This window comes from Amblyomma mixtum, chromosome 1 (assembly GCF_055824585.1).
Source record: "Amblyomma mixtum isolate Tamu chromosome 1, ASM5582458v1, whole genome shotgun sequence".
NCBI lineage: Eukaryota > Metazoa > Arthropoda > Arachnida > Ixodida > Ixodidae > Amblyomma > Amblyomma mixtum.
The window spans coordinates 309,351,027-309,495,205 of record NC_143012.1 but is presented as its reverse complement, the minus strand read 5'-3'; the positions used below and the strand labels follow the sequence as shown (position 1 = coordinate 309,495,205).

General features: G+C 45.9%; 1 protein-coding gene and 1 pseudogene across 2 annotated transcripts; both read right to left on the bottom strand.

Moving 5' to 3' along the window:
• Positions 1–73,501: 73,501 nt before the first annotated feature.
• LOC149372389 (uncharacterized) lies at positions 73,502–140,373 on the bottom strand. 2 transcript variants are annotated; one of them, XM_089586240.1, is made up of 4 exons: positions 139,734–140,373; positions 117,013–117,129; positions 116,095–116,207; positions 73,502–73,539 (listed from the first exon to the last, which is right to left on the bottom strand). In XM_089586240.1, the coding sequence occupies exons 1-4, from the start codon at positions 139,768–139,770 to the stop codon at positions 73,534–73,536; spliced, it is 273 nt and encodes a 90-aa protein (XP_089442366.1). In that variant the 5' UTR covers positions 139,771–140,373; the 3' UTR covers positions 73,502–73,533. The 2 variants fall into 2 exon arrangements, with proteins under 2 accessions (XP_089442366.1, XP_089442363.1); XM_089586237.1 differs by lacking the exon at positions 73,502–73,539 and having other exon boundaries at positions 115,796–116,207.
• A 3,442-nt stretch (positions 140,374–143,815) lies between these two features.
• LOC149372388 (mitotic checkpoint protein BUB3 pseudogene) overlaps positions 143,816–144,179 on the bottom strand; it is a 950-nt pseudogene continuing 586 nt past the window's right edge.

Below are 144,179 nucleotides of genomic sequence, written 5' to 3'. Positions count from 1 at the left end.
GGGGTTATTAAACGTCCTCTGACGGTCGGAAGACGCCTCCGTGACAAACAGAAAATGCACATGGTAGGAAGCAAGCCCCATGTTTCATGCACTCTGCATCTCTTTATCCGCTAATGGTCCCGCATACTGCTCACGCAGAATACAGACCGTTGTCCCTAAAAGAAGGAAAGCAGAGGAAATCTGCGTAACTTACCGAGAAGCAGGGTCATTCTGCGAAATGTCGTATCACACCATGCATAACGGATGCAGGCTAGAAACTGGCTTCTTTTTTTTTTAATTGGAGGGACAGTGCCACTTTGTATTTCTCATGCTATATTTCTCATGGCACGCAAAGACTTATACGCCTGTCAGACTAGCAAATTTAATGTCATTCTCATCGAATGACATCGGCTCCTAATGCATTAATCGGCTGCTACACGGGAACATTTGATGTCATTAGGTTCGAATGTCATTCGCCATCGAATGAATTTGGGGAACTCATTCGCATTCGATCTCGAACCGAATACCTGCTCCGGACACCAGATATGCAGCAGAAACAAGCGACGCGAAAAAATAATGAGCGCACTGCCAAAGTTAGAAATTGTATTTATTTATTTCTGCTAAAAAAAATGTTAATTTTGGTGTGAACCTGTTCACACTAGAGGCTCTTGTGGATAGCTATTACTCTCGGTCTCAGCAGCAGCCAACGCAAGCGGCGAGCGTGCAGCAGGGCCTTTCCCGCGGCCGTCGATCATTTTGGGTTGCGCGTTTCTTGCCGGTTGGCGTTCCATGTTCGTTTAGCTCGGAAGTACTAAAAGACGTAGCTGAGCAGTTAACCTTCTGGAAGTCATTTCCACGCTCCGCGCTCATCGCGCGCCGCCGTGTCAGCCATTTTGTTTGCTTACATTTATCGAATAAGTGGCTGACTTTGTTCTTGACTTGGCTTCTGATGGCTAGAGTGCTGCAGAATGGCCGGAAATTATATTTTAAGCTTATAATATTGCACAGAAATGTTCTCACCCGCTCTTGAAACACTGCACAACAATTTCAAACATCTTCATGAGCGCTGACGTCTTTCAATTGCACTATTTTTTTTTCTCTGATCGCCACTGCCACCATTTTCGAATGACATTATTTTTTACCGTGTAGCACCGAAAGATATCGAATGACATTCGACGGTTCGAATACCATTCGGTTCGAACGACATTAAATCTGCTAGTCTCACAGGGGTATTATGGGTAATGAGTGCGTATTTCCCTCACGTCGGGATCCAACATGGGCCCCTGTCGTTTTCAATGAAGAAAAAAAGAGCTCGATAAGCGCCTCAATGCCATGGAGAGTAAAAAACTGAGGAGGGAGCGTCCGGCAACAACCTTGAAGCCTAGCCTTAACAAGTTAAGATATAGTAAAAAAAAAAGAGTTTGTCCCCCCGTGATCACACCACGTGATAGCCTGCGGTAAAATCTAGCCCCGCTACGCGCGCGCATGCGCGGATTAGCGCGGCGAACTGACTGTAGATCAACCTCCTTACTGTAGACGCCCTCACCGCGGGTCGCGCATACGCGCGCACTAAAACATACCAGAACCAAAACATAAAGGACTGACTGGGAGAGCGAAAAACTGAGGCAGAAAAAGGCTTCATAAACACTCGGCTTGCGAACGCTGGCCGCGTGACGTCACGCTCCCTCCTTAGTTTTTGTTCCTCCATGCTACATGTCAATTGTGAATATTTATTTCAGGAGCAGGCTCCTCCTCCGTGCCAGCACGCGAATGGCGCGAAAAAGAGGACAGAAATTCTAGTATGCAACGGTGCGTAATTATTACTACGTTATCTGCACATGATTAAGAATGTCTGCCGCCAGCGGCAATTTTTGGTAATATTTCCTGTCTCGTACCATAAACATGTCCACAAGGACCAGAATACAGGAGTAAAGACAAACCTTTCTGAAGTAGCTAGTGATATCGTTGAACCATTGTTGGCTCTTCGAATAAATATAAAAATATTTTTTTTCAGTGATGGGAAAACGAACAAGCAATTTATAACTGTGTTTTTATTAAGTTTCCCATGGTATATGTGGAGATAGCCGCCGCGGTGGCTTAGTGGCTATGGTGCTCGGCTGCTGGCCCGAAAGACGCGGGTTCGATCCCGGCCGCGGCGGCTGAATTTCTTTGGAGGCGAAATTCGAGGCCCGTGTACTGTGCGATGTCAGTGCACGTTAAAGAACCCCAGGTGGTCGAAATTTCCGGAGCCCTCCACTACGGCGTCTCTCATAGCCTTAGTCGCTTTGGGACGTTAAACCCCATAAAACCAAACCAAACATGTGGAGATAACCATACATACGAATAGTCGGAGAGTGTGGTATGTTGAAAATGAAATGAAAATTGGTTTTTACGAAAGGAGAAGACGCAGTAACTGTCTCACATATCTTGGTGGACATCCGAACCGCGTCGTAAGGGAAGGGAGGAAGAAGGGAGTGAAAAAAGAAAGTAGCATTTCGATACCTGGCCCTTTGCACAAAAACATTCCTTAGCACATCAAGAATATTTAAAATGTAACCGCAGCATTGCCGTTACGTAGCAAAGCTTTCATGCATTCGCAAACCTATCATTTTCGCCAGGACAACTATGCTTACGCTAGCCATTTTGTCTGGAATGAAGCTTCGAAGTTTCATCTCAAAGTAATGTATTCGTAAAGGTTAGCGAAACAGGCTATCGTGAGCGACAATTTTCTTACTCAAGAGAGGTTGTTGAAAGAAAAACTCGCGGAAGATTTAGCGTGGTTAGTCGAAACGCGTATTAGGACCGCTAACACTTGGGTTTCGTTTCGGAGCAACCCAGGTTGCTCTTCCCGAGCAACCTGTCGCGACCAATTATTAATTGAGCTGCCATCTCGCACAGTAGGCAGGTGACCTAGGTGGCTCACCTACCACCTACAAGATCCACCCAGGTCTGCCCACCTGCGTAAACGATGGGTAGCCGGTGGAGCCAGACAGTGGCGAATCTGTGAGTGGGTTTCTTAGCGCTAGCGCGTTAAAAAAAAAATTAGAGGAAAATGCGTTTTAACCATGACCAGAAAGACAGTACACCATAACCACAACCTTGTAGGCCGATACTGAAAGCCCTCTTGAGGCATGTTTCGGAAACAGCGTCTCTGGCATTGGCGCGGTACTTGTCTATGTTGTATCCTTGACGTTGCCAGGTCAGCTCAAGTTCGCTACTCAGATCACCTCTTTGAGTGTACCGCCGAACATGATTACAACAGCCGCAGCGTTAGGGACCACCGCTCTGCAACAACTGTCACATCTTCGATGTCACTGCAGTATGCGTGGGACATCCAGTACACTTGCGCGCTAAATGCACGAATCTCGCTTGCTACATGCAGCTGATTAAAATTACCTAATTTTTTCCTGAACTTTCTAACAGCCAGTAATCGCTGTAACTGCTTTGAAGTTTCACCGTGTTGATATATTGTCGAACAGAAGGGAGGTGGATCAGGCTGGTTGGTGTAAATGCTTCATTTCGAAAGCTCTGAAATTTTACGACCGCCCATCGATGTCTGTCTTCAAATGTCTTGAAACCTTTCAGCACACCATCAGAAATTTGTTCGGCGTGTACCTTATCTCCTAGTTTCTAATTATACACTCGATGTTAGCTGGAGATCTCGCTGTTTTTCTTACGAGCTCTGGGGCTAGCATTTTCCAAGAACACGAACACGACCGAAAAATCACCTATCACTGTGGTTTGTTGGCTTTGGTGATCGGATCCTGAGCCCAACGTTGCGGGACGAAGCCTCAACCACAGCGGCCGCATTTTGGTGGGAGCGAAATAATAAAGTGACCGTGCATTATGTAGTGTCAGTGCATTTTAAAGAACCCCAGTTGGTCGAAATTAACTTTAGTCCCTTTACCACGACGTCCTTCACAGCCCATGCGCACCTTCAGGACGATAAACTCTCTATGCCATCCTCATACTAAATCGAAAAAATTTACGCTGAAAAGAAAACGAAAAGAAACGAATTACAAAATTCAAGACTGCAAAAATATTTTGTCACTGAGTATATTCTGACCAAATATCATGTACACATGCTTCGAGCTTCAGTAATTTTTTTCCGAAATCCAATGAATCTTTAGGCAGCATTGCAGGATTATGCGTAGGGGCGTCGTGGAATCGAACCTGTGGAATCGAAGCGGCACCACAACTTGTAACCGGAAAATAGCCGTTTATTAGGGCGCTGGGGAACGAGCGAGAAGGACAACATGCCGTTGCACAGCACATGATGCGCAGGAATGAACAAACAGCACAAAGCGTACATTTCTGTTTTAGCTCATCAACCAAATAAGTGTGCATCACGCTAAGCAGCTCCGCATAAAGTTCAGCGCAGTAACGCTGTTTATGCGTAAATTAAAACCGCAGGCAGCAAGCAGTCAGCTACAAATTCATCACAGTCCCAAAATGGTGTCTTCTTTTGTGTGTCTGTTGCCATTTACAGAATGCAAGGAAGCGCGCCTGGAGTCCAAGTCAAGTAACGTCACGTTGCGGGAGACAGCCTGTGAGGTCAACAAACATGCGCATCGCATTATCACCTCATTCTCTAAATCCTGAATACTGCGACAGATGCGATTATGAAAAGTTCTTGCGGATGACGCGAAAGCGAAACACCAAGGGACAGTAGCAACAGTCCAGGGACTCCCAGAGAAGAAAGAGGCGCTGCCCCGACGCTGCTTCGCAAAAACGACAACAGGTAGCGTTGGGCGTATATGGTGGCAACGCTTCGAACATAAATATCTCTTGCGAGTAAGGCACGTCACAATTCTTGATCATGGCTGACGTAAACGCTATTGGCTTTGGTAGTTTCTTATTTATTGGAATTTCCTCCGGTTAACCTCCCTGCCTTTCCTCTTCTACCTCTATTTATTTTGGATGTGGCATCAATTGGACTGAAAAGTGACTTTACATGTAACAGTTGGGAGTATCTTACAATGGTTGCCCGTGGGCCAGAAACTGCCTTTTACAGAGAATACGTAAGTTCGTTGAAGGAATAAGTATGTAAGAATAGATCAAGAAATTCAAAGCTGGATTATCACTTTGTAAGGCGAAATACAGCAATAGCTGTTAAGATATTTGTATCTTATTGTATGTTGAGGTAGCGAATATGTGAGCGACTCCATATCTTTACAGTTCTAGAGAGCTCTTTTTAGTTTTTTCCTCGTTCTTGCTTTGCAACCACGTCACTTCACTCCGCCGCAGCAGGCGCGCGGCGCCACCATCGACCGTCTCCTCTGGCGAGGTTTTTTGAGAGAGAGCTCTTTAATGAAAAAACGAGATTTTAACCGGCGTGAATACTCGCTGGCGTGCTATTCTGCGTAGGGGAGGCGTTTCGCATGCAACTACCCCGGACGGACCATGCCACATCCCTCCCTTCTCGCCGTACTCCTTCTCCTCCTTCCACAGTAGCCATCATCCGGATGGTTGCCATGGTAACTACCCTTTGGTTACGCCTTCCATACTCTCGCCATACCCTCCTCCTTCAATGGTAATCCTCCGCTTGGTTTTCTTGGCAACCATCCACCGGTTGCGCCTTTTTAGTCTCTCATCATACCCTCCTCCTTTCAAGGTAGTCGCCGTCGGGATGGTTCCCATGGCAACGCACCTATCGATTATGCCGATTATTACGACATACTACTACTATACGACGACGACGCAAAAACGCAGGAATGGGCACTTAGCGGCTCTCGCTGTAAAAAATCGGTATCCCCGGTCTCGTTAACACCATGCCCTAGCTGTATGGCAAAAAACAGTACACTTATCTTGCAATGAAATGCATTCTTGTTATTTATTGCACCGCTGACGTTTCGCCATGAGGCGGTCCTCGTTGTAGGCTGCACTGCTGCTCAGAAAAGTTAGAGCGACAGATTCTACACGAAGCAGAACAAGGATACGTGGAGTATGTTTGACTGGCATTGTCCTGCTTTTTAAACTTGTTTAATATGTTTTTTTTTTTTGGTTTAAATTGAAGTGCGATAGTATACCGAAGTTGGCACGCACAACTTGGTGCCTTGAGGGCATAAAGGGGAGTGGGCTACTACCCACAAGTCACCCTTAGATTTTTAGAAACTTATATTTTCCTTGAAAGTTATTGATTCTGAGTTTTAAATAGCCACTGTCTGTGTGGGTGAAACAACATGAATATTGTGAAGTAGCCTGGGCTCTCACCGAAGCAGATTAATCAAGTGGTTTTTTTTTTTTCGAATCGTGCAGCCATTATTGATGCTACAGAAACCCCGGCGTACTCAAGTCTTTTCATACTACGGGGTCAGAACAACCATCTGCGATTCAACAGCTATGCATAATTCACCCTTAAAAATTTAGGCTACAAAAGGCTTAAAAAACACTACCAGCATTATTTAGCTTCATAAGGCTACTTGGCATTTCTCTAGAAGGGCAAAGCGAGAAATTTAAAAAGTGGATTAATGATCAGGAGTGCACCGCAAGGTTGGTTGTATCTGAGCTGGCCAAGAAAGCTCCAAGAAAGAAAGAAGCAAGCTGGCAAATCCAGGCCAAGAAAGCTGAGAGCCTTGTTCCGAAGCTGTTGACACAGACCGACCTACCACGACTCAAGGCCAAGGTGTCAGCGTTGTGCTTCATCTTTCATGTGTTTGCGTTTATTCCCCTGCTGAAGCCAGAGAGATTGAGGTTGAGGTTGTTGCTAGCTACTGGTTGGGTTAGTCTTGCGGATTCGGCTGGCAATTGCTCTAACGTAGCGGCACCTAAATGCTAATTAAGGTACACAAATCAGGCACATATCTGAGACCCGACTGATCTACATGGCTCTAAACACGATCACCTATAACAATCAGTCAACTCCTGCTCTCGCCATCTGGAGTCCAAATCCAAGTTCTGGGGAAAATTTAAAAGGCGTGAAGCCTCCTTTCTACATGACTAGATAGTTTTAGCTGTGCGTCCGCAAAAGCTGTGCGTAAGCTACAGGCGCACCTTACGCGCACTGCCACCAGTCCTGGCAGCGACAGTTTTACTTGGGAGCAGCTAGCCTAACGCCCGAGAAACGTAACACGCTGTGGCGCCATCTAGCGACAGCAAATCAAAGCTCCTGAACTCTGTGCTGAAGAAACTTTTTCCTCATTTATTAATGGCTATGGTGTTTGCATTCGATAGGTTTGTTTTTTTTTTTTAACGTAAATCGATTGAACCAAATGAAAACAAATTCTAGTGCAAAGTTCGAGACGTACTTTACCGGGGGCCGTTGCTATGACGACAGTGTACGCCGTAGATAGTTAGGCTTAACATCAAGAAATTCTTCAATTTATCTAAAAAACCATGACTGTTTGTCACCTATATCAGTACGGATTGGTGAGAATGCGCAAAATATGCGCAAATTGGTCCGAATGCGCAAATTGGTCCGAAGCGGGCGTGCAGGGCGCCGCCATGTTGTCAACGTTAACCACGCAAGCCATGCAAGCAACGCAACGCCAAGTCCGCTGGGTTGCGTACGTACGCAAGACGCAGGGCTCGCGCTTGCGTTTTGTGCATGAGCACTACGGTCCCCGCAAGCTCCTTGCGTACGTTAAGCCTTTGCGGACGCACAGCTAAAACTGTCTACTGTTTTCCGCACGGGTCGACAATGTCCTCAAGGAAACTGTGAGGGACTCCGGTATTCTTGAGCGACTCAAGCTATACGCCGCAAGAATTCATATATATTAGACTTGCACACGGGTTCACAGAAATAGTAAATCACATAAACTTTGTCACAACGTTGTAACTTTAATGTCCAAGTACGGACACTGGCTCGCCGCAAAATCGGGCAGTGACTCTAAAATCCTCTTAAGCGCAGTTTAACAATCAGTCAGCTTTCCTTAAATCCCCTTTTGTAAGCCAACAGTGGACGCCAGACGAATAGAATGTTTACCGTCCTCGTGCTCCTCGTGAGCAGCGCGCTGCGGAGGGTGTTGGCAATCTCGACTGGCCGGTTCTTCGCCCGCGCTAGCTGGATGGACTGTACGAAAATGGGATCTCTGGGGCAAATTGATTTAGTTATTTAGTTTTTTGCGCTAAAAGACTGCACATCGCGCACAGTTTGTGGTGTTATTAGGGTTGCGCAAGACCTGCCCGACTGGTCCATTCTGCAAGTAATGCCCTATGCGACGTGCAGAGGATCTGCGACGATTTATTAGTACACTATTTTAAAGGTCGAACCAAGCCCCCTAACTCGCCACCTAATTGAACATAGTTCGGCACTGGCGGCAGAGCTAAGTTTCTAAGAAATTATATTCTAAGTGCCCCAGTGGACATGAAGATAAGGCTATTTTCTATTTTATTGCGAGCACCGAAGGGGCTTTTCAGTTAGAGAAACAAACAAAACCCTCAAAGGTCGACAGCCATCTCTGATATTTCAAAATTATATATGTGACCCGTAGCGAACGAGTGATTTGGTACAAAAACAGTCCGCTTTGATTTTGAAAATTATTTGCGAAAACCGCAGCCAAGGGACGTTACCATGCGGATATTCTGGTACGCAGAAAGTATTTGAGAGCCAAGGTACTGTATAATACGTACAGGCTGCATTTGGTAAGCGACGTAATCTATCTTTTTCAAATGGTGCATACCTAATATGTAAGAGGTACTTCTAAAAGGGAAAGATATTGCTGAGTGACACATCGAGATTCTGCACATTTTCTTTAGTGTATGAGACGATTCCAAACTTTCTGCAGGTGGTAATATCCTGAAGCTCTAAAGCACATGAAAAAGTTTCTTTGAATACCAAAATTAAAAAAACCTAGTGACTGCCCCCATGGGGCGTAGTCCCTTGTTTAGCACTGGACCGAGGCGAATTTTGTTCAACTAAGAAGTTTCTGTGGAAGCTGTATATCTTCCCTCTGTGGGTGCATGGCTGTGCTCCTGTGCATGTTAGTGAGTATTCTCTCTTTTACTAAGGAGTAAATACATTTAAAGAACCCCCAAGGTAAGCCTAAAAAAAAGTTGCGAGAGGATGATTGAGGCTGTCTAAGAACCTAGCCTGAATCTGTCAACTTTTCGTGTAATCTGTGCGCCACCTTATCTTCATGCCATGCTAAAAATTTTTACAATTCATTCATCCCCAGTACGTCGACAAACTGGAATCGCCTTCCTCTATCTGTCGTCGAAATATATGATCTTCCTGCTATTAACTCTGCCGTTACTACCCGGGATGGTAATAAGCACACATAATTCTGGTATCTGTGAATAGTTTTATTTCTAATTTACTTAAAAATTAACTAATTCAGAAATAGAAACAAATAATTCTATTTCTTTTTCAGCTCATTTGCCCCTCCGGCGTAAACTTGTTGAATGTTGAATGTTGTTGCACTTCCTTCTGCTAAAGCGCATGTCTGTCTACTGCATTTTTTGCGCCATTTTTTTCTCTTATACTTTTTAACTGTTTGCCAGTTATGTATATTTACATTTTTAGTGTAATATGTTGTTGGTTCATCATATTTTTCAATTAGAACTTTTTCTGCGTTGTCTTCGTTATGTTAATGTATTGTCACTTTAAATGTATTCGTTAATAGATATTCATTATCTTAATCTTCTGGTAGAACTTTAACTTTCGTGTGCGTGAATCATATTTACATTTGTGATGATATTTTTCGCAGCTTTGCTGTCTCTTATGCAATCTAGCCCGCTCCCGTCTGTAATACCGTGATGATATATAAATGAATAAACATGTATTAAAGTATGCCAAGCATAAAAGCCATGAAACGCACATTTTTAATTTAAGCTGACATGCGCATAGCAATGTTAAGTATGTGTTTTCGTACCGCCGAAGTGTATTGTGTCACCTTGTTGATTTTTACGACTTGAGCGAGTTGGTATTCCTTACTTTATGATCGAGGAGTCAGTGCCACTGCTTACGATTAAAAAGACCAACCACAATTTGAGAAGCTCTCAAAACAGCTTCAGTTCACCTTATGACGCGACCGGTCAGTTTCTTGGCAAACTATGTGACAATGAGTCATTCTGAGAACGAGTATTCCACATGCGCCCGAACCTTAAGTAAATTTGTTCAAGACTGAAAATGAAGGACGCTTTACTGTAAGCATTCCCTTATGAAGAAAAGCAACCATAAATATGGGCAAAATCAGTCATTTTTAAGGGCAGATAATTCAAAATTGAAAGAAATAAACAGTTAAAATGAAGACTAAAATGTGAGATCATCCTTTATTATAAAATAGTGAATGCCGTAGCAGCCGATGCAACCTCTCTGCGTTAATATGGAACGTAGCCTTTAGCAACTTTTAAATTTCCTGACGATAAATAGTCAGCCATGTTCCAGCGAAATCCAACCGTTAGGTTATGTAAAAGTGTGTGTTAGGTGCGTAAATTACCAATATAGTAAAAATAGTTTATTGGAGACTATATATCGGCGAAACTTGCCAATAAGTAAAATTTGACTAATCGCTCCTTGCTTCACATCGAGTCCTTATACCGCACAGATACCTTGAGTCGTACGCCTAACACTTCCCCTTTATTCATGGATCTATGTTTCCTCGCCGGGACTGTAAGCCTTTACAACAATTACGAGGCGACTAAATTCGAAAAAAAAAAGAAATAGCCCAAAACCTAGTCTCTCAGGAAAAATGGGAAATGTTCGCTTGTGAGGCAGCCAAGAACGACAATAAATAACGAATGAAAGAGCCAAATCAACTTTTAAGAAAGAAAAGAATAATTTAACATTCTCCAAGATCCCTATCGACTTCGGCTAAGGCATTCATAAGAAATTGCCCCCTAGAGTGAACTTAGGGGCCAACAACAACTGTGCCTATAGATTTCAGAAACCATTTGCCTGTAGCCCTTAGTGTAGATAGCATCCCGTCAATTTCAATGTCACGAAGGTCCCTCGGGCGCAATGCGTAGTGCTAATTTCTGTTCATTGTGCGCTTCAAATTATGCTCTCCAATTAGTTTCTGAGTCAATTAGGCGTTTCCCATTTTTAACGTATGCATATTCCTGCAAACTGTTATTAAACTCTAAGTTAGACCATGTGCTATGCGCTACCTAGTCTAGGTTTTCTTTCTAACAAGGGTCACTCAGAGACTTAACTGAAGAAGGGAAAATAAAAAAAAGTGCTTTCGTTTCATCTTGCGGATTTGTACCTCGATCTGCAGTACGAGGGTGAGAACAAAAAGGGGAAAAAAAAGCAAGAACCAATAAACCAGCGGGAAAAAACCCCAGCCGAGGGGGCTGTACATTCATCAGTTCGGCTTAGACCACTGTTACAAGGTCGGATACGTCCTGGAGTATCCGAAGTCATTGTTAGGGCAATAGCTTCAGGCAGAGGATCATTGCCGGTGACCTTTCTCTTTTCTCACCTCCCTAAGCCTATAACGGCCTGCGCGCATGCGCAGCACTAAATGAGTCCTGCCCGCACTCAATAATAGAGCACTAATGAGTCGAGCGCGGTATTCCTATAGAGGCAGCGCTTATAAGCACTATCTTAATGCCTGGAGGAAGAGGCACCTGCTTTGATATGTCGGCCCTTGGCGTAAAGGACGCCATATATGATGCCGGTAAAAGAAAAAAAGGGCAGCGGGTGTCTTTTCATTACCCTGCCTTCGGGCTTGAGAGCACATTTATTTAGTCAGAAAAAAATTATCTGTAAATCAAGAAGCCAAAATTAACTGCGCCGTTTTTTTGGTTATTCAGCTTTATGCAGCAAAAGACATACTACTGGTTCAGTGTTGCATAGAAGTTTCTAAACAATAGAGCTTCTCCATCTGCTGCTTTCTCTTTCTCTTCTCTACCTCTTTCTCTCTCTCTCATTTAAGGGCGTTCTGAGGTGGGCCAAAAAGAACGCCGCGATAAAGTGCCCAGCAATTTTCCCAGCACGGTATTCAATAATCACGTGGGTGCAGGCGGCTAAGCATGGCTTCCTGTCTTTAAAAGATCGGTGCACAGACGGCAGAAAATGACTCATACACGGGGCTTGGCTCGCACTTTTTTTCGTAAACGTGGAAAAGTCCGAAAACAAATGTGAGAGATGTAGAACCTTTATAGTTAGCTAATGGTTGTGTAGCACCTACAGTGACGACAACGTCGTTGACAACGACAGCACTTCGGAAACTGGTCATATTGAGCTGGTGCTCCTCTGACCTTAGCGGTCATACCGGAAACTGGTTTGGTTTACGGGGCTTTAACGTCCCAAAGCGACTCAGGCTATGAGGGACGCCGTAGTGAAGGGCTCCGGAAATTTCGGGTTCTTTAACGTGCACTGGCGTCGCACAGTAGACGGGCCTCTAGCATTTCGCCTCCATCGAAATGCAACCGTCACGGCCGGGATCGAACCCGCGTCTTTTGGGTCAGCAACCGAATGCCGCAACCATCGAGCCACCGTGGCGGCTGGTTATACCGGAAACTGTCCGCTGCCGGGTTTAAAGACGCGAGTATGTTCATAATGAACATCCTCCGAGAGCTTGGCAGGAAAGTGAAATCTAATTATAATTACTAATTGCAGAAGCAAGGCTTCTGAGCTACTTAGAGAGCGAGGGAAAGAAAGAAAGAGAGAGAGAGGGAGAGAGAGAGGGAGAGAGAGGGAAAGAAAGAAATAAAGAAAGAGAGAAAGAAAGGGAGAAACAAAGAAAGAAAGAAAGATAGAAAAAAAGAAAGAAAGAGAGAAAAAAAAGAAAGAAAGAAGGAAAGAAAGAAAGAAAAGAAGGAAAGAAAGGAAGAAAGAAAAAGAAAGAAAGAGAGCGATAATTCGCGTCTGTAACTTGTGATCAATATTACTGTGATCCTTCCGGACAGCCTTCTTGCCCTTTCCTGCGTCTAACACCATCGTTATGAATACTGAATGACCCGCCAACCAGCTTTTCGCATATTACCACCAGAGGTGCTCAGACAAACTAAAAAAATTCGGATCACATAAGCTCCTCGTTCGCATACTTCTAGAAAACATGACTTTTTACTCCCCTGACTTTGTAATGCCTCTTCCGAGCATATAAAAGCTCAAAAAGCTGTGTGCCGTCAGGTTTTAAAAATATCTGGATGGCGCTTTGGCCTTTTTATTTATTAATCCTGACAAATCGCCAAAACGACACCCCCTTTATCCTCGTTCCAGCTCGGTTTGCGAGGCGTTTTGCCGTAAAGTCATTTTTTCTGGCTCCAAGGAGCGCAATGAGCATTAGTGAACTCCCACGCGTCTCTGAAGAGCACTCGGGCCGCCATCCTGACGTTCGTTGTTTTTTATTTATTATTTTTTTCTCTGTAAGAGAGCTCATGCAAGAACTCATGCGAAGTTTTTTGCGTATGCTTTTAAAAAAACCGCTGAATGATGCACCCTTCCTTGTAACAATCATGCATAATACTCAGGAGCCTTTGCAGAATGCTGCTTTTTGTCTTAAGTACGGGCTCTTGCTTTCCGCAGACTAGTCTGCTTTGCAGCAGTCTTTCCGTCCTACGCAAAGATTGTTGAAGATATTTCATGACGGGGTTAAACCTCCCGGTCAGCTTCACCGGTACACGCTTGGTAGCTTTACCTGAGTAGTGCTCAGTGGTAATACAAGCATGCGGCGGTCGCACTTCGATAGGAGAAAAATGAAAGAACGCACATATAACGAGATCTTGGTGCCGGTTAAAGAACTCCAGATCCTCTGAACTGATCCGGACTCCACCACTAGAGTGTGCTTTACAGTGTGCCTTAATCTTGCAGTATTCAATACTACAAAAAAAAAATGACGGTCGATCTGCGTAGTTAGGCCAGATGCGGATTAGGTGAGCTAGCAGTTTGGTTTTCCCTTCAGTTCCGGTGTTCAGATCCACTTTTCACGGCAGGCACTTCGCATAGAGTTAATGGATTAATAAACAGATTCACAACAGCGCTACGGAACGAGGACAGAAGGAACACGAAAAACACAGGATGGGCGCTTCTACAGCGCCCGTCCTGTGTTTCTCGTGTTCCTTCTCAGCGCCCGTCCTCTGTTTTTCGTGTTCCTTCTGTCCTCGTTCCGTAGCGCTGTTGTGAATCTGTTCATTAAGCATGAACCAACTAGCCTACACCAGAATCCTCTTAATGTCCGTATGTGCGGAATCGGTCAATCTCTCCATTCACAGATCTCTGGGAGTCTTCCTGCCACTCCTGGCTTAGTGGTTGCCACGATCAAGCGATATGCGCGCTACTGCCCTTCTGTAGTAAATGCCACCATCGGTAGGATTTTGGTTGCGACCCAGGTTGCTCTTCCCGAGCAGCCGCTCATGATTATTATATTAGCTGCAGTTTGACACGATGGGCAGGTTGCAATATATATATATATATATATATATATATATATATATATATATATATATATATATATATATATATATATATATATATATATATATAGTAAGAACGTAGACCAACGTTTGAAACGCTTGAAACAATTTATTGACGTTTCGACCGTGGAACGGCCTTCGTCAGAATGAGACATTCTGACGAAGTCCGTTCCACGGTCGAAACGTCAATAAATTGTTTCAAGCGTTTCAAACGTTGGTCTACGTTCTTACTACTACATACCGTGCCAATATTTTCCCTTTTTTGCTGCATTATATATATATATATATATATATATATATATATATATATATATATATATATATATATATATATGTAGGTTGCGAGAGCATGAAGTACTTGACTGCTTACAGGAGTATTTAGCGAAGTATACGCTTCGTTAAAGGAAACATATTTATTCGACTCGACGTTTCGATCGGAAGACCGATCTTCTTCAGGAGTGATTTTACTTTGTTACTACATCTCCTTTTATAGGGGTGGGCACAGAACAGGTGAGAAACACAAAGCACATAGCAGAGAAATAGACATAAAAAATATAGAGGTAGTGCGACCCACACAAAAAAAATATAGAGGGAGTGAGGGTCACACTCCCTCTATGTGTATTTATATATATATATATATATATATATATATATATATATATATATATATATATATAAAAGCAGACAAGGGAAGGGGTATGAGGGGCTCGTTACACATTTAAGAGAGGCCAACAGCCACAGAAACCAAAGAGCACAGGGGATTTTATTTATATTTTTTTTATTTTGTGGTATCGATAAATGCAGAACATTACTGAATATGCTATCTCTTAAAGATAATTGATTATAAAAGCAGAAGAAAAAAACACCACATGCCGCCGGTAGGAACCGAGCGCACGACCTCCTAATTACGCGTCCGGTGCTCTACCAACTGAGCTATGGCGACGGCTGTCAGATCTCTGCTTTCGGGGGTATCTATGTTTACAAGTGACCTAACCTACTCCGTTTCCGGTGAAAGTGGCCTCTTACTGGCTAGATAGCAGTACCCCATCGGTGCAGGCCTACTTTTTTCTGTCCTCAGTGTTCCTTTAAATGTACTCATACAAAAGATCTAAAGATACAGGCACAGATTATTTCCCTGTTGTGTCATTTCTCTCGTTGTGATACAGTTCTGATAGAACGCACTAAAATTAGGTACACCTCTAATCTTGCTTAGGTAGTCCCTTTAACGCTATTGAAAAACTATGTCGACAAGATTATTTATGTTATGCGTAGCTTAAGAAACAATTCTAATGTTTTAAGTTGAAAAAGAACAAAGGCATGAATTCGGAGAGATTCCACAAGCACATTTTATTATTGGCAAGGTTCGTTTTTAATTTGTTAGGGGTGTGCTGAGAGGTCTAGGATTGTACTTAAACCACACCGAGAAAACAGAGATTAGGAGGGCTAAGATGGGTATGGTAGGGGCCCAGCCATCGCATGATGAACCTTAAAGCCTTTCCGAGACCTCATGTAGCTGTGCGAAGGAAGAAAGGTAACCTTTTCAATTTCTCCCGAATGCAATCAATATAACACAAATGAAGATTTTCCTGATTTACTGGCTCTCATCTCCTCACGGACGCAGTCACTTTTGCGTCAGTGAACAAGTGAAAAAAAGCGAGCTACATAAACTTCAGGTTCTCTCTTTATAGGATGCAACCACACCTCTCTGTCTTACAGTTCACAACGTGAAGAAATCCGAAGAGCATAATGCTCACTTGAGCGCCGTGGGAGGTGAAGCTATCCGCCGAAGGATACCGGCACCAAAATAGTGATTGGATTTGGGGCAAAGCCTACAAAAGGCAAGTTTTAATTAACTTCTCCCGACCGTATTCTTTCCATATTCCTTATCTTCTCTGAAGTTTTTGCTGTTCTGTAAGCTGTACCCTAGCATTAGAGCCCAGAATGCACTCTCGGCAAGGATAGAATTGGATGGATCAGCTATCCCAGGGAACTTCCGGAAGCAGGATAACCACGACTGGCGCAAGAAAGGGCTTCCTGGAAATCACTGGAAGAGCCTTTTGTCCGGCAGTGGACTTAACTAAGCTGGTTATAATCAAGCTGATTAATATACATCATTGTCAGGGGTAACTCTGGGAGTGGGCTTGCTCACTGAGAACACATCTGACATGCAGAATACATCTAGTAACTCATGCCGGCATCTCACGACCACCAAAATTCAATTAGTTTTAAGTCTGGCTTGTGCCTCTGCTGGATATTCTAACAAATTAGCTCTTGCCTCTTGTTTAGTGCTGTCAGTGAAAAGAAAAGTGAACTTAATCTAATAGGAATTATGCGTGCTTTGTGGCGGCGGCACATGCCCATAATCTTTCTTTGTATAAATAATTCTGCGGAGCTTTAAGAGACCCTAAAATCTCCCTGCTCGTACAATCTCATTCATTTCCTTGTCGGAATTTATTTGAAGAAGGGTTCCAACTTTTATGTTCAGTTATTCCTAGGAATGAGATCTTAGGCAAATACGTAACACCTCTAAATGCCACTTGCAACGTAATGGTTGTGATTTTTTTACTGAGGAATTTACGCTCCTTTAAACGCTTCACCACGTCTCAAGTTGATTAACACCTCCACGGATTATATACGAGCCACGCGCAGAGATTTTCGGCTAACTTGGACCAAGCTTAAAAAAGAACGACGACATGGTCTGCAGATATTAGGGTAGTGTAGAACTTAATGCAGTTGCATTGACCGGGCCAGCATATTTGCTTCAACTCCCAGCATTTCATGAAACAAAAATGATAAAATTAGCAATTTTTTAAAGATTTAATTTGAACGCAAAATTATGAGTTTCACAGTTTTTATTGTTTTATTGGGGTTTAACGTCCCAAAGCGACTCGGGCTATGAGGGACGCCGTAGTGAAGGGCTCCGGAAATTTCGACCACCTAGAGTTCTTTAACGTGCACTGACATCGCACAGTACACGGGCCTCCAGAATTTCGCCTCCATCGAAATTTTGCAGCGAGTTTGAAGATGTCCCTTTCAGTGGTCTTCTTAAAGGTGACATTAGCATGATTCCATTTTTAAACTGAAAAGCGAGGTTTAAAAAATTCTATGTCACTATGGGCTCCTGCTCGCGATGTTAGCGCACTCAAGCGCACTTCAAGTGAAGGAAATCGGTTACACAAAGCTGCAGTGAACAAATAAGCTGCCGATCGCATCGGTGGTTCTGAGATTAGCACGGACACTTTGCTTTGCTAGAATCATCATGATGCAGCATTGGCGTAACCGCGATGAACTACAAGAAAGCAGAGAATTTTAGCGCAGCGGGTTTCTATTAATGTAGTTTCATTCATGATGAACGCCTGCTGCGCATGGGTAGTAACAGGTCCGTGCCCCATCCTGGTTCATATCGTTCAACTGCGCATGCGCGGCAGGCCTACAATAATCAGGCTAATCATCATCATCACCAGCCTGACTGCGCTCACAGCAGGGCAAACGCCTTTCTCACGTCTCTCCAATTAACCCTGTCCTTTGCCAGCTGCGGCCACCGTACCCCCGCAAACTTGTTAATCTCATCCGCCTACCAATCTTTCTGCCGCCCCCTGCTACGCTTCCGTTTCCTTGGAATCCAGTCTGTTACCCTTAAGGACCAGCGGTTATCTTGCCTTCGCATTACATGCCCTGCCCAAGCCCACTTCTTCCTCTTGATTTCCACTAGGATGTCGTTAACCCGCGTTTGTTCCCTCACCCAATCTGGCCGCTCGCTGTCTCTTAACGTTACACCTATCATTTTTCTTTCCATGGCTCACTGCGTTGTCCGGCTAAGTCTACTCTAATAAGCCCCCGCTAAACAAAAACTTTCAAATTATCTATGATATGCTGTAAAATGGCGACCGCACGGCAGTGCTCCTGTTGCAGCTTCGTGATTATAACAAAGTGAAGTGCCCGCGATCGTCGCAGAACCACTGCAATTACCGCGAGCCTCTTTATTCACTCTAACGTTGCGTAACCGTTTTATTTCATATAAATGGTGTGAGCTTGGAGGCGCTAACATCGCGATCGGGGAAGCACACTCACGGGGCAATTTTCAAATCTTGCGGGCTTTACTTCAAGCTGAAAAAATTGACCACGCGAAGTAAGTCACTTTCAAGAGCGAAGCAATCACTTTCAACGCTACAACTTTAACGTTGAAAATTTTGCCCTAGAATTAAGGATAATAAAGCTTACTATTTTGTCGTCGTTAGCGAAATCAAACGCACTTATGTAAACATGCTGACCTGAACAAGACGACTGGCTATATCTCTGTATTAGCCGAATGTTCGTAGAGGGCACGGTCGTTTTCAAAGCTGGGCTCAAGTAAGTTGAATCGTCCTGCGTACTCCAATATGAATTTCTCTGACTGAAGATTAGTGCCAGAGCTGTGAGAACAGCTCATGGCGCACTTCACACCCTTTAAGGGTCGCACCTGATTCGAACAATGTTAGCAAAATGTTTATTTTATGATTAGTATCTATGGACCCGACACTTCAGACTTCCTCAATATATACCCATTCCTTTCTAACTGACAGATATGTCCGCGCGCTTTTATCTCTTAGCCAGATTACTAGGGCCCACGACATCAGAGGGAACAGCTTGCCCGACAACGCACGTGAACAATTAATGAACCAACCACAACTGTGGAATACAAGAGGTATTTCACCAAAGATGTTCAGCAATTATTAAAAGCAGGCTTTTCGAGTTAGAAGAGCTCTATCTTCGGCATAGCATTACCAATGGTGTTGAGGATCAGAGAAAGCTAAGACGTACGAACTAGTAGACTGTTTACCTAATATAGAGTACTGAATTTTTTAACACTTACTGTTAGTCTCCTTATTTACTGAGAGGCGTGTAGCCCACTGTAATACACATATCAGTTTTTAGAATTTCGAATACGCAGTTACCCTCGGTGCTATTGCCAAGAAAATTGTGGCTAATTCGATGAGTTAAGTAGAAGAGAGTGGTTGCTTTGCCTGCATTTTGGCGCGGTGTTTCTAAAATTTGTTGTGCCGCAGCGCCAAGGGAGACTCCGCTTTCGAAATCTTAAAAAACTGATATGAATATTGCTTACGGTGGCCTACATGCCTCTCAACAAATAGAGTAACAATAATCGTTAAAACGATAACTATTCAATATTAATTAACCAGCCTAGTAGTGAGCACGCCTCAGCTACATTATGATGCACTACACCTCTGACAATGATGTGCCGAAAAAAGCTCTCTTCTAACCCAAAAAGCAGATTTCCGAAAATAGTAGAACACCTTATGTGAAACACATGGAGCATCTTATGTATACCCCTTCAAACTCACGACATCAGAGGACAGCTTCGTTCGCAACGACCATACGCACACATTCATGACACAAGCGTACAAACACAACCCATTCCCGGCCTACTCAGAATGGCCAACTTGCGTACGCTTCCAACCACAACCCAGTAACAAATCAAGACGCCGGATGGGAGTGACCACACTTCCAAGATTCAAAGCGAAACAGCATGTAATCTATTCGAACGCAGTCACGCCCGTATACTGAGTGGATTGGCTCGCTATCCCGCCAAAGAGATAATCCTAACTGCCGCCACCAGGTTGGTGCGCCACTAACGCGCCCGATTAGAAATGATAATCCCCTTCCCGCGGCTAGCCTTATCAGGCCTTATCGTAATAAAGTTTTTCTCTGCATCTTTCCTCCTGCAGCCCTGACGGCGAGTTTGTGATGAGGCGGCGGAGCTTGATTAAATTTGGAGAAGATCCACTTTAGCTGAGCTTACGGGTAATCAGTCAGGTTGGTACGACAAGGTAGGACTCGAATACGTTTTTCGGCGTCTTCCAAGGAACGGTAGAGAGAGCAGCCTTCCCTGCCAGGCTCGTTAGGGGTGCGGGAAGGTTTCTTAATGTATTTCCACGGTTGGTTGTGGCGAAAAACATTTATTAACTCGAAAGGAGGTCCCCTGTGCGTGGACGGACACTAAATCCAGGGCTCCTAAGGCTTATGCTGTCAGCTGGGCCCTGGGCACCAGCTGCCTCTGGTCTTCCAGATTAGAGCTGGACAAGGTCGCCTCCCACTTCTCAGGGTTGGGGTTGGAAATTACTGAGGCTGCTAGTACTTTTAAGCAAGCCCGTATGGTGTGATATCCAGTCAGCCTTAACAACCCCCATCAAGTCAATTTTAACCAAGCCCTGGAATCTGCCCAGAATCGCGTGGTGCGTTTTGTATATTACGATTATTCTTACCACAGTAGCATTACATCATTAAACTCTCAAGCTTACCTCCCCTGCCTTGAATCGCGCAGAAAGATAACTAGATTTTGCCTTTATCGTAAGTACTACCATTAAACCTTGAGCGCTTCCGGCATCAACCCCAGTACGTCGGTATTCCCGCCGTGTTAACAATCAGAAATCCGTGCATCCGCCTCGAGCATCCACGTCTGCCCATCTCAAATCATTCTTCAGCCAAAGCACCAGAGAGCGGAACAACTTGCCAACGAAAACTGCACTACATAACACCGCTGTCCGCTTCAAGGCAACAATCGAAGAACTGATTACCCAATACTTGTGTCATCCCATCTCTCATGCAGTGTTCCTTGCGGGCCTTCGAAGTAAGAATAAATAAATAAATAAAATAAAGCGTTGGATAGGCGTCGGAAAGTGGGCATTTGTCAGGGTAGAGTGTGGGATGTATGATGTGAAGGAGGTAGGTATGTGTTGGTTTGGAGCTGCCTCCATGTTATCGCTTCCTCCCTTGTGATGTGTTTGTATGGTGGGGGGGGGGGGGGGGGGGGGTAAGTGTGACGGTTGAGCCGATGGTGTCGACGTGTGGCGCGATACGGTTGGAGCACCGGCTGTGCCGCTATGGTGACTTCGAGCCAACCTGCTCAGCCTTGGTAAGGCAGCTTCTGCACTGTTGTGGCATTTGGTGTTCCACTCTCTTAGGCGGTGCACAATCGGTGAGAAGACGCAACGTGTTTAAGATCATTTTTGTTTATTTCGCTCAATTTCCAACCTTTAATATTCATAAATTTGCATCCTATCCTTTAGGCATCACGGAGCTTCATGTAAAAATGCCAGTCATATATACTGAATAGCTTTGGCGGATACAGAAGGGACACCCATTTTTATTTTCCTATAAAGTGACAATACTGAGACGCTGTGGACCCCTTTTACGATAGTTCCAGGCGCGTCACGTCGTTTACTTTCTAGTCTCTGGAGTAAGGCTTGATGAACACTGCAGGCACACTTGTGATGACTTCTTTTTCAAGTAATCGTTCAACGTCCTCGAGCCCACCTCTCCATTAGTTTTACGGCTAGGTCAACGAGAAAAAAAAGAGGACCAAATTAGAGAACAACAAAAGCCTCGGCGCGTTTTTCCGGTCATTAACAGAATTAAAACTTTTTTTACGCACTTTTTCTTCGGACTAGAAACTACTAGGGTGCGGTGCTATTTGCGAGAGAGGCTGCCAGAACAGCGCGGGCGCCTGGCGACGTGGACACACGACAGAAGCCTAGGCAACAGCTGAATTGCTCTCATCTTTCCGTTTCGTGCCGTCATCCTACAGGGTTCATAATGCTTGGTCGTTTGGAACAACGGCTCCCAGAGAGTTGAAAGCGCTCCTATGGAAGCCCCATCCATGGCCACTACTGCTAGTATAGCTCCCGAGGGCACAATTTCGGCGGGACCACGGCACATAACTTCGTGCCCTAAACACGAAAAGATCAAGAAATGTGTGCTGTGCCTTTCGTGTCGTTCCCGTTTTTGCGACGCGAGCCATGTTGCTTCTTTTCTGAGCCTTGATTAAAATTAGTTCCGTAAGAAGGAGAAAAAAATTAACGGAAAAGGACTACGCACACAGTAGTCCCAGGAGTATCCGTGCCAGCCCAAATGAGAAGTCATCAGAATTTAGAAGCAACTATACTCTCCAACCCCATGCTTCTTCTCCTCACACTTCGGAAAAAAAAAAGTTGTGGATGTCACTTTTGGCTTTCGCACCACTCACTGGTAGCCTCTACAGTTTCGTAAGGTTTTCAGGTCACGCTCTTAGAAGCAAAATTCGAGTCGAAATATCTGGATGATTGATTGAATAAACCAGATAAAATATTTAAGTATAGTTGCTTTTCATGCTTTCTTCATCCATCTTTGATGCGCATTAGTTTCCTTGGATTCAGTTAGCTTTCTTTACTTCTTAAGTTGTTTCTCAGACTGCTGATGAAAAAAAACATGGCATTTAAGCAGTGAACAACCCATAGATTGGAGACAGTTTTGCGCGGTTGTTTCATTTCGTCGGTGGCTTCACAACAGAGCCGTTGCTATTTCGGCGGAACTGTAGCTACTGAATTCAAAACACATCATCTGAGCGTCGAAAATACGACCCGCATACACCGGGGCATTGAAATGTGCACAGCAACGGCAAATGTGCAAGTAAAGGCACAGCTAGCGGCGGCATCTGTTTAATGAAAAGCGAATTAGCGCTGTTCGTGAGATTAGATTCCGTTGAAAAATCTTATTAGTGTGTTTTTAGATAGGGGTCACTAAGAGAATTACTGCGTCGCAAACCTTGAAGTCAGCACCGACTAGCAGTTTATTACGTGCAATCATAAATTTGCAACAGTTAATTTGTTAATAAGGAAAATATAAATTTCATTGACGGAATAAACTGGTCGATGTTTCTTGATGTTTTCCATTAAACAAAGTTGTCTTAACGTCATAGAGTTTCTGTGTTCATGTGATCTCTTTCCGTATTTTTTATGCTAAAAATGTGCCAACATATAACAACCAGTCCCAGCCAAAGTTCGGTTGCCAAGAAAATCTGCCATTTCAAAGGTTATGTTGCAAGATATGCCGATCACATCAAGTTTCTCGCAAGCCTAAGCATATAGCGGCGGGTTGTAGAGTGGAACAGCTTGCTTAACAGTTCTGCAGTATTTATTAAGCTTTTTGGCGGCAAAGAAAATTTTTCTGACTCCAGTATGATGTGAAGAGCACAGTGTTTTACAGAAGAGAAAAACGGCAGCCATAATGTAATTTGGAATAAACAAGAAAGTCGCGTTAGTTGGTGCTTTGTATTAACTGGCTGCGATATAGCATCGCTAGTTACCTCGTCTCAGCCAGTGCAGTCGTATTCCGATTGCCTTCGGCATTTTTAAGTTAGCATAAGCGTACGCATCTAAGAAGCTTACAGCTCGCCTGTCTATAATAAATTACTAAGCATTTCCCCACGCCTATTTACGCGAGAAAAAAAAAATGACTAAAACATTCCTTCTGCATCCGATCCCTTCCTGCTTGACTTTGAAGAGTCTAATCCTGATGCCTTTCGCTTGTAAGCCCGCGCTCGGCCATGGAGCGGCAGAAGTTCCCTAGGTGTCACGGGAGCTTCGTTCGTACTTACCTCAAGAACGACACTGAAGAGTGCAGCGTTGACTATTTCTTTTTCACATTGTACACCAGGAAGTAAGCTTCACTTCTGCCTTAATATCAGCGCCAGTGTGTTAAACTGCGAATTACGTAATCCAACTTTCCTGGGCGTCGTTCTTTTTCGTGCTTATGAAATATTTAAGCTCTGAGAAGAACTTCATCTGTTTTCCTTCCTTGCTTCCAACGCGTGTTTCTTTTTCATGGAATATTCGTAACATTGCTGTCGTATATTTCTCGTTAATGATGTCTCATGGGTTCAAGTTTTCAGATAAGCTTTTCCACTGTGGAATGCGGAATGCGGCAACTTTGGAAGCAACGTCGCTGCTATATGTTTATGTGTCTGTATCGTTTCTTTTGCCACATACACAATGTTGTCACTGTCATCGTATCTTTGTTTTCACACACATAATCATCGGCTGATTGGGACCGCCGAAAGTCGGGTCCAACCTGCTTGTCTCGCCCTTTCCCGGTTGCGCGCTATCTCCTAGTTTTTCCGATTTCAATTTTCGCGCCGTGGTCACGTCACCTTGTGACATCGTTGCCTTCTCGTTATGACGTCACAAGGTCACGTGACCTCTCTCAACCAATCATTGACTTCTGTAACAGACGCAGGACGCGAAATCGCATTATATGAAGTCTATGCTGCCCAATAAAAGCGGAGGAAGTCTGCACTTGAGCACGTTTATGCACCCCATGTTTCTCTCCTTAGTACATCGTATACGTCTCATTTCGTGCAACTGCTACGTGGTGGGGTTCGCTGAGTTTCAAGCCCTTTTTCCTTTGGCCTCCTGAACTTAGTAGCGTGAGTTGGCACAGAATGAGTCGAATTTATATAACCATTACCGTAAACTACTGAGTAGCAAGAGAACTATACTTTTATTGAGAAGAGGAAAAAGAAGGGCAACACATCAAGTCTCGCTGCCACCTGAGGACATCATCATCATCATCATCATCACCTCCAATGTTAAGTTACAACAATAAAAGTATCGCACCCCTAATGGCAATTGGCAAACAAATCGTACAAAGTTTTACAGCAGCACAACACTTACCTTGGACAGAGCTTTGTCCTGTTCGCTACCAGGTTAGGATTTAGCTAATTTTAGTGCACTAATGCCTTATCATCTTTACCTGTTTACCCAATAACGCTCGGCACGAGAAAGAAAGCCAGTAAGGAGCATTAAACCTTTGTGTGCCTTTTCGTTTAGTTCCCGTCGGAACCAAAATTAAAACATGCCTCCAGGCATTTTGTACTCTACGGCGCACTTTTATCCGTTTTAGTATGAGACAAATACGGCGGAACATTTTCATGCAAATCAAATTCCATTTTGTATCACGGCTTTCTCTTCCCTCCAAGGAGCCAGCAGTTTTCTAGCGCTAAAAAGAGAAAAACAGAAGAAAAATATTTGGTAACCAACAAAAACGCATAAAATCTATGCCTTAGGCCACGCTAGCATGCTAACTCCAGGTTCGAAACATGGCGAGTGCAATGACATTTAAATAAAAAGAGAGTGCTTCAGTAAAGCTGAGAAGTTAATTCAAGTGGGGTGTCTAGACAGCATACACTTAACGGTCTAGACTACTTAAAGGTTTTGTGATTGCGTGAAGTCGTCGTATGCTTAACAAACGAACTTCAAGACTTGTCTATAAGTTAAGCTATAGTCGTTCTGTTTTTTTTTTGTTTTTTTATGCACGATCTATTTATCTGAACAAGGTGCTGCATTTGTCTTTGAAAAACATTTGTCCGGCAATGGCGCAAGGAGATTTAATTTTTGAGAGAAAGGAGCTGAGTACTTTATCCGGAGTGTTTCGAACCAAACTATTGCACAAGGGTAAACTGAAAATTTGGTTGTTCTATTGTACAAATCAGTTCGCACGAGGTCATATGAGGTCATATGAGGAGGCCTGATTTCAGAGTGGTCGAAGGGGAAGAAAAATATTAGTTCTCAGTCCACATTTCCAATCGCTTCAACTGATCGCAACGGCGGTATGATTGCAGCCTACGAATTATATCAGTCATGTTTATACTCCTGATTTAATTTACTCGTCCAAGCGATCGAAATGAACTTTATTCTAGTCAACAACTTGTAAGAAGACGTTTCTAAAGATTGCTACAATTTGATAATTAAATAGTTCGGTGGCATTCTCCTTCAGGACATTCACCCTCCAAATGTATTTATGCTCATCCCCTAAATTTATATTCTATCGTTTTGAAAGTATCTGCTTAGAAACAGCCCTAGACCCAGCCATCAATATCGTAAAAATGAAGAGAAAAATACAAACTAACATATTTTCTTGCTCTTCTGCCGCCTAGTTTTTTTTTGTGCTATTATTCTTTGCTATATGAGCGCTTATTACATAGATAACCTACTAATGGGTGCATCCCTAATTATACTTTGCAAGAGACTGTTTCCAGTCGTAAAGAAAGAAAAAATGGAGAATCAAAAGGACACAAACAACTTTAGTACAGGCGAAGTAAATTAAAAAAAAAAAACATTTTGAGCCTCGCCCAGTGCGCATGGCCAGGTGACATGATATTGTACAGGACATTGTTTATGTTCGCTTATATTTCCTAGCCCATGTTTTTGGAGGATAGCACAAAACCGCATAGAAACTAATGATTCCCTTTAAACGTCTTTAATTCCTTGCAAAAGTGTGAGTGGGATAGGCTCATTTCAAGCACCTGGCTAGGCTAACGCTCATACCACGTTTAAAATAAAATATGTCGCCGAGAATAAAGGTGTCCTTTGTGCATTAAATGCGTTTTTTTTTCTTCCAGCGGCGAGCATTTGTCTTGCTGCGCATTGTTCTCTACGCTCCCAACAGGTATAAAAGGCGCTAATCGTTTACTCGTTCTAGTCCTTTCTTTGTTTTGCTTTCTCTCTCTTGCTGTCTCTTCAGGCCCTTCAGAATACGGTCAGGCTACTGTTCTGCTCCTAATAGTGCACGACCTCACTGGTTAACGGTTTTCTCGACGATTGAACACTCAGAATTCATAGCGATTTCAGAGCTTGTATCTACACGACAAACCATAGGATGTGAATTAGGGGACGCAAGGGAGGTATTTTACACGTTCTCCGAACCTACAATTTTCCACTGAGAGTGACCTGGGCGTATAAAACCGATTCCTTCTGTGGAAACCGCATTTTGATGGAGTCGGAATGCATAAACACAACATGTGTGATCTACGGCGTCAGGAAGACAGATAATCCGAGAATAGAACAAACAGTTAACATAATAAGAACTCGTTACACGTGCTATCCCAAATCACAAAACGATCTAGCTCGTCGTGAGTCCAGTCGGACGTACACAGCCGACCAAAACTTCTCAGCAAGTCTTTGCTGAAATGCGCTGGTCTGAAGGTGGACATATACAGGGTGCTTCATCTAAGACTTTCTGCAGTTTTTAAAAATAAGCTATATGAATTAGATGCGCGCTTTTTCTGGCATAGCATTGTCAGTGGTGTAGTAAATCATAATTCAACTAAGACGTGCTAACTAGCAGGCTTGTTAACCAATATTTAATACTTAACTTTTAAACTATTACCGTTGGGCTCCTTAATTATTGAGAGGCATGCAGCCCACTGTAAGTAATGTCCATATCCGTTTTTAGAATTTCGAGAACGCGATTATCCTCGGCGCTGTGGCCCAACAAATTTCTCCTACATCGCGCCAAAATACATGCGGTTTGAGAAGCTTGCAGGCAAAGCAACCTCTCCAGTGAACCTAACTCGTGGAAATAGCCAAAATTTGTTCTGCCACAGCGCCGAGGATAATCGCGTTCTCGAAATTCTAAAAACGGATATGGACATTACTTACAGTGGGCTGCATGCCTCTCAATAATTAAGGAGCCCAACGGTAATAGTTTAAAAGTTAAGTATTAAATATTGGTTAACAAGCCTGCTAGTTAGCACGTCTTAGTTGAATTATGATGTACTACACCACTGACAATGCTATGCCAGAAAAAGAGCGCATCTAATTCAAATAGCTTATTTTTAAAAAATGCAGAAAGTCTTAGATGAAACACCCTGTATATTGGCCTGCAGAGGCCCGACAGTTATACGGCGTTGGCCCCACGCGTTTGGCTGAGTTGTCGATGTAGGGTCGAGCAGCAGCCGATCAAATATACATTGTTTTTTTAGTGTGTGTTAATTGGCCAGGCACCGTCCCGAGATGGTATGCCAACTCCTGGTCATGTGGGCCCCGCCGCGGTGGCTCAGTGGTTACGGCGCTCGGCTGCTGACCCGAAAGACGCGGGTTCGATCCCGGCCGCGGCGGCCGAATTTCGATGGAAGCGAAATTCTAGAGGCCCGTGTACTGTGCGATGTCAGTGCACGTTAAAGAACCCCAGGTGGTCGAAATTTCCAGAGCCCTTTACTATGGCGTCCCTCATAGCCTGAGTTGGTTTGGGACGTTAAACCCCAATAAACCAATAAACCAATCCTGGCCATGTAAAAACGAATCACTTTTTGAACTCCGACCGACCATAGGCTGACGTTGTCCTGTAAGCGCTTGTAATATCTAGCCGGCCATAAGCCAGCTACATACCACTGGATGAGCTTCAGGTAGCCAATGATTAATGTTCCTCGAGATACGAACCCACTCGCTTCAGCGCATAAAGGCTCCACGAAAAACAAGTAACCGTGCAAGGGAAACGCCTTGTAATAAGAAGTATTTTTGTAAGAAGAATACATCAATGTTGTGCACTGCTTTCATTTATGCAGCCAGTGTACACTGAACGATAATAATCTTTCACTCTTTCATTTTTTTCTCTACGCATGCGCAGGTTTCAAGAGTGATTTTTCGCACCACACAGGAGGGGAGAATGTCACTTTCTGCGCACACGAACACCAAGAACCAGATAGGAGAAGGCTAGGAGCAGGCGTACACAGGCATGCACTGCAACTCACGTTTATACCTTGTTTGTTGCTGAATAGTGTGCGCTATAAAGCTATCAAAATAAATCCACTAAACCACCAAAAAGACAGTGCTAATGCTTCACACACAGCATGGTGCTGTGGTAAAGTAGGACAGCTGTTTCGCCGATGAAAAAACAGTTCGAAAACTGATACAAGAGCGTTCATTTTTTTTTTGTTCTTTAATGATTAGGAAAGCCTTCAAGTCAGTTGCGCAGCAAGCAGCTCTGCGCAGTTCCCGAGTGAAGGCAATATAGCCATTAATCACTTTCGTTGTACTGTACCACTGCTCTTATCATATATAGTTTCACGCCTCCCTTTTCCCAACATCCGGCATGGTAAAAAAAGTAAGGAAACTGCATAGGCCTTCTCAACAAACTTAAGGTACCTGTGGTCGTGCGTCTCCCCAGGAACAGGCATTGCTTAATGGGAACTCTCAGTTGTCGGCACATTTTGCAATTCTACGCAAGCGCTCGAGGGGCTTAAAATAGCCCGCTGAAACCAATGAGTGCGAAACTCCTTATTTTCACATATCGAATAAACAGTGGCCACACTCCGTTAACGTAGTTGGGAACTTTCGTGCCATTTTTGCCGCGAAGATGAATGAGAACCTTGGAAGGAAAAGCGTGGGCGTAAGGCACAAGCGGAGACTGGTTGCCACGGGAACCGCCTGGAAGGCAGTTACTCCGGAAGAAGGGGGAGAAGGATGGTTACCGTAGAAGGAGAGAGGGTAGTGTGGCGAGAGGGGATGAATGTAGCACGGTCCTGCTGCTAAACCAACACCCTCTTGTCAAAATTCTTCAGAGGGTGTTGGCTAAACGCGCCGCCTGAGGAGAAGGTCACTGGTGACGCCGAGCGCCTATATAGCGGCGGTCTGGACAGGACCGCTAGTCGAACAGGGAGTATGCGTAATAAACATAAAAGAGCGCTCTGGAGCAATACAGATATATGAAGTCACTCTCGTATTCTCTACCTCAACATATCGTAAAATATATCATCGTGCGAGTTTTCTTCTCCGTCTCTCTCCTAATGTAGTTTTTGCATTTGGAGGCTGCTTACTTAGAATCTCGGGGCGCGTAATTCACGCTAATGAGATATTTGCGAATACAGGACCTATCTGCCCAACGAACGTTGTGGAAAGCGGGCGCTCAGAGTGCACACGCAGTATTGTCGCCTCTGCATGCAGAACAGCGCCGATAACAAGAGACGATGATTATAAGTTTACAGCTTCGTGACTATTGCGCAGAATACGGTATACAGCCGCGTTTGGGCCGTGCGTGTAAATGCTGTTCTCCCCAAAATGGCACCCGGGCAACTGAAAGAAAGCAGGCATACAGCGCTGACATTGTGTATGATTTTCCTCGTCAAGCACATTCCGCATGGAGCAACAAACAACGCACTCTTCATAATATGATGAAGATGCCATATTTCCTGAGTTCCTTCATCAGCGAGCGGAAAACAGGGCCAGATGAGAGCCTCCTCTCACCTACGGCCGTGGGTCCCACGAGCGAAGCCCCGATTCGAACCGTCAGCCAATCCGTGATTATGGTCCAACGACAAATCCCACCACTATACGCATATGCCTTCGCTTTAATTCTAAGTGAGAACAACTTGAGGTGACGCGACCTTCGGCAATAAAGGGATCTACCAGTCTGGTAAATTTATTGGAAGCAGTTCTGGCTGGACGTCGCACATAATCCATAATTTCAATGGGCTCTCTCCGTAAAGGGTCCCCCAGACCCACGCTGAATCGTTTTAAAACAAGGGTGGCCGCACAAACAGTATACACATGCATAATCTCGCCTACACTGTAATCGCTAAAAATGAGTAGAAAAATTACGCTTTCTTGCAAGAACAGCACCCCGTCAAAATCCCGAAAAAAAAAGTGCGGCCTCCACGCACGTGTCTACACACGCTTTACTCAAGGTTTGGTGCTGCCGGCAGTAATGTTCTTTCTCTTTTTTTTTTTTTGGGGGGGGGGGGGTAACATATTCAAATGCTCTGCCGCAATTCATTTCCGCAAGAAGAGCGGAAAAATATATGCGCATAGCTGGCCCCTAACCTTAGTTGCACTGTTTAAGGAAAGTGATCTTCACTCTAGAAAATAGTAGTTCGACCACTAGAGGTCTGCCAAAGGTCGAAATGGATATTTTTCAACCTTCCTGCCACTGTTCTCGTGATAGTATGGTAACGCTACGGAATCCCCAGTCAAGCGGACTAGCAGTTTCGGCGACAGCCAAGCATGCTCTGTTGCCGTCTTTCCAATCGCGACGGAAAGGTTACGTGGCACTGGTATGCTCCCGTCTGCTAAAAAGCAAAGCAGTCGAGCGCGACTGAACGTGAGCTTCAAACCGAGATAAAACAGTGCAGTCTTAAAACTAAAAAACACGAAAACAAAAGAGTCGCTGCGGCCTCAGCTGCAGCACGCGCTATCAACTCTGCTATCAGGCCTCCCGCTTGTTCCCGCCCGGCGGACGAGAATTAGCGAGACTAGGCCTAAGCCTACCTGGCCGAGACAAGGCGGCGGTTCGCCGTTACAGCGGTGTTCGGATGTCATTTCGTTAATTACTTGTGACGTAGTTCGAAACTGGCATTAATTATTGGACTAATGCGCCCTTTATGCATCTCGTCGTAATGTGACCCCAGCCCCTGTTTGTCATTTCTGTCAAGTTATGGCTTGAAAAATTCTGAAGCTCCGGCTACCACCGGCGCCTGTCAACGTCGTGTTCGTGTGAGCTGTTCGCCTGACTGTCGCCATTCACGGTGGATATTCTGTTCTGCGGCGGAAGAAAGAACTCTTGCCAACGTGCCAGTGCCGGCTTGTCTTCGAAGTGCGGTGTTGTTGGCGTGATATCTTCAATGTGTGAACACGATCGGGTTGCGTGAACTAAGCCTTCCCCAAAGCTTCAACCTCAGCAGCAAGAGTGGTAAGTGCGATGGCATCTGGTCAGTTCTGTAATTGGCATTGCTGAATACGCGAGTCTTGCAACAATCGAGAATTTTATTAGCGTAGAAAGTGCTTTTAGTGCTCACGCGAAGAACCCGTAACGACCTATATTTACTCCGTGAGATTTGTTGCCCAAATCGCAGAAGCACTGGTGAAAGAAAGTGACAGATACAGTCATATGCCGCTGAGGGTGGTCGCGTGGCTGTGGCCGATGTAGAAGTGAAACTCAGGCCTTGACGCGATCACGGCTCGCCTCTTCTAGAAAGCACGGATGGAAGTAAGCGCCGTAGTTCTTCACTCAGCGAGTACTCCAGGTTTTCAATTTAGAAGCACTGTTCTTGCCGGTGTTAACACCCGGAAGGTTAAGGATGTTTCAAGCGAATGAGTGGCGCGACGCCGCGCAAACTTTCGTACTTCTCGGAACATCGTCACATTGGCCCCTGTAGCTGTCGCGGCCGCTCGAAACACGTTTTTCTGCTTCGGGGACAGAAATCGCAAGCGTTTTCGCTTGCATGCATGTGAAACAGGCTTTAACTGTGTGAAGAAGTCATTTTGTTATCCGGTACTGAGGGAGAAAAGATTGTGTTTTCGAAAGCCATTTTCATCCACATCGAAGAAGCCTTCAATTTTAAGTTCAACCACCGGCGCTCGCTTGAGTCGCATCTGCATGCGTTCTGTTACTCTTGCATATCGCTCGCAATAGCGCGCATATGTTGAGAAGCAGGGTCTTTGTTTCGCCGAGACTTGAGCGTACTGATGTTACTGCTGACTACCTGCCTAAATCTGATGTTTCATTCTAAGTGCACGCCACTGAGCACGCATCGTAATTATCATCCAATAATTAGTATGCGCACGCAGAGAGCCTTCGCGACGTTGTCCCAGTTAAGTCCTTGTCGTGAAATTTCCAAGAGTTTGGCGATTGCACACATGACCGTATCCTATGTAGCGCAAGTTGGCATTGAATCGTCGCGTTAGAAAAGATTTTTGGACTCGTAATTTTTTTTTATTCCTTTTGAGTTCGGTCGCCTCAAGAAGCAGAACTGCATTCATGCATGTTATCGTAGATGCGATGGACTGCCAACGCTGTTGGGAATCATAAGATTACAGAGAAGCTTAGTGGCGTTTATCTTCACCCTCGGCATTCCTATTCATCGCTGCCAACGTGCGGCCTTTGCGTTGTCATTCTGCCACGCCTTTCATGCACCCGCCAGAAGAAACCAGGAGGCTGGCAAGGTATCGCAGTTCTTCGCAGGTGATTACGCTTTTTTCGGGACTGTTCGCGAAGGTGTAGAGCCTTTGTCAAAAATGCACACCCCAACGGGTTTGCTTCCTTGCCACGCAGTATGGATCGCTCGTGCAATCCCAAATCTTTCTTGGGCAAGGAGGAATCTCGCCTTCGTCTACCCGAATTTCTGGTTTTCCTGGAATGCCAGGGGGTCCACTACTCGGCTTAGAAGCGCACCTTTCCTGCTGGATATTCATCGGCGTCGGCTGTACAGTATAACGAAACATGAGCGTTCGCTGTCGTTTAGGCCAAACTGCACCAAATTTTTTCTGCTTTCATGTTCACTTAAGCTCTTCAGTAAAAATGGCGCTGCAGGATAGTGCGGACCGTGGGGTGATGGTCCAGCGTCTAGCTAAGCTCCCGCGTATTGGTCAGTCTTCCTGCGATATTGAACCCCGTTAGAGTACTTTAGATTAGGCCTCGAGCAATCATCTTCGGACTGTGTACAACATTGTGTTCGGCGCGTGCATTCGGCGTCGCGACCATGCAGTGGCATGCGCTTGGTTGGTTCGCTTTTCGGGAAAGGAAATGGCGCAGTGCTTTTCTCACATCTCGGTGGACACCCGAACCGTGCCGTAAGGTATGCGGGTCGTATGCAGTCCAAGTGAACGGACTTAAGGATGTTTCAGGCCGCTCTGCATGGGCCACAAGCAGCTCCGGCGGATACTGCCGCTCGCTTGCGCCGAGGATAGAGGGCGAGAAATCAATGCCGCTCGCCCTCGGGTGGTCAGCGGTAACCAGTGAACACCAGTGTTGTCGGTAACGCGTTACAAGTAACGGCGTTACCGGTAACGCGTTACTTTTTTCGGTAACTTAGTAACGTACTCGTTGCCATTTCGGACCTGTAACGGGCAACGTACTTACGTTAACATTTTTCGGTAACGTGACGTGTCACGTTACTAGTTACTTTTTATTTCAATTGTTCCCCTCCGCCTTTTTTTCAAAAAAAAAAAACGCCGAAAATGATGGTGCAAATAAACAAAATCTACCGGTGCTCTCGACGACCCTTGTTGCGGCTCGCATGCATGCCAGAAAACACCTGCCCTTGACGACGCACTCAACTAAAAAAGAAAGCACGAACACGCAGTCACCCACTTGTATTCACCCCCAAACCACCCACACACACAACTCTCTAAAGAGTGGACGCATGCCAAGCCACCAATGAACCATTTGGAGAAATCTTTAAGTGAGTTTCTGCGTAAGCTTGTTTTTCAACCAAAATGTATCGTTCCCAGGCGACACTCTCGCATTCTTGGTGGAAGCAGTTCCCTCTTGTGAGCGAACTCATGAATGTCGCCAGTTCACTTCAAGTTGGCCCCAAGAGAGCCATAGAAAGAGTACAATGATACAACACAGAAAAGGGGATTGCAGTCAACCATTTGTTTCTATCTGCAACTGCGGCTAAGTTTTGCGAGCGAAGCTGACCTTGAACACCTTGACGCAAACACTCAGCATTTTTGCAATAATTATGCAGGTTCAAGTAAAAAAAAATTGTTTATGTGCGCAAATATATTTTTCTGAACTATGACATTTAAGCATTTCGTTATTGCTACACAATTTCCGCGTAATTTCGTAAGCAGAAGCACACCAGAATTACTGTAAATTTGTTCAGTTCAGCTATGTTTTCTTTGTGAAGTTGGAATTATATGAAGTATGAGCTTTATAAAATTGTTATCTTGAGTTCTTACAGCGAGGAACCACTGATTAAAATTTATGGCCATGGAGTAACGGCAAAGTAACGTGCGATCCTTTTTTCGGTAACGGTAAAGGAAATGCGTTACCTTTTTTTGTAGGTAACGTAGGGCGGTAACGCGTTCTTTTTTTGTTAGTGTAACGAGTAACGCATTTAGTTACTTTTTTTCGGTAACGCCTACAACACTGGTGAACACCTAGTGCGGCGTTCGCTTTGCCCGCTGCGTCCATGTCTTGCGGCCGCCGCGCTACGGCGCTTTGCGCGAGTGAACACAGTGGCCAGGGCGATGCTGCCCGGCGCTGTAATGATTTCTAGCGGCCGTGAACATCCACGTAGCCGCTGCAGCACAGATCATCGGAGCGCTATTTCATTACCTTCTCATTTTTGCATTCCGGGCTCATTCACATGGCTCGTCTACTTTTATACACTTTTTTGTTTTTCAAAAGAACGGAAAGGAAAAATTTAACGTCCATTACCTCGCTAACAGGGACGCGTTCATCACCTCGCATCTCGTGGCCGTGGCCTTTACGCGATTCCGACTTAGCGGTTAATGTTAAGGGTGATAACTTTCACGTTACCGTGGACCCTAATGAGGACAGTATCCACTTGTGCCTCGACAGTGTGTACATTGAAGTTGGCACTAAAGGCATGAGACAGCATTGTCGACGTCATCAAAAGAGGCCGATGCTGTGGCGCCATATGCTCTGTGTCGCTCCGCTCCCGCGTAACATGGACATGACTTCACATAAAGGCAGACTACAAGCCCGGGTTCGCACGCTTGAGAGGCAATATGGATCTAAACAGGGCGTCTACTACGCAGACATCACAGGGCCGTCGGCCGCGGGATTCTGCACGGCTGTCGTAGTCCCCCGGGGAGTGAATGTCGATGGCCTATCGTTTAGGGCCCCGAATTCAACGCGAGCGGAGCAAATAGCAATAGCTCTCGCTGCCACCGATCCAAAATCGAGAACGGTTAGCACAGACATTCGCCGGGCCTGTGAACGCTACCTTGCAGTGGAAATATCACCTCTTGCCTCCCAAATTGTAAGACAGGCTCTCGCCGATCCAACTCGTTCAAATGTAATCTGGGCTCCTGGCCACCAGGGTCTACGAGGCATTGAGGCCGCTGATGCGGCCGCCCGAGCAATCACACACCGGGCTCCTCATTCTAGCTCTCCTGGCTGAGTAGCTCATAAACCGCTTCTGCGGTCCCGCGAAATCTTAATTCATTACTGCGACAGCCACCGTCTCTACCCAACACCTGCCAAGGGGCTGAGCAAAGCGGAGGAGCGAACTCCACGGCACCTGCAGTGCAGACAGGAACTCTTCTCTGTTCTGCTATCGCCAAACACTTTGATCCGTGCATAGATGGGCGCTGCCCGCACTGTGGGGAGATATACGATAGCTTTGACATGGTGTGGCCATGTGCTCAGAATCCTCACCTTCCCCCACACCCACCTGAGAGGCATGGGAGACTGCCCTGCGTTTAAACGTGTCAAACTGCTCAGAGTGGAAAGCCTAACACACTACGCTATGGCGTCGTACACTTTTTTGCTAAGGATCCGTCGGATAAGGTTTGTGAGATCTCGGCAGTCTTTTATAACAAAAGCTTAACGGCGCCGGAGCCTCGAGAGGAGTAGCAGGCGGTTAGCAACGGCGTGCCTAGACAACGGATATGCGTCTGGAAACAGGTGGTCGCAGCGCCGAGCTCCGCGCTTGGCCGCGGAGTAGCGCCGCAGGATCGCTAGTCTTATTGCATCTATGCGTGTACTAGTTACTGTGGTTGACCATGATGACGTCATAGTATAGTAATGACAATACATTGGAGTAAACAATGTCCACATGTAATGCATCATTGTAAAGATGAAGTTTTGCCTAATTAACATTATTATACAATTTAATTGCAACAGTTAATGAGTTGATATGTTTCTCTAGCAGTGGATAACTACAAGTGCTAAACACGATGTCACCTTCTGCTTGACTTTGAAAAATTTAGCAAAATGTAAGAATAACAATGGGTGAATGGATGACGTCATATACCCTATAACAGAGTGCAAGTCACGTGACCTAGCATAACGTCACTCTGCGCGTTGAAAAGGTGCCTACCGGGACTGATCTCGCCGCAGACGGCGCTGACGTGGAAGGGAACGAAGACGCAGCCTCTTCGACGAGCTCCCGTACTGGTAGTTGTCCGGAACGTTCTCAGCGTTACTGACGCCAAGCCGCTTCTAGTTACTCGATACACTAGAGCTTTCACTCTCTAACTAGGTTGAGCAGTAGTTAAACCACAGCTAATTTACTTTTTTCACTCCCACCTTCCCCTACGGCGTGGTTGAGGTGTCCATCGAGGCGTGAGACAATGACCGCGGCTTTCACTTCCTGATAACCAGTCATTAGCCTGGAGCTGCATAGGCATGATGCCACTCGCGGTCACTGAATTTCCGTTCGCAGCGCAGTAGCCCTGGCTTCAACTGTCTTGCGTTCTCATCCTGTGAAGTTCATTGCTCGAGTATCGTTTCATAAGAAGTAGTTCGAAGAAGTGTGTTTGGGCGCTGCATCAACCGCACCGTATGGTTTGTTTTCCGTGACCCCAGGTGGTCGAAATTTCCGGAGCCCTCCACTACGGCGTCTCTCACAGCCTTAGTCGCTTTGGGACCTCAAACCCCATAAACCGTTGTTGTTAATGTTTCGTGCTCCTTCAGTCATGTGGCTCACGCACTGTGCGGTACGAATAGGAAAACTTTTTTGAAATTGTACATGGTTGCAGTTTGTATTGTCGTAATCGTGTATTAGGAGTCCGAGTATTCTACACGCTGTCACCTTTGGTACCTGTCTGCCGAGTAGGGTGAGTTGTAACAGGGCGGTGGTTTTGTTTTGGTATTGCATTCGATTCATCAGGAGGAATTCCGACTATTCTGCTGACGGTTTGAATCCGGTTACGTGGAAGTGATCCACTATGGTGTGTATGCTTTCCTGGAGGGTCGTTTCAACGTCCCCTGGACATCCGGATTCGTTCCACAAGGTAACGGCGTAGAATGTGGGATGACGGTTTCAGATCGTGGATAGAGCTCTCAGGCATATATTCATTCATTTATTCATTTCATTTATTGATACTGTCAGCCTTTCTCAGGCTATTACAGGAGTGGAAAACCTAATAAATTCACATTCAAAACAAGGTACATTTCACAACTGCGATATCGACACAAAAACAAAGGAAAAATCAAACAGTAGACAAGAATAACGTATGCAAGTGCTGAGGCAAAACTATTACATTGCTGTACTACGGTCCAGGTAAGATTTTAGGCATTCTAGAAAGGCGTCGAGGGAGTTAATATTTACAACGGACTCTGGCAGCATGTTCCATTCTTTAATAACACGAGGAAAAAAACTGTACTTAAAACAATCGTTATAAGAACGCGGCACAGGAATATACATGGAATGGCGATGTCTTGATGTTTCATTAGGGTGTATTGTAAAATATGGTGATGTGTTGATATTCAAGTGGCCATGGATTAAAAGGTAAAGAAATTTCAGCCTATCTACCTTAGTGCGGTATTCTAAACTTTTAAGGTTTGCTAATTTACATAATTCGGTCGGTGAATCAGTTCGGCGATATTTATTGAAAATAAAACGGGAAGCAAGTTTCTGAACTTTCTCAATTTTTAATTTGTTAGACGCAGTGTAAGGATCCCAAACAATTTTACCATATTCAATTACAGGTTTTACAAGGGTGTTATAAGTGAGTGTTTTTACATCGGGAGCTGCGTTACGGATTTTGCGTCTTAGTGCCCAAATTGTTTTGCGTGCCTTAGAGCATATATTATTTATGTGAGTATTCCAGTAAAGGTCAGAAGTGAAGCTTAAGCCGAGATACTTATGCTGATGTACTCTATTAACTGGTTTACCTGCAATGGAGTAAGGGTATATCATTATATTTTTCTTTCTAGTAACAGACATAATTACGGATTTGTCAGAGTTAAGCACCATCTGCCACTTAGCGCACCAATGTTCTATTGCATGGAGATTAGCGTTCAGTTCTTCTTGATCAGTTGGGGTCCTAATCGTTTTGTATACGACACAGTCATCAGCGAAAAGTCTGATTGGGACTGTGATAGCTTTTGGGAGGTCATTTATGAAGACTAAAAATAAAAGGGGGCCCAAGACACTTCCCTGTGGAACACCTGAAACCACAGGTGAAGAAGACGATTGAAAACCTTCGAGGTGTACAAACTGTTCACGGGAGGTGAGGTAGGAAGAAAACCAGTGTGTTATTTTGGAGTTCCTGAAAATAGCATTAATCTTTAGCAGCAACTTTGGATGGGATACCTTATCGAATGCTTTTGAAAAGTCCAAGAATAATATGTCAGTTTGACCTCGGCTGTTTATTCCCTCGGAAAGATCGTGAACGGTTTCTATGAGCTGGGTAATTGTAGAAAGGCCTTTTCGGAACCCATGTTGAGAAGGATGAAGTATGTTATTATTTTCAAGATATTCCATAAGGTGTTTAAATACAATATGCTCAAGCAACTTAGAACATGTACAAAGAAGAGAAATTGGTCGGAAATTATTGACAACCGATGTAGAGCCACTCTTATGGACCGGAATAACTTTGGCATATTTCCAAGCGGACGGGAAAGAACACGAGGTAATGGATATTTGAAAAATTTTTGTTAGGTATTTGGCAACCCACTCTGCATATCTAAGCAGGAATTCATTGGGGATTCCATCAGGGCCAGGGCTTTTCTTTACAGGCAATTGAAGCAGCAAGTTAAGCACTCCTTGCTCTGAGACTTCTAAGTCTTGGACTGGAGGGCAGCCAGGCGCGTCTGCTACTTCTGGTGACAAGCCGTCGTCAGAAGTGAAGACGGATGAAAAGGACGAGTTCAGGTTTTCAGCTCTTTCTGCATTAATTTTGTCTCCATTCTTTTTAAGCTTTGCAGGAATAACATAGCGCCAAAATTTAGTAGGTGCCTCTATTAAAAATTTTTTTAGTGTTACATTATAGAACTTGTCCTTAGCCACCTTGACAAGATGCTTGAGTTGCTTACTCATTTGGCTAATTGCACTGCTATCGCCAGGAACAGATTTAATCCTGTTTGCCCTCCGTTTTCTTTTTAATTTCCGTTTCATGTGTATGATTTCTCTTGTGATCCAGGGATTCTTCTTCCCTGTACATTTTGAAAGCTTTGGAATAAAGTTCGTAATACAATGTTCCACCGTGTTTGAAAAATAGGCCCATAATTTGTCGACGGTAGCACCATTGTCGGCAAGATGCATAAAATCATTAAGTGAACCCTCGAGGCATTCCAACACACCAACGTCGTCAGCGGCTGCAAAGTTTAGAAACGTCTTACGCTTGCTATGCGAACGATCTGGCACCATATCTAAAACCATTGTTACAATTTTATGATCAGATATACCTTCGCAGGGTTCGCAATCACGAAGATGTGGTAGCAGTTCTGAGGATATAAAGACTAGGTCCAGAAGTGATGATGTTGTTTCGCATACTCTGGTGTAACCTTCTACAACTTGAGTTAGGTTATGACAAAATGCAAGCTCAATTAGTTCTTCACAGCTAGGCATATCCGTTGCACTAAAGGAGAGAGTATTCCAGTCAATTCCGGGCAAGTTAAAATCACCTAAAAGTAAGATTGAGTCGTCCTGTTTTATATTCCTGTCCATGAAGTTTCTTAAGCTAATAAGCACGTCTACAGGGGAGTTTGGGGCTCTGTACACACCACCTACTATCACCGAGCGGTTATTTAACCTAACTTTTATCCATACTGATTCAATGTCACTTGGACCCTCCAGAACAGAAAATACTATACCGCTTTTGACCATTATTGCCACTCCGCCCCCTCTTTCTATCCGATCTCTTCTCACTATTAAATAATTTGGCGGCGTGACTTCCTCGTCCGATACATCCTGATGAAGCCAAGTTTCGGTTATTACTAGTATATGTGGTTCATGTTCCAGGATAATGCTTTCAATGGCGGTTGCTTTATTTACAATGCTTCTGGCATTTATGTTTATCGCCTTAAAGCCTGCGTTGGGAGAGTTATTGAGTCATACTTGACCGTTTTCTGCAGGGGTCTGACACTTCACTCTCTGACCGGTTACTTCGTCCCAGATGTAAAGGTCGTCGCCAATTTTAATCTTATCGTAAAGTAACTTAACTTTCAGGCCGTTGCTTCTTTCCACAACTGACGAATTCCACAGCTTTCTGCGGATATCAACAACTCGTTTAGAATAGTCCTCTGATATGAGGGTTGGAGATATAATGGATCCTTGAGGTGGTCCACGGGTAATGTTGACTGGGGACGAGAGAGAGACGGCGCTGCCTTGAAAAGGGCTACCCTACCTTTGAGAAAACTGCGTATGTAATTGTACATGTTGGGGCCGCATCGTGTGTCTTGAACGGACTTGAGTATGAGATCATGTGTAACATTATCGAGGGTCTTTTTTATGTCTGTTGCGAAAAGTGCCTGTGTCTGTGCTGTCTTTGGCTGCAGAAGCGTGCTTTGTAGTATGAGAAATACGTCCTGCGTGCCAGCATTATAGCGGTATGAGCTTGTGCGGAAAATGTTTCGTGTTTCCTAGGTGTTCTCCTTGCCTCTTTTGCGACTGAGAAATGTACGCCATGTTTTCGCAGCTAAAGTTTTCATTTGGGAGAAGGCGTTCAAGCATGCTCTGGCGTGTTTCGTTGCGTTCGTTGGCTGAGTCAAGTTTCTTTGCAGTGTCAGTCAGGCGGTGAAGTCTGTTCAGTCTTTTCAAAGCACGTTAACGGGATCTCTGTTTTGTTCATATCAGATTCTAGCATTGACGGTATGTGTTGGATATGTTGTTGATATTGTGGAGCTGCGTAAATGGTAGTAGTAGTGTGTGGTTGTAACATCGAAGAAGGAGTGCTTGGCTTACCAGTCGGCGTAGCTGTGTCAGTTTTTCTAGATGCTAGGCTGCGCACAGGGCCTTTACTCGAGGCACATCGTTGCAGGATGTCAGCAGCATTTGCCGATGCCATTGGCTACGACAGTGGTGCGTTAGGCTGCTTGTCCTGTGCTTCTGAGACTGCGGCGTCTTCGCTGTTTGCGATGGCTATTCTAGATGGTAATCGGCTGGCGTTGCGTTGCTGGGTGTGCTGCAATAAAGTGGAGTCTGGTGCTGGTTGCGCATTTTGATGCGTTGTATATAGATTCATTCAGTCTGCTTATGGTTTTTATGGATCGTTGGCTCTATGATCTCCGGGGCAGTGCAGGCAGAGGAGAAAGTACTGGGTCTTCAGAGTGGCCGAGTTAGACAAGTGAGACGTCACGAGAAAGAATATCGTTCAGGCGTGCTACCGGCATCATCATCATCATCAGCCTGACTACGCCCACTTCAGGACAAATGCCTCTGCTATGTCTCTACAGTTAACCCTGTCCTTTGCCAGCTGCGGCCACCGTATCCCCGCTAACTTATTTATCTGATCCGCCCACCTAACTTACTGCGTCCACTGCTACGCTTGCCGTCTCTTAGAATCCGCTCCGTGACCTTTAAGGACCAGCGATTATCTTCCATTTGCGTAACATGCCCTGCCCAAGCCCATTTCTTCCTCTCGATTTCGACTAGGATGTTATTAACCCGCATTTATCCCCTCACCCTCTCTGCCCACTTCCGGCCTCTTAACGTTACACTATAATTATTCTTTCCGTAGCTCACTGCGTTGTCATTAACTTGAACTGAACCCTTTTCGCTAGCCTCCGCGTTTCTGCCCCGTAGGTGAGTGCCGGTAAGATACAAGTGTTGTATACTTTTCTTTTGAGGGATATTTGTAAACTGCCATTCATGACCACAGAGAACCTGCCATATGCGCTCTGTCCCACTCTTATTCTTCTAGTTATTTCCCTCTCACGATCTTGATCTACGGTTACTACCTGCCCTAAGTAGACGTATTCCCTTACTACTTCCAGCACCTCGCCACCAATTTCAAACCGCTGTTCCCTTGCTAGAGTGTTGAACATTCCTTTGGCTTTCTCGTTGTAATTTTTAGACCCAATTCGGGATACCGGCATGGATGTGGAAAAAACAGAGGTGCCCAAATCTATATCTTCCCAATCGGAAGTTGAGGATAGCTTTGAATAGTTCGTACAAAGCAGGTTTTGAGACAGAAATGAGCTAGGCGAGCCTGAAGGCAGTCAGGAAGATGCGCCAACGGCAGAGGACAATCATCCAGCTTATATAATCGACATAAGCTAACATAATCAAGTTAATAAGGGAGTAATTACTCATTGACGTCCACCCGAGCGCAGTCGTACGGCTACAAAGGAAAGCTATACAGCTTTCTCAGAAACTTCGTAGTTAAAGAAAAATTCGTCCTGGTCCGGGGTACGAACCCAGGACCACCGCTACACCGGAGCAGTCGCTCTACCAACTGAGCTAACCAGGACGGCAAGCTTGGACCTCAATGAGTAATTACTCCCTTATTACAAATCTACTCCACCTTGGGGGATTCTCCGAAACATTTGGTCATAATCAAGTTAAATATGAGTAACTTCGTTCTGTTTCATTACCCTCACAAATTACTTCCTCGGTATTTTATGCTGCCGCTTCCAATCGCTTTTACGAGTGAAAGTTCCCATCTAGTTGTTCATTTTGCCTCATTCATACATTATTTTGTTTGTTTGTTGTTCTTTAACGTGCACGGGGCTTTAGCATCTCGCTCCCATCACCGCAACGCCACCTTGAGTCTCAAGGTGATGGTGCTTGGTGCCACCACGGACCCTTAGCCCCCTTATACGGAAGCTGTCATCCGCACCGTGGCGATAGTTTTTAAGGTGAATGTTAGAAACCATGAACGGCGGCGGTTGGAGCCATGGTCAAGTTCCGGCCGACGGGCTCCCCGTCTGTTTACGAGTCAGGGGCTCCGGGACCTTTCTGTAAATAAGAATGGGCAACACAGGCGACATTTCAGGAACCGTCAGCATACCTATATCGCATGAGTTCCTCTTCCTCCAAAAAGCCTGATGAATTCCTGAAAAGCAACTGCACCGTAGAAGGCTCCACTAGAAATCGACCGCACTGTGACTACTTTCCTCGTTTCCTGATATTTTTTAATTATTTATTGCAAGTACCTACAGCGCCCATGAGGCATTATGGGGGATATTACTACATACAATAACACATGCACAGAAGATATTGGGAAACATGTCAGCAAGGATAACACAGCATACTAAGAGAAGACTAAAGGAGTTCACAAGTAGTATGAATGGTAACACATCGGCAAAGCGCTGGTAAACGCATGAGACCTGGAAGAAATACATCAGGTTATCATTTCAACAGCACTTTGGAAACCAGGTGAACAAACCACATCAATCGGAAACTTATTCCAGTCCAGAATTGGGGTAGGAAAAACGAATACTTAAATACATTAATGCGGCATTGATAACTCTTCATCTTTTTCGTGTTCTCTAGTCTCTCTGAAATATAATACGGCTGCTTTAGATAAGTTTTTTTATCAATAGCGGTGCAATCATTGTAAATGCGGTTATTCTCACTCCCTAGTAGATAACGACAAAGTTCCTGCAGTGTCTGTTCTTGTTATTGCTAGAACCCTTGAGAGAATGATAGGAAAAAATTACAAAGCAAAAACACTTTCATCCGATGACCTTCTGGTTGAAGTTTCGCAGGAAGATCACTCTGACATCCTCTCAAGCAAAAGCAGTTTGCTCACCATCTGGTGACAGTCACCCCTCAAACGGAATCTAAACACTGTACAAGGTGGTATATCAGAATGCGGTCTGATCTCCTGAAATGCTTCCGAGATCAAGGTGTGATTGCCCTTCGCCGCATCACTATGAGGCGAAGCGAGGAAGAGGCGTCCGATATCGCCTTAACATTTGAACGGTGCCGTCTACCAGATACTGTGAAATCGGAATCATCCACTGTAAAATCTGTCCCTATATCCCAAACCCGAGAAGATTTTTCAACTACGAAGAGTACGGACACGGATCCAAAACATGCCGTGGAAATCTCATCAATGCGAAGAGCGGTGCCCATGAGCGCCTGACTGATAACTGCAGTGCCGGTCAAGCAGAATGTCCCAACTGTCACAGGACACACGCTGCGCATTCACGAACACGTCAGGCGTTCCAGAAAGAGAAAAAAAAAGTAATCCAGGTAAAGGTTACAGAAAAGAACGTTTTCTGAAGCCCGGACGAAGCTCTAGCTTCTCTCCGGAAGATCCTACGCTGACGCAGCGTGCAGAGGCGGGCGCCGTCTGGGCACGCAATACACCATCGCCAACATTCCCTGTCCCAGAGGTCAACTTTTCACAGAGCTCTGAGAAAATACAGGCACGCGAGAGAGAGTCTCTCCCTCTTGACGAATCCACATCTGCTTCCGCGTCTCCAGTGGAGGTAATACCAGGCTTCTCAGCGTCGGAGACGCTGAAGGAGTCCCCCAAATAGAGGCGGATTTTCCAAGACCGTCTCAAACCGAAGACATCTGTCAATTTAGCAGGATAATAAATGCGGCTATATGTGAATAACTCCGGCTAGTTTTCGCGTCCTCGCTTACAACTATGGCTGTCGAAAGCATTATGCACTGGAACTGCCGAGGGCTACAAAGAAGCTGGTTGGCATCGAAATACTCGCGCAGTATCAACCAAACATAGTTTGCCTACGGTAAACTCAACGAAACTTTCTGGAGAAATATGTAGTGTACCGGAAGGACTGGCAAGGAAGTACCTCCTCATCAGGTGTCGTTGCTGTTGTTTTTCAGAATTCAATTGCCTCTCAGATTTAGAGGCAGTGGCAATACGAGCACTAACATGTAGTAGAGTAATAACCGTATCTTGCCTATACATACCACCACATCATCAACTTTCCATTGACTAACTTGAAAAACTCATTTACCAGCTTCCGGAGCCGTTCCTGTTGGTCGGCGATATTCACGCACACCACCCATTGTGGGGAGGTATTAGAACCGATTCTCGAGTTGCGCTAGTCGAAAAATTCATATTGTTATCTGGGTCATGCATATTCTATAGAAGAGAACCAACATGTTTTAATGCAGCACACAGCTAACGCGCTGCGATAGACCTTGCTATTGGCAGCTACTGTGAGGGCTGTTATAGATAATCTCTATAGAAGTGACTTCTTTCCCATATCTCTAAAATGCACATAAAATATAAACCCGAAGGTAAATAATCCTAGTAAGTTTAAAGAACGGATTGCTGATCGAAAGATGCTCCATTGTCATCTTCATCAATTTCATAACAAGGTATAGATGAATTTCAATTCTTGGTCGCACTGCGTATTATAGGCGCTGCACAGAAATCCATCTCAAAGACACCAGTTGAAATACAAAACAAACGTAGAGTAGGGCAGGATGCACACTGCAGAAGAGCTCGTGAGAACGAAAATAATTCGTTGTAAAAGTTTCGCTATAATTCTACGGTTGGCAACTTGAACTTTAAGCGAGCTAAAGCAAATGCAAGCGTACTCGATGTATCCAAGCGGGAAAGTTAGCAGTCGTTTCTCTCCTGTGTAAATTCTTACGCAGATACGCATAAAGTGTACTGTACACTAAAAGCACTTCGAGGGCATAGTGCACGTACATTACCTCTTGTTATCACTGCTGGCGGTACATTTCGGCACCAAGCAGATGCACTAGGCAAACACTTCTAGCTCAGTGCATTATGCAGAAAAAATCAGGGGGCACTTTGGCTCACTAAAGTGCTGCAAGGCGAAAGCGTTTCCTGGCCACTGTTTGTTTTTATTTACTTTTTTATTTTTCATATCTTGTTTTTTATTTATTTTTTGCTCCTATTCTTAATTTTATTGTTTTTTATTTATTTTTTGCTCCTATTCTTAATTTTATTGTTTTTTATTTTTATTTTCACATCTTATTTTTAGTTTTTATTTTCCTTTCCTTGACTTTACTCCTTTTATTTTATTTATAAAGCCCATGCATTCACTAGATGCGCCTTTATTAATGCTGGAACCTTGAGCCTATTAAGCAGTGACGCCGAAAGGCGGACGAATCTGCCGACGCGTCTGTCGACATTCCTGCCGACGCGTCTGTCGACACGGCTGCCGACGCGTCTGCTAACAACAGTATGGGGCATTAAAGGCTTTCGCCTTAATAGCCGAGCGTTCGTTATATCTGTCGCAGTTATACGTGTAAATCAAACGTGTGTTGAATCGGTAAAAATGAAAGTGCTCGTAGGTTGGACAAGTCCAGATCTTGCAGAGATCGTCCTTCGATTAATATTTTCGCTTCCTACGCTGAAAAGCAGATTTTAAGGATTGCTAATTAACAAAAAGAAAGCAAAGTTAGCATTTAAGAGGATTTTTGGGAAGTGGTACGCAAGGAAAAATAAAGTGTAGGGAGTTTCGCGAAAATCAGTGTCGAAGAAGTCAATCTCACGCACGATGCTTCATAAACGGCAAGAAATACGTGTACCACGGTAATAAAAGCCAGGTCGCACCGGTCATGTGAAAGTCAGCATAATGAAGCGGTGATTTCTTTTCTCAAAATTAATTTCCGATGCATTAAAAAAAAAGGTTTATGAAATTGGTGTATTCGTTGATATGGTTAGGCCGTCCGTTAATCTGGTCACGGGATAATGGTTAGGTAGTGAAGTTGCTGATTAAGTATAGTCAGATCGCTTTCAATGTTACAGAAAGCATAGAAACTTGTATGGCAGAGGTGCGTTCAAGATGTGTTGTGGGTTACATGAAATAATGCTTTCTTGTCACTCTTGTGAAGCTGCACTCTTTTTTTTTGTTTCCTGTAGCCCCACTATAATGCCTTTGGCGCTATGGGTTTCTGGAAAAAAAAAACCCTAGATGCCCTACAGGTGCGTCAACGTAGACGTGCTGGACCAAAACTGCTGAAGCGAGCATAACGCATTAAAAGGACTTACCGAGCGCTAAAACTTGTATTGGGAAATTGAAAGCAAGTTCCGGCATTGGCGTCGTGGCATTCGTTGGTCGCTCCGTTCGCACAGAGAACAACCGTGGATGTTTAAATCGCGACGAAAAGGAATATAAATAGGCACCCTACGTCACGTAGAAAGCACAAACAACGTATACTAGTGCACGGAGTCAGAAACTAGCCAGCTGATGTCCACGGACGTAATGCAAAATATGCTACGTTTTATGCGCAACAGGAGCTCTGTTATTGGTAAGCGCAACATGCGTTGATGAGGAATTCTATGAATGGCATCTTCTATTAATTTCCTGAACATGGTCGTCTTAGTAAATTACAAACGCTACTGAAGTTTCTTTCTCAGTCTCCAGCCAGCAGTAGGAAGTTCTTTTCTGATTTTTCAATTTCTGTTGTTTGCAGTCTATTAACCAATGAGTTTTATTTCATCATCAGGTGTCAGTGTGGTGCTAGGTTCGGAGACATTCTCGCAGAAAAAGACGTTGCCTGCTACAAAGAGTAACTGAAAGTACAAAGCGTCACTACGAGCTATGCGTGCTTAACAAAGCACCCTCCGTTACAGCTGTACTGTCTGAATCGGGAAATAGTGGAACTTGAATACTTACAGTTGACGTATTACTGCCCTGCAGCCTTGGGCAGCGGGAAATGCTTTGGTATACTAATCAAGACAACGACAATATGCAGCGCATACTTCTATTTATTTGTGCACATGCCAAGAGGGAAACAGTATTACACGAATGCAGGCACTGTTGCTTCTTCCGTTGCTGGGTTCATAGGGTCTTCCAGCAGCTGCTCGAGGGCTTGCATACCAAAAAGAATGGACCGCCAGATTGCGCGCAAAGAGGGAAACTATAAACATTTGAAAAAGTAATAATTTGTAAAGAAAAAAACTTTATTCCGTTATTCCAAACCCCAAACCTAACTCTGACACTGAAATGAAAGTATAGGTTGCAGCAAGACAAAGCACGTTTCATTTATTGCCCCTTCAGTCCTTCGAACACTTTGCCTCAGACAGGATCCCCGTCAGAAAATCGACAAAAGAGAAGAAAAGCAGCTCGGAATGTTGCAACGGTAGCTGTGTGCACCGCGCTGGAAACTGCGGTTTCACCCTGCTGAAAAAAATCTATGATGCAATAACCTCATAGAGGCTTCCTCATAAAATATTACGCAATTCGTATAATATTCTGTGACATCTTTTTGATGATTGCACGACTTTACAGAAATGTATGACATTTGTATGATAATTTTCTATGATTTGTATGATAATTCTATGATATTTGTGTGACGAACTCTATGAGCTTATTGCATCGTACAACTTTTTTCAGCAGGGCAAATCATCAGTGGCCAACGCTTCCATAACTGGCGAAATGCTGGACACCAATCAAAGTTTGTGTTTAGATGTGGTGACAGGCCAACCATTGGCCATTCTAAGGAAGGCCAAGCATGGGCAACAATTGGAAATGCCCTGACCATCATAAGGCCTTCACTCTAACACCACGTTAAATCCAAGCAGTTTCTTTGATTGTAGGCCAATCATCTTGGTCAATTAGTATTTTAGCTTTTTCCTAGAACCATTTTTTTCACTAACTGCAGCTGCTTCTAGATCCCTGGACCCTTCTGTGAGATTTATTAACTGTACACATTAATTTTGGGGCCACCACTTGCCAAACACCTCAAATATATACAATCCCTTCTAGAAGATCTCAGTCTCAAAAAACACCAATATCACCACATGACAGGATGGTGTGAAATGCAGCAGTAAGCAGCTGACAGCATTGCTGCAAAAAGACTTCTGTAAAGAAAGGTGCAAAGTACTATTTGAGCCAAGCACCTAAAGAATTACACATATTTGTAAATTTGCCAAAGGCTACACGCATGTCTCTTTTTTTTTTTTGCTTCGCATTTACAGCACATTTCAATTATGGTGAGGCACCGTAAATTCAAGGACTGTTAGATCACTTAGTTAAATCACTTAATTTCACAAAAGCCACGATGACGGTAACGCTACCAAGGCATTCAAAAATCTTACCCGAGTATAAACACTGCTAATGAGTTATCTCGGAAATGTCGTTCAAATGCAATATAAATATTATTTTACGGAAAATACCGCTTCTCTTGCTTGACAAATCGAAAAAGTAGCCGTAAACTCGCGTGTCAGCATACAAGCCGTGAGTATCTGTCAGAAGTGCTGGTAAAAATGTTTTTACTTATTTTACAGGCCTAAGATACAGGACTTAGGCAGGAGTGGACAATACAAATCAACAAATTCAGAAACAGCAAACAATTAGATACAGGACGTTGAATGATAAATCAGAACAAAGACACAAGATACTGTTTACAACATGAATGCATTTTGATGGGGGGAGGCACAAGGGCGCAGAGGAATCACGAAACCGTTGTACAGTTGACCGTATCGGCGGATAACAATTCCAATCGCAAATAGTGCGCAAGGAAAGGAATTTTTAAATGCGTTAGTCCTGCACGAAAAATCTAGGACTCTTTTGGTGTGATAGAGCGCGTAGAGCGGCGGCGCAGGCTGCCGAGATTTCGGCTTCTACCCGACGCGCTGCCACAGCTAGCTCGTTCAAGTCGCCGCAGTGACTTCTTTCGCAAATAGAGAGCAAACGTGGGGTGGCTCTGTCGGACAATCCTTTCCACTCGCTCCGCATTCGAAGCTCCGGGATCGGCGTAGACGTATTGCTCCTGCATCGCCCTGACGTTCTGGACCAGTTCCAACTCCCTCTGCATCCGCAGCCTCCGCACACGAGCGGACCGGATCGCGGAAGGTCCGGGCGCGTCAGCGCTGTCCGCGTGCCACGTAACGTGAACGTCCCTGCTCTGAGCGACCTTGAGCCGGCGGCGTGCACTTTTCTGGGCCCGGACCGCGGACCGATTGAAAAAGGCCAGAGCCTTTTTCAGTCCGAGGGCTTGTCGGCGGACCGGGATTGTTTTTGCTTCTAGGTGCGCTCGTCTGGCTAGCTATCCTGAATGAAGTCGGCTTTGCTCCGTGCTGGCGCCGTTCGTTTTGGCGCGCTTTTCGCCGCATTTGCAGCTCGAGTGCAGCATTGTGTGTCCTCCTTTTCGTATTTCTCTCACTGCGTCGTAAGTGTATTTGAGCGTGTGCGTAAATACCCGCTTAGCTTTGTTGTTTCTGCTTATTTGAGTGAATATGGAGAGAAGGAGCTCTGTGAGCCAGTATCTGGTAAAACTGCTCTAGACTAAGCCGCAGCAAGCGTTTGTACTCTCCGGGTCGCATTCAAGTAGGTCCTCGTACAGCAGGTCCTGCATGGCCAAACACTGTTTTTCCAACCTTGACTTTGTCCAACATAACCGTTTTAGACGCGAAAGCTTCCTTCTCGCCCTCAGACGCTTTAATGGCGACAACCAGTGCGGCGAGACGACGTTTTCGTTCGGCGTTCATGTTTAAACTCTCGGCAGCTGAGTTTTCGAAGCCACGCTAACAGCGCTAGCCCGCTGTGGGCGAGAGTATGCGGGGATTGTCCGCTGCGTTCGTGTGAATGCCCGACGTTCAGACCGACTCCCGGATGCACGTGTCACGATAACCGCGCTGACGCGCGCGTACCATCCGCGATTCGGTCCGCACGTCTGGACCCACCTTCATGGAGATACGATCACGTGGTGGGTACACCAGTAATGGCAAGGCTTTGGGTTCGGTTCAGCTACGGTTTCGGGTGAAAATTCGGGTTCTGTTCCTGTTTCGGGTTCAGGTTCGGTTCCGGTTCGACACTATGCTTTAGACAGTCAAAGTGCCCCTGAATTATTTGCTGTCCTTTTCGCCAAAGGTATCTTCATATTCGCTACTGAGAGCATAATTAGCATTCGACTCGAAGAATTTTTTCCACTGCTAATTGCAACGAAAAATTTAGCGGCAACAACGCGGCACATAAGAGAGCGCGAAGAGTGAAAGAACATCTGGCGAGCGCGGCGCCTTGGCTTTCGTGCTCATTGATGGCAAAATCACCGAGGTCCTTATCTGTGGGAATGAATGAACACCGTCCTGACGTACTTCCATCTCTTGGGGACACAGCTGGAACACCTTGGTTACTCTACTGTTGACTCCGTAAATGCATCTCTCAGTCAGACCGCTATCTCATATGCGGATCTGTCCCGCAAATAATGTCACAACTTCGGCTTCAGTGCCCATGGGGATTCTAGAGCACGTCAGAATTAAGTGCTCACCGTCAAAAACGTGACCGCTTTCCACAAACCAGCGCGAATTTCATCGCAAGCCAGGAACAGCAATACATTTTCAAAGCGACCAGTTATATGCATGGACACATCCACAGACCACGTACGGACCTTTGCAAATACATCATCTTGCCCAGTGTAGCAATATATTTATGATGACGATGATCACGTCCACGTTCACACCCCTTTTCAACGGGCTGTCACGTTGTTGTGAGCCGCCAGACATCACAGTGCCCCCTTACGCTGAGTTTGCTCGCGAATAGAGGGCAGCGCGAGATGAGCGAAGAGGACAGCAGTTCCTAGAATTTTCCTTCCCTCGGTGTGTTTTCGCACTCGGCACATCACTCACGTGATCTTTCCTCCCGTGCTCCGGTCCGTCGTGTGGACACTGACGTTCTAGAAGACCGTGATTACCGCTCCAAACAGTGCACATCTCGGAGATACGGTCACGTGGTGGGTACACCAATAATGGAAAGGCTTCATCGCTCTTAGGCGTTTTTCAATGCCAAATTAAAATTATATATTTTTGTTTCCTCCGATATGGCACTGCCCCACTCTTACATCATGGTACTTTTTTTTTCGAATATAATATCATGACACGTGTTTCAGTCAGTAATTAATATACTGTCTCTTTAATGAGCACAGACCTCGATGTTTCATAAATGCTGCACTTACCTCCCAGTATCCAGCGACCTAGTACCAAGCACCCATTGCCAGTAACCCTGCGTTATTCCCAACACTGCTTCGTTATCAGATATGGCAGCTGGTGACTGAGTTCCAGTTCCTCTGGGAATGGGTATTCTAGCCAATATCGACGAGCAGTGCCAGAAAGGAGACAAATGCAAAACAAACCTGTTCATTTTGGCGAAAATGGTGGAGCGAGAGCTGACACGCTGCATGAGACACATTCACTCAAGGCGCAACGCTGACACAGTGCAAATGGTGAGAATTTTGTAGCCCTCCAATCTCCGAGATTAGACATGAAGGCATGCTGATGTCCTGCTGCATCCCAGTCTCCATGGGTCACACATGAAGTATTGCTGATGTCCTGCTCCATAAGGTCGGTGGTCATGTCTTCATGCAGATGATGTTAAACTAGTCGCGAAACCTATGCCGGGTTTTCTATCAGTGACCTCACCACATTGCATACCTTGAGAGCCATCCCTAAGCTCATACCCATGACATTTGTTAGGTAGTCCTCAGTAAACATAAACAAACCTTCCCTGTCAGTTAGCTGTGCAGTGAATTCTTCGACGCATCCTGTGCAGCTTGGAATTTCCGCGATGTAGGGAATAGCCTCCGGAACCGTCCAGCCACGAGGGCTTTCAGACCAGCAACGCCAGATGCTCCAGCAGGTTTTCCACTTTCTCTTCGTCAACCATGTTCCACTGAGGATCATAGCAGTCGTGTTGTCCGGGATCCAGGCAGCAGGCGGGGTAGGGGTCCTGAAGCCAGTGTACTCCTGCGTAGAGTAAATATGCCGACTCTAGATCGAGAGCTCCACATTCTTGGAACTGCTGTCGCAGCCTTTATGGCAACACATCTTAGCCAAATTATAGTGGCAATGTATTCTAGACACAATGAACAAATATTACTATGCAGACCAAATACAGCGCGTACTCAGTAGTGTTCTCCAAATTATAGTACCAGTATAATGTAAGCACTTTGAACAAATTTTACTGCACACAAAATGCTGAGCGTACTCAGCAGCGTCCTGCCCCACCGCGGTGGCTCAGTGGTTACGGCGCTCAGCTGCTGGCCCGAATGACGCGGGTTCGATCCCGGCCGCGGCGGCTGAATTTCGATGGAGGCGAAATTCTATAGGCCTGTGTGCTGTGCGATGTCAGTGCACGCTAAAGAACCCCAGGTGGTCGCAATTTCCGGAGCCCTTCACTACGGCATCCCCCATAGCCTGAGTCGCTTTGGGACGTTGAACCCCATAAAACCAAATCATAAACCAATCAGCAGCGTCCTGCTCCGTTGATGTGATCACGTTATCTAACTATTTCCGTGATAGCAGGACTGCGACGCTTTTAAGTCCTCAAATAGGTAAAAAATATTCTCCTTAATAGTACTTAACTGGGAACGCGGGCAGAAAATTTTTTACTGGGGAGGAGCGGAGAATTAATTTTTACGTAGGCATGGTGCATGCGTGACTGTTTTTGCCGCTGCCCGTCGCGTACCCTTGACGCCGTCACTGATTTTCAACGCTTGTTGAGCCTCGTTTTGAGCAAGCATCGCAGGAATTAACTAACACGACTTCCCCTCAGCGCTTTGCCACCCTTCTTCCTGGAGCACAGCCAGTAATTTTTTCTAGGGCTATCTGTTGTTTTTTTTTTTTCAATACATAATGACATGACCATCGACCCGCAAGCGCTAGATTGATTTGTGATTTTGTGACTTGTGATTTTTTTTTCCTTTCAAGAACGCTTGCAACATCGAATGGCGATTCATTCCCGCCACCTGCATAGAGGCGATTACAAACCCCGCCAGCCCAGGAGAAATAAGCCGGGTGCCGCTTCCAAACCTGTCTTCCAGCTTAAAATAAATAGAATTTGCACATGGCATGCTTACACGGAGAAAAATTTGGGATTTACCTTTCTCAGCTCGAGCAGAATACGCCAACGCTTTTTCGAGGTGGTGATCCTGCTAAAAACAATCGCCGCGAGAGGCGTCAATCGTCGAAAGCACGTTGTGGGCATTTAAAGCACTGCATCCAACGCAAAACTGTCGCAAAAGTAGGCCCTCACAGCATACATGTATATTTAGCCGGGGTATGTTGCGTATTTAGCGAATGGAACATATGTGATCGTGCACGGTGGCCAAAGAGTTGCGAAGTCATCTGACCAATGGTCGTCCTATTTAGTTTCATTAGCATGGTATGCAAACCATTTCCTATCAAGGAAGTAGGCTGCTAGCCAAGTGTGATGGACATTGAGAGGAATCCGAGACGTGTCCAATGATAAATGATCGGCCACTGTATGTGTCCCCTGCGGGAGAGGAATCAACGCTGGTTCACGGGGCTTTCGCTTGTGCCCCACTAATGGATGAAATAGCATGCACTTCTTTCCATCTGTTCTTCCGAAGCGTACAACTAGTCGAATATTCTTGAGAAATTGGAAGGCCCAGCATCAGGTTTGAAGTGCTCTCGTTTCAATGATGTTTTCCGAGGGTCCTCAACAGTGTGAGATTTGTCCTGCAGCCGACGTTGACGAAATGGTCCGAGCAAAGAAAGTCGTTTTCGGAAAGTGTCTTATGTCGATCGAGATAGCTGTGCCGCACTGACCCATGCCCTCTAGAGATTGCTATCCTTTCGAAAGGGTATCACAGCTCGTCAGCGCCACACACGATGTGTTACACGGTGGAGGCACACTCTAATTAACTTTTGCAACAATTTTTATCCGAGCAAATACCCCCTGCGTCCTGTTTCGCCTGTCACAAAACTACATATTGCAATGCAGCAGATTGAAGTGGCCAGCTACCATATAGTACACCAGGTGACTGTGCTATCCGTGCTTCCGCTACTTGAAGGACGCATCGATGCAGCTGCAGCAGGGGCGCGCCGTAGGTGACACCGGGCTAACCGCGTGCTGTGAAAAAGTGTGACGTCATGGCTTCCAAGAGGCTGCTGTGTCAAGCCCCCCTAATGAACTTGCGCAGGTCACGACTGTACGCAAAAGCGGCGTTGGATGACTGAAGGTGCTGGACGCGTTCTCCAAGTGCGGCTTCGGACGGCACAGAGCTCACCGTCGCCGAGGACAGGCACACGGTGAGCAGCTCACTCATTTCAGCCCGCGCGAGAATGCCGCACCCACAGCTATACGGTCTGTAGACGAAGCACGAGCACGTACAGTCGGACGAGTAAAAGCAGGACAGCGTAGAGTGAAACTTTAGTGCGAAACACCGACTAAAAAATTTGGCTGTGGCTTAGCTAAGGTTAAGCCTGGATATCTCAAAGCGAAAAGCTCTCGCTGCTTTTCAGGCAACTCCCAAGCTACCACTTCTGGATCGGTGTTGATGATGATGACGATGTCCTCAGGCTTAATGGCACATACCCATGGCGGGGGATTGGCCAGGGTGTTTCTGCGCCGTCCGACTGTTGCTTTTTCTTCTCCTTCTATGGCGAGTGTCTGCGCCTGTTCTATGGGGAAGCGCGCCTTATGTACCCCTCCTTACAAATGCGCACTGCGCACGGATGTGGCGAAAGGTCAAACGCTAAACAGAGCGTATTTCTCTTTGACCAAAAATGCCCTACATGAGGCACACACCCTGCCCACGGTTTCACTCAACTTTGTACCAAAATCTATGTCCAACCATAATTGACCAAGCCAAACACGATGGCGACCTCCAAATTTGAATTGAGGCATTTCCAAAGTATGACCCGGGCCACACCCGAAATTTGACCTTAGCCTATTGGGACCAAAGAATACTTGGTATAGGCAAAAACTAGAGCTTTCGCACTAGTAGGTTTAACCAAGTTAAAACCCTGACATCTTTTCTTGGATGCGTTTAGTATGCGCTCCCCGTACTGTCACACTTGTGTTGTAACCATATGTTTATGAACTTTCACAAGGCAACCATTTTTTGTGTATTAATGATGGACCAATCAAGCTCTTCAGTGTGATTTTTGCAATGGAATGACTAATTTTCACAAAACTACCTGGGGCAGAGAGACGACGACAGAACGAGCGTTTTCTCTCAAGTGCTACTATAGTATACAAGCCACGAAGCTATCCAAACTTGCATTACTGGAAAGACGCGCCGACGCAGCTGCAGTAGGGGCTCGCCGTTGCTCGCACCGCGCTAACCATGTGCTCTGGAAAAGTGTGACATCAGGGCTGCTGTTTGAAGCCCCCGTAACGAATTTGCGCAGGACACGACTGTTTACGAGCGCGGCGTTGGATGCCTGGAGGTGCTGGACGTGTTCTCCACGTAGCTCCAAGTGCAGCTTCGGATGGCAGAGCTCACCGAAGACAAGCACACGGTGAGCACATCATTCATTTCAGGCCGCGCAAGAATGCAGCACAGTTTACTGAATGGTCTGTAGACGAAGCACAAACTCTGACAGTGGGGCGAGTAGCAACAGGACTGCGGAAAGCGCAGTTTTTTTATATGTCTATAGTATGTGCTCCTCATGCATACAGCGACAGCGGTGTTGCAGCCGTGATATTTATGAAGTATCACAAGGAAACCTGTTTTTGGTATACTGAGATAGCAATCATGCTTGTGTGTGATTCTTGAAGTGAAGCGATAACCTTGACAGGAAGGCCTGAAGCAGACAGACGACAAACAGAACGAGCGATTACTTTCAACCGTTTTATTTTTTTGGCGGGAAAAGCTTTTCTAGGAATGGCGGAGGGTGGGCACACACAGTTATGCCTGTGCTGTCTTGGTGAGCTTGACGGATAGGCTGCTCACATAGTCATCCGTCAGCGCATGTCAGTAGGACACGCACGAAGGTATACGTCGTCCAGAAAGCGTAACCCCCCCCCCCCCCAAGAGGCCATTCACAACCAACAGGCTCATCTCCACCGTCACGTACACCATATACCACTCACCAAGGAGTCGAACAATACATTCAGACAGAAGAATTCCACACCAAACGCAGTTACGCAGGAACAAGCAACCTGTACATTAAAGGGGTCATTTATGATCTCCCAACAAATCGTGGCGTTCTAGCCACGACCGTTGTTATGCATACTTAAAAAAAGAAGCAGGGCTCTACGTGGGCATTTTAGCTAAAAATTGCAATTTGAAGTTGACTCTAAGCCCCTCCCCCGACAGCGCCGCCGTCTGGTGGAAAACCGATGCAAAATCACCTTGACACATTACAGTTAAGCCGCCGAGATCGGCAGTAGACAGAAAAGGGAAGGACACGGACCTCTGTTGCCTTTGTCCCCCTGCCGTCACTCCCCCCCCCCCCCCCTTTACCCTCAGCACTCCTATCCCGAACAGCGAGCCACCCACTCCCCTACGCTCGTTACGAGGAGTGCGCAGTTCACTCGTTCAGTTGAGAGAAAGCACGTGAGCGTTGGTTCACGGCGTCATGAATCGCGAGCGCGTTAGTCTTACCTGACTACCACACGGTACAGCACAAGTTTTAAAAATTCAATTACAAATTACTCGTTGCACCAAATGACCTCATTCCCAGTTGTTCCGAGAGTCATAGCGAACAAAATGAGTCTGAAAAACGCAGTCATAACCCATTTAAATGTTATTCGGTGACAGCACCCACACATCACACAGCCATCCTCACTCCTTAAACCTTACCAGTTATCAACAGTACACCGACACAAACCTAAACACACCCGCAAGAATCGGCACGTGTTACATGCGGGCCCTCGGTGACCTTGCTTACATATGCAAGCCCGCACGTCTTGGTTAAGCCACAGGGTTTCTTAGCAGATTATCTCGGCAGCAACCTTCCCATCTTTATCACTACCCATACATTCAAAACCAAAATATTTCTTCCCCACTCTTCTCTTCCGTGATATGTCAGTGCACATTAAAGAACCCCAGGTGGTCGAAATTTCCGGAGCCCTTCACTACGGCGTCCCTCATAGCCTGAGTCGCTTTGGCACGTTAAACTCCAATAACCCAAAGCACTCAACTCCTCTGAGAGCGAGACAAACTTGGCTCTCATCTTGCGCCAGAACCAGCTCCCTGGGCGAGTAGGATTGAGCAAGCTTTACACACCCCCAGCAAACGAGTCAAAAAGATTATTCAATTTGATCTACAAAAGACACAAAGTGAACAAGGAAGGGGAAGGGGGCTTCTGTTCACCTGGGCCATACGAAGTCTTCTTGCCGAAACGCTGGCAAGCACCCTGAGGCTTTCCTCTTCCTTGTTCTCTTTGTGATTGCGAGAACCGTCTCGCTACCTTGATCTACAAAAAGGGCACTGACATCAACCGAACTCTACAAGACATATGCACTTCGAAAACAATTCTATCGATTGGGACGGAATCACTTGTCCTGGGCCCCCTCGGCCTAATCCGAACCTCGACAAGGACAACACCCTTGATGAAGTCGAACGATCACTGATTACCATACGCCGCCCAACAGCCCCCGGACCAGACCACATGACACACAAGGTCCTCCGCAACCTTGACGACACCTCACTTTAGGAACTGATGGAGCGCTGCCCTCCACCTGGAAACAAGCACACATCACTTTTATTCCCAAACCCAGCAAGGCAGTCATCCTCCGAAACCTTTGCCCTGTCTCCCTCATCAGTTGCGTGAAAAAACTGTTTGAACATGTTTTCCAGCCAGCACTATACCATCCGTCCCCATCCAGGTCAGGTATGTTGGTGAGTTGTTTAGCCAGGAACTGCACCTTGTGGAGTGTTCTGGATTGGGAGGGTTAATAAAGGTGACACTCCACAAGGTGCAGTTCTCTGCTCCCTCCTACTGAAAATAGCGTTAGCCCACTATCATACCTGACCTCCGCGCGGCACTATACACCTACGACACCACTTCATGGACGACAAAAGGCTCCATAGGAGAGGCATAAAATACTTTACAATATACAATTGATATTATCACTTCGAAACTGACCTTTATGGGCCTTAAGTGTTTTCCATTCAAATGATCACTCCACGTGATCAGACAACTTCCTCAGGTTCTACGCATACACTGCGACACACCCCTGGCCAACAGACTCGGAATCCTTGGCCTATATATATACAAGACACTTTGGGTGCCACCCTCATATAGAACTCCTAGACAAGGAAACCGAAATTAACGGCAGGCTTAATTCGCAGATTTGCTATATGCAATCACGGCCTGTCGAAGAGGGGAACCCTTAACATGACAGACGCCCGAATCACCAGCCGATTGAGTTATCACCTTTCCTACCACTTTCTCATCAAAACACAACAAGATAAAGCTGATGTCCTTATCATAAATGCGACCGCCTGAGCACTCCGCCTGCAACTGTCAGTTTGGTACGTTCCTTATTAGATTATGGGTTCACTGTACGGTTGGGCAGGTCTGTCATGCCGTAAAAATTGGATCCAGTACAAAACTGAGGCCTAGCGCTCTCATGTGGCGCATACAGAACAACTCCCATAGTGAACCTCTGTGCAGAAATAAATGAAACCTCCCTTGAATACAGAAGAATCGCTACCAAAACATATATACTATCCAGTTGTGGCGAAATGTCGTTGTTGAATATTATTTACCCACAAACCGCAAGCTACCTGGCCACTGGTATTGCGATTCGAAGAGATATGCCAGAATCTCAATATACAGGACACATTACCTGACAAATAGATTCACAACAGCGCTACGGAACGAGGACAGAAGGAACACGAAACACACAGGACGGGCGCTGTCCTGACATTTGTGCAGCTGCAGGAAAAATAGTAAACGAGAATCTCACGAACAGTATTATTTACACAGGCCCCCTAATGGTACTGACATCTCTTAACTCTAGAAGTGCAATCACTCCGTCACTGGGTGACACCATTCACAACATAGCAAAAGACAAAATTATGCTGGGTCCCCAGTCATGTCAGAATGAAAGGCAACGACAGAGCAGATTTGTGCGCTGCTGAAGCTTGTGGGAAGACAAAATAAACAATGTATACCATTTAAGGATTGCACGAATTTAGTACAACGTAAATTAAGAAAAAAAAAGGGCATTCGCCTTGGAAAAACGAAGTAAATAGCAAACTGCGCTTGGTAAAGATAGCTTTAGGGTGAATGGAAGTCATGTGTGCAGCAGGAACGTTTCAAGCAAGTGGTTCTCTGTCATCTCCGAATAGGCCACACACACCTTACGGACCAATTCCTGCTAACAAAACAAGACAACAAGGATAGCTGCTGAGGTGTCCAACCCCCTTTAAAGGTTTTAATATTAGCCATTTCTAGAAATTCTTTCCTATGTGATCACTAGGTCGCACTAACATTTAGGCCCCCTACACCACCGATGATTCTTCACTTTTCTATAAAATTCAGCGGAAAAATTTTCGTAACACCGTATGCTTGGCGCATGATGGCCTTAGTTGCCTGTGCGCCATAAAACACTACACACACACCAACCGCCTGATGCATCCCGAGGTCTGATGGCAACATCAGACAAACCGTTGCATCTCCCCCTCCGTCCCAAAGCAGAAGAAGCCCCAGCTTGTTCATCCTCAACACGTACAGCAAGCCAAAAAGCAGCGGAGCCCCCCCCCCCCCCCCCCCGTTCGTCGCCCCCTCCGCTTGCGGTTATTACAAAAGTGCTAAACAACCGCGCGAAGAACTCGAGGAGATTTTAACGCATGAAACGTAAGCTGGGGTTACAAGCAAAAGTTCAGAAAAGAATCGCAACACTGGACATTACTGCAAAATGAGGCCCTAACCCGTTAACGATACACAACAGCGCGCAGCTAAACACCAACCCAATCCCACGATCACCAAAAACATCGCACAGTGTTTGTGAACCAACACGCAGACCTCCCTAGGCAGCGGCGACTACAACATTCAAACAACTTCCGCACTGAAGTCAATCTCTCCCTCTGTAAAAAGGACACTAAAAATCACAGACTGGGATAAATTCAGGAATCTCCGGAAGAAATCCACTACTGAGATAGAGAACCTTGCAAACTGGGTGAATGCACTCACATAGGACGTCGGAAGTGCCACATCCCGAGTAATCGGGAAACGAAAATCGTGGACAGCAGACTTGTCCACATGTGGGAAACACACTCCAGTATGCAAAAAGATGGCTGAAAAACAAACACGGCCTCTTAAACTAAGGATAGCAGCCTTAGGAAAAAGATTGAAGCACACGCAGTACACCTAACCCGTCAACAGTGGGACCAGATTTGCAACTGCATGGAAGCAAATCTGGATTTGCTTCCATGCGGTTGCAAATCTGGGACTGAAAAACACGTGGAAGCTTCTACGTTGCCTCTTAGAAGCATAAAACACTAAAGACTCCCAACAACGTAACGTAAATCGCAGCGCCAAGAAATTAAATGTGGAAGACAGCGCTTTGATCCAAAACTTAAAAGACGGGTATCTCACAACCACAGCTAGAAGCCTACCCCTCAAATACTCAAGCCCTCTGAACCCCGTGTTTGACGAAGACATATCGACAAGGGAAGTGAGAGTAGGTATGCACAAGCTGCGCACCATGTCGGCGCCGGGCGCGGATAAAATCACCAACAAAACATTACTGAACCTGGACGAAAATTTGGTTCAAGCCGTAACCAAGCTTTTCGATGAACACTGGAGAGGGGCACCCCCTCCCGGAATGGACCTACGCTAAGGTCACCTTTATTCTAAAACCAGGTAAACCAGTTCAATTGGCAAGCCTCCGTTCCATGTCGGTCACCTCGTGCCTAGGAAAACTGTATGAACACGCTATCCTCGGCCGTTTCCAAACCCACATGCAAGAACACGGCCTCTTCCCCCATGCGAGGCTGGGATTTAGAAGCAAACTGTACACGACGCAGGACGTGATGCTTCAAATCTCAGAAGTAGGGGTGTGCGAATATCAAATTTTTCGAATACGAATCGAATACGAATAATCAAGGACAGACACATTTAACCACTACAAAACATTTATTTGAGCACCCAAGAACATCACAGTTCAACTATCAGTGATGAAATGAGCACGAAAGGTGCGTGTGGCTGCACAAAAAGTATCAGTCTCGAGCACTGTTCTTAGAAGAGTGAAAATATCAGAGAAGGTGGCTAGGACACAGCATTGATCAAGGCTAGCTTGCCATAAGCACAAAAGCGCGTTGCTGGGATGAACATAAAAGGTTGTCGGCTGCTCTACTTGGTCAGGCAGAAGTAGTTCCCTTCTAGCTTAAACAACTTCTCCAGCTACAGAAAATGCCCTCTCAATTGGCACTGAACGGGCTCGTATTGCGAGGTATTTCGTGCACTGCTCTGACTATACCAGCTTCGCAGGTATAGCCACAAAAAAGTTCACCAGTGCAGTCAGCTACTGCATGGCCCAACTGTAGTGCCTAGAACCCAACGTTACGCATTGCTCTGGGCGCCGCCATGTTGTTATGTCTCTGTCGATAGGACTTGCGGACCGAAATGAACGCCGGTGCTCGCAGTAGAAAATTCGGCTAGATACGAATATTCGCGTCGTGTCGAATAATCGAAACAACACGAATATGTGGATTTCGAATCGAACACGATTAATAAAAAAATAATATTTGAATTATATTCGAAAATTTCGAATATTCGCACACCCCTACTCAGAAGAAATTCTACACCTGAGACACGGCAGACGCACGAAACCAAACTAAACGCAATATCTTACTGAGGTGTAGGGGCTAGAACACACGCGTATTTAACCGCCTTTATGAGTAACAGGACGGCGGAGATATGGTTTGGGTCCACACAATCCCCCTCGTTAGCTCTAGAAAGCAGGGGCACATCTCAAGGCTGAGTTTTATCTCCACTACTCTTCGACACCACTCCCATACCCATGGACCGAAAATTAGAGCGGATCCCACTCCTACGCAGACGACCACGGCAAAATGCCGGCGAAATGGAGGAAAGCCTCCAAGCGGAAGCGGCACGGACTGCGTGGCCTGTATAGGCCTTGCACACTCGCTGACCGAATCCTGCTGCTCCACCCGACTGCGGGCCGTCACAAAAAGGGAAAACCCTCTATACAAGTGACGTTCGACGGCCTCCCAGTATCGGAGGTACAGAAACTCCGCATCTGGGAACGTTTGTCCAAACACACGGTCATGACACATCAAAGCATCAGGCTAATCAAAAAAATACCAAACAAGCATTCGTGATTAGCAGAATGGTATACTCACTGCCCTATATTCCACCTCACAAAGATAGAAGAGGAAAGAGTTGTGGGTTTCTAAGTGGACACAGGCCACCACCCACCGCGGGTTCGAGCTTCGCGCGAGCCAAGGGCCCCGATCAGCCGTCACCACACACACACTGGGACACCGATGCGGCGCACTCAACCTCCGCTGGGAGGAGAGCGATTCGCCGCAAAGAAATAGGCCTCCAAGTTCACAAAGGAGACGTTTATTCACGTCTTCCTTCAGCAGGTACACAAACACTCAATAGTCACCCCGTCCCGGGGGCGCGCGAGGAGCAAGGCTCCGCTGCGCGTACGAAGCGACTCGAGTAATGCGCGCCGCTAGCACGCCGCTGCAGGAGAATGTACCCGCGGCAGTGCTGTGATCTCCCTCTTGTGTCGACCGTTGGGCCGGTTGCGAGAGAGAGTGGGCAATCAACGCAAGGTACGCCTGTCTGAGGTCGCTGGAACCCGCTGGACAGGCTCGAGCCGCTGCAGGTCAGAGGACACATGCGGGCGAGCTCGAGTAAGCACTGGTCCGAGCGGCAAAGGCCGGCAGGGACAAACAGTAACGTACGCACCTTTCGCTGTCTCGGAGGGATCTCTCTCTCGGCCCCGCTCGGATGGTCGCGCGGCGCGAAGCCGCCCAAAGCGGTTCCCGAATTCCCGCCAAAAGGCGCCAATGGCAAAGGCCCTTGGCGAGCCGGGGCGGAGCTGTGGCTAAATGACAGTGATTAGTCACCCAGCCGCCTCTCCACCGCCTGAGGCGGGAGCAAGGGAAAGAGGAGAAACAACGCGGGAGGCCGGCACAGCCGCGCAAAGGCGACGGTGGAAAGCCAGGATTCCCACATCGTAAACGTGCTAATAAGACAGGGAGAGACGATCTCGCCTATGCTATTAACCGCATGTTTACAGGAGGTATTCCGGGGCCCGGAATGTGAACAGATGGGGATAAGATTTAGCGGAGAATACCTTAGTAATCTGCGATTCGCTGATGATATTGCCTTGCTAAGTCGATCAGGGTATGAACTGCAAAGTATGATCAATGAGTTATACTCAACCGTCTAGGAAGAAAATATGGCTGTTTGGGGCAGGTAGTGACAGCTGATCATGATCATGAGAGGGAACTAACTAGAAAAATAAGAATGAGGTGAAGCGCATATGGCAGTTTACCAATACCCCTCAAGAGAGAAGTCTACAACCAATGTATCTTACCGGTACTCACCTATGGGGCAGAAGCGTGGAGGGTAACAAAGAGGGTTCAGCTTAAAGACAACGCAGCGAGCTATGCAAAGAAAAATAATAGGCGTGACGTTAACAAATCGGAAGCGGGCGAGGGAACAAACGCGGGTTAATGACATTCTAGTCGAAATCAAGAGGCAGAAATGGGCATGTAATGCGAAGGCAAGATAACCGCTGGCCCTGATGGGTAACGGAGTGGATTCTAAGAGAAGGCAAGCTCAGCAGGGGGTTGCAGAAAGTTAAGTGGGAGGATGAGATCAAGAAATGTGTAGTAATACGGTGGCCGCAGCTGGGAAAGGACAGGGTAAATTAGAGAGACATGGGAGCGGCCTTTGTCCTGCAGTGGGCGTAGTCAGGCTGATGCTGATGACAAATCGGGCCTAAATCCGCCTCAAGGGACTTCAACCAACAGGCTCCTCCGCATGTGGGTCCGTAACACTCTACAAGAACTGTCTGAAGCCCGTTGTACTGCTGGCTATCCTCCACAAACACAGGCAGATACATCCCAAGCCCCCCCCCCCCCCCCCCCCTCTGGACAACACCCTCAGCAAATCACAGAAAACCTAATCGTCCACCCAACCAACAACCGGGAAAGAGCTGATTTCACTTCATTTTTTGCTTGAAAGTAAAGTTGTTAGTAACACCATGCTACAAATGCTTTTCCCGCCTGAAGAATAAGTAATGGAAACCGAGTGCTCGTTCTGTCAAAGGTAACGTTTACATTTCGAAAATGCTATAGCAACTGGCCCGAATAATCGGGTGAGTGTAAGTGTCAGCTCCGAACTGAATTCTCGAAAACTGCACAAGTGTGCTTTCAGTGAAGAGTGAGTGTTATGAAAAGTACGAGAGACTGATGTTATATTCCGAGGGTTGCCTTGCGTGAGCAATTCGAAGTCGAAGGCAGGATGAACGTTATAATTGTAATAAAAAAAGAAAAAGAAATGAGCACAGTTTTTGCATTGACTGCTGCGGAGACATACAGGCCGGAATGTATTGCGAAACCTGCCCCGGTCTGGTTCCGGTCCTAGGCCCGAGCTAAATGATGCAAGTGCTCTCAGCAGGTGTGTGGACGACCGTACGCAGAAAATGTTTTAGAAGGCTAGGCCATTAGGGTGTGTCCCCGAAGACAGTACAGGATTTCTTAAAAATAAAAGTAATGAGTTAGAACACTTTTTTTTGGCTTAGAATTGTCAGCTGAGTATTACATCAGAACACAGCTAACACATTCTAAATAGCAGGCTGATTAACAAATACTCATTAGCTGTCTTTTTAACTATTACTAGTAGGCTGCTTAGTTATTGAGACCCCTGTAGCCTATCGTAATTTCTACATCAGTTTTTATAATTTCGAAAATACGCTTACCCTCGACGGTGTGGGCCAACAAATCTTGGCTATTTCGACGAGTTACGTGGCTACATCGAGGCAAAATGCACGCTCTTTCAAGAAGCTTGGAGGCACAGCAAACTCCCTAGTGCATGTAAGACGTCGAAACAGACAACGTTTGTTGTGCCACAGCGCTGAGAGTAGCCGTTATTATTGTAAAAACTTTGGATGCTACTGTAGGCTGCAGGCCTCTTAAAGGTGCAGTGAAGCGAAATCTGAACTCGTCTTTTTGCCGCGGGAACTCAATCTACACGTTTCTCGCATTCTTAGAAACTGCGATTTATTGCCCTGTGTGGTCGATTTCCCTAATTAAATCAAATTAACGTCCGGCTCCCACCTTTTTTTTTTTTGTTTTGAATTCTCCCCGTACGGTGGGCGGAGTCGACCAACGCGCCACCCAGTGCCGTGGCGGCTTGCCGCTGTGCCATCGGCGGAGTAATACGTATGCTTCGTCTCACAAGATGTTTGCAGCACTACGGAAGGCAGAGCACTCTCGTCCAATCAGGGCTGCAGGAACACAAAAAATAGTCCCTCGAATATTTGAGCAGTGTAGGACTATTAATCAAACAATGAGCACAGCAATTGAAAGCATAATGTGGACTAAGCCGCCGCGGTGGCTCAGTGGCTATGGTGCTCGGCTGCTGGCCCGAAAGACGTGGGTTCGATCCCGGCCGCGGCGGCTGAATTTCTTTGGAGGAGAAATTCGAGGCCCGTGTACTGTGCTATGTCAGTGCACGTTAAAGAACCCCAGGTGGTCGAAATTTCCGGAGCCGTCCACTACGGCGTCTCTCATAGCCTTAGTCACTTTGGGACGTTAAACCCCATAAACCAAACCAAACCATAATGTGGACTGGTAGATTTAGGTGGTATAGAGTGCTTCAATCACTGGTGAAATTAACAAAGCCCGTACGAACACAGCTCTGCGGAGGCTTGCTGCGAGGTAGTGATGCATCGCCATTTTCCAACATGGCGCCGGCCGAGTCGGTTGTGTCGTCAGTGTGCCCTACACCGACAGTGCGCTGTTTTTCTAAGCAGACCATCGCAGTTGGCTTCTTGAAGTGCTTCGTGTCGAGAACGGGGGCAGTTCAAGTACGAATGCGCTCACCAAGAGGAGGGTGAAACTCACTCAGGTGAGCGAGCGAACGCTTTACCAGTGGACAACGCAGACGTTGAAGGCGGGCCGAATGTTGTCCCTGAAGAAGCCGGCTGCGTTACAGCGATGGACAACGCGCCATATCATTCTGCGAAGCAGGATAAAGTGCGGCGGATGAGTAGCCTCAAAAAAAGACATAGACCTGGAAAACGGGTCGCGTGGAGTAGCGACATGGTGAAGGCCGAGCTCATGAAGCTTAGCAACAACGTGAACACAGGTGGGGACCGATACCGTGTGGACTGCAGCGCCGAAGCTGCTGGCCGTCTCGATGTGCGCCTGCCACCCTACCACTGCCAATCGAACCCGATAGAGTTTGTTTGGAGCGGTGTCAAGGGCTTCGTCGCCAGTCAAAACAAGACGCTTAAGCTCTAAGACGTGGAGCCTCTGGATTGGCAAGGCATCATGCAAGTGACTACTGAGAAATGGAAGAATTACGTGCAGCATGCTATTAGTGAGGAAGATGGGATGAGGAAACTGGACCATGTCATTGACGATGCTGTTGACCAAGGACCGTCTGTTGTTGTCAACCTGGACGACGACACAAACCAGCAGAGTTGAGTGGAGTTGTGATGAGCCCCATTAATGTGCTAACGTACGCGCGAAAGTCGGAGTACCCTCGCAGCGTCTCTCATGAGATATTGCAGACACCGTAGCAGACGGCTCCGGATTAATTTTGACCGCTTGTGCGTTGACTTTAACGCAGCGCATGGGGTTTTGCATTTCGCCAGCATCGACATTCGGCTGCCCCGGCCTGCATTTGACCCTTGCATTTGCTTAAAGGGGTGGATACACCAAATTTGTGGTTAGCGCGTTCTTAGTTTCAAACGTTTCTTATGGCTCCAGGAAGCATGATACACACTCAAAGATTCATATATTCACAGTGAATAATTTATTATAGCATTTTTAGGTGAACGATTTTCGGTTTCGGTTTCGGAACGCCGAGTTGTACAGTGACGTCACAGAAGGGGAAGATCAACTGCTTCGCTTGGTCACGTGGGCCCACAAAAGTTGTGACGCACCTACTGCTGCATCGTCTGCTTTCTCACACACGTGTTGGCCAGCGCATGAAAACAAACAACTGCATGTATAGTCCCAGCAGCTCGTATTCTGACAGATCTGATTCCAATGAGTGACGACATCGACTTTTTTTTGTTCGCACGCTAATATCGCCTTCGCGGGTTCGCGTGAGGATGCGAAACACTTTGCAAAATGCCAGTAAGCATCGCTGCGCCGCTCTACCCAAGCTGCGCCCACAACCGGTGTCACACTTCGCTGCCGTGCAGCAGTACCTGCATGAGCGCTGCTTGGAATGGTGTACAAATATCACAAGAAAAGACAAGATCGCCTTGTTATCAGAACTGCCAGCTATACTCGAGCAGCGACAAAGCATGTCTGCTTATGTTGGAAGCTTTCGGCAACGGCACCGCTCGCGGGCGCTCCGGGCGACGAGCTCTGCTGCTGCCTGGCTGCCGTAGTCGTCGCTAGGCCTATAGCCTGTTTAGCAAGCGGCCGGCGCTTCGGAAGTCGCCTGCGCTATAATAAAAGGCCTACTTGTCACAAATAGCTGTAGTGTTAACAGAATCATCTCACAATAAAATAATAGTATGGTCAATCTCCTCGACGCCTTCGGCAGCGGAGCTAGCGGGCGCCAGGCGAGCCGGACCCCAACGTCGCGCCAGCGGCAGCTGCTAGGCGCGGTTGTGGCAAGAAATTTGCTCATATCACAGTTGTTACCTCTACCAGCAGCTCAGTATTGGTCAGCGATCCTCAAAAATGACACTTTTTTCACATTTCTTGTCCCATGGTTTATTATTTACGTCAAGAACACTCTTTAGCTCGCTTTTATGACGTCGGCAGACGGTATCCAGTCTGACCTACCGGCCGGCAGACTCGGCGTACTTCACGTCCGCACAAGAAAATACAAAACAGCCATGCTACCAGAAAGGATGCTTTCTAGATTCGAGATACGACAGCATGACTGTGCTAAAAGTGGATCTTTCGGCAGCGACACTGCCTGCGGCAACGCCGGCCGACGACCTGCGCGCTGGTCCCAGACTGCCCTAGTCGTCGCTAGGCCTAGCTGCTTTCGCATTGACTCCGCAGCTGAGGGCGCTTCGGGACTGGCCAGCGCTCAGAAACCTGCTCCGCTCGGCACCCCTTTACTGTGAACTCGTCCCATAATAAAAGATATGTTCGATTTCCACGACGTCTTCAGCAACAGAGCTAGCAGACGGCAGGCGAACCGCACCAAATAGCAGCAGCTCAAAACCGGCTATGGGATGAAATTTGCTTGCATCGCAGTCATCACTTCTACCAGGAACTCGGTATTTGCCAGCGATCGTCAGAAACGATGCATTTTTGATATTCATATAACCCAGGGTTTGCTATGAACGTGAACAAACAATACTATCGCGTTCTTCAGATGCCGGCGTTCGGCACGAAGACTGGCGCAGGCCGCCCGGCTCCAAGGAGTGCGCCCTATGTCATCATGACGCTGCCGCTTCCCGTCGTTGTTGTTGCCGCGAGCGGCCCGCCGTTGACATCTAGCAGGCCGGACGCAGGCAACGAGCTGCACTCGGACGTTGCGACGCTGTTCGCAACGGCGCGCCGCAAACCGGCGAGCAGCAAACGCGGCTTGCTGGTGCGTCGACTGCGCTCACGCGGCTGTGCCCCACTCATCGTACGTCACTGTATTTTGGTATGACGTCACTAAAACTTTAATTTTTCTACACCCCTTGTGACGTCATGGTTGATGGCGCTAGCGATGGGTCTAGATCGTGAGAGTGAGCATTTAGGTAATCTTTGGAACCGAATTGAAATATTTTTTAAACGTTTGCTGCGTCCAACACCTGGCTATGAGTGCCCTTGCATACATAGGAATCCCATAGCAGGCTTTTTATAGCTTCAAAATTTGGTGTCTCCACCCCTTTAATAGTGTAGTGGCCATGCTGGAATAAATAAATTCATTTAAACATAGCAGGAACATTGAAAATAACTGTGACGTGACAACAGAGGAAATGATACAAACAGGTGGCGACAGAAAAAAAAGAAAAAGTGGGGCCAGTGCGTCTGGAACGGACGTCTGCCTGTACAAAAATAAACAGACATCAAGCGCCCCCTGCTAGATGTAGAAAGAAGCTAATTAGCAGTACGCCTTCTTTTATATGGAACGAGCCACCTGATGTCCAGCCAGGTGGATCGAGCAACAGGCGCGTAGGAACACACTAATGTAGTGCGTGCCATCCTGAATGGACGAGAGAGCTCTACCTTTCGTAGTGCTGCAAACATGTAGTGAGACGGAGTATAGTAGCAAATAGTCCGCGCGTATTTTGCGACTATATTATCTGCGAATGAAGCTATTTATTCGCGGAAACCAAAAAGACAAAATAAAGCGAAAGCAAAGCTTGCACGGTACTGGCTGAAGGCACTCCACGCATTGGTCGACTACGCCCACCGTACGGGGGAGAAGTCAAAAAATAATGGCGGGAGCCGGACGTTAATTCGATTGAATTAGAGAAATCGGCCACACAAGGCAATAAGTCGCAGCTTCTAACAATGCTCGGAACGTGTTCAGATTTTTCTTCACTGCACCTTTAATAATCAAGGTTCGTAACAGTAACAGTTTAGACGATAGCTATTGAATATTGGTTTATCGTCTTGCTAGATAGCACGTAGTAGCTGCATTCTGATGTACTACACCGCCGACAGTGCGAAAAAAGTGCTTTTTGAACACAGGAAGCCTATTTTATGAGAAAAAAAGATGTGTAAAGTCTGAAGTTGAACACTCACTATATACATCCTTCGCGGTCGCGTTTTGCTAGTTTCCCGGCAGCTGCGCACCACTGCCTGCAAGCTTCTCTAGAGCGAAGGAGTTGCTATGTAGGTTAAAACATGCAGAAAGTGCAAAATCGAAGCGGCGGAATGTCGGCGCGAGAAAAACGGGTTTCCACGGGCCAAACCAAAGATACGGTGTACGCGAGACGACTGCGCTGCATGAGTAAATTCAGCGGGGAACTACTGATTGCGACCGCAGGACGTTGATTGGCACGGTGCTGGAGGTGCCGTGGAGGACAGCTGCGAGCGTACATCGACCGGACATCCGGAAACGCGACGTACGCTTCTGGTTTTTTGTTCCTGGATAATTGTTTTAGCATCCTCTCATATCCTGATGTCCCGTAAAAAAAAAAAAGGTCTGCCTAGTGTCTTTCTGATGTGTGCTCGCTGCGGTCTATTATGGTATTTGCAGCGGCATGCCTATTAGTATAACGATATAAAATGATCATCATAAAAGGAAATTTTTTACAGTGGCTGCGGTCCTCATCGACTCTCTCTGCACTTTCCCCATGTTTGTGGCATGCAATATTGCTGTAGCACCGCGTGAACTGCACAATGTAGAACTACGTAGCGCATTCAAGACGGAGGCCAGTATTTAGAGAAGACTCTCTAAGTGTTAACGGTTCCACTTACCGGATTCTCGCAGACTTTTGTGGCAAGTGGCCATCAATTCGGCAGTTGCAACGGACTGTGATAATTGGAAGTGGTGAGCCATTCGCACAAGGAGAGTAAATTCCAATGATTGTCTGCAGCCTGCACCTTACGTTGCTCAGTTGTAGCAAGGCGATATGGACCAGCTGGCAAAGCAATAACTAGAGCTAGTGAATTTTACGTTGTGCAGTGCGCGCGCTAATACAGCAACAATACAAGACACGAAGATGTTGACAGTGCAGAGAGAGACAATGAGGAGTGCAGCCGCTGTATTGTGCGTACTTTCATGAATGTGCTAGATATTATGATACGAAAGGGCACGCTGCTGCAGGTGCCTGAAAGACCGCAGCAAGCACACACTGGGCAGAAATACGAATCACACTGCGTACGCCCTTTTTCTCTTTTTTTTTATGGAACATCAGGATATGAGTGCATTAAAAAAAACCGTACGTAGCGTTTTCGGATGCATTTCAGTATCAACATGCTGCTGCAGGTACCGTAGAAGTCCGCAATAGCAACCAAACACCGGCCAGACATCCGAAAGGCATCACGTACCCTTCTTTTTTTGTTTGCTGGACGTTTTGTTTTTCATGAACGTTCATGGAACAAAACGTCCAGTAAAAAAAAAAAATAAGAGCGTGTGTACGTGGTGTCTCTCGGACGTCTCGTCAGTGTGTGGTTGCTGCGGACTTCTGCGGTGCCTGCAGCAGCGTGCGCACTCCTCCCTCGAATTCGGAACGATGGGAAAGAAAAAAAGAAACTTCCTCCCCCGTGGAAACCTCCGCAGGAGCAACGGGCATCCGCCCTCTGGATAACCGGGGGACAGCGAGAAGAAGAGCTGTGCGAAAAAGCACAGGTCCTCCCCTTGTCCTCCACACACGGCGGCCGAGCTGTGACGCTGGTGGGATCACCAGCCGCAGTTTTTTCAACAGCGATCCGCTGTGCCTGCGCTGGGAATCGAACCAAGGTCGGTGGGGATATTCGCCCAAGCATTGCCAACTGGCGCGCTAACCACTCGGCTACCGTGCGGCTCTGTTTCTTGTCGACGTCCGCGAGTGCTGATAGAAGGGAAGCGAAGAAGACCGAAAGCGAGCATGCGCGGGGGATGCGGTTATCTCGCCATCGGGTGTGGAGCGGCCGCACTAGGGCGGAAGTGCGATAGCGCGTGGGGCACCAGCCCCGTCATGGTGGTTCGTCCGTGCAGACAAAAGAAAGGTCGGAATGCCAAAGCCGCAACTTGAAACACGATCGGTGCGATTGTTCGGCGGTGAAAAAGGTAGCCGCGCGGCGAGGCAAGATGGCCGGGAACCTTTTGAACGGGTATGGCTTTGTTGTAGGTGTAGAAGCGCAAGCCAAAAACTTTTGGGATGCTTTAGCGTACGTATACAGTAGCACGCAAAAGCGTTGGAGGGTTGTTACATTTGGGATTCCTGGTGCCCCGTATCGGTGAGATTGACAGGTCGGGAAGGGACCTGTCGGTAATGGCGCGCGCAAAGGAGCGTTGATTCTGTGAGCGAAACGTATGTAACCTCCTGGTAATTAATGATTCGTGAATGGCAGACATTTTCTGGCATGTGCGTGGCCTACCGCACAGAGATGCTGCCGTACTAATAGTGGCAGTGTCACGTGCATTGAATGAGGAATGCTTAATCGGAGTTGTAACGACCCTATGTAATCTCCACCCTCGCAGGCAGTGGCACGGATGGGAGGAGCGGAGATTTCAGTCCCAGGCCGAGGACAGGGAGGTGCGTGGACATTCCTCGTGGTGGGGCCACTACCCAGCGTGGAGTGCTCTTTCACACCTGCACGAAGGGACAGCAGGATATAGGTTACTGCAAGAAACACAAGGTTGCAACGGCAGTGCCATCGCGAGAGACCACTTCAAATTCGCAGGAGTTCGTAGGATTTCAGGTGCTAGACAGAGTGTGATGCGTTTCATTTATTCATTATACACTGTTCACTTTCCATTTGAGACACTAGACTGTGTAACTGGTCTCTTTCGTTCAGTATGCACTCTTCATTTTCCATTTCATACACTAGACTGTGTAACTGGTCTCTTTCGTTCAGTATGCACTGTTGATTTTCCATTTCATACACTAGACTGTGTAACTGGTCTCTTTCGTTCAGTATGCACTGTTGATTTTCCATTTCATACACTAGACTGTGTAACTGGTCTCTTTCGTTCAGTATGCACTGTTGATTTTCCATTTCATACACTAGACTGTGTAACTGGTCTCTTTCGTTCAGTATGCACTGTTGATTTTCCATTTCATACACTAGACTGTGTAACTGGTCTCTTTCGTTCAGTATGCACTGTTGATTTTCCATTTCATACACTAGACTGTGTAACTGGTCTCTTTCGTTCAGTATGCACTGTTGATTTTCCATTTCATACACTAGACTGTGTAACTGGTCTCTTTCGTTCAGTATGCACTGTTGATTTTCCATTTCATACACTAGACTGTGTAACTGGTCTCTTTCGTTCAGTATGCACTGTTGATTTTCCATTTCATACACTAGACTGTGTAACTGGTCTCTTTCGTTCAGTATGCACTGTTGATTTTCCATTTCATACACTAGACTGTGTAACTGGTCTCTTTCGTTCAGTATGCACTGTTGATTTTCCATTTCATACACTAGACTGTGTAACTGGTCTCTTTCGTTCAGTATGCACTGTTGATTTTCCATTTCATACACTAGACTGTGTAACTGGTCTCTTTCGTTCAGTATGCACTGTTGATTTTCCATTTCATACACTAGACTGTGTAACTGGTCTCTTTCGTTCAGTATGCACTGTTGATTTTCCATTTCATACACTAGACTGTGTAACTGGTCTCTTTCGTTCAGTATGCACTGTTGATTTTCCATTTCATACACTAGACTGTGTAACTGGTCTCTTTCGTTCAGTATGCACTGTTGATTTTCCATTTCATACACTAGACTGTGTAACTGGTCTCTTTCGTTCAGTATGCACTGTTGATTTTCCATTTCATACACTAGACTGTGTAACTGGTCTCTTTCGTTCAGTATGCACTGTTGATTTTCCATTTCATACACTAGACTGTGTAACTGGTCTCTTTCGTTCAGTATGCACTGTTGATTTTCCATTTCATACACTAGACTGTGTAACTGGTCTCTTTCGTTCAGTATGCACTGTTGATTTTCCATTTCATACACTAGACTGTGTAACTGGTCTCTTTCGTTCAGTATGCACTGTTGATTTTCCATTCCATACACTAGACTGTGTAACTGGTCTCTTTCGTTCAGTATGCACTGTTGATTTTCCATTCCATACACTAGACTGTGTAACTGGTCTCTTTCGTTCAGTATGCACTGTTGATTTTCCATTCCATACACTAGACTGTGTAACTGGTCTCTTTCGTTCAGTATGCACTGTTGATTTTCCATTTCATACACTAGACTGTGCAACTGGTCTCTTTCGTTCAGTATGCACTGTTGATTTTCCATTTCATACACTAGACTGTGCAACTGGTCTCTTTCGTTCAGTATGCACTGTTGATTTTCCATTTCATACACTAGACTGTGCAACTGGTCTCTTTCGTTCAGTATGCACTGTTGATTTTCCATTTCATACACTAGACTGTGCAACTGGTCTCTTTCGTTCAGTATGCACTGTTGATTTTCCATTTCATACACTAGACTGTGCAACTGGTCTCTTTCGTTCAGTATGCACTGTTGATTTTCCATTTCATACACTAGACTGTGCAACTGGTCTCTTTCGTTCAGTATGCACTGTTGATTTTCCATTTCATACACTAGACTGTGCAACTGGTCTCTTTCGTTCAGTATGCACTGTTGATTTTCCATTTCATACACTAGACTGTGCAACTGGTCTCTTTCGTTCAGTATGCACTGTTGATTTTCCATTTCATACACTAGACTGTGCAACTGGTCTCTTTCGTTCAGTATGCACTGTTGATTTTCCATTTCATACACTAGACTGTGCAACTGGTCTCTTTCGTTCAGTATGCACTGTTGATTTTCCATTTCATACACTAGACTGTGCAACTGGTCTCTTTCGTTCAGTATGCACTGTTGATTTTCCATTTCATACACTAGACTGTGCAACTGGTCTCTTTCGTTCAGTATGCACTGTTGATTTTCCATTTCATACACTAGACTGTGCAACTGGTCTCTTTCGTTCAGTATGCACTGTTGATTTTCCATTTCATACACTAGACTGTGCAACTGGTCTCTTTCGTTCAGTATGCACTGTTGATTTTCCATTTCATACACTAGACTGTGCAACTGGTCTCTTTCGTTCAGTATGCACTGTTGATTTTCCATTTCATACACTAGACTGTGCAACTGGTCTCTTTCGTTCAGTATGCACTGTTGATTTTCCATTTCATACACTAGACTGTGCAACTGGTCTCTTTCGTTCAGTATGCACTGTTGATTTTCCATTTCATACACTAGACTGTGCAACTGGTCTCTTTCGTTCAGTATGCACTGTTGATTTTCCATTTCATACACTAGACTGTGCAACTGGTCTCTTTCGTTCAGTATGCACTGTTGATTTTCCATTTCATACACTAGACTGTGCAACTGGTCTCTTTCGTTCAGTATGCACTGTTGATTTTCCATTTCATACACTAGACTGTGCAACTGGTCTCTTTCGTTCAGTATGCACTGTTGATTTTCCATTTCATACACTAGACTGTGCAACTGGTCTCTTTCGTTCAGTATGCACTGTTGATTTTCCATTTCATACACTAGACTGTGCAACTGGTCTCTTTCGTTCAGTATGCACTGTTGATTTTCCATTTCATACACTAGACTGTGCAACTGGTCTCTTTCGTTCAGTATGCACTGTTGATTTTCCATTTCATACACTAGACTGTGCAACTGGTCTCTTTCGTTCAGTATGCACTGTTGATTTTCCATTTCATACACTAGACTGTGCAACTGGTCTCTTTCGTTCAGTATGCACTGTTGATTTTCCATTTCATACACTAGACTGTGCAACTGGTCTCTTTCGTTCAGTATGCACTGTTGATTTTCCATTTCATACACTAGACTGTGCAACTGGTCTCTTTCGTTCAGTATGCACTGTTGATTTTCCATTTCATACACTAGACTGTGCAACTGGTCTCTTTCGTTCAGTATGCACTGTTGATTTTCCATTTCATACACTAGACTGTGCAACTGGTCTCTTTCGTTCAGTATGCACTGTTGATTTTCCATTTCATACACTAGACTGTGCAACTGGTCTCTTTCGTTCAGTATGCACTGTTGATTTTCCATTTCATACACTAGACTGTGCAACTGGTCTCTTTCGTTCAGTATGCACTGTTGATTTTCCATTTCATACACTAGACTGTGCAACTGGTCTCTTTCGTTCAGTATGCACTGTTGATTTTCCATTTCATACACTAGACTGTGCAACTGGTCTCTTTCGTTCAGTATGCACTGTTGATTTTCCATTTCATACACTAGACTGTGCAACTGGTCTCTTTCGTTCAGTATGCACTGTTGATTTTCCATTTCATACACTAGACTGTGCAACTGGTCTCTTTCGTTCAGTATGCACTGTTGATTTTCCATTTCATACACTAGACTGTGCAACTGGTCTCTTTCGTTCAGTATGCACTGTTGATTTTCCATTTCATACACTAGACTGTGCAACTGGTCTCTTTCGTTCAGTATGCACTGTTGATTTTCCATTTCATACACTAGACTGTGCAACTGGTCTCTTTCGTTCAGTATGCACTGTTGATTTTCCATTTCATACACTAGACTGTGCAACTGGTCTCTTTCGTTCAGTATGCACTGTTGATTTTCCATTTCATACACTAGACTGTGCAACTGGTCTCTTTCGTTCAGTATGCACTGTTGATTTTCCATTTCATACACTAGACTGTGCAACTGGTCTCTTTCGTTCAGTATGCACTGTTGATTTTCCATTTCATACACTAGACTGTGCAACTGGTCTCTTTCGTTCAGTATGCACTGTTGATTTTCCATTTCATACACTAGACTGTGCAACTGGTCTCTTTCGTTCAGTATGCACTGTTGATTTTCCATTTCATACACTAGACTGTGCAACTGGTCTCTTTCGTTCAGTATGCACTGTTGATTTTCCATTTCATACACTAGACTGTGCAACTGGTCTCTTTCGTTCAGTATGCACTGTTGATTTTCCATTTCATACACTAGACTGTGCAACTGGTCTCTTTCGTTCAGTATGCACTGTTGATTTTCCATTTCATACACTAGACTGTGCAACTGGTCTCTTTCGTTCAGTATGCACTGTTGATTTTCCATTTCATACACTAGACTGTGCAACTGGTCTCTTTCGTTCAGTATGCACTGTTGATTTTCCATTTCATACACTAGACTGTGCAACTGGTCTCTTTCGTTCAGTATGCACTGTTGATTTTCCATTTCATACACTAGACTGTGCAACTGGTCTCTTTCGTTCAGTATGCACTGTTGATTTTCCATTTCATACACTAGACTGTGCAACTGGTCTCTTTCGTTCAGTATGCACTGTTGATTTTCCATTTCATACACTAGACTGTGCAACTGGTCTCTTTCGTTCAGTATGCACTGTTGATTTTCCATTTCATACACTAGACTGTGCAACTGGTCTCTTTCGTTCAGTATGCACTGTTGATTTTCCATTTCATACACTAGACTGTGCAACTGGTCTCTTTCGTTCAGTATGCACTGTTGATTTTCCATTTCATACACTAGACTGTGCAACTGGTCTCTTTCGTTCAGTATGCACTGTTGATTTTCCATTTCATACACTAGACTGTGCAACTGGTCTCTTTCGTTCAGTATGCACTGTTGATTTTCCATTTCATACACTAGACTGTGCAACTGGTCTCTTTCGTTCAGTATGCACTGTTGATTTTCCATTTCATACACTAGACTGTGCAACTGGTCTCTTTCGTTCAGTATGCACTGTTGATTTTCCATTTCATACACTAGACTGTGCAACTGGTCTCTTTCGTTCAGTATGCACTGTTGATTTTCCATTTCATACACTAGACTGTGCAACTGGTCTCTTTCGTTCAGTATGCACTGTTGATTTTCCATTTCATACACTAGACTGTGCAACTGGTCTCTTTCGTTCAGTATGCACTGTTGATTTTCCATTTCATACACTAGACTGTGCAACTGGTCTCTTTCGTTCAGTATGCACTGTTGATTTTCCATTTCATACACTAGACTGTGCAACTGGTCTCTTTCGTTCAGTATGCACTGTTGATTTTCCATTTCATACACTAGACTGTGCAACTGGTCTCTTTCGTTCAGTATGCACTGTTGATTTTCCATTTCATACACTAGACTGTGCAACTGGTCTCTTTCGTTCAGTATGCACTGTTGATTTTCCATTTCATACACTAGACTGTGCAACTGGTCTCTTTCGTTCAGTATGCACTGTTGATTTTCCATTTCATACACTAGACTGTGCAACTGGTCTCTTTCGTTCAGTATGCACTGTTGATTTTCCATTTCATACACTAGACTGTGCAACTGGTCTCTTTCGTTCAGTATGCACTGTTGATTTTCCATTTCATACACTAGACTGTGCAACTGGTCTCTTTCGTTCAGTATGCACTGTTGATTTTCCATTTCATACACTAGACTGTGCAACTGGTCTCTTTCGTTCAGTATGCACTGTTGATTTTCCATTTCATACACTAGACTGTGCAACTGGTCTCTTTCGTTCAGTATGCACTGTTGATTTTCCATTTCATACACTAGACTGTGCAACTGGTCTCTTTCGTTCAGTATGCACTGTTGATTTTCCATTTCATACACTAGACTGTGCAACTGGTCTCTTTCGTTCAGTATGCACTGTTGATTTTCCATTTCATACACTAGACTGTGCAACTGGTCTCTTTCGTTCAGTATGCACTGTTGATTTTCCATTTCATACACTAGACTGTGCAACTGGTCTCTTTCGTTCAGTATGCACTGTTGATTTTCCATTTCATACACTAGACTGTGCAACTGGTCTCTTTCGTTCAGTATGCACTGTTGATTTTCCATTTCATACACTAGACTGTGCAACTGGTCTCTTTCGTTCAGTATGCACTGTTGATTTTCCATTTCATACACTAGACTGTGCAACTGGTCTCTTTCGTTCAGTATGCACTGTTGATTTTCCATTTCATACACTAGACTGTGCAACTGGTCTCTTTCGTTCAGTATGCACTGTTGATTTTCCATTTCATACACTAGACTGTGCAACTGGTCTCTTTCGTTCAGTATGCACTGTTGATTTTCCATTTCATACACTAGACTGTGCAACTGGTCTCTTTCGTTCAGTATGCACTGTTGATTTTCCATTTCATACACTAGACTGTGCAACTGGTCTCTTTCGTTCAGTATGCACTGTTGATTTTCCATTTCATACACTAGACTGTGCAACTGGTCTCTTTCGTTCAGTATGCACTGTTGATTTTCCATTTCATACACTAGACTGTGCAACTGGTCTCTTTCGTTCAGTATGCACTGTTGATTTTCCATTTCATACACTAGACTGTGCAACTGGTCTCTTTCGTTCAGTATGCACTGTTGATTTTCCATTTCATACACTAGACTGTGCAACTGGTCTCTTTCGTTCAGTATGCACTGTTGATTTTCCATTTCATACACTAGACTGTGCAACTGGTCTCTTTCGTTCAGTATGCACTGTTGATTTTCCATTTCATACACTAGACTGTGCAACTGGTCTCTTTCGTTCAGTATGCACTGTTGATTTTCCATTTCATACACTAGACTGTGCAACTGGTCTCTTTCGTTCAGTATGCACTGTTGATTTTCCATTTCATACACTAGACTGTGCAACTGGTCTCTTTCGTTCAGTATGCACTGTTGATTTTCCATTTCATACACTAGACTGTGCAACTGGTCTCTTTCGTTCAGTATGCACTGTTGATTTTCCATTTCATACACTAGACTGTGCAACTGGTCTCTTTCGTTCAGTATGCACTGTTGATTTTCCATTTCATACACTAGACTGTGCAACTGGTCTCTTTCGTTCAGTATGCACTGTTGATTTTCCATTTCATACACTAGACTGTGCAACTGGTCTCTTTCGTTCAGTATGCACTGTTGATTTTCCATTTCATACACTAGACTGTGCAACTGGTCTCTTTCGTTCAGTATGCACTGTTGATTTTCCATTTCATACACTAGACTGTGCAACTGGTCTCTTTCGTTCAGTATGCACTGTTGATTTTCCATTTCATACACTAGACTGTGCAACTGGTCTCTTTCGTTCAGTATGCACTGTTGATTTTCCATTTCATACACTAGACTGTGCAACTGGTCTCTTTCGTTCAGTATGCACTGTTGATTTTCCATTTCATACACTAGACTGTGCAACTGGTCTCTTTCGTTCAGTATGCACTGTTGATTTTCCATTTCATACACTAGACTGTGCAACTGGTCTCTTTCGTTCAGTATGCACTGTTGATTTTCCATTTCATACACTAGACTGTGCAACTGGTCTCTTTCGTTCAGTATGCACTGTTGATTTTCCATTTCATACACTAGACTGTGCAACTGGTCTCTTTCGTTCAGTATGCACTGTTGATTTTCCATTTCATACACTAGACTGTGCAACTGGTCTCTTTCGTTCAGTATGCACTGTTGATTTTCCATTTCATACACTAGACTGTGCAACTGGTCTCTTTCGTTCAGTATGCACTGTTGATTTTCCATTTCATACACTAGACTGTGCAACTGGTCTCTTTCGTTCAGTATGCACTGTTGATTTTCCATTTCATACACTAGACTGTGCAACTGGTCTCTTTCGTTCAGTATGCACTGTTGATTTTCCATTTCATACACTAGACTGTGCAACTGGTCTCTTTCGTTCAGTATGCACTGTTGATTTTCCATTTCATACACTAGACTGTGCAACTGGTCTCTTTCGTTCAGTATGCACTGTTGATTTTCCATTTCATACACTAGACTGTGCAACTGGTCTCTTTCGTTCAGTATGCACTGTTGATTTTCCATTTCATACACTAGACTGTGCAACTGGTCTCTTTCGTTCAGTATGCACTGTTGATTTTCCATTTCATACACTAGACTGTGCAACTGGTCTCTTTCGTTCAGTATGCACTGTTGATTTTCCATTTCATACACTAGACTGTGCAACTGGTCTCTTTCGTTCAGTATGCACTGTTGATTTTCCATTTCATACACTAGACTGTGCAACTGGTCTCTTTCGTTCAGTATGCACTGTTGATTTTCCATTTCATACACTAGACTGTGCAACTGGTCTCTTTCGTTCAGTATGCACTGTTGATTTTCCATTTCATACACTAGACTGTGCAACTGGTCTCTTTCGTTCAGTATGCACTGTTGATTTTCCATTTCATACACTAGACTGTGCAACTGGTCTCTTTCGTTCAGTATGCACTGTTGATTTTCCATTTCATACACTAGACTGTGCAACTGGTCTCTTTCGTTCAGTATGCACTGTTGATTTTCCATTTCATACACTAGACTGTGCAACTGGTCTCTTTCGTTCAGTATGCACTGTTGATTTTCCATTTCATACACTAGACTGTGCAACTGGTCTCTTTCGTTCAGTATGCACTGTTGATTTTCCATTTCATACACTAGACTGTGCAACTGGTCTCTTTCGTTCAGTATGCACTGTTGATTTTCCATTTCATACACTAGACTGTGCAACTGGTCTCTTTCGTTCAGTATGCACTGTTGATTTTCCATTTCATACACTAGACTGTGCAACTGGTCTCTTTCGTTCAGTATGCACTGTTGATTTTCCATTTCATACACTAGACTGTGCAACTGGTCTCTTTCGTTCAGTATGCACTGTTGATTTTCCATTTCATACACTAGACTGTGCAACTGGTCTCTTTCGTTCAGTATGCACTGTTGATTTTCCATTTCATACACTAGACTGTGCAACTGGTCTCTTTCGTTCAGTATGCACTGTTGATTTTCCATTTCATACACTAGACTGTGCAACTGGTCTCTTTCGTTCAGTATGCACTGTTGATTTTCCATTTCATACACTAGACTGTGCAACTGGTCTCTTTCGTTCAGTATGCACTGTTGATTTTCCATTTCATACACTAGACTGTGCAACTGGTCTCTTTCGTTCAGTATGCACTGTTGATTTTCCATTTCATACACTAGACTGTGCAACTGGTCTCTTTCGTTCAGTATGCACTGTTGATTTTCCATTTCATACACTAGACTGTGCAACTGGTCTCTTTCGTTCAGTATGCACTGTTGATTTTCCATTTCATACACTAGACTGTGCAACTGGTCTCTTTCGTTCAGTATGCACTGTTGATTTTCCATTTCATACACTAGACTGTGCAACTGGTCTCTTTCGTTCAGTATGCACTGTTGATTTTCCATTTCATACACTAGACTGTGCAACTGGTCTCTTTCGTTCAGTATGCACTGTTGATTTTCCATTTCATACACTAGACTGTGCAACTGGTCTCTTTCGTTCAGTATGCACTGTTGATTTTCCATTTCATACACTAGACTGTGCAACTGGTCTCTTTCGTTCAGTATGCACTGTTGATTTTCCATTTCATACACTAGACTGTGCAACTGGTCTCTTTCGTTCAGTATGCACTGTTGATTTTCCATTTCATACACTAGACTGTGCAACTGGTCTCTTTCGTTCAGTATGCACTGTTGATTTTCCATTTCATACACTAGACTGTGCAACTGGTCTCTTTCGTTCAGTATGCACTGTTGATTTTCCATTTCATACACTAGACTGTGCAACTGGTCTCTTTCGTTCAGTATGCACTGTTGATTTTCCATTTCATACACTAGACTGTGCAACTGGTCTCTTTCGTTCAGTATGCACTGTTGATTTTCCATTTCATACACTAGACTGTGCAACTGGTCTCTTTCGTTCAGTATGCACTGTTGATTTTCCATTTCATACACTAGACTGTGCAACTGGTCTCTTTCGTTCAGTATGCACTGTTGATTTTCCATTTCATACACTAGACTGTGCAACTGGTCTCTTTCGTTCAGTATGCACTGTTGATTTTCCATTTCATACACTAGACTGTGCAACTGGTCTCTTTCGTTCAGTATGCACTGTTGATTTTCCATTTCATACACTAGACTGTGCAACTGGTCTCTTTCGTTCAGTATGCACTGTTGATTTTCCATTTCATACACTAGACTGTGCAACTGGTCTCTTTCGTTCAGTATGCACTGTTGATTTTCCATTTCATACACTAGACTGTGCAACTGGTCTCTTTCGTTCAGTATGCACTGTTGATTTTCCATTTCATACACTAGACTGTGCAACTGGTCTCTTTCGTTCAGTATGCACTGTTGATTTTCCATTTCATACACTAGACTGTGCAACTGGTCTCTTTCGTTCAGTATGCACTGTTGATTTTCCATTTCATACACTAGACTGTGCAACTGGTCTCTTTCGTTCAGTATGCACTGTTGATTTTCCATTTCATACACTAGACTGTGCAACTGGTCTCTTTCGTTCAGTATGCACTGTTGATTTTCCATTTCATACACTAGACTGTGCAACTGGTCTCTTTCGTTCAGTATGCACTGTTGATTTTCCATTTCATACACTAGACTGTGCAACTGGTCTCTTTCGTTCAGTATGCACTGTTGATTTTCCATTTCATACACTAGACTGTGCAACTGGTCTCTTTCGTTCAGTATGCACTGTTGATTTTCCATTTCATACACTAGACTGTGCAACTGGTCTCTTTCGTTCAGTATGCACTGTTGATTTTCCATTTCATACACTAGACTGTGCAACTGGTCTCTTTCGTTCAGTATGCACTGTTGATTTTCCATTTCATACACTAGACTGTGCAACTGGTCTCTTTCGTTCAGTATGCACTGTTGATTTTCCATTTCATACACTAGACTGTGCAACTGGTCTCTTTCGTTCAGTATGCACTGTTGATTTTCCATTTCATACACTAGACTGTGCAACTGGTCTCTTTCGTTCAGTATGCACTGTTGATTTTCCATTTCATACACTAGACTGTGCAACTGGTCTCTTTCGTTCAGTATGCACTGTTGATTTTCCATTTCATACACTAGACTGTGCAACTGGTCTCTTTCGTTCAGTATGCACTGTTGATTTTCCATTTCATACACTAGACTGTGCAACTGGTCTCTTTCGTTCAGTATGCACTGTTGATTTTCCATTTCATACACTAGACTGTGCAACTGGTCTCTTTCGTTCAGTATGCACTGTTGATTTTCCATTTCATACACTAGACTGTGCAACTGGTCTCTTTCGTTCAGTATGCACTGTTGATTTTCCATTTCATACACTAGACTGTGCAACTGGTCTCTTTCGTTCAGTATGCACTGTTGATTTTCCATTTCATACACTAGACTGTGCAACTGGTCTCTTTCGTTCAGTATGCACTGTTGATTTTCCATTTCATACACTAGACTGTGCAACTGGTCTCTTTCGTTCAGTATGCACTGTTGATTTTCCATTTCATACACTAGACTGTGCAACTGGTCTCTTTCGTTCAGTATGCACTGTTGATTTTCCATTTCATACACTAGACTGTGCAACTGGTCTCTTTCGTTCAGTATGCACTGTTGATTTTCCATTTCATACACTAGACTGTGCAACTGGTCTCTTTCGTTCAGTATGCACTGTTGATTTTCCATTTCATACACTAGACTGTGCAACTGGTCTCTTTCGTTCAGTATGCACTGTTGATTTTCCATTTCATACACTAGACTGTGCAACTGGTCTCTTTCGTTCAGTATGCACTGTTGATTTTCCATTTCATACACTAGACTGTGCAACTGGTCTCTTTCGTTCAGTATGCACTGTTGATTTTCCATTTCATACACTAGACTGTGCAACTGGTCTCTTTCGTTCAGTATGCACTGTTGATTTTCCATTTCATACACTAGACTGTGCAACTGGTCTCTTTCGTTCAGTATGCACTGTTGATTTTCCATTTCATACACTAGACTGTGCAACTGGTCTCTTTCGTTCAGTATGCACTGTTGATTTTCCATTTCATACACTAGACTGTGCAACTGGTCTCTTTCGTTCAGTATGCACTGTTGATTTTCCATTTCATACACTAGACTGTGCAACTGGTCTCTTTCGTTCAGTATGCACTGTTGATTTTCCATTTCATACACTAGACTGTGCAACTGGTCTCTTTCGTTCAGTATGCACTGTTCGTTTTCCATTTCATACACTAGACTGTGCAACTGGTCTCTTTCGTTCAGTATGCACTGTTCGTTTTCCATTTCATACACTAGACTGTGCAACTGGTCTCTTTCGTTCAGTATGCACTGTTCGTTTTCCATTTCATACACTAGACTGTGCAACTGGTCTCTTTCGTTCAGTATGCACTGTTCGTTTTCCATTTCATACACTAGACTGTGCAACTGGTCTCTTTCGTTCAGTATGCACTGTTCGTTTTCCATTTCATACACTAGACTGTGCAACTGGTCTCTTTCGTTCAGTATGCACTGTTCGTTTTCCATTTCATACACTAGACTGTGCAACTGGTCTCTTTCGTTCAGTATGCACTGTTCGTTTTCCATTTCATACACTAGACTGTGCAACTGGTCTCTTTCGTTCAGTATGCACTGTTCGTTTTCCATTTCATACACTAGACTGTGCAACTGGTCTCTTTCGTTCAGTATGCACTGTTCGTTTTCCATTTCATACACTAGACTGTGCAACTGGTCTCTTTCGTTCAGTATGCACTGTTCGTTTTCCATTTCATACACTAGACTGTGCAACTGGTCTCTTTCGTTCAGTATGCACTGTTGGTTTTCCATTTCATACACTAGACTGTGCAACTGGTCTCTTTCGTTCAGTATGCACTGTTGGTTTTCCATTTCATACACTAGACTGTGCAACTGGTCTCTTTCGTTCAGTATGCACTGTTGGTTTTCCATTTCATACACTAGACTGTGCAACTGGTCTCTTTCGTTCAGTATGCACTGTTGGTTTTCCATTTCATACACTAGACTGTGCAACTGGTCTCTTTCGTTCAGTATGCACTGTTGGTTTTCCATTTCATACACTAGACTGTGCAACTGGTCTCTTTCGTTCAGTATGCACTGTTCGTTTTCCATTTCATACACTAGACTGTGCAACTGGTCTCTTTCGTTCAGTATGCACTGTTGGTTTTCCATTTCATACACTAGACTGTGCAACTGGTCTCTTTCGTTCAGTATGCACTGTTCGTTTTCCATTTCATACACTAGACTGTGCAACTGGTCTCTTTCGTTCAGTATGCACTGTTCGTTTTCCATTTCATACACTAGACTGTGCAACTGGTCTCTTTCGTTCAGTATGCACTGTTCGTTTTCCATTTCATACACTAGACTGTGCAACTGGTCTCTTTCGTTCAGTATGCACTGTTCGTTTTCCATTTCATACACTAGACTGTGCAACTGGTCTCTTTCGTTCAGTATGCACTGTTCGTTTTCCATTTCATACACTAGACTGTGCAACTGGTCTCTTTCGTTCAGTATGCACTGTTCGTTTTCCATTTCATACACTAGACTGTGCAACTGGTCTCTTTCGTTCAGTATGCACTGTTCGTTTTCCATTTCATACACTAGACTGTGCAACTGGTCTCTTTCGTTCAGTATGCACTGTTCGTTTTCCATTTCATACACTAGACTGTGCAACTGGTCTCTTTCGTTCAGTATGCACTGTTCGTTTTCCATTTCATACACTAGACTGTGCAACTGGTCTCTTTCGTTCAGTATGCACTGTTCGTTTTCCATTTCATACACTAGACTGTGCAACTGGTCTCTTTCGTTCAGTATGCACTGTTCGTTTTCCATTTCATACACTAGACTGTGCAACTGGTCTCTTTCGTTCAGTATGCACTGTTCGTTTTCCATTTCATACACTAGACTGTGCAACTGGTCTCTTTCGTTCAGTATGCACTGTTCGTTTTCCATTTCATACACTAGACTGTGCAACTGGTCTCTTTCGTTCAGTATGCACTGTTCGTTTTCCATTTCATACACTAGACTGTGCAACTGGTCTCTTTCGTTCAGTATGCACTGTTCGTTTTCCATTTCATACACTAGACTGTGCAACTGGTCTCTTTCGTTCAGTATGCACTGTTCGTTTTCCATTTCATACACTAGACTGTGCAACTGGTCTCTTTCGTTCAGTATGCACTGTTCGTTTTCCATTTCATACACTAGACTGTGCAACTGGTCTCTTTCGTTCAGTATGCACTGTTCGTTTTCCATTTCATACACTAGACTGTGCAACTGGTCTCTTTCGTTCAGTATGCACTGTTCGTTTTCCATTTCATACACTAGACTGTGCAACTGGTCTCTTTCGTTCAGTATGCACTGTTCGTTTTCCATTTCATACACTAGACTGTGCAACTGGTCTCTTTCGTTCAGTATGCACTGTTCGTTTTCCATTTCATACACTAGACTGTGCAACTGGTCTCTTTCGTTCAGTATGCACTGTTCGTTTTCCATTTCATACACTAGACTGTGCAACTGGTCTCTTTCGTTCAGTATGCACTGTTCGTTTTCCATTTCATACACTAGACTGTGCAACTGGTCTCTTTCGTTCAGTATGCACTGTTCGTTTTCCATTTCATACACTAGACTGTGCAACTGGTCTCTTTCGTTCAGTATGCACTGTTCGTTTTCCATTTCATACACTAGACTGTGCAACTGGTCTCTTTCGTTCAGTATGCACTGTTCGTTTTCCATTTCATACACTAGACTGTGCAACTGGTCTCTTTCGTTCAGTATGCACTGTTCGTTTTCCATTTCATACACTAGACTGTGCAACTGGTCTCTTTCGTTCAGTATGCACTGTTCGTTTTCCATTTCATACACTAGACTGTGCAACTGGTCTCTTTCGTTCAGTATGCACTGTTCGTTTTCCATTTCATACACTAGACTGTGCAACTGGTCTCTTTCGTTCAGTATGCACTGTTCGTTTTCCATTTCATACACTAGACTGTGCAACTGGTCTCTTTCGTTCAGTATGCACTGTTCGTTTTCCATTTCATACACTAGACTGTGCAACTGGTCTCTTTCGTTCAGTATGCACTGTTCGTTTTCCATTTCATACACTAGACTGTGCAACTGGTCTCTTTCGTTCAGTATGCACTGTTCGTTTTCCATTTCATACACTAGACTGTGCAACTGGTCTCTTTCGTTCAGTATGCACTGTTCGTTTTCCATTTCATACACTAGACTGTGCAACTGGTCTCTTTCGTTCAGTATGCACTGTTCGTTTTCCATTTCATACACTAGACTGTGCAACTGGTCTCTTTCGTTCAGTATGCACTGTTCGTTTTCCATTTCATACACTAGACTGTGCAACTGGTCTCTTTCGTTCAGTATGCACTGTTCGTTTTCCATTTCATACACTAGACTGTGCAACTGGTCTCTTTCGTTCAGTATGCACTGTTCGTTTTCCATTTCATACACTAGACTGTGCAACTGGTCTCTTTCGTTCAGTATGCACTGTTCATTTTCCATTTCAGGTACTAGACTGTGTAACTGGTCTCTTTCGTTCAGTATGCACTGTTCATTTTCCATTTCAGGTACTAGACTGTGTAACTGGTCTCTTTCGTTCAGTATGCACTGTTCATTTTCCATTTGAGACACTAGACTGTGTAATGGATATCATGTATTCGGTATACACTCTTTATTTTCCATTTCAGACACTAGACTGTGTAATGGATATCATGTATTCGGTATACACTCTTTATTTTCCATTTCAGACACTAGACTGTGTAATGGATATCATGTATTCGGTATACACTCTTTATTTTCCATTTCAGACACTAGACAGTGTAACTGGTCTCTTTCGTTCAGTATGCATTGTTCATTTTCCATTTCAGGTACTGACAGTGTAATGGATATCATGTATTCGGTATACACTCTTTATTTTCCATTTCAGACACTAGACAGTGTAATGGATATCATGTATTCGGTATACACTCTTTATTTTCCATTTCAGACACTAGACAGTGTAATGGATATCATGTATTCGGTATACACTCTTTATTTTCCATTTCAGACACTAGACTGTGTAACTGGTCTCTTTCGTTCAGTATGCACTGTTCATTTTCCATTTCAGGTACTAGACAGTGTAATGGATATCATGTATTCGGTATACACTCTTTATTTTCCATTTCATACACTAGACTGTGTAACTGGTCTCTTTCGTTCAGTATGCATTGTTCAATATCATGTATTCGGTATACACTCTTTATTTTCCATTTCAGACACTAGACTGTGTAACTGGTCTCTTTCGTTCAGTATGCACTGTTGATTTTACATTTCAGACACTAGACTGTGTAATGGATATCATGTATTCGGTATACACTCTTTATTTTGCATTTCAGACACTAGACAGTATAATGGATATCATATATTCGGTATACACTCTTTATTTTGCAGTTCAGACACTAGGCTGTGTAACTGGTCTCTTTCGTTCAGTATACACTGTTCATTTTCCATTTCAGACACTAGACTGTCTAACTGGTCTCTTTCGTTCAGTATACACTGTTCATTTTCCATTTCAGACACCAGACGATGTGATGTGTCCCATATATTCAGTACACACTGTTCACTTTCCATTTCAGACACTGGACAGTGTAACTGGTCTCTTTCGACCAATTTGCCCTTTTCCTGTTTTGTTGCCTCTTTGGGTTAGCGCACCACGATTAAGTGTGAGCGTTCATTTCTCGCGATATTTTTGCCGCTTCGGTCCGGCTGCAGGGGCCAGAAATCTGTATTATTTTAATAAACAGTACACAGTGCTTCAACGCTTTGGTTGAATGTGTACAGCGATGTAATCCGTGCCATGTTGGTCCCATCAACGCTTACATGGCACCAATCGAGTTTCAGGTTGCGGCTTTCGCATTCCCAACTCTCTTTCATCTGCACGGACGAAATACCATGACGGGGCTGGTGCCCCACGCGGTATCGCACTTCCACACTAGTGCGGCCGCTCCACGTTCGACGCGTAGCATGTTTCTGCTGGCACGCCCGCTCTCCAGATAACCGCATCCCCCGCGCATGCTCAGTTTTGGCCTGCTTCGCTTCCCTTCTATCAGCACTCGCCGACGCCGTCAGAAGCCAGAGCCGCACGGTAGCCGAGTGGTTAGCGCGCCAGTTGGCAATGCTTGGGCGAATATCCCCACCGACGTTGGTTCGATTCCCAGCGCCGGCACAGCAGATCGCTGTAGAAAAAAAACGGTGCCTGGTGGTCCCACCAGCGTCACAGCTCGGCCGCCGTGTGTGGAGGACAAGGGGAGGATCTGTGCTTAAAAGCACAGCTCTTCTTCTCGCTGTCCCCCGGGTATCCAGAGGGCGGATGCCCGTTGCTCCTGCGGAGGTGTTCCCGTGGGAGGACGGTTCTTTTTTTTTCCTCTCATCATTCCGCATTCGCGGGAGGAGTGCGCACGCTGCTGCAGGCACCGCAGAAGTCCACAGCAACCACACACTGATGAGACGTCCGAGGGACACCACGTACACACGCTCTTTTTTTTTACTGGACGTTTCGTTCCATGAACGTTCAATGTAAACAAAACGTCCAATAAAAAAAAAGTGTTCGTGGTGCCTTTCGGATTTCTTGTCAGTGTTTGGTTGCTATTGCGGACTTCTACGGTACCTGCAGCAGCATGCTGGTTGATACTGAAAGCTAACACTCCGATGCCGAATAAAATATTGCAGAGGACACTTGAGCTCCACCTTGAAGGTGGCGCGATAGCATACCGGGTGTTTTTTTTTTTTGAGGGGTTCAAAATTTTTAAAGAAAGGTAAATTCCTTTAGATTTATTTTAACCCTGGGGCTATACCGAGGGCTACGGCGGACAGCAGGTAAGAGGCAAGCTACTTTAATTAGTTCGCTAATTAACTTTTATTTTAGGGGATATGTTGTATTAGCAGAATTGTAGATCGTCTTCCAAACAGTCCAGCCAAGAAAAAAGATTTTCATGCAAAAATTTTTTGCGCGCGTAACGAAGCGAGAAAAAGTCACCCTGGTAGGCAGCTTCACACTGTAACACAGCGCCTGTGACGTAGCTCGCTCCGCCCTGCACTTTGTGTCTGTTCCAGCGCGGCATTCCGAGAGGCCGCGGAGCTAAGCGAGATAAGCAGCGATAGCGCGGGGCGCAGTGAACTACGTCAGAGGCGCTCCCGCCGCTGCGTTACGGTGTGAAGATGCCTACCAGGCTGAATTTTTCGCGCCTCTTAACGTGCGTGTAAAATTTTTAATTGAAATTGTATTTTCTCGGTTCGACTGTTCAGAGGACGATCTCCAATTCTGCGAATGCAACATAGCCCCTAAAACAAAAATTAGTTTGGTTTTATGGGGTTTAACGTCCCAAAGCGACTAAGGCTATGAGAGACGCCGTAGTGGAGGGCTCCGGAAATTTCGACCACCTGGGGTTCTTTAACGTGCACTGACATCGCACAGTACACGGGCCTCTAGAATTTCTCCTCCAAAGAAATTCCAGCCGCCGCGGCCGGGATCGATCCCGCGTCTTTTGGGTCAGCAGCCGAGCACCATAGCCACTGAGCCACCGCGGCGGCTAAAACAAAAATTAGAAGTGTTAACATATTTAGTTAATCAGCGAACTAATTAAAGCAGTTTTCCTCTTGCCTGGCGCCCGCCGTAGCCTCCAGTATAGCCCCAGTGCTAAAATAAACCTAAAGCAATTTACCTTTTTTTTAAATTTTGGGCCTTCTAAAAAAACACCCGGTATAGTTGGTTAGGCTTTCCATTCTGGTCAGTTTGGCACCTTTGAACAGATTTTGCATTTTTTGTTAAATTGTTTCAACTGCTTAATCGATCAATACTGATAGTAATAATAGTGAGTTTATGCTGCACGACGCGCTGAATCCTATGACACCATCCGGAACATTCCGCGGCAAACGGCTGGCATGAAACGATTTCTTTTTTTTTTATGCAACCCCCAATTATTGACGGCACGAGGTGCTGTCGGGTAGAAGCCCTCCTCTAGCTTAGAGCATATTCTTAAAAACTGTGCAGAGTCTTAGGTGAAATACCCTTATCCACAATCTGCAAGAATGGCGGCCACGCCTCCGAAGACAAGATTGAGCGATGATGATGATGAGAGGGAAACGTACCAAACGGTTTGCGGTTGCAACTAACCCCGCTCTTAATGCCGACGAGAAGCCTGAGTGGAGAGGTATTCTACGCAACCGTTCAGTATGCATTGCAGACCTACTTATACGGCACAGTCAACGAAAAACAATCGAATTGGACCATACCCGTCGCTAACCGGATCTCACGGCGACAGAAATAATTAAGGAAAAGAAATTCGAAGAACGAAAGTACTTAGGAACCCCAGGCAGGCTGGTGTCACAACAGTGCCCCGTTCCCTGCCTCCTACTAGAAACACGTCAGCCCTGAGAAGAACTGCGCGACTATTAATAGCGAGTCTTCCATTAGATCTGATAACATGGTGAACGTATCCAGCCTGGCACTCAAATCATCGGAATGAGTTCCTCTCTACGTGTCTAACCTTCTACCCCATGACGGGAGAAATTTAGTCAGTTCCAATTATACCAGGATCCAGATAGGGTCGCATGGAACTTACGCCTGCGTGAGTGTTTCCAAAACCGCGAAACAGACCGTGAAATGAACGTACCAGGGACACCCGGCAAATCATGGATTCCAGCCAAACACAGAGGTAAACATTTACATATGTATACATCACTGGTATTCAATAGCATTTCCTATCATCATATTCAAAATCTAAACCAAAAGCAGCCCACATCAACCCCTTAAGTCATCAAGCCTGTGGACCAAGGCGACTCTATCGTTGTTAAGGACAAGACCGATTACTTAAAGGAAGGTTTCTGACAATTCCAAAATAAACACTTTTACACTGAACTCACTGGCGACCCCATAGGAGACTTCGAAGTCGAAGTTAACAATCAGATAACATCTCTCCTTCAAAAACAAAAGATGTCCCAGGATATGTTTAAAGCAATGACACCGGCCAGACCAGTCCCCGCTCGGTTCTACCTCCTCTCGAAAATTCACAAACCAAACCGTCCCGACCGTCCCATTGTCTCAAGTAACAGCGAAAGAAGCTCCGAGGAATATGCACTCGTCCCACTATGACCAGCGCCGCAGAACACGTGCGATGGCACTCCATCGAGCGTACGGCTCCGAGCCAGACGCCGTATGGGTGGACGCTGCCTGCACGGATGATGAAGCGACAGCGGGTGTGGTGGCCTCCTCACACTACCTCTCCCTCCAGACACTTCCCCAGAGGCTGCAGAGGAAGCAGCCACTGCGCTTGATATCACCCGCACGGAAGCCCGGTACATTTTAAGTGACTCGAAAACTGCGATTCTAAATTCTGCTCGATACCGAGTCTAAGTCCCTGCTTTTGGCATACTGGACTCGCCCGATGCACCCCCACCCCCCCAAGTGGAGCTGATATGGGTGCCTGCGTACTCCGGGAATCCCGGATACGAGGCCGCCAACCATTTAGCCCGAGGTTCTTTAGACCGGGCTCAGGTGGTCTCGGATCGGGGATTCACGGAGAAGCGCATGCACTCGTTCAGCGTGCTGACGTAGGCCTACAGGGCCTCACGCCAGTTCTGCCCCCTCCCTAGATAACAAACAAGCAACACTCTGGTACAGACTACACACTCTCTCCCTTCGCCTCTGCCCGGCGGACCCTCCCCCGTGGGACCTAGAGGACCTCAAGACATGGGAGAACTGGGAGACCCGGCTGGGCTGCCAGTGTTATCGACCTTAGGATCATAACACTTGAGTGCAGTGGTGTCGTGCGGGGACCCTGGGGCGTGCCCCGAATTTCTCTTACAATAAAGTTTTTAGAGCGCAGCTCTTTGGCGTCCGTTCCTGGGTTTCGCGTCGTCGTCGGCGTTGTCGTTGTCGTCGGCCTCGTAACCAGCTCCGCCCCCCTTTCATCCGCAGCTGGGGTTGACTCACTATCGGCGTCAGCGGCATCAGTCAGTCGCTGCTATCTCTTCCCTCCTCCCTTTATCGTGTTGTCCGCTTGCTGCGCGCGCTTCTGCCCCCATCGTTTGCCGCTGGGTGTACACGCCGCCCCCCTCCCCCCTCTTCCTGCGAGTCTCCGGTTGTCAAAGCGCCGGCTCGAACTTAATTCCTTTCTTCGCTCCTCCTCCAATGCAACCCCTGTGCGGTGGCAATCAGAGAGCCAGATCGGTGGCGGCGGATCTGTATATGTGCACCGCCCGAGCCGAAATTGCCGCTGCCGTTCGCCCTGTGCGGTGGCAATCAGAGAGCCAGATCGGTGGCGGCGGATCTGTATATGTGCACCGCCCGAGCCGAAATTGCCGCTGCCGTTCGCCACTGCGAAATTATCTGCCAATTCTTTCTGAGCCATGAGCGAGACGACCGATGGAAGTCCTCCGTCTGCTAAAAAAAAAATTCTGTGATAGCGCATACATGTGTTGCTCGATCTCTTTGCCTCAATCTATCGAAAAGGTGAAACAGCTTATTTGCTGCGCTCAAATTTCGCATTAGGAAGTAACGTAATCGTCGGTAATTTTTTTCTTTTTTCATTTATCCCCCCCCCCCTTGTCCGTGTTCGTTCGTCCTGTCCACCCTTGCGCCTTGTACCAATTGGGATATTCGTAAACCGCCATTCATAATCTGAGAAAACCTGCCATAAGCGCTCCACCCCATTCTTATTCTTCTAGTTATTATCCACTCATGACCCGTTCTACACTGACTGTCTAACTCATTGATCATGCTTTTCACTTCATCTCCTGGGTGACTTAGGAAGGCAGTGACATCTGTGGATCGGATACTACTTGCATACACTCCACTCAAGGTTACCGCTTCTCAGTCGCAAGCTCCCAAATGCAAAATGCAGTTAGTGTGAACGTCTCTAAAACAGCTTATCTCTTTCCACAATCATTTGAAAAAAGTTTAACTCTTCCACTACTGTTGCACTCGCTCGCTGGTTCCGTATGGCTCATCTTTTAAATGTTCGGATGCCTTACTTGACACTGAGTTCGCCTGGAATGACCGCCTGATTTATGTATGCTAATGACTTACGATTCTCGAATTTTAACTTCCTGTTCACAGAACCGTATTCTGAGCCATTTTCGGTCTCATACATCCTCATCATCAACCTGACTACGCCTCAAATTAACCCTGTCTTATCCCCAACTGTTCCCAAATCAGGCATCGGAATACCTCGTGCAAACAGGCGGTGAATAGCATTTGCGGAATCGTGTCTCCCTGCCTCACACACTTCCTTATTGGAATGTTATTGCTGACCTTATAGAGGAATGCGGTAGCTGTGCAGTTGTTATAGATATCTTCCAATATTTTCACATACCACTCTTCTACACCCTTAATCCACAATTGCTGCACGACAGCTGAGATTTCCACTCAGTCAAACGCTTTCTCGTAATCAATTAACGCGATATACCAGATGTCCCAGCTAAATGTAACCAAGCTTTTAAGAAACACACGGTGGCCTAGCCGTCTGAAACCAAATGAGGGTTGTTTATAGTCGCGTGACCTAGTCTGCAGTATTTTTTCGTTCTTCAAGGTTGACGAATTAGTTAAGCTTAATTAACTAACTTTTTAATTATTGACTTGAGGAACACGGTGTCAATGGAGAAGTTCTAGATCGCTTTGAGAAACAGCTTACTGAGACATTTGCAGCAAAGTAATATTTACGTAAAGCAGTTTTTTTACCAGCCTTTAACCATAACCCGCACAATAAGGAAAAGCTTCCACATGACAACTGTGCCACTTCAACGTCCCAAGACGCGCCTTAAAGAATAAAATCCATTTTTTCTGAAGTCCTCTCCTCGATGAGACTTTGGGTGCACATTGGGGCAGAGAAGTGAGCGAGCGGCTGGTCACGTGACAACTTTCTTTTAATGCCAATAAATGAATCTACGTAAATCGTAACTTGACAGAAACAGCACTACTAGCGGTTTCTCGAGGTGATCTAAAACTTTTGTATTGACAGTTTCTTCTTGAAGTCAATAATTAAAAAGTTAGCTAATTAAACTTATCTAATTAATTAACTTTGAAGGGGAAGAAATACTCAAGACTAGGCCACGCGACTTATGAACAACTCTCTGTTGGTTTTACTTGACTATGACACTTCGCCTTTTTTAAAAGTTTGGTTACATTTAGCTGGGACACCCGGTATATATAGGGTTTGGTTATATTCTGCTCATTTCTCTATCACCTGATCAATAGTATGAATATGGTCTGTGTGAAGTGTTCTTTTCAAAAGCCTGCTTGATCATTCAGTTGACTGAAATCTAAGGTTATACCTACTATTAGCGATTACTTCAGTAAATACCTTATAGGCAACGGACAGTAAACTGACCAGCCTGTAATTTTTCAAGTCCTTGACGTCTCCTTTTCTATGAATTGATGTTCGCGTTCTTTCAAACTTCTGTTTTGACGCTACCCTATTCTTCTTGCCATTGTTGGGAGTTTTCGTACCATGTGCCACTGCACACACACTAATGCATTTCTATACATTACCGACTAACCTAAAAATGTAACATCTTCAATAGGACTCTTTGCAGACGACGTTCCATCACTCCAGGCAAAGCTAATACCTATCTCTAATTGGTGTTCGCAATGGCAAATGACGCTTAACGCGGCTATGTGTAATGTAATGCACATTTGCGTCGCAGAAATTCATGCTACGTTTCCTATTTTATTTCTTTTTCTATTCTGACACCCCTAACATCTCGGCGTCATTCTAACCGCATGCTTGAACATCTGAAATTTAATTTTTATTTAGCACCGGCACCTGTCAAGCTTCTTGTGTACAAGTCACGTGTCCGCGCTAAATTCGAATATGCTAACTCTGTTATGCTAATAGGGTCAGGACAACCATAGACTTACATCAACCGAATTGTTGGTTTGGTTTATTGGGGTTTGACGTCCCAAAGCGACTCAGGCTATGAGGGACGCCGTAGTGAAGGGCTCCGGAGATCTCGATCACCTGGGGTTCTTTAATGTGCTTTGACATCGCACGGTACACGCGCATCTAGAATTTCGCCTTCATCGAAATTCGAACCCGCGTCTTCCGGGTCAGCAGTCGAGCGCCGTAACCACTGAGCCACCGCGGCGGGGCCAATCAACCAAATGATCAGGAAGGCTTTCGTAAAGGATACTGGACGGTAGACCATATTCACGCTCTCAATCAGGTGATAGAGAAATGCGCAGAATATAACCAGCCCCTATATATAGTGTTGATCGATTACGAGAAAGCATTCGACTCGGTAGAAAACTCAGCTGTCATTCAGGCATTGCGGATTAAGGGTGTAGAAGAGTTTTGTGTGAAAACATTGGAAGATAATTATAACGATTGCACATCTACCATAGTCCTCCATAAAGTCAGCAAAAAAATTCCAATACGGAAGGGTGTCCGGCAGGGAGACATGATCTCGCCTTTGCTATTCACTGCCTGTTTACAGGAGGTATTCTGGGGCCTGAAGTGGGAGCAGTTGGGGATAAGAGTTAATGGAGAATACCTAAGTAATTTATGATTATTTGAATTAATTGGAGAGACATGGGAGAGGCCTTTTCCCTGCAGTGGCCGTAGTCAGGCTGATGATGTTATTGATGACCTGGAAGCAGTACAGAGCCGAGCTGCCCGTCTTATCACCCGTAACTATGACGGGCTGTCGAGGGTCAATGAAATAAAAAAAATAATTGTCCCTAACCCCTCTTTTCCTTAGCAGGGCAGTATCACTCATGTGTCTGTTTCTTCAAAATTTACAGGATGAATTGAATTCTTCGAGATGCACTGACGACGCACATATGGTTCACCCCACATTGATCGATCATGCAAAGTTGGCGTTCCCCGGTGCTGTACAACAATATGCATTAATTCTTTCATTCCAAATGCATCGTCGGCGTGGAACCACCTTCCACCACAAGTTTTACTCGGAAATGAGATTGAAGAGTTCAAGAGGAAGATGTCAGTATATGATTGCTTACCATAGTCATTTTTGAATTTTTCTATTCTGCGTTTCATTTGCTTGTACCCATGCATTCTGTTACATTATAGCCTTCTATAACGTGCCCATCTGAGTGTTCAACATTTGCACAAATGGCGTTATTATATTTCTCATATCAATTTGCCTCCTTGTGTGAATTTTTTCCTCGTGGCATATGTATTCATTCTCGTGCTTCGGTTTATCGACTGACATATTTCCGCCAGTTCATCATCAGCCTGACTACACCCACTGCAGGGCAAAGACCTCTGCCATGTCTCTCCAATTAACCCTGTCGTTTGTCAGTTGGCGCCACTGTATCCCCGCAAACTTCTTAATCTCATCCGCCCACCTAACTTTCTGCCGTCCCCTGCTACGTTTGCTTTCTGTTGGAATCCACTCCGTTACCCTTAAGAACCAGCGGTTATCTTGCCTTCGCATTACATGCCCTGCCCAAGCCCATTTCTTCCTCTTGATTATCTTTCATTGTGTCACAGTAGTGTTTTTTTTTTTTGCTGTATGCGTTATGCCCTCCTGTAACCAATGAATTTTTTGTTTCTATGTATCGCTCAAATCAATAATGCCCTGTGGGCCATGGGAGTATCGGAACTGAATAAAAAAATATACGCCGCCCGTTTTTATCGTAATTGAGCTAGTAAGGCTTTCGATTGAAAGGTTCCTCGCGCTAAGCTTGCCGGCTTAGCGCATTAATCTGCGAAAGCTGATTGGCATTAGCGGATTTCCCAGCACACTTCACGGACTCAAGGGCCAACTTACACGAAAAAACTGCCTAGTTTCCAGTGTTACCTTTTCCGCAGCATAAAAACATTCGTTTTTGAGGAACGGAAATGCCGCTCTAACTTCCTGACGTCTCGATAGACACCCGAACCTCGCCGAAATAGAAGTAATAAAGGAGGGAAGAAACGTGTACTCTGGTAAGGCAATACGTCTACCTAGGTCACGTAGTGACCGCTATTCCGGATCATGAAAGGGAAGACAAATTTTTATCTCCTGGCTTGTTATATCTATTCTCAGAACAAATCCCATCAAATTCTGGTGTATCCTCTACCCTATAGACATAAATCTAATCGGCTCGATTAGATTTATTAGATTAGATTAGACGTTTAATATCTACCCCATCATTGCACACGGGAAGTATTCCTGATGATCGTACGATAGCCCAAATTGTTCCCATCTTCAAAACAGGTGATTGCGCATGCCCAGCTATCATATAATATCCCCTACTAGCATAAATTCTAAACTTCTAGGGAACATTATAGCATCAAACTCAATGTCCCACCTAGATTCAATTAACCTCTTTTATCCGCATCAGTATAGCTTCAGGAAATCGCTTTCACGTGAAACACAGCTGGCCGTGTTCACCCAACACATACTTAAGGACATGGACCATAACCTCCAGACAGATGCAATCTTTTTAGACTTTTTCAAAAGCATTCGAATGCGTATCTCATCATCGTCTGTTTGCGAAACTTTCGTGCCTCGGGATTCCTACCAATCTAATTATGCTGGCTTGAACATTTTTTTAAAAGAGCGCTCGAAGTTCAAATCCGCAAATGACATCTACAGGTTTTCCCACTGAATTTAATCCTAGTGCAAGCAGAAATAATCTGAGCGCCGACAGATATAATCTGCCTGCTATGTAATTTAATCTCAGTGTCATGCACTTAATCTAAGCGCCAGCGTATTTAATCCAGCGCCAACCAATTTAATCCCAGTGCCAACGCAAATAATACAAGCGCCAGCTGTTTTAATCCAGGTGCCAACCAATTTAATCCGCATGCGAATAAATGCGAACAGAGAATAAATAAAGCGAAGTTAAGATAATTTCTGAGACCATGCAAGCCTATGAGTCACATTCTCATGCACTATTTCGTTTTCTTCGCATACCTTGCAACATCAAAGAGCCATTAGCAGCTGTTAAACCTCAGTATTTTATGCAACTCTTGAGGCTTGTGACTGTCGTGTATTAATTAGTTGGGTAAGCACTGCTGATTATGGGTTGTCTTATGCGCTGAATCTGCATGCTAGTTACAATTCCGGCCTTTATACTGTTTTCATGCAACCGGTGCAGAATTTTTTCGGGAGGCTGTGATAAAGATTCAACACCACTAGCAGAAACAAAGGTAGCAGTGTAATGCAGAGTTCTTCTAGGTGGGACGAGTCACAGAACCGGAGGAACGGTTCTTCACTTCAAGGTTTATTTAGTTTTAGAACGGAAAGTGAGAGAAGCTACACCGGAGCTTACAGCCTAGGTCAAGAATAGCTACTGGCGGCTGCCTTATAGCGGTGTTAACAATCTAGGTTTATACAAGCACAGAAGGGGCCGTCTTTGAAATGCAGTTTTATTTTCTGTAGGACATTAGGTGGCGCAAAGTGTGATCTCACATTTTACATGTCATCTTCACGCAAAGCTGCTGGTGTAAAAGAAAAGTTATGGCGGTCGAAAGCAGCGCATTCTACTCGCTGTACTTGCTGCATACAGTGTGGAGCAGCGTCGAGCAATAAACTGCGCCGATGCTCCCTTTTAGTCAGTCCGGGCGGAGTGGTGAGCGCCAAGTCTCTCCGCTCGCTGAGGAAAGCTTTGACTTCAGACTTGAACTTCGAAAACACTTCCTCTATAGGGTTAAAAAATGGGCTGTAAGGAGGCAACCTCTTGATTGAGTGCAGCTGACTGGCCAGGATTGCCTGTTCCGCTTGGCTGTGAGCGGGAGCATTATCAAAAATAAAAACGGCTTCTGAACCAGGCTCTTCACTTTCGACACGGGCTGATATATCGCTCAAAAATTCGTTAAACACGACTCAGTGAACCTTGTCGACAGCCGTCCAATGTATGACACCATTTGCTGACATACAGGCGATAATGTTAAGGTTTGCGCCTCTGGTGCCAGTCGTCGTCTGCACCGCAGGTTGCCCCTTAATCGCACGGCCGAAGCTCCTTGAACACCATATGTTATAGTTGGTCTCATCAACGTAAAACCTGCACAAGCGGGGTCCTTCACACTGCAGCCACTGCTCATATGTTTTGCGGGTGCGTTTCACGTCATCTCTGTTGCGGTCGATCGGCCTCTGAGTCACCAACTTCATAGAGTAGCCGTGCGCATCCAGTAGGCGATCGATGCTACTTTTGCTGATGGCAATTCCGGACAATTCTTCTTCCGCCGCCTGCTTTATTTGCTTTAGAGTGAAAGCAGGGTTGTTGTCCATAATAATTTTGAGAGCCGCTACAACCTCATTTCCGAATTTCTTCGACGTTCCGCCTTTCTTCAACACCTCTCTATCGGTAGCTGCAATTGATCTTGCTGTCTTTAAATTGATGCCCCGCGTGTCTGCCATTTTTTTTTTCACATCTCCTCCGCGCCTTGACACATCGAGAATTCTGGCCCTGTCATGTTCAGAGACTTTGCTGTTCTTTCTTCTTGGTGCATCTGGGAGCTTGAATGGCGGTCCTCGTTTTCGGTGTCCAATTAGGACCTAAGAGCACGGCTCATCGGCTTCCATGGAAGAAAATACTGCGCGTTAATGTCCATGCGAGATGTAAGAAAAGTGGTACACTATCACCTGCTTATAGTATACGAGTGCGTACCACCACCGTCCGGCTCTACTCCGTTGTGCAAATGTAGCCACAATGCGGCACACACAAAGCCGTCTGCTTTGAAACTTCCTTTTCTTCTGTGTTTTTAACAATGCTTTTTTACGTGCCTGAGAAATAAATCTTATTTCTTGAAAAAGAAAGTTCACAGATTTCTATAACGAGTGCACATATCTATGTCTTTTTCTGTTGTCCTAGCATATTTTGCAAAAGCAGACGACAATCCACAAGAAATGGAGGCGCAAAACTTGCCTTTTGCTTTGGAACTTTCCATCATTGGCTGTGTACCTTTTTTTCACACGAAACTACGGAGGGCTAATCTAAAGTACGGTTTATTAACACTTTCTTTGACTATCTGACAAAATAATCGCATCTTTTATTGAAGACAGTGGATTGAATGTTACATTATAAACAGTGTGTGCATTTGTGCCCTCCTCCGTTCTATGGTCGCAATAAAGAGCCAGTAAGCCATAGCACTGAGCCCCTGTGCAGCTTTTTAATGCTGATATTGTGCGCTTTAAACGGCGCTTTAAAACACTTGTATCAAAGTAGTGTTGGTTATAATATTGATGAAAGCTATGCAATATGTGGACACTTCGCTTAGGCATCGCATGGTTTGAAAAATTACCTAATCTTTATTCCTGGTATTCGTGTTCTATGCTTTGGAGTCTTCTACAGCATTCGTTTTTCGAGTGTGGATTAAATTGGTTGGCACCTGGATTAAAACAGCTGGCGCACGGATTATTTGCGTTGGCATTGGGATTAAATTGGTTGGCGCTCGCATTGTTTGAGTTGGCGCTTGGATTAAATACGCTGGCGCGTGGATTAAATGTTTTGCACTCAGATTAAATTCATGGCACGCAGATTATATCAGTCAGCGCGTAGATTATTTCCACTGGCACTAGGATCAAATTCAGTAAGAAAACCTGTAGTCACCCTTACGAGATGTAACATCACGTGTCCCTCAAGGGGCCGGCCTATCACCATTACTTTTCTTAATATACATTAACGACCTACCCTCTAACATTCAATGCAAATTACGAGTCTTCGCGCATGATTCGCCATTTATAATGCAATAAATATCCCGACTGATAACCTTGTTTTGCAACAGGACCTTGACGTTATTGCATCATGGTGCGAAAAATGGCGAGCGCCATTACATCTATCTGAATGCACATCATTTTCCTTCACTCACAAACCCACCATATCGCATGTGCACACTAACAGTATCTCATCAGTGCCGATCACCGCTGCAATATCTTATAATCACCTAGGTGTACATCTCGCACCATCATTTTCATGGGTCACCCACATTACAACTATTTGCTCCGATACTTCACTCACACTTGGCTGCCAGAGAAGTAATCTGAAATCTGCATCCCCTAACATAAAACAGCTGGCGTACGAAACATTTGTACGGCCAAAATTATAGTGTGCATCATCCATCTGGCACCCATGGCAATCATATCTCACCGTCGATTTGGAATCGATCCAAAATCGTGCAGCTCGGTTCATTACTTCATGTTACTCAAGAGAAACCGGCGTCACCGCCCTCAAGCAGTCCCTCCGAGTCACGCCCTGTCGTTTCCCGCCTATGATTACTCAATACATTTGTCATAGCACGAGAACACGACACACTCTATTAACCACGTCACTACGAACGTCCTTACGGCTCAGTCACGGAAACCCGATAGCACGCATAGGGTGCCCGCACGAATGCTTACAACAACCCATTCTTTGCCAACGCGAGGACACTCGAATTCACAGCCTAACGACATCGTTTCATGCACTGATCACAAAACATTCCGGGAGAAAATAAAAATTCATCTCATACAGATCCTGGTCGCATAAGCGCACTTTGCAGCAAATATTGTTTAATCTGTCTTTCAAGAGTGGTGTATCACCTGTTGTCGAATCCTGTCATGGTTGGAGCCCTTGCCATGTGAGTGTGCACGTTTGATTTCCTGTTTGTTATGCATGTTCACATCGCCTTACGCCGTTTCAACAATACGTCCCCCCTTATGTAATGCCTTCAGGCGTTTAAGAAAACAATAAATGAAATGAATTAACTGAAAGAATAAGAATGGGGTGGACCGCATATGACAGGCTCTCTCAGATATCATGAACGGTAGTTTACCAATATCCCTCAAGAGAAAAGTATACAACGGATGTATATTACAGGTACTCACCTATGAGGCAGAAACATGGAGGCTAACGAAAAGGGTTCAGCTTAAGCTAAGGACGACGAATCGAGCTATGGAAAGAAAAATCATAGGTGTAACGTTAAGAGATCGGAAGCGGGCGGAGTGGGTGAAAGAACAAACGCTGGTTAAGGACATCCCAGTCGAAATCAAGAGGAGAAAATGGCCTTCGGCACGGCATGTAATACGAAAGCAAAATAACCGGTTGTCGTTAAAGGGCAACTGCATTGGTTTCAGAAATCGATGAGCTTAAATGGGTCGGATGTGTGAAACTTCCAGGTAAAGCATGCGTAGTCCTTTTGGGCTAGCATTTGAAATGGTGAAGTAATCGCCGATTAAAATCGCGACGGCCTTCGGGCTTCTCCGCAGAGCACAACGCCAGGGGGGGGGGGGGGGGGCATGATGACGTCATCGAAGGTATCGGTACATTTTCAATGCATACACGCCCAATTTGAAGGAAAAACCAACGTCGCCAAAGGCAATGCCCTCCGAACGTTGTTAGGCAGCATTCAACAAGGAACGCTAGTGTGTGGCTGACGGCAGCGGTAACTTGAAATCATACCTTCTGTGACGTCACGCTAAACTTCCCCGCACTCCTTTGCTGCTTTGAGGAGAAGCGCAAAATTCAATCGTCGATTACGTGACCATTTTAAATGCTAGTGCAAAAAAACTTGGCATGCTTTACCTACAGCCTATATAGATTTGAATCCTTGAACATCGCGAAATTCTCAAAAAGTGGTGCAGCTGCCCTTTAAGCTTACGTTACGTTATATGGGGTTTTATGGCGCATAAGCAACTATGGCTATCATGCGCCAAACACAAGGTTAGATGATATTATGTCAAGTGTACAGAGGTTACATTATAATAGATTTAAAACATTGGCTTTCTTTAGAAACTTACAAACAAGTGAAAACTCGACAAGTGTTTGCTCGCCTAAAAGCAATGCGGGATGAAATGGAATGTGTTCATTGTAAAATCCCGTAAAAAACTTTTTTCTAAGTACTTCGAGATGCGAACAAGAAATTAAAATGTGATTTACTGTGAGCTCCTCACCACACATTTCACACAGAGGTCTGTCTTTTTTTGTTAATAAGAAGTTATGGGTGATGTGTGTGTGACCTATGCGTAAACGACATAAAATTACTTCGATAAAACGCTCTTTATGGCGGCATGATTTCCATTCTTTTAAAATGGGCTTTACAGTATGCAGCTTGTTGTTTCCTTCATTTTCCCAAGAGGCTTGCCATTTGGCTCTTAGTTTGCTACGTACTAACTTCATGTAATCCCTAGGAGGCAAAATCACATGTTTTATTTCCATGGTTCCGGCTTGTGCAGCACACATGTCGGCTCTCTCATTATCCCTAATGCCAACGTGACTGGGAACCCAGCAGAATTTTATAACATGTTTTTGTGTTGTGATCTTTACTATGTTGTGTATGATGCTTCCTATCAGTGACTCCGTGGCATTTTTGGATTTTAATGCTGTAAGAACGCTCAGTGAATCTGTATAAATGATGCTGTTTTTGATGTTTTCATTTGTTATTTTCTGTACCGCAACACAAATGGCATAAAACTCAGCGGTGAAAACTGTAGCACAAGACGGCAGTCGTACTGCATTTTTATTTTCTCCTTGTATTACTGCGCTTCCTACATGAGCATGAGTTTTTGACCCGTCAGTATAAAATGACGTGTAATTTCTGTATTTTTCTTGTAGTGCTAGATATTCTTGTATTATATGGTCGTTTGGTGTACAGGTTTTCCTGAGGCGTGTTAGTGTGACGTCACACACTGTGGGGAGAGTGTACCACGGTGGTAGCGCTTCGTGTCTTGGGGCAATATTTTTGATTTCGTTTAGTATGTTCAGAGTTTGACATTTTTCTTCGAAGCGCAAGAGCAACGGCTTAATCGCATGGGGCTTCTTGTTGAAGAGTATTCGGGATGGGCATTTCGTGACAATTGGGTAACAGAGATGCTTGGGCTGAGAAAGGATTTTGAGGATGTATGTACAAGTTAGTGCTGTTCTTCGATCTTCTAAGGAAGGTTCATTAGTTTCCACATACAGACTTGCTATTGGTGAAGTTCTGTAAGCACCGGAATACAACCTTAAACCAAAATTGTGGACAGGATCCAGTCGTTTTATGTAGGACGGTCTTGCTGAGCCATATACTATGGACCCATAGTCTAACTTTGTGGGGACGCCTTCGTCCCCTGCGTTCACTTTCCCGCATTGCCCCCCACTGTTGTCAGCTGCCCCCCAAAAAGCACTCCTCTCGGTTCGGTTACGTCTAACTAACAAGGGAGGGCGCTCGCGTCGCAGCGACACCAGCGCCACGGATGGCGTTTTGCTGCGCGCGCGCGAGGGATAGCTGGCTCTCTTCTCCCCGGGACAGGATAGCGTGTGGACGTTCACGCGCAAAGCTCCGCTCTTGGCCGCGGGCGCCTCGTAGTCGGAACTTGCTCCCGCCACCCCGTCCCGTCTGGCCTCGGAGCTTATCCATTTGCCCTAGAGCGGGCGAACGTTCGCTCGTAGCCGTGCTGGTGAGTCGGACTTCCTCGATTCCTCAGTGTATTTTGTTGCTAGCTGGCGTTATTGTTGCTATAGCAATAAATGCCTTGTTTGTGTCAGCCAGTGTCTCGTTCCTTTGTTCCCGTAGAGCACGGCCCGCCGTGGTCGGCGTGCGCTCAGTAGCGTACGCGACCACGGGGTGGGGTCCGCGCGGTTTTGAACTGTGTCAGCCGCGCTTAAACGGGGAGAACGTTTATATCTCCCCGATTTTAAACCCCATAACTTAGAGCGAACCAGAGAACGATATATATGTAACAGGGAAGCTCTATCAGACCGCCAGCGTTTTCTTGATAGTATTTTCAGTACATTGAGGGCCAGGGAAGCTTTTTTCTTTAAGCTGTTTATATGTGGCAAGAAAGTGCGCTTTTTATCGAAAGTTATCCCTAGGAATTTATGCTCTTGTTTGACTGGTAGTGGGGTTTGGTTTAAATATAGTGTGGGGTCGGCCTGTAGGCCTCGTCTCAAAGAGAACAGAACCGCTACTGTTTTCTGAGGGGAAAATCTAAATCCGTTTCTATCTGCCCAGGTAGCCAGTTTATTTATTGTTATTTGTATTTGCCGCTCACAGGTAGGTATGCTGGAAGACGTGCATGCTATTTGGAGGTCGTCTACGTAAACTGAGTACATTATCGATTTTGGGATTACTTTTCCTATAGAGTTCATTTTGATGACAAATAAGGTCGTGCTGAGGATGCACCCTTGGGGCACTCCAGTTTCTTGGATAAAAGTCTTGGAGAAGGTTGCGCCTAGGCGGACTCTGAACGTTCGATTGGTCAGGAAGTCGCTCAAACAGCTCAGCATCCTACCGCGGATGCCTAGGTCCGCTAGGTCACGGAGGATACCGAACCTCCACGTGGTATCGTAAGCCTTCTCCAGATCAAAGAAGACTCCGATACAGTGTTGGCTGTGGATGAACGCTTCCCGGACTGTGTTCTCAAAGCGTACAAGGTGATCGGTTGTGGAACATGTCTTTTTAAAACCGCACTGGTGTATATCTAAAAGTTGCTGGGACTGAAGTATGAAGGTTAGTCTGATGTTTAGAATGCTTTCGAATGATTTTGCTATACAGCTAGTTAGTGCTATTGGCCTGTAACTGGTGGGACTAGTTTGTGGTTTGCCAGGTTTTAGAAAGGGTACTATGATTGCTTCTTTCCATGCTTGGGGGATTTCTCCACTCATCCATATTTTATTGAAAAATTTTAGGAGAGCCTCTATCGCAGCCTCAGAGAGGTGAGCAAGCATGGCATAATGTAAATTGTCTGGGCCTGGTGCTGTCATTTTACCGGATGTTAGTACTGTGTTTAGTTCCTGCATGGTAATAAGCTGATTGTAGTCTTCATGTATGCATGTTCCAAAGGGCAGGCTTTGTTTTTCTACTATTGTTTTGTGCTTTTGAAATGTGTGTGTGTAGTTGGATGCGCTTGAAACTGTGGAAAAATGCTCACCCAATATGTTGGCCTGCTCTTCTAATGTTGTTTGAGTACCGGGTGTTGTTAGCATTGGAAATGTGAACGGAGTAAAATTTCCTGTGAATTTCCGCACCTGCTCCCACATTTTCTTTGATGATATTGAGCTGTTTATGGAGGATATGTACTCTTGCCATGATGCCCTTTCTGCGCTGCGTCTAATGTATCGTGCTTTGGCTCTAGCCCTTTTGAAGATGAGCAAGTTTCCTGCAGTGGGATATCTGCGAAGGTTGCCCCAAGCCTTGTTTTGCTGCTTTTTAGCCATTGAGCATTCATTGACCACCAAACTTTATGTGTTTTTCGTGAAATTTCAGATGTTTGTGGGATGGCTTCTATTGCTGCAGATATTAAGCATGTGACAAATTTTTCATTTAGTTCTTCTATAGTAAGGGTTTCGGCATATTCTTTTTCTAGTGTGGCCTTCGTTCTGAAAAGTGCCCAATCGGCGAGGTGAATTTTCCATCGCCGTGGCTTCGTAGGGAGGACGAATGTAGCTGATGTTAGTTTTAAAACCGTAGGTAAGTGATCACTTCCCCGGGAGTCATCTAAAACATCCCAAATAAAATCATTAAAAACAGATGGTGATGCAAATGCTAAATCGAGGCAGGTCATTTTTCCAGAGCTGGGGCAGCAGTACGTGGCTTTTCCCGTATTCATTAAACATATGTTATTCGAAAGAATAAAATCCTCGATGAGCTGACCCCTGGAATCGGTATGCTCACTTCCCCAGAATGAGGAGTGTGCGTTAAAATCCCCTATTATTACATATGGCTCTGGCAACTGTTCCAGAAGTTCTTCTATGTCATGCATGGCTATTGTGTTGTGTGGTGGTATGTACACAGAGCATATTGTTATTGTTTTATGGCTAATGATGTTTACTGCGACCGCTTCTAAGTTCGTCTTTAATGATACCTCTCTTGCAAGGACATCGCTTTGCGTTATGATAGCGACGCCTCCTGAGAGTCGGCTAGCTTGTACTCGGTCTTTCCGGAAAATATTATATTTTTTTAAGATGTTTGTGTGCTGTGGCCCAAGGTTCGTTTCTTGCAGGCACACAGCTGTAGGTGCCATTGTTTTGAGCGTATCGGTTATGTCTGTGTAGTTTCTGTGTAGACCTCTACAGTTCCATTGTATTAGATACGTCATTGTGATAAGTTGGAGATTGGGGAAAGTTACTTATTCTCAGGGGCAGTGATTCGTGGTTTCCCTTTTTTCTCTAGGGAGTCTCGCCGCCGCTGCAGCGGTGGCGAACCAGGAGTTGTATCCATCGCCACTTTCGTGGCGCCGGATTTCCGCGGAGAATCCGCGGATACGTGTGTTTTAGATGTCAGCGGACTTTCGCTGACATCCATCTCCTCCACGGTGGACGTGGAGGATGTTTCTTGTTTGCGATGGCCCGTGGCCTTCGCATTCGTCTTTTTTGTTGGCAATAGTGAATCATGCTCTGCTCCAGGGGCAGAGTCTCTTGGGTCAGCAGTTGCCTTCTTAGAGGGGTGGGGCAACAGGTCCAGTTCAGCAGAGCTGTTCTGGGTGTCTGTCACCGAGGATGCCGCTGCTGAAAGTGGGGCCTGAGGGCCTCCGGCGAGGATCGCGTGGTCTTCCCGCGAAATTTTCAGCCCTGTGGACTGTGTCACCGACTTCTGTGGTGGGGACTTGGTTGTCGTCCCCAGGTCCTTCGGATCGACCTGTGTGCCGACAGAAACTGAAGGCGGCGGCGGTCCCCGCGTCACCGCTTCAGAGTATGTCCCTTTCTGTTGGAAAGAGACGCGTTTTTTTGCTTCAAGGTAGGACAGGTTTTCTGTGGTCTTCAAAGTTATGATTTGTTTTTCTGTTTTCCAGACTGGGCACGACCTGGAGTACGCGCCATGTGCGCCATTGCAGTTGATGCACTTTGGTGTGCGTTCGCATCTTTCTTCTGTATGTGCGTCTTCTGCGCATGTGACACAAGTGGGTTTGCCTCGGCAGGCCAACATGCTGTGTCCAAAGCGCTGGCACTTGAAACATCGTCTCGGATTCGGTATGTATGGGCGGACTTTACAATGGAGGTATGCGGCATGGATGGAGTCAGGCAGAGTTGTGCTATTGAAAGTTAGTACAATATGTTTGGTCTTGATTTCAGCATTGTTTCTCCGGATGGTTATTCGTCGGGCTGCTATTACTCCCTGTTCGGCTAGTTCTTCCATTTCCGCATCGGTACTCTGTAGGAGTTCATATTCAGATATGACGCCCTTTGAGTGGTTCAGGGTGCGGTACGGGGTTACCTGTATGCTCATTTCTCCAAGATTCTGTAATGACATCAGTTTGGTGCTCTGTTCTTTTGTGTTTATTTCTACAAGGAGGTCTCCGGTTCGTTGCTTTTTTGCTTTGTAGTCTTTGCCTACACAACTTTTTAGGGTGTTGGCGATGACAAATGCAGATAGGTTGGCTACCGGCACATTAGTGTTTGAGTGCAGCATAAAAACCTTCGCAAACGTTTCTGGCTTCTGTGGACTCAGTTTCTTCACATCGGTGCGACCCCTTTTCGGGGGTCGATCAGATTTTTTTGCAGATTTTTCCATACGGCATGTATAAACTAAGGGTTCCTGATACTTTGTCGCCTCTGATTCACCCTTATACACAGAGGAAGGTCCCGGGACTCCCCGCCTGGTAGACAGCCGAGGAGCCCATCGGCCGAGGATTGACCACTTCCTCGACCGCCACCGTTCAAGGTTCCTTCCCTCCACCTTTCAACCTATCGCCACGGTACGGATGACAGCTTCGGTATGGGGACTAAGGGTCCGTGGTGGCGCCAAGCACCAACACCTCGTTACACAAGGTGCCCTTGCGGGCTGCCCTTTAAGGGTAACGGAGTGGATTCCAAGAGAAGGCAAACGTAGCAGGGGGCGGCAGAAAGTTAGGTGGGTGGATGAGATTAAGAAGCTTGCGGGGATACGGTGGCCGCAACTGGCAAAGGACATCGTAGATGAAATCAAGAGGAATAAATGGGGCCTAAGCGGAGCCGCGGTGGCTCAGTGGCCCTCCCTTGCCTGGCGCATACTGCAATTTAGCTGCCGATGCGAAGATCCAGCTTCACGCAACCTGATTTGGGCATACGGTCACCAGGGACTCCAGGGAAACGAACAGGCCGATCAGGCCGCTCGCGCACTCTCTCCCCGGGCTATCTCCCTGTCCTTGGAAGCCTACTCCGAATCAGACAATCTGGCCCTTACATTCAAACAAATCACCGATTACTACAAGGAGGAGCACCGGCACTACCCGACCCCTTATAAGAGACTGGACGCGCTGACGAGCGCCTCCTCATCAAAACTCTAACACTGTACTGTGCCCGGCGGGGCTTAAGTATTTCAACACATCCTTTGACGGCGCGTGCCAGCTCTGTGGGGAGGTGGTTGACACCTCCCGCATGGTTTGGGAGTGCCCATCTATTCCCCCCCCCCCCCCCCCCCGCCTCAACCCCACCAGAGAGGACTGGGAGGCGGTCCTGTTCGGCTGTCAAGACCTCAAGACCCAAAAAAGGTCTCGGTTCAACGGACGAGGATGGCGTTGCTTGCCAATGCGATTACGGAATAGGGGCTTCACCTAGTATTGTGAGGGGAAGGTGCCAATAGGGCCCTACCCCAATCACATATCTGTAATTGTTTAATTGTTGATAAATGTTTTTCGCCACCGCCACGACGGCCCCTCTTCCTTTCTTCTACCAAATTCTTCACCATAGTACTCGCGACGGCGATCCAACTCATCGCTCAATCATAAGGGTCCCCGGCCACCAAGGCATGCCATGTAACGAAGCCGCACATGAGGTAGCCCGCGCACTCACCAACCGGGCACCAGGCATTCCTTCGGAGGACCTTAACCCAGATCACAGCCCTCTTATTTCTTCTCAAGACTTTGCTCAGCACTAACGTGCCGCACGCCGGCGCTACCCGGTTCCTATGAAGGGACTGGGTAAAGCTGGCGAACGAACTCTCCTCAGGCTCTTTACAAACATTAAAAACACCCTGCTGTGTCCGGCGGTTCTCAAGCACTTTAATCCTTTTTGGAAGGCCGCTGCTCAATTTGTAAGGAGGTGGCCGACACCTTCCACATGGTTTGGGCATGCATGAAAAATCCTTCTCTCCCCCCCATTACCCCTTCCCCTACCCGCGAGGACTGGGGGGCGGCCCTGCCCGGCTGCCAGGAACTATCCGCCCAACAGGGCCTGGTTCGGAGGACGTGCGCAGTGGTCATGACCAACCAGATCCCGGAATGAGGGAGTCCGCCAAGTATTGCAAGGGGCGAGACCCACTAGGGGCCTCTCAGGGGCAAGCACCTCTCTGTAAATATTGTAAGGGAAGACTTCACGTAAGACGTTTATTCTAGCCCTTTCGCCAGAGACGTCTTCCAAGCGAACAGCCTCAAGCGATGACGATGGGAATCATCAGGTGAAAGAGAATGAAGTCGCAGCCAGAGAGGCGACGAAGGCGAATAAATTGCTTACAATATAGCCGAATAAATACTTTTCACCACCACCACCCCCTTTCTTTTTTCACTCCCTCCTTTATCCCTTTCCCTACGGCGCAGTTAGGGTGTCCACCGAGATATGTGCGACAATTACTGCGTCATTTCCTTTCCTCAAAACCAATTTTCATTTTCAGGGAATGTAATGCGAAGGCAAGATAACCACTGATCTTTCAGGGTAACGGAGCGGATTCCAAGAGAAGGCAAACGTAGTAGGGGGGGAGGGGGGGGGGGGGGCATAAAGTTGGGTGAGAGGATGAGATTAAGAAGATTTCGGGGATACAGGTGCCGCAGCTGGCAAAAAGAAAGGGTTATTAGATAGAGAGACACGGGAGAGGTCTTTGCCCAGCAGTTGGCGTAGTCAGGCTGATGATGATCACGAGGAAGTACGTTGCTACAAAAAACTGAATCGATTCGTTCTAAACCCCCTCTACACACTTAACAGAACGCACGTGCCTCTAAAGTGAGTGTTAGGAAACTTCCTTAATTTGATACTTAACTAATTAAACAGAATTTTAAAGATACACTGAGGAGCGCCACACGACGGGAAACAATATGTCTTTGGTTGCACCCAAATCCGATTCACCACTTTTTTTAATCACTGGTTCAAGTTACGTGAAACACCCTGTACAGCAAGCTTTCCAAAATGTAAATAGACGAGGAGGGAGAGTATAGCCTAGGATGTGATCATAGATGTATTATTCTGCATATGCGTGCCCTGATCAAAAGAGAAATCTATAAAACACAAAAAAAAACGAAAGCAAAATTCAACGTCCAACAAATAGCGCTAATAGCAGCAGGCGTTGAGAAAGCATAAGATTAACGCCCCATGGAAAAGTGGGATTGTAATTAGAACTACTCAGCAGTATGGAAATGGAACAAGCAAAGTTACAAACCGCTGGGAAGGAAAAGGAAACCACGAGGCTGACGCAATAAGGAATTTAAGGAGGTCATTGAACAACTACGGGTGGCTTCAGGGAGAGGAAGGAATAGACCGAAAATGGGAATCTTATCGATGATAGAAACTGCTTGTATAGGTCCTCGTCCAGAGTAAAATAAAGTAATCCCCTGATCGCGCAGCTAAAGGTGGGCCAAGGAAATTTTGGAACCATATAAGTTGTTTGGGTAAAAAAAAAGCGAAGCGCAAGAGGAGGGTCCACGCTGCTGCAGGTACCGCAGAAGCCCGCAGCAACCACACAGACTTTTTTTTTTATACTGGACGTTTTGTTTCATGAACGTTTATCAAACAAAACGTCCAGTAAAAAAAACAAGCGTGCGTGGTATCTTTCGGATGTCTTGTCCACGTGTCCTTGCTGTGGCCTTCCTCGGTACCTACAGCAGTGTGCCGATCGATATAGAAATATAAAGGTACAGTCGGGGACAAAAGTCTCCGGACCACGTGTTCCTCAAACAAAGCTTATAGCTCTACTATCAGACAGCAGCTGGAGACCGCACTTGTGGAGATGAAAGAACAAAAATTTAACTTTTGCCTCCACAAGGGTGGTCCCCAGCCGCCGACTATTAGCAAAGCTATCGGCTTCGTTAGAGGAACACGTGGTCCGGAGACTTTTGTCCCCGACTGTACCTTCATTAAACAAAGTTATAAGTCGGAGTCCCTCCTGTCTTCATGTTCACGATATGGGCTATGCCTTAGTTAATGTCTCCGAAGGTTTTAATCGCCTGAGGTTCTTTAACGTGCACTGACATCGCACAGCACATGGGCCTCTAGCATGTCGCCTCCGTGGAAACGTGATCGCCGTGGGATCGAACCAGCGTCTTTTGGGCCCAGCGGCCACAGCGCCGGCTTTCGTCATGTTGATGTCCTGTAATTTTGCAGTAGAAGCGTGTGAACTAAACAGTGCAGAACGAATTGGTGGTAAGTGCTGCTTCGCTAGCCAGTTAAAAATTATTGTGGGCACTTCGTTTTCGCAGTTTGTACGTGTCTTCGTCTATGGTCCCCAAAGCGACAAAGCGAATAATTTTTTCCAGTGAACCATGCCGGCAGCCGCCGAACAACGTGCAAAACCCGACCGAAAAGGCGGGGAGAACACGATACCAGGAACCACCCTGATGGCCACCATTGGACGCTAGGGCCTAACCTTCTTGTAAGCTTTCCGCGTATAATGAGGCCATTACGTTCATTCACTTCATAAGCCGTTACAAGCCACATTATTTTTTTTTAGCCTCCAGCAGCAAGGAATTCTTGTTCCGCGGAATCAATGCAAGGATGAGCCTGATTGTAAGGGAAAACGTTTCCGTGGGGCCGTCGCTATCTCCAAACGATTCTGCAATGTCTCTGCGCGTCGTCAACAGTCCGCGCGAAATCCGCGTTCCTTTCCACCCCCCCCCCCCTCCCCTCTCTGATTATGATGTTCATCCTGTCTTACAAAAGTAACTGCTCGGGCGCTGTCACCCTAGAAAGAGAAGCTAGGCCTCTTTCTCCTCACATCATGGCGCCTGTGTTTCGCAATACACTCCATAATGCGTGTGGTGCGGAGAGATAGCCACCCTCTACCACTCCACATTGGGCTGTCGGGCGAACCCGATAGAGCCCAAAATTACAAACCCGTCAGTCGAGCAGCGGGAGGAGCTTCTGTCCAGCTCCGACCCGCAAGATCAGCTTGCGCTGGTTGAGCGGGTCGAGGAGGCAGCAAGAACCAATGGGACCCTGTACCTAGGAACACCACCTGCTGCTCAAGACCCCAACCCCTAAACCCCGTCCCATTTTGCGGAATGAAGTTTATACTACTACTCCATAATGCTCACAGTTGAGCAGTCATAGAAAATGCAGTTCGAAATTCCCACTGACGAGCATGATTGGTCCGTTCATATACCGAACATCATTGCCTTGAGATATATTATAAACACCCTGGCGACAACACAACTGTGGGAGTGTGGGGAGCGCAGGTACTTTGTGCAGCCAAGTCAAGTTTGCAATTTCCACAATCCTGCTGCTTCTACAGACCATCTCGTTGACGCTGCGGCATTGTCGCACGGAATGCAATAAGTGACGTGCTCACCGTGTGCCGGTCCTCGGAGACGGTGAGCTCTGCCGTCCAAAGATTCTCGTGTACGTAGAAAACGTGTCCTGCACCTCCAGTCATCCAACCACGTGTCTGCCTACAGTCGTGACCTGCGCAAATTCGTTATGGGGGTTTGAAACTGTAGCCCATTGTCAACTTTCGTCACGGTTAGCCCTGTGCCTGCTACGGTTCTCTTCAGGTATTTTCTTTGTTCTTTTCTGTTTCTGGAATTTTTTTCTCTTTTTATACATGCAATCAATTAGCATGCCACTATAGGGACCTTAGAAGACAGGAGTAGTGCGATGTTTAGGGAAATCCCCCACGGTGAAGTAAATTTATAATAAGGAAGTAATTACTAAATAGCAGCCATACGGCGTCACTGCTGAATTGCAGTGACGCCTGACATCGCACCCAATTACTCAATCATTCTCGGCATTTTCGCAGCGTATCCGTGACTCACGCATCATTCCAATGTGTCATCACTAATTTCACTTGCAACTAGTTCAGCAGGCCCCGGGGTTCCAAATACTCACACAGCACCCAGTCGTCCGCGTAGTTCATGTATATGTAGTTTCGCACACGGATCCTCGCCTTTTTTTTTCCCTGATGTGTCACCTCCTTGCTTTTGCACTGCGCGTATATCTTCTACTATAGCGCGCTTGCAGCAGTGCACAGGTGCCAAACAACATGTAAAGCAAGACTGCAAGCATGACCAGTCCTTCAAATATACCAAACGCAACTGATCTTTTATAATTCATGAACATCATGGCCACAATACAACTGTGACAGTAAGGGGAGTTCATATACTCTAGACATCCAAAAAAAGTTCGCTTTCCTTAGTCCTGCTCCTGCGGACTATGCATTTAGATGGTTCCGCAGCATTTTAGCTTTGGCTGAATTGCGCGATGTGCTCACCGTGTGCAGGTTCTCGGAGACGGTGAGCTCTGCCGCCCAAGGCTTCAGGCGCAGCAACGTGGACAACTTCTCCTGTTCCTCCGGTCATCCAGCCCCGCGCTCGGGTACAGCACGGACCTGCACAAATTTGTTACCAGGGGGGGGGGAGTAAGGGAATTAAGGGCAAGATAAGAAAAGATCCAGGCAACCCCTGGATCAGCTTCAGCTTTTATAAGGTGACAGTGCTACATGCTGTGCTCAGTTTAACGTCCCCAAACTGCTCATGAGCTATGAAAGACACCGCAGTGAAGTTCTTCACAATAATCTGGACCACCCGACGTTTTAACGCGCCCGGACAGTGCACAGCCCATGGCTGCTGTTGCATTTTGCCTTAGCCCTGTGGTAAGGGTGTTCGGCTACTGAGCCGGAGGACTGGGGTTCAATGCCGAAGAATGCCACTGTCTTCACACTAGAACAGCTTATGAAGGGAATATTGGAAGCCATCATATTGCTGAATTATTCTAATGAAAATCATGATGGCGGATGGAAAAGCATGGTGGAGGGTAGAGCAGCACGACATTGGGAGAGCGCCCAGGGCTACTTAGTCGGCCAGCTGTGCCGATCCCAGCCAGGCACGCTAGGTGGATTTTGAGAGAAGTATAGGTATTGGGAGGGCGATAAGACAATGGAAGTGGCATTGTCCTAGGTCGGCGTATGGAAGGGGGCAGTTTCTATAGGACGAGTCGGAACGCGCCCGAAAAAACTACAACGGGACTCCAGAGAGCAGTGGGCCCAAATTAATTTTCCGGGGGATGGGGATGCGAGTAACGGAGGGGATGAGGTCGAGAGAAGGAAGTGTGTGCAAGCGAGAGTAGCACATGTTCCGTGATTTGCTTATTTTAGAGGAGGGTTTCGCCCTCCGAGGGTGCACTTGACTAGAGGATCGCAGGTGTCCTCCATAACCACCGCAATAAAATTGCAGTACGGAAGGATGTCAGACAGGGAGGCACTATATTTCCAATGCTATTCACCGCCTAGTTGCTGGAGGTATTCGGAGACCTAGATTGGGAACGGTTGGGGATAACAGTTGCGAGCATCCAGTCTACCCTTCGACCGCCCTAGGCGGCGCATATCCTGCCGAACTCTCTCAAGTGGCCTACAGCGACCCTTACCCTCCCGGCTCTCTCGGGGTTGGCAGAGAAGAAAGCTGGGAAGCAGCATCCACATCGTCACGTGGGCGACCCTCCTTTCCCCCTCGTGTATTCGGTGGCCGCACGGGCAGCCCACCACGGGGAGAGAGTTGAAGGAGCCATGAGACAACGCGTGACGGGATGGACGGAGCCATGAGACAAACGCGGCTTTTCCAGGTGACATCGAGCTTTCCCCGTGCCCGTTTCCTGCTGCCTGCGCTACCGAGGGCGGTTATCGTATTTTGGAATCACCCAAAATAAACGATTTGCCTGCGGGCTATACCTCGGTGTGTTGGTCCTGTCGACCTCCACAGTGTAATCGGGGCTAGCGGAGTGGCATTGGTCCTGAGTGCTCGCTGTGTCGTCCTTAACATAAGCAGAACCCTTTTCGTTAGCCTCCTCGTTTCTGCCTCGTATGTGACTACTGGTGGGATACAGCTGCTGTACAGTTATCTCTTCAGGTATAATAATGGGTGGAAAATGATCTATTCCGCGTGGGTTGTCCAGAAGATCTCATTTAACATCATTAAAAGGTGATGGTGAACTAAACGATAAATCTAAACTGCTAATTTTTGCAGTTTTTAGGGAGCAGTACATGGGCTTTCCTGAATTCAGTAGGCACACATTACTGCACAGAATAAAATCTTCTAAAATGCGACCTCTGGGATTAGTTTCTCCACTTCCCCAGAAAGAGGAGTTCTCCGACTAACAGATATGGCTCTGGTAGCTTTTCTAGAAGTGTTTCTAAGCATCTGAGGTTGAGGTTTCCATTAGCGACCTCAAGGTCGGATACCGGCTTCAAAAAAATCAAAAATAAATAGAACAAATTTGAGTAGGCAAATAAAAATCTATCGACCGAGAATCATGTGAGAAGCTTGGTAACAACTAGTTACGGCACCTTAGATATGTGGTGTACTGTGATCGAAGGAGACCGTTTTGATCCAGAGGCAAGTCATTTTGCTCGTTTCGATGAGTGGCGCTCCAGCTTGGCCTAAATGCCGAAAATGGCCGCAAAAGCAGCAAGCCATACAACCTCTAATGTTGCGTACTACTTTTTGCACCCGACATTGCATACACTATCCAAAGTATACGCAAGAAGAAAAGCCGGTATTCTGGCATGAGAGCTCGGAGCGTTTATGCATGGCTTCTATGTCGACAGCAACTAATACCGCTTTTTAAGGTCGCTTTTGAGGGATATTTGATGATACGTGTTATATTACCGGTTTGATAAAAAACACAATCATGAGCAAACATACAAATTTTGCAGGACACACGCGACAGGAATAACGCTCATTAAGGCACGACAGAACCAAGTTGTATTCATTTATATGTATTTGTAAGCGGCTTCGTTGTATATTTGGCTGTTATTTTTTATTATTTATCACAAATGTCCACTTTCTTTAAATTACACTCGTGAAAACAGGTAGGCCACAACGGCGCATAGGTTGGAATGCGCGTTTTTTACATCGGCTCGCCCGTCAAAGTCCACCTGAGCGAAACCTCTCGCTTCTCTGCAAGGCATCTGAAGCCCCTGCAAAATGCCTGAAGAAAAGTGTAGTGTGCTGCCGATCCTTACGAAAACAGCTCGCCAACCTAACTTATGTCCTATGATAGAAGGAAAGGGAAAGAAAAGAATGATGACGAAGCCATGCCCACGAGAATCGCAAACTAAAAACAGGACTGGTGCCGGAGAAATTAAAAAGGAGAGGACAACTGCGCGCCTATGCACTCCATAACGCCTCTTTGTAATAGATTCGATTCACTAACTGTGAATGAAAAGAATAAATTGAGTGAATAGATTTGTGCGACACCGACCACGAATTTTTCACCATGATCAGCCCAATGCAAAATGTGGCGAAAAAAACACGTGGTAGGTGAACTATTCGTGATGTAGCATCTGGAATATATTTGTTCAGCGTCTAAATAATAGTTCCCAAAGCAAATGGTCCGGGAAAAAGTGACGCTGCTTACGAAGCAACCGAATCAGTCAAAGCTTATGCATTCGACGTGTATGTCAGTCGCATGGTATTGGCTAGACCGTCCCTTCATTCCTTCTTTATTCATTTGAGTTGTTTTCCCACTAGCCTATTTTAGCACAACGCTATACTATGTATTCATCAAACATGGCACGGCGTTTCACCCTCATCGTGGTTCGGAATTATATATAGTCGTACCTCGCTAGTACGGACTTCGTTATGTATACGTGGAGAATTTTCGCAAGGACCTAACTTTCTCAGTGTGTTTACGTCTTCTTTGCATGAAAACAAACTTTGGGCAATGGAATAACAAAGCTAAGATCCTCACAGCGGCGTTCATAACGCTGTACTTATCCGCCGCATCAGCACCCGCCGCACAGGTATGAAGGAGGATGACCTCTGTCGGCTCACGCAAGCTTTCCTCATTAGCAGGATAGTCTACTCCTACCCCTACTATCACCTCCGCCGGAAGGACGAGGAAGCTGTGAACAGCATTATACGTTCAGCGTACAAAGCGGCACTGGGGCTACCTCAGTACGCCAGCACAAAGCACCTCCTCCAACTCGGCATCACGCTCACAGAACTCATAGAGGCACACAAGACCGCCCAAATCCACCGCCTCTCCCGCACTAAACACGGGCGGCTCATACTTGACCGTCTCAACATCAACCCCATAGGCGACGTCCACCCCACGACGCCCATTCCGATAGGGGTCTATAGCCGCCTAGTTATAAAACCAATCCCCAAAAACATGCTACCTGGCCGCCATGATACGCGCCGTCAGCTGAAAGCCCAAGCACTAGATGCCACATACCTTGCCGACGAACACGCAATATACGTAGATGCTGCACGGCAAAGTGCAAACACATACGTAGCTTGTGCAACCACGCCACAATCTACTCTCGTCACCGCCGCCACAGTAGTAGCTCACTCTCCGACAGCGGCAGAAGAAACCCCCATCGCGTTGGCCATCGCTGACCCACGTACCCGCAAAGTCCTCAGCGACTCCAAAAGAGCAATACAAAATTACTCGGCAGGTGTTATCTGCCACCCCGCTGCCCGCATCCTTCGCGGCTGCACTCCCGACCATAAGACCAACCTGGTCTGGGCACCCGCCCACGCGGGAAACTCTGGAAACGAAGGGGTCGACCGACTAGCCCGAGGACTAACCAACCGGGCGGCCGGCCCCACGGACCCAGACGCTCTTGCCGAGGCTCCCCAGACCTTTGCCGAAATTACCAACCTCCACAGAGAGATGAGACGCCAGTTCCCGCCTCCACACCCCGACTTGAATTGAGCGCAAGCCACCTTGCTCCGCAGGTTGCAGACACACTCCATCCTTAGCCATTCTAGGCTTTCACTCATCACAGACGGGGAATACGACCCCGTCTGCCAAAATTGTTACCAGGGAGAAATCGCCACCCAGGCGCACATCCTCTGGGGTTGCGCTCGAAATCCGCCCCCTAGAACATTACTTCCAGCTCCCTCCGAGGAAGGATGGAACCAACTCCTCAGAAGGCCAGACAAGAGCATCCAACTGGCACTCATTTCGTGGGCCCAGGAAGTCGCCCCCACCTGGGGGCCACACCAAGCCCACCTGCCCTAAATCCCGCCACTCTATGGCAATAAAGTTCAATAACACTTTTTGCTGGGCGAGTTGGTTCATTTTGCTTGAGTGGATGCTTGTAGCGCGACAAAAACAGACAAGGGACAGAAGACGAACGGGACAAGCGCTAACGGGACAAGAACGGGAGCGCTTGTCCCGTTCGTTGGTTGGTTGGTTTATGGGGTTCAACGTCCCAAAGCGACTAAGGCTATGAGAGACGCCGTAGTGGAGGGCTCCGGAAATTTCGACCACCTGGGGTTCTTTAACGTGCACTGACATCGCACAGTACACGGGCCTCGAATTTCTCCTCCAAAGAAATTCAACCGCCGCGGCCGGGATCGAACCCGCGTCTTTCGGGCCAGCAGCCGAGCACCATAGCCACTGAGCCACCGCGGCGGCTGCTTGTCCCGTTCGTCTTCTGTCCCTTGTCTCTTTTTGTCGCGCTACAAGCATCCACTCAAGCTATGGCAATAAAGTTGTTTCTCTCTCTCTCTCTCTCTCCTGCGTTTCAGTAAGCATTTCGACCAATGCAAAGCAGTAACCTCGTCTTTGTCGCAGCGCACGAGTAATTTTTTTTTCTCTCGATCCCCTACTCTTAATTTTCCGGAGGCTGACGTGATTTGTGGCCGATGAATTTCCTCACCAGGGAGGGAGCTTGCTAGATAGAGGCAGAACGGTACTGGAGATCAAGAACTTAGGTTTACGTACAACCAATATAAAATATTCGAAAAAAAGAAACAATAGCTGTCACGTGGTTGGACCAAATGAGCAATCCGTTCGTTGCTGTCTCCCGTGCGGCGGTTCTTCCAAAAGCAAAAGGGAGAGAATGAACGCCTACAGCTTCCTTGCCTTCGGCTAGGCAGGAAACTACGACCACGCCTTTGCCCTCTACTACATGCAGAACTCGGGAGAAGCGCTCAGTAATTTCTTCGAAAAGCGAGACAGCACTTGCCTCCAAGTCATAAGTATCAACAGAGCAGCATGGCTGTCTAAGCGTCTCTCGGGTTACTCGCACGGTCCACGGATCCGGAGCCCTCAAAGCACCCCGCTGCAGCCCGGCCGCGGCTCTGAAACCTTTAACGGCTCGTCAAGGAGACCTGAGCTGATCTGCTGATAACTTCACGCCTACTTGTGGGTTGCCCCTCCACTGTTCTGTTCTCCAGTCACCGCCCTAACAAGCGGAGGGCAGGCAAGAATGCACAAGGCGCGGGTATTCAAAGGCAGCAAGCTGTTACGTCGTCTCGTGGCCTGCTAAAGCGGCGTACAGCGCATTCCGTAGGTCGACGTGTGCACGCAGAAAATTTACAGCAATGGTGAACAAACCTCAGAATACAGGCTGATGGGCTCGTTACTTGGGTCAACTGAGAATGCCGATGGCACATTTTTGAAGTCAACAAGGCGGTACGAATGCGCGCGGCGATGATCTCGTGGCACTGAGCTCGTGGCTACGTAAACTCAGCACCTGTTTGTGCCCCGGCCACGGTCACATCTAGTATAGGGAGGTATACGGGGACACCGGAAACGAGCAGGGCGCGAACACTCGTCCAGGGAGTTGAACTCTGACGCCACTAGCGCTAAAAACAACCTGCGGCATTCCTCGGAGGAAAAAGGAACGCAACCACTCGCCTAGACCAAGCTGCACAACTTCGTTTTTTTTGTTTATTTACAATATTGTAAGCTTATCTTGTGATGTTGCACTTCGACCCACTGATGCACATCGACGGTGTCAGTACACTAGCTACCATTCTTTCTGAACAGCCAGAACATCCTATATCTCAACCAAGCAAGCTGTTCATGAACATGTAGAAAATTCTTTGGAAGCTGTCTAGTGAAGGCGATGCGAAGCCAGTCGAAAGCCTTACAATGGCCAGCATGAAGTTCGGAAGAATGGAACTGAATGTCCCCAGTGCCGCCGGATGCCCACCGGCGATACAATGGGCACAAGATTCCCCTGGCCTGGTGCTCGGCTTCTTTAGGGTGAAATACTTGGGAAATGGGTCTTTGACCCCACCTTGTGCAACGAAAAAACCTTGTGCCGTGTCGCTCTTTGACCTCTTATGGCCTTGCGCCATAAGAATTCATCGTCATCATCAAGAATGGAACTGAATGCTTCTATGAAGAGCAAGAGTGGCGAGTACACATGCGAATTTAGTGCGCTTATGAAGAAAACAAAAAACACTTGGATTAAATCTAGCCATCGAAGAGTGCTGCCATGGCTTGGGTCTCCACAGAAAACGCTTCAGTATCTTTGGGACAATGGTGACCGAGAGAACGCCCTTCACGTAGCTCAGCTTTGTCTGCATTGAATAATAATGCTCTCCTCGGTATGCACAGAGGCAAACTCTCGTCACCAACTTCTTTTCGTAATAAATTGGCTTGTTTTTCCCGGATATTCGTTTCTATGAATAATCAACTTTATGGACACATTCACGGCGACATTATCATCACTATCAGCATCAGCCTGACTGCGCCCACTGCAGGGAAAAGGCCTCTCCCATGTCTCTCCAATTAACCCTGTACTTTGCCCGCTGCAGCCATCGTATGCCCGCTCACCTAACTTTATGCCGCCCCCTGCTACGTTTGTCTTCTGCTGGAATACACTCCGTTACCCTTAAGGACCAGCGGTTATCTTGCCTTCGCATTACATGCCCTCCCAGGCCCACTTCTTCCTCTTCATTGCAACTAGGATATCATTAACGTCCGTTTTTTCGCTCACCCACTCCGCCCGCTTCCAATCTCTTAACGTCACACCTATCATTTCTCTTTCCCTAGATCGCTGCGTTGTCCTTAACTTAAGCTGAACTCTCTTTGTTAGCCTCCACGTTTCTGCCCCATAGGTGAGTACCGGTAAGATACACCTGTTATATACATTTCTCTTGAGGGATAACGGCAAACTGCCATTCATGATCTGAGAGAACGTGCCATATGCGCTCCACCCCATTCTTATTCTTCTAGTTATTTCCCTCTCATGATCTGGATCAGCGGCCACTACCTGCCCTAAGTAGAGCCATTCTCTTACCACTTCCAGCACCTCGCTACCAATTGCGAACTGCTGTTCCCTTGCCAGACTGTTGAACATTACTTTGGTTTTCTGCATGTTAATTTTAAGACCTACCGTTCTGCTTTGCAGCTCATCTCTTGAGAGACTGAGCAAGGCAATGTCATCAGTGAATCGCAGATTACTCAGGTATTCTCCATTAACTCTTCTCCCCAACTGTTCTCATTCCAGTCCCCGGAATACCTCCTGTAAGCAGGCAGTGAAGAGCGTTGGCGAGATCGTATCTCCCTGCCTGACACCTTTCCTTATTAGAATTTCATTGCTGACCTTATGGAGAACTATGGTAGGTGTGCAATCGTTATAAATATCTTCCAATATTTTCACACAACACTTTTCTACACCCTGATTCTGCAATGCCTGCATGATTACTGAGGTTTCTACTGAGTCGAATACTTTCTCCTAATCAATGAAGGCTATATATAGGGTTGATTATATTCTGCGCATTTATCTATCACCTGACTGATTGCGTGAATATGGTCTATTGTCGAGTATCCTTTACGAAAGCCTGCCTGATCATTTGGTTGATTGAAGACTAAGGTTGTCCTGACCCTATTAGCGATTACCTTAGTAAATACCTTGCAGGCAACCGACAATAAGCAGATCGGTCTGTAATTCTTTAAGTCCCTGACGTCTCCTTTCTTATTAATTAAGATAATGTTAGCGTTTTTCTAAGCTCTAGGTACGCTCGAAGTCACAAGGCATTGCGTATACTGGGTGGCTAGTTTTTCGAGCACAATCTCTCCTCCATCCTTCAACAAATCTGCTGTTATCTGATCCTCACCAGCTGCTTTTCCTCTTGGCATTGCTCCTAAGGCTTTCTACTTCCTCCTTTGTTACTGATGGGATGTCCCATTGGTGTGCTCTACTGCCTCTCTCAGTAACATTCTGATTGCAATCGCTACTGTATAGATTTGTGAAGAACTGTTTGGCTACTTTAACTATCTTATCCATATTGCTAATGACATTGCCCTCTTTGTCTCTTATCGCATAAATCTGGTTTTTACCTATGCCTAGAATTTCTCTTCCCTGCTTTTAGGCTACCTCCGCTCTTCAGAGCATGCTCGATTTTCTCCATGTTAAACTTCCTGATGTCGGCTACCTTGCGCTTATTTATTAACTTCGACAGCTCTATTAGTTCTATTCTATCTGTGGAGTTAGACGTCCTCATGCTTTGCCGTTTCTTAATCAGATCTTTAGTCTCATGAGATAGCTTCCCGGAATTACGAGCCAGAACAAGGGAGAGGCCCCTCATCCATCGCTCACGGTGCCGGAGGATGGCCTTCTTCGGCACATCCAAATGAATGCAGCTATCACCCCGTCTCGCCTCTTTCTCTATCGCTATCGATCAGACCCTTCCTGTCCCAACTGCCCCTGTATCTATGTGGACCTGGCTCATTGCCCTTCTATTGCCCGGCTGCTCAGCAGTCGGGTTCCTACCCCCCACCTTCTTTATCCATCACCACCTGGCTCGACTGGCTTGGCGCTGAAGGGGAGGCAGAACAGCGACTCCTGGTCGCCCAGGCGGTCGACATGCTCGGCCTGTAAATTTTGGCCGAATAAAGGTCTTGTACTACTACTACTAGGTTATGCGGGTGGAGATAAGAGTTCATTATATTTATATTTACTATTTATATGTATGGAACGAGAATACACGGAAATATTGTTCACGACTCGAAGGGAAGCACTCCGATTATACCTGAAAACCTGCGATTCTCTTGCTTTTTCGTTCTTTTTTTTTCGTTAAATGAACGGCTGTATGTGTTAAAAGCTGCCGTAATTACGTCCCCCTGCTAATGTAGTCTGTGTAAATAATGCTATTTGTGAGGTTCTTGTTTAGTATTCTTTCAGTGGCTGCACAGATGGCGTAACATTCGGCAGTGAAGATGGAAGCACATTGCGGAAGCCTTACTATTTCATTCAAATTCCCTTGTGCCACTGTGCTTCCAACGTAAACATCTGTTTCTGAACCATCTGTACAAAAAGCTCTGAAAGTACTGTACTTTTCCCCGAGCGCAAGAAGTTCTTCTATTACATGTTGCTTTGTGGTTTGTTTTTTTACGGAACTCTGCAAGAGTGAAATCACAGATTGCACGAAAATTGTACCAAGGGCCGCAGTGGATCTCGTCTTCGATCAATGCCAGGTAATGTGTCTTCTACGAAGATGTTTTGGCACATCTCTTCAAAACGCAAAAGCATGTGGCCTGGTAGTTTGCGGTTTATTGTTAAAAAGTATTCTAGAAGGGCACATTGTAACTATTTGGTGACAGACGTGTTTAGGTTGTGAACGAATTTCTAGAATATATGAACACGTAAGCATGGTTCTTCTGTCTGTAAATGATGGTTGGTTAGTTCCTACATCAAGACTATTTATGGGCAACTACCTGTAGGCGCCAGTGGAAAGTTATGTAATGGATCCACTCGTTTATGATACGATGGTCTCGCTGACCATGCAATATACATCCATAAACCAGGACAGAGCGTTCCACAGAGTGGTATATTGCTAAAAGACATGTCCTATCTGCCCCCCAGTGTTTTCGTGAAGGTACTTTGTGTATGCTCAAGGATCGGAAGGCTTTCTTATTCAGCGCGTTTATGAGAGGCTGGCAAGGGAGCTTTATGTCATACGTTATGCCTAGAAATTTATGTTGATCTTTTACGGGTAGCTCAGTTTCGTTCAGGTGTAGGGTGGAATCTGCCTTTAAGCCTCGTTTCAGAGAGAAAAAAAATGGGCACTGTTTTCTCTAAAGAAAAGCGGAAACCATTTCTGTCTGTCCATGTTGTCAGTTTATTTCACTTGTTGGCACATTGGACGATGTGCAGCCCATCTGAAGAACGTCTATATAGAGTGAATACATAATGCACCTAGCAATTATTTTAATAACAGAGTTCTCCTTTACAACAAAAAGTGTTACGCTTAAAATACGCCCCTGTGGTAATCCATTTTACTTAATGAAATTCCTCGAAAGGGTTGAGCCTAGGCGTACATGGAATGAACGGTTAGATAAGAAGTCTTTTAGCCAGGTCAACATTCTGCCTCGGATGCCAAGCTCGGCAAGGTCTTGAATAATTCCGAACCTCTAGGTTGTGTCGTATGCCTTCTCTAAATCAAAAGAGACTGCAGTGTTGTTTGTGTACAAGAGCTTCCCGGACAGCATTTCAAGACGAACTAGGCGATCTGGAGTGGAGCATCCCTTTTTAAAACCACACTGACGGATGTCAAGAAGTTCGGAGGATAGAAGGACAAAAGTTTATCTCATATTCAGGACACTTTCAAAGTATTTTGAGAGGCAACCGGTAAGGGCTATGGGTCTATAATTGTTAGGAGAGGTTGGTGGCTTTCCTGGTTTAAGAAACTGCACAATAATAGTTTTTCTCCAGGCTTCGGGTACTTTCCCCAATGCCCAAAATTTGTTACAAAAAAGTCTTCAAAGTGTATCTACGACATATCTGGAGAGATAGGCTAGCATTTGATAATGTACCGTCTTTGTCAAAAGTAACCAGGCTGCATGGTTTGCTTCTAGCTTGTATAGTGGAGCCCATGGGGCTTTCCTAAAGATCAAAAGAGGTTGGAAGGTAAGAAGACACCCAGTCCTTACCTTTAACGACCATTACAGCTTCAGGGAAGCCGTAAGGGCTCCACTGCACGAGCTAGAAGCAAACCATCCAGCCTGGTTACTTTTGACAAAGACGGTACTTCATATGGGTCGGGTGCAGCCTTTTTATCAGTGGAAATTAGTTCATGGATTTCTTGAAGCGTGATTGAACTATTGCAAGGTTCATTTGTGCTGCCACTTGTTGTCAGTGTGTTTTTCAGCTGTGTTTTTGTATTTTAGGACTGTTTCTGTGTACTGTGACGAACTGGAAACTGCAGAAAGGTATTCACCCGAAATGCTTTCCTGTTCTATATCTGTCTGTACAGCAGGGGCTGTCAGAAGGCGAACTGTGAATGGGGAATAGCTGCCATTTATCTTTAGAGCTTTCTCCCATATGTGTTTTAATGTTGTTGAGCTGTTTATGACGACACATAATTTTGCCGAGAAGTTTTTGCGGCACTGTGACGGATACATCGGTCTTTCGCTCTCGCCTTCTTAACAGACCCGTGTACTGTGCGATGTCAGTGCACGTTAAAGAACCCCAGGTGGTCCCAATTTCCGGAGCCCTCCACTACGGCGTCTCTCATAGCCTCAGTCGCTTTGGGACGTTAAACCCCATAAAAAAAACCAAACCAAAGTTTGTTCAATTATCCTGCGTTGCATACCTACGGGAAAATCCCCAAGCATTCTTTTCTATCTTTTTAGCTTCCCTACGTTCTTGTATGCAATACTTTTTTACTCTGTTTTACTACTCCAGAGGACTGAGGGATGACTAGGCGCGCAGCGGTAATAGTACACGTCGTGAAAAGTTCGTTAAGGTTGTCTAAAACTGAGGTTGTCGGTAACTATTTTTTTCTAGGCTGGCCTTTTCTCGGAACAGTGCCCTGTAGACGAGATGCAGCTTCCAACGTCATGATTTTGATGGAGTGACTTCTAGTGAAGATGTTGATTAGTATAGGCAGATGATCACTTCCATGTGGGTTATCTAGGTCATCAAATTTTGTATCTAAAAATAGATGGCGAACTAAAAGATAAATCTATACAGCTCATTTGTCCTGAGCTAGGAGAACAACAGGTTGGTTTTCCAGTGTTTAATAGATAGAGGTCATTACACAGTATAACATCCTCAATGAATTGTCCTCTAGTGTCAGTTTTGTCAGTACCCTGAAAGCTGGAGTGCGCGTTAAAATCCCCAGATATTAGATATGGCTCTGGGTGCTGCTCCAAAAGGTCTTTTAATTCATGATTGCTTAGATTAACATGTCGCTCCAGGTACACGCAGCATACCGTAAATGTTTTAAATGTTTGTAGGATGGCTGCCACAGTTTCTAATCTAGTTTTAAGCTTGTGTTCGCGAAATGCAACTCCATTTTTAACGATGATGGGAACGCCATCCGAACGTCTGCTAACCTGCTCTCGGTTGCGGCGGAAGATATTATAGTTTTTTTAGAATGTTTTCGTGCTTAGAGCCTAAGTTTGTACCTCGATCGCATGGCATTTGGAGAACGTTGGGACAGAGTAAAAGAAATAGAAAAGCGACAAGCTAGAACACACCAGGTTCTGGCACACATCGTAGTTTCTTTGTATAGTGGACACCGTAGCGTAAAAGCCCATCGGCATTTCACTTTTCAAACGAAGCGCAGCCGTTTTAACGAAACGCTGGGCCGCGGTTTCGTTTTCTGTACGGAACCAACACGGAGGACTTGGTTCTCGGAGCGGCGAGAGTTGGCGCTGCGTATTTCGCATATCGCTATTAGGCATGCACATGAGTACGTCGGATGGCTGCCCTCACGATTTACGCACAGATGTGGTTCAAGTGTACAGTTATCAGAATCATGTTCGTGTGAAGCATGCTTCGCGCAAGTCAGTTGGCTTCGGTAGCTCTGAGAGCTGTCGCCATACCGTTGGCACTGAAAGCAACGTCGTGGGTTTGGTATGTACTGCCCGAAGTGAAGTTTCATACAGCCGAATTCTACGGATTCTGGGAGTATATGCTTGATGCGAAAGTCAGGATGATGTGTTTCGTGGCTATTTCTTGGTCGCCTCTCCTCATTTTTATTCTCTACACGTTAGTCACGTTTTGTTCCTCTAGTCCTTCAAGAAGTACAGCCTTTGTCAAAAGTTTGGAGCCCAGGGGGTTTGCTTCTGAGCCTCACTGTGTGGTTCGTGATGCATCTCCAGCGCTCCAAATTTCATCTGGGTAAGAAGATTTCTGGTTCTGCCTCCTTCAAGGGGTAGGACTTCCCAGAATGCTTCGGGAGTCCCACTGCAAGGCTTAGAAGTAAACCCCCTGGGCTCTAAACTTTTGACAAAGACTGTACTTCTGTTACATGCCTAAGGCCGTCGTCTGCGTTAACTCCTCGCACTGTGTTCAAGGATCGGGGTGGGTTGAGTGTCACAGGTGTGTCTCCAAAAGAGGTGACTTCTGCTTACTTTTCGTGCTGGTGGTTGTACAGGATTACTAGTAGGAGGTCACCGTTTGCTGGTTTTTTTATCTTATAGCCCTGGCCTATGCTATCTGTGAAAGTTCTGGTGACAAGAAATGGTGTAATGCATCTAGCCGTTCTTCTCTGCGTGTTCAGAGTGCACTTCGTGGAACCGTTCTAAGCTGTTTTGGTTATTTGGGAAGAATTTTGCTGTCTCGGTGCGCCCTCTTTTTCAGCGGAGATCGGCGTTAAAAAATGAGAAGCCATAAAAAAGTTTTGGTGTTCAACAAAGGCGCCAGCCGCCCACCGTGGAGCCCAACATGGGGACTGGACAGGAGCCCTTAAAAAGCCTTACGCACGCCAACTGCGCACCACCACTGTAACCTAATATGGCGCGAAACAGGGTCGTCCGCCACACAATGTTAGCCCTCGCCGCCGGGAAAAAAGGAAAAACCAAGAAGAGAGTAGGAGATAGGACAGTTCTAAGAAAGAAGATCAGAACGGCAAGCGACAGCAGATCGCAAACGACCAACTACAAATCGCCCCCCCCCCCCCCCCCCCCCCCCCCCCCTCCGTAGGGGAAATCGCACGACAGTGACCCTTCCGGTTTACGGCAACGTCTTAAGCGTGGGAAACGCTCGGGAGGTCATAATTGAATGTGTTCTAGGAAGGCGCCGGATAGACCCGTGTAGAACTCAACTCCGGGGTCAGTTTAGTTTGTTTTCTTTTTAATTTTAAGAGAGAGTGTAGTGTGCCCTATCAAAGTTGTAGGGCGGGACGCGCGCTTCGGAGAGCCAATCGCTTTTGTGGAGATCGCTCTGTGCATCGTATTTTGGAACTGATTTGATTACTTTTTTTAATGTGTTTTGAGGAAGAGTTAATAATACGATCAACATGGAAAGGGGCCGCACGCAACAAGGAATCAATCGTGTTGAGGCCGGCTGCTACTGGATGCTTCCTGTATTTGAGACGGACTTCGAGGTTTTAAGCCGAGCCCTGAAGAAAACAAAATTAGTTTGAGAATTGGTTCTAAGGAAAGGAAATGATGCAGTAACTGCATCACACATCTCGGTGGACAACCCGAAAAGCGCCGCAAAGGAAGGAATAAAGGTAGGAGTGGAACGGAGGTAGCCTAAAAGCAGTGAAGAAAAAACTACTCATAGGTAGATACTAGATGTGTGCGCTAAGAGACAAAGAGGGAAATGTCATTAGCAATATATATCTTTTAACCACTCAAAATGCCCTTCTGAAACTTGCATTTGTGACTATTTTAGATCTGACGAAGATGTATCTCTGAGTGCTTTTATAGCTGCATGCATGAATTTTAAACATATGTATGTACGTAAGCTGCATTTGTTCAATGCTCTGTAACAATTTCTTGTACAATTTGCTTTTGCCTCCCTGCTTGGACCAAAAAGGTCTCCAGTATCATGTAAATAAAATAAATAAAAATATGGATAAGATAGTTAAAGTAGCCAGAAACAATACTAGCCACGAACATAACCTTCGCAAATGTGGCGCTACATCCAAGCCTTCTTAATAAGACACAATCAACGGCCCAGATCCAACTCGGCACTATACCGTCACCTCCGTTCTCCCTCCCCAACCGGGGCACTCCACAAGGAGCTCTTCTCTCCCCCCTCTTATTTAATGTAACTCTAGCCCCGCTGGCCAAACAACTGACCAACATACCTGACCTCCACTCGGCAATATACGCCGACATCAACGACTGAAGGCTCCACAGGAGAGGCGCAAGACACCTTACAATTGGCAGTTGATATCATCACCTCGAACCTGACCAATATGGGCCTTATGTGCTCCCCGCTCAAATCGGAACTGCTGATGATCAGACCACTTCCCCGGGATCCTCCGAATGTACGACGACCACATATCGCTGGTCCCCTGGAGTTGGTCAATAGACTCCTTGGACTCCAACGTCCTTGACTCCATAGGTCCTTGGACGGCACATACAGGACGCTTTGGATGCAACCTTCCCTGTACAACTCCTAGAGAAGCGAACCAAACAAATTGAGGGTCTTGTCCACAGTGTAGCCACATGCAACCATGGACTGTCGGAGAGGGAAACCTTTAATATGACAGACGCCCTCATCACCAGACACGACTTTTCACGTTCCTTACCGCTTTCTCACAAGACAAAGCTGATGCTTTTATTAGAAAGGCAATAATCTCAACGCTCCGCCTACCACAGTCGCTTAGCACAAATCACTACTCTCAACGGGCACCTACAAAACTATCTCGGAACTCCACGAAGCCAAACGAGACAACCAGATACTTCAACTAACCCGCACAGAAACCGGCCAACATCTCTTACGGCATCTTCGCCAGGCTCCAATCTACCTGCTCACCTGCCCCCAACTATCAAATCATTGCACCTGACATCCAGGGTCCAATGCGCATCAAACCTCTACCCAGAAATATGAGCCCCGAGCTACACGGGGCCAGACGCCAGGCACGAGCCTAGTATTACAACAAGCACTACAGAGGCAGACCCGACATGTATGTAAACGCGGCACAACGCACCCTACCGGGCTATTATGCCGCTGTCCCCGCCTACTATCGAGGATGGCACCATCGGGGCCGCAGCCACCTTCCCCACGGAGGCTGAAGGCGCGGCCATGGGCTTGGTGCTTATACACTATGCACAAGATCCCAACATCACGGATATCTCCACCGTCTCCAAGGCTGTGTACCGTCACTCAGCAAAGCGTTATCACGTCAATCGCCCGATGCATTCTCGCATCAGGACATACGCTTACCCAAGAGATAACCCTCACGTGGGTTCCTGGGTAAGTATCGATCCCCGGTAACCAGCGTGTTCATACGCTGACTCGAGAACTATCCTTCAGGCCCCAAGAAGATGGGACACCCAAACCCACGCAGGAATCCTCTCGGGCTCTTCTCACATAAAAAAACCACTTATTACAAAAACAGGCGCTTACCCTCCCACCACCTCACCGTACACGAAATTCAAAATACAGTGCAGTCTGGCGGCAACTGCAGACATTCATCGCACCTCCTTCATCGCCACCACCCCACCTTGACCTCCCTACTCTGCTCAACATGTGGGGCGGCCAAGGCACCCTCATACACAACCTGTGGGGGACGTTTTATGGGGGTTTAACGTCCCAAAGCGCCTCAGGCTATGAGGGACGCCGTAGTGGAGGGCTCCGGAAATTTCGACCACCTGGGGTTCTTTAACGCGCACTGACATCGCACAGTACACGGTGTGGGAATGCCCACAACCGATGGCAGGTCCCCCATACCCAACCGGTCCGCCTCCTCATGGAATGACATTCTGCTAGTTGCTCAACCAGCTAGCCAATCATGGCAAGTGTACAGAGTTCTCAGTGAAGCACAGACGCCTGGACTCTTGGTCAAGAACAAAGGACCCTTTTTGTTAAAATAAAGCTATCCCTCCCACATCCCCACACGTGTCAAAGGCGATATGCTGGCCACGCCCAGGTAGCACGGAAAATTAGAACAATCTTATGAAAAATTTATGCAAGTTCAGTAACATTGTTACATTGAAACGTTGCATTAACTGTTAGAAATTAATATTTAAGTTTATATGTTACACATAAAAATTAGTTTAACACTGAACATAAATATTATTCCAATCCTGGCTTTCAACTCTTGTTATAATGTTAAAAATGAACAAATGATGGTAAACGCTGCAGCATAAACATATATTTAACGTTCCATGTCAGCAATGTCTTCTTATTGTTTATTAAACATTATTATATTTGAATCATAACTATAAAACACTGCAGATATATTTCTAGCACCGAGTCCCAGAACACTCTCCACTAATTTTACAGTAAACATATTTTTCAACTAGCAGTGCTTCGCGCAACTAAATCTCTTAGATTGTGCCCGCCATAGGTAACATGCTCAAGCAGATTATTTTTTTAAACTGCTTATTATCCTTTCGCTACTACCACTCATGGGACACCTCTCAGTAATGGGCGTGTAAGCTTGACTCCACTGCATGCTTTCGGAGGTAAGTACATTCTAGTCGCATGTTGTGCTCTACTGTGGAGACGAAGTGTCGCCTTCGTTGCTGGTCCTTGCAAAGCGTTGATTAAATTGTCACAATGGTGGGCCTGCATACTAGTGCAGGGTTGCTTCATTATTTTCGACAATATTACATTTACGTTGTTATAATGTTTAATTAATGTTAGAAAAAGTTTACTAGGATGTTCATCTGTAACGTAAAGAAATTATTAAAAAAGGTCATTAAGAAAACTTAATTAACGTTTGACCAAAAGAAAAATGTCACATTGGTCTAATGCTTCGGTGCTACCTGGCAGGCAGAGGGAACTGAGGGTGACTTTTAGGACGCCATAGGTAACGACGATCAAGTGCCTCGGTACTGATCCGTCTACTGCCGAAGCACTAAAAAAAAACTGACTTTGCGGTAAAGAGAAAACGTCACGGTCATTCACCAGAACTGACAAGCCCCTGCACGCCAGAAAACGTAGTAAAGTTTGCAACGTGGCTCAGCATAGAGTTACGTAACGGTTACAAAATGCAGGCAGGTCTGTAAATGTGACTCCCAAAGCAAACCATTTCTTGGGTGAATTAACTTTTGCCTGGGATCATCGAAAGAAAGTCGACATAGCAGCGACAGTGATTCGTGTACCATACAGTCGTGGGGATCCCACGCTGTTCAAGCGAAACTCTGAACACTGTTGCCACAGACGCCATGAACGGACACCATGGCGCTCACTATGTCTTGAAATACTCAAGTTATAGGCGGAGCTCCAATCACAAAGCAGCGGTCGCCCGGCGGTGTCGGAAAGTTATACACGCAGCTGGTACTAGAAAGTGCATGGTCTTCTGCAGTGTCCATCACGACACATTCAAGCGGTGTCTATCTAACAAAAGGTAAAAACAGGGCTAATTTAACACACAGCACACAGAAAGGCGGACAGGACGGGCGCTGTCGTTCGGAGCCCGTCCCGTCCCGTCAGTCTTTCTGTGTGGTGTGTGTTAAAGGTGCACCGAAGAGTAATCGAAGCTAGTCTTTTTAGCGCGGGAACTCGATCTACACGTTCCGAGCATTCATGGAAACTTCGAATTATTGTCCTGTGCGACCGATTTCCGTAATTTAAATCGGATTAAACGTCCCGGCTCCCACCTTTTTTTGAACTCGCCGCAGACGGTAGGAGGAGTCAACTAACGCGTGAAGTGCCTTTCAGGCGGTCGTGTGGCGGCTTCGCTTTCGCTTGTATTTTGTTTTTTAGGTTGCCGTGAATAAATTACTCCAGCCAGAGGCTACATAGCCGCAAATTAGGCCCACAGAAATAAAAATACGCGCGGACTCTTTGCTTTCGCCGACCGGTACGTATCATTCCGCCGATGGCAGAGCGGCAAGCCGCCACGGAACTGGTTGAAATATCGGTTGACTCCTCCTACCGTCTGCGGCGAGTTCAAAAAAAGGCGGGAGACGGAAGTTTAATTCGATTTAAATTGAGGAAATCGGTCGCACAGGACTATAATTCGAAATTTCTAAGAATTCCTAGAACGTGTAGATCGAGTTCCCGCGGTAAAAAGACGAGTTCAGATTACTATTCAGTGTACGTTTAAATTACAGCTATATTTACTTTTTCCTAGACAACGCTCCACCAACTAACCTTGCGACCGCGTAGCGCATACCGCTGCATGGTCGACGTCGAATGCAGGCGCTGAACTTCATGCTGAGCACGATAATACGTAGTCTGGCGATTTGCAGGCGATCACTTCGGGCCTAATTCACCTAAAATAAAGTACTCTAACGCTGTGCAATACCTCAAGAAGGCTGAGTACAGCACACATCAGCACAGCTAGTCATTAGGTTTCTCAACACTGTACCGCCATTTTTATTATTGGCTGGCGAGTAAACGAACCTTACACCAGTAAAAAGTTGTTGGTGCCTTTCGGCCTAAGCGACAGCGAACCTTCATGTTGCGCTGGACTATGCAACCGCTGTAGGAAAACAGCCAAAAAAAGTTTGTTTATATGTCATGTACTGGGGCTGTCTATAGCACTCTGGGAAGTCCCGGACAGTGAGCAACAGTTCGCCTCACAGCCGACAGATTTGGACCGCCAAAGCGAGCCACGGTGCATGGCCCGGATTCGAACTAGGCAGGCTGTACTACATACCGAGTTTTTCACTTAAGAAGACCTGCGAGTTTTGAAAATGGGCTTTTTGAGCTACACGAGCGCTTTTTCAGCACAGCATTGTCTGCAGTGTAGCGCATCAGAATACAGTTAAGAACTACTAACTAGTAGGATGCTAACTGATATAAAATAGTGAACTTTTAATTATTACTGTTATTCTCCTTATTTACTGATAGGCATGTGGCCCAGCGCAAATAATATGAATATCAGTTTTTAGAATTGAAACGCAGCTGCTCTCCGCGCTATGGCCCAACATGTTTTGGCTATTTGGACGAGCACTGCAGGGGTTGCTTCGCCTGCAAGCTTTTCGAGAGCGCGTGTATTTTGACGCGACGTAGGCAAAATTGTTGGCTCACAGCACCGAAAGTAAATGCTTTTGGTTTGGTTTATTGGGGTTTAACGTCCCGAAGAAACTTAGGCTATGAGGGACGCCTTAGTGAAGGGCTCCGGAAATTTCGACCACCTGGGGTTCTTTAACGTGCACTGTCATCGCACAGTACACGGACCTCTAGAATTTCGCCTTCATCGAAATTCGGCCTCCGCGGCCGGGATCGAACCCGCGTCTTTCGGGTCAGCAGCCGAGCGCCGTAACCACTGAGCCACCGTGGCGGGGCGAAAGTAAATGCGTTTTCGAAATTCTAAAAACTGGCATGGATATTACTCACGAAGGATTTCACGCATCTCGCTAAATAAAACTGAGCAACAACTGCAATGTTTAGTTAACCAGCCTACAAGTTAGCATGTTTTAGCAGTACTCTGATGAGCTATACCGCTGACAATGCTATGCAGATAAAAAGCACTCTTCTAACTGAAAAAGCCCATATTAAAAAATTGCTGAACATCTTAGGTGAAACATATATGGTGTTTTTGGCAAAGCCCGTATACATACTTCTCTGCGAACAGTTTCTAACATTGCGAAATCATAAGTGAAAAAAAATGGCAGTGGCTTAGCTCTGGTTAAGCCAGGATATACAAGCGAAAAGCTGCAGTTATGCTTTGCTTGACGTCATGGCTGTTGCAGTTCGCGCACAATGCACTGGGAGCACCACGATAACGGTGTAGGCAAGCGCGTTATATAGCCCTCCTTGCGCATACGTAGTAACTGTGGTAAACACGCGGCTGCAGCGAAAGGTCAAACGGTGTCGAGGAGGCGAGCGCGCAGTAGTAGCGGCGGTGAGGAGGCGGCGCACATGCGCAGTAGCGCGCGGCTGCGCCGAACGGTCAGGCGGCGGAGTCGGCGCGGCGGCGGCTGCGGCCACCTGCGCCGCGCGTGACGTCGCTCGGTTTCGCGCATGCGCAGCTGCGGCAAATCTTGGCTCCGACGGCTCACGCTAAGCGCGGCTGTAGTGCGGGTAGTGAAGCTTTTCGCTTCAAAACTGCGATATTTCGCCAGCCTTCTAATCACGTCTGGCGCGCATACGCGAGTCCTGGCGAAAGACGATTGCTAAGGCCGCGCGTCGGCGGTGATGAACCTGAATGGTGACTGTAAAGATAATCGCAACAAACCGCTACGTAGATAGGCGAACAAATCCCGATAGCATTGGAACTTGGCAGCGCATCGTGTCTGCGACAGCTTGGCATGAATCTGGCCCTACTTCTTGTTGTGGGCGATCAAAAGGTATCAAAAATAAAAGAACGCGACTAGTTAATGAAGATCTGTGCGATACGATCATGTATGCCGGAGCCGAATAGTTAGGAATTTCACGCCAAGGGCTTTTTTGCGACAACGTTGCGAAGGTTTTCTGCTTCTGCGTACACATTGTGGCTAATTACAGGGCCGCGTACTCTGTTGTGCGAACGCAGAGCGGCACATCAAGCTGAGGCAGGCAGCCGGCAGCACAATGCCCTCCACGCAGTTGAACAAAATGCCCACCCCCTCCACACAGTGCCAACAAAATGCCCTCGACATAGTTCATAGTAGCGCAACTTGAGTGGGCTGAAGTCTCGGCGAAACTTCGGGCCCCCTCGTCAATATATGCGTGCCAGTGCAATCGAGGCAAAAGACGGAGCATTCGGGCCGATGCTAGCCAATCTCGTGCCTTTCTATCACCTAAAAAATGAAGGCTTCTAAAGTGTTACGAAGTGGAACGGCTCTTTCATTCTTTAGAGAACAGCGCTTTACCGTTTCTCGTGCACCTTGACATCCTCTCATCCATTTCCCCCAGTGCAGGGTATCGATCCGGTGTCCTCTTCCAGCTAACCTCCCCACATTTCCTTTTCTCTCCTAAAGGAGAATGCTTAAACCCACTGGTACGAAAGTTCCATCCCTGCGGTACCGGGAAAAACAGTGCTTCTAATTCCTTAATCTGCAGTAATCGCTGAGCGACAACTTCGGTGCTTACTTCCCTCCCAGCTTTCTAGAAGAGACGCTCGTCTCAGGGCGTGCGTTTGACTTCTAGATCAGCGATCACCTCTCAGCTGCACATCACTGCGTGCTGCCTATCGTTGCTTGCAGCTGTGCCCTAACTTCTAGACCAACAACAGACACGCGATCACCCCTCAGCTACACATGATCGCATGTTGCCTATCCCTGCTTACAGCTAGCTGTGCTTCTGCGACTGGCGCCAGAAATCACTCCGGATAAAAGTTGTTACGCTATCTTCGTAAGTGCGTTCAGCGCATTTTCTACGCTAACAGAAGCTCGAGTATTGCAAAACTCGCGAATCCAGCAGTGCGAGTAGCAGAACGGACCGATTGTAATCGCACTTACCGTTCTTGCTGCCGCGGATGAAGCTTTGGGAAGGCATCGTCCATGCAAGCCGAGTTCCCCCTTTGAAGGGGGGACGCCGAAAACACCGCACTTCGTTGACAGGCTGGCAGCAGTGGTACCTTTGCAGAAGTTCGTTGTTTCGTGATTGAAGAGGTTATCCGCCGTGTTTAGCGATGGACAGGCGAACAGGTGGCACAAACACGACGTTGTCAGGCGCCGCGGTAATAGCTGGGTTCTTCAATTCTGGTCCGACTCTTACTTGACAATAGTTTCAAGGCCCCAATTAATGCAGGGCTTCAGGAGACATCACAGTTCGACGAGCGAGGCAGGAAGGGTTTCATTAGTTCACTCAGTCAAGGTCAGTTTCCAACAACGTCACCAATAATTAAGATAATTACACCCGAGCACCACTGAAAGGGCGCGGCCATGCTGCCGCCGCATCGCTACTGCCCGGTAGACTTAGGCCTAATCTCGCGAATTCTCGCCCGCCGTGCCGAGAACAAGCGGGTGTGACCTTATCTTTTGCCTTACTTCGCACGTGTTCCATCTGAGGCTACAGCAAAAACCTTTGTTTCTTTTTTTTTTAGGCGGCGATCGCATTGTTTCACCTAAGTTTTAGGCTCTCGCCCTACCGCGCTCGACTGACTTTTTTCAGGCTGCTTCATGCAAGTGCAACGTCCCCTATTCACCCCGATAGGAGAGACGGCAACGGAATAAGGCAGGTTATCGATGAAACCGCGCTCACTTGAACGGGCGCCTTGGAACGTTACCATTATATCACTAGAGCATAAACAGTGAAGGAAAGCACATTGCGAATATTGTGGATATTGTGAATGTTGCGAATGTTGCGAATATTGCACATTGCGGGGTCAGTGCCAGAGCACCCCTTCCTCCCCCCCCCCCCCCCCCCCGAAATTTTCTGAGTGCCGCATCTCCTCTCTCTCACACACCTTTCGGCCTTTTTATTTCGCCGATGCTATTTACACACCGCATCGATATATTAAAATGTAAAAGCAAAAATAAGAAGAGTGTCGGTTTATTCCTGAAAAGATCGATGTATGTACTACGTTGCCGTGGCTCTAGAATAGGAAGCGGAACTTATTGCTGAGAAGAATCACACCTCTTCGCTACCGCACGAAGTATGGCACTCCTTTTAACAGTAGGCACAGTTCACCCGATTAAACATACCTTTTCACGTCAGCCTACTTTTTCATCCTTTGAGTTGTCCTCAAATGATCATAAACTATTACGAAAATAAAAAGTGCTTTTTTTAAGCGCCTCTGCGGCCGGGCGCAGGTTTACATGCATGAAGTATAAATTTTGACAAATACCATTCGTTCGCAGTTGCTGACTTTGCTATTGAGCAGAAGCTCTTGTGTTGTTGTAAATCACATGAAAATAGTTGAAACTGCCGCGACTTTTCGTTTTTTACGTATGTTCTCTGCGAATCAAGTTCACGCAATCCTGTGTGCACAAGTATTTTATGTAGAGATTAGAGTGAACGAAACGACGGACCCTTCGGCTTTATGAAAGCAATTAAAAGTATTTTAACTCTATGGACTACGATACTGTTTGGGCGCAGGCTTTCTTTTACTTTTCTACCGGCGGCGAATGACACCCTCGAAAAATATTTCTGGCTACCTCTTGCACTCTTGCCACGGCCTTGGACTGTACGCTTCCCATGCTTTTGAGGGAGCTATAACCAGGCCTGCTGGAGACAGATCCTCCGCGCAATCCCAAATTATGTGATCCAGCGTTGCTAGTTCACCGCAACGCTGGCAGTAAGGATTTACTAGACCAGAAATATATTCGCACTGATCCATGAATTTGGCAGCGACCGTGTCTGCAGTCGCCTCCCCGTGGTGGCTTGATCTCGGCTCAGCGACGTATTCGGGGGAGGCAGACTCGCCCCTAAGATCTCTGTAATAACTCCCAATGGCCTGGCAGCTGTCCAGCGTCTCAATTCGCAAGGTCCCCGCGTCGGAGTCTTCCTCACCAGCACGGCTGACAAAACCTCGAGCGTACTGGTGAGCGGCCCCTTCATGAGCCGGGACCCAAACCAGGCCAATAACTTTCCTGCCTTTTGGCATCGTGGTACTCGGTGGCGGAGATTCGCCCTCGCGCAATGTTGCGGAGGACCGTCTTGTAATCGCAAAGAATGGTGCTGGCGCCTTCCTGAGTAATTCCTAGCGTTGTAGTATCCTTTTCAGCCATCCCAACTCTGCTCGCGTAACTGCCGAGGCTACTACCTTGCGGGAAATGCTCCCAGCGGAGACTCCACGGTGCTTCCATCCCCCGAGTATTTTTCTCTAAGGAGCTGCGCCTTGGCCCTCTCCGTCCATCGTGACGACCCACCAGCACATTCTTACCCGATGGGCACTGAACCTCCCATGGACGTCCTGCAGACATCCTAAACATCCGCAGGACATCCATGGGACTCCCAATGCCCATTGGGTAGGGAGCGCTCCGACTCTAATGCATTGACGGATTTCTACCGGCAAAACTACCCGGTCGAGGTAGTTTCCGTCCCTAATATCCTGAGACGAGTCCCGCCTACGTCGTCCGAAGCCTCTGTTCATGCGACGTCAGCTCAGTTACTACATGGTACTGTGCACCCGCGGTGCCGCAGTGGAGGTCTCCGGAATAATTTCGACCACCTGAGGATTTTTAACATGCAATAACATCGCAGAATACGGGCGCCTTCCGCATTTCGCCTCCATTGAGACGCGGCCGCCGCGGTCGGGTTCGCACCCAGGTACTGCGGCACAGTAGCCGAGCGCCTAACAATTGAGTCACCGCGGCGGGTGCAAAGCAGTCACCGACAAAGGCGTTCCAAACAGCGGACACGTAAACCGCGCTAAGCCTTCCCGCGCATGTGCAGCCCCTCGGCACTTTGTAGCAGCATGTATCAGATTTAATATAAAGGCGCAAGTTTGCGCAATCGCCGCAGCATTCCCACCACTGACTTTTTTGTTTGCCACTACAAGTAAATCGTTATATTTAGCTCTGATTTTCTAGATATATTTTTTTTTTAAGTTACGACTGCCACCACGGTAACAACGCAGTGACATCACGTCCACAACTGGGCGCCTCGATGGGGATACGAGTCACCCTAGTCCAGGACCAGCAAAATAACAGTTGCCGATATTGGTGACAGAAATAAATAACATTGTTTCAGGGATAAACCACTCTAGTGGTTTAAACTGGCTGTGTATGTGATTTCAGTGCTGGTGACAGTCTTCACTCCTCTAATGTAAGTCAATGTGCGAGGGTTTCCACAAAAGCCGCGGCAGAGTTTCGTGAGACGTACTCGCCGTCTGCTATCCCAGTGTTGCCATACTATTCTCACGAAACTCTGCCCAAAGCCGCTTACCAAGCGGAAAGAAACGTTCCTATGCCCAAAACATAGAATTTTAAAATGTTTTGCTACGTTTCTCAGCAGCACAGCTGGGCTTACGTTTATGTTCGCGAGGAGCTTTCGGTTGCCGCAAAGAAACCATGGCCAATTTCAGCGCAGCAGACTGCGCGTGGCAGCTTATGCAATCGTTCGCCGTGGTTCGCCGTGGTTACTCGTTCGCCGTGCGACCACTCAACTTCTGGCCTGCGGATGCCCGATGGCAAATCTCAGCTCAGACTGAGCGAATTAACAGTGGCACTCGCTCGTGCATTCAAATTAGTGGGCATTTTTTCTTACTGAGATACACGTAATTCAGACGCGGCCAATTCGTCAGTTCGAATGAACCAAAAGCTCGATTCTGGAGTTCGAATTTTCGATATTCTAATTTGAGTTCAGCTAATGCAAACAAGGAAAATATTGGATGAAAGTACTGTGAGCATTGAGCTCCACTTACTAACAACCAATTTTGCTTCTTGAAATCAACCAAGCTGTACACTTTCCATATGCAGCTAATGCCTGTTGCTTAAAAGCTTATAAGCTCAAAAGTCATCCAGCAAAATGAAAACGGAAAAAGAACAATTCACAAGGTCACTTCAAAAGGGGTGCTGAAGTGGAGACAGTACAGGTGTTCAGAGTTAAACATTCATGTTTATTGAATAAAATAAAGAAAGAAAACAAAAACAAGTCAGTGATAATGGAGTTGTTTCGGCTTTGTCTCCTGATCAGTGACACGACGCACAAAGATGGCGTCGTGCGGTTTCTTATGAATCTCGCCCTGTTCGCAGAGGAATGAATAGCCAACAGCGAGCCATCATGGCTAAAGGCCAGGGATGCAATGCTCGATGGGTACTTGTGGAACTGACAGAGACGCTTCTTGTTGAAGCCGTCCCAGATGTTCACGTGGCCGTCACTGTCTCCCGCCGCAAATGTGTTGTACAAGTTGTGGAATGCGTTCACAGTTGCGTTCACAGGGTAGATGAGCTCGATGCCATTGCTGTCTTTGGCACGGTGACACTTGAAGGCGTACTTCTTCTGCACTTCGGGGTTTG

Bases quoted from the DNA above. Each gene is read 5' to 3' on its own strand.
- LOC149372389 (XM_089586237.1), bottom strand. From the start codon at position 139,770: ATGCCTTCCCAAAGCTTCATCCGCGGCAGCAAGAACG. The intron at 117,130-139,733 runs GTAAGTGCGATT...AAATTTGTGCAG, and splicing joins CATCCGCGGCAGCAAGAACG to GTCCGTGCTGTACCCGAGCG. The intron at 116,208-117,012 runs GTGAGCACATCG...GAATTTGCGCAG, and splicing joins TCTCCGAGAACCTGCACACG to GTCACGACTGTAGGCAGACA.